At 45.6% G+C, this 121,896-nt stretch overlaps 2 protein-coding genes across 51 annotated transcripts; one reads left to right on the forward strand and one right to left on the reverse strand.

Moving 5' to 3' along the window:
- The first annotated feature begins 20,220 nt into the window (after window positions 1-20,220).
- LOC111771824 (ral guanine nucleotide dissociation stimulator-like) lies at window positions 20,221-111,905 on the forward strand. Of its 50 annotated transcripts, XM_070234919.1 has the most exons (30): window positions 20,221-20,389; window positions 21,477-21,648; window positions 21,796-22,000; window positions 22,551-22,606; window positions 40,072-40,544; window positions 43,656-43,750; window positions 43,917-44,099; window positions 48,088-48,294; window positions 53,016-53,285; window positions 78,554-78,709; window positions 79,957-80,082; window positions 84,574-84,623; window positions 90,900-91,018; window positions 95,027-95,207; window positions 99,570-101,118; window positions 101,521-101,631; window positions 103,284-103,394; window positions 104,262-104,455; window positions 105,053-105,160; window positions 105,821-106,011; window positions 106,158-106,462; window positions 107,235-107,450; window positions 107,817-107,920; window positions 108,430-108,499; window positions 109,270-109,338; window positions 109,778-109,852; window positions 110,429-110,455; window positions 110,832-110,953; window positions 111,159-111,262; window positions 111,602-111,905. In XM_070234919.1, exons 15-30 carry the CDS (start codon window positions 100,981-100,983, stop codon window positions 111,619-111,621), a joined length of 1,965 nt encoding a protein of 654 aa, XP_070091020.1. In that variant the 5' UTR covers window positions 20,221-20,389; window positions 21,477-21,648; window positions 21,796-22,000; window positions 22,551-22,606; window positions 40,072-40,544; window positions 43,656-43,750; window positions 43,917-44,099; window positions 48,088-48,294; window positions 53,016-53,285; window positions 78,554-78,709; window positions 79,957-80,082; window positions 84,574-84,623; window positions 90,900-91,018; window positions 95,027-95,207; window positions 99,570-100,980; the 3' UTR covers window positions 111,622-111,905. The 50 variants fall into 50 exon arrangements, with proteins under 50 accessions (XP_070091020.1, XP_070091019.1, XP_070091017.1 ...); XM_070234918.1 differs by lacking the exon at window positions 95,027-95,207 and having other exon boundaries at window positions 39,718-40,544; window positions 43,894-44,099; XM_070234916.1 differs by lacking the exon at window positions 95,027-95,207 and having other exon boundaries at window positions 39,718-40,544.
- Window positions 71,014-77,844, reverse strand: LOC138917629 (spermatogenesis-associated protein 31D4-like). The gene is made up of 4 exons (XM_070234910.1): window positions 77,086-77,844; window positions 76,294-76,339; window positions 75,648-75,708; window positions 71,014-75,369 (listed from the first exon to the last, which is right to left on the reverse strand). The coding sequence occupies exons 1-4, from the start codon at window positions 77,281-77,283 to the stop codon at window positions 71,163-71,165; spliced, it is 4,512 nt and encodes a 1,503-aa protein (XP_070091011.1). The 5' UTR covers window positions 77,284-77,844; the 3' UTR covers window positions 71,014-71,162.
- Window positions 111,906-121,896: the final 9,991 nt, after the last annotated feature.

Here is a 121,896-nt window from a genome sequence, read left to right on the forward strand (position 1 = left end):
CTCAATACCTCTTTAATTGATCTTCGTATAATCCTAGCCTTAGCCAATTGACAGAATATAATCTAGCACAAGCCGCAAGTCAAGTGCAGCATTCCCATTTTTGTGGGTAAACCAAAGGCCAGATTATCTTAGTGACCTGCTTAGAGTTGTGTGGCCAGCTAGGAGCTTATCTGTAGGATATGACTTATCTTGATTTTATGGACCCCTCCTTTCCCCTTCCATTAGTAGTAAAGTTGCTAATGGGTAAGATTCTAATTTTATTTTTTTACTTAATTCCATCCTATCCATTCCAGACCGTGGGGTTCATGTTGCTCTTTTATAGATTTGCGGAGAATAAAAGTGACACTCCTAAGCCACCTCTGATATAAGAAGCTACGTATAGTGTTGCTTTTTAACAAAAAGGTCAAATTTTTCCAACAGGAAAGTACTACCCTATCACCTGGTGTTCAGATCGACCCCACTTGTGGGTGTGGTTGGTCACCAGGTTTCCCTGATTGTCTCACTACCTGTTACTATTTCATTCTTACCCCGAGTTCCACATCTAATATCCAAAATGCTCCCCAGGACTCAAAGTGGTCTTTGGTCACCTGGCGATGTGCCATTGGGTCTTCAACTGTTAGCTAGCAAAGAGAGGGTGGTGAAGTCAACTCTTTAGCAAGAGTTTAAGGCTAGGATTGACTACTACTGCCTCTGTAGTATGGATGGATGTCACATGCAGGATGGGCAATCACAGGGAATCAAGTTTCCTAAGTAATGAAAGGCTTAGAAACAACAGTTTTTGTTGATAAACTTCCTTATCTCTCCTTACGTTTACAGCCAGGACCAATTCTTTGATTTCAAAAGCCGCTATATTAGAGCTTCATCAGAAAGCGTGCTTTTAGCCACATGTAACAAAGAGCTTTGATTCTTTCAGGTTACACAATAAGAACAGTTCGTTGCTGCACATAAGGAGAAGTTGGAAGGTAGGGTGGCACCAAGGTTGGATAATTCAGCAGCTCAATGATGTCACGGGTGATCTGGTTATTCTTGGCTTTCTCCTCTCCTGTTGTGATAGGTCAGTTTTCTATACAAGCTAGCTTTTCTTCATGGTCGTGAAGTAGATTCAGCAATATCAGGCATCACACCCAGAATCAACACCATCCAAAAGAACAAGAACGTGAAAAACAAGATATGACACCACATTTCTGGTGCCATTTTTTTTTTTTTTTTTTTTTGTCAGAGAGGAAACCTTTCTTGGAAGCCACCCAGCTGATTTCTGCTCAAGTCTGTTCTCCAGAATTGGGTCACATACCTCCCCTGCATGAATCACTGGCAAGAGAAATGGGATCATCATAATTGTTTTGGATTAATCAGATGTGTCCTCTAAGGCAGATGGGGAAATGGACACTGGTGCTCAAGCCATCAAAGAAGGAGCCATGAGAACCTGCTGCCACAGGGCAAAGGGGAGAGTAGATGTCGTTATGGGTCACTTAAATGATAAATGACAAACCTTTTTATGTGCATACATCTGTGGGCTAAGCATTTGCAAAATATCCTGCGACACATGATAGAATCCTTACTCCTAAGTCATTGTCTTCCCTCCTCGTTCAAAGGGCCCCTGTTTATAAATTCCTACTGCCTGAGTCCCAACTATAGACCTTTGGAATATGAAAAAATACCCTTTTTAATTTCAGAAGTAAAATCTGTTTTACGTTTTCAAAAGTGAAAGTCAAACTCTGAGCTGGAGAATATTTGCATGCAGCCATGCCGTCGGGGAGCTATAGAGAGGTCCATTCTTAAGAGGTAGTGTGGCTTTCATTGGCCGGTAATTGAAACACTACCTACTGAGTGCTTACTGTTCAGTCTAACAGCCCAGCTTAATATTTCCTCTTCCAAGAAGACTTCCTTAGTTCACCCAGTCTGAGGTCCTGTTTCCAGTTCTCTGTGAACATTGTCTTCTCTGTAGTCTAGTTATTTAGGTCCACATTTACCTCCTCCTTGCTGACTAGTCTGTGAGCTCCTCTGGATCTGGGCCTCAATCTCATTCTGTTTCTGCAAACTGTGGTGCAGAGCTGGACATAGGAAGTATGCAGCAATATTTCTATATGTTGATAAATGAATGAATACGTGACTGAACCAGCAGAGGAGTTAGCTGAGAACGACTTAATACTACTGCCAATCAAGCCACTACTAATTGTTAACACCCATGAAGCACGTTACCAATATGCTGGGAGCTTAAGAGTCGCAACCTTGTGAACTGGGCATTCCTTTATTACATGATGAAGAAACTGAGGCTTAGGAGAGGTTTGATACTTGCTCGAGTTGACACATCTGGTAACATGAGGGGCTGGGCCTAAACTCAGTTATGCCTGACTCCACGGTCTTAAGCACTTTGCACATCTAAGGATGTGGTTGGATTATGTTCCATCACATGGGAAAGAAATGACCTGGATAACAGAGTCTTCTTAATTTTGGTCTAAATGGACTAAATAGGGTAAAAGAGTGAGTGGGTGTGAACTTGGGGTTCTGTTTTTAAACCCCCTTAAAAATTGTGATAATTGAATAGAAAACTCTGATGTCTTGAATGGATGTGTTTGGTTATCAAGGAGAGAAGCTTCTCGATCTGCTTGTTGAGTGCAGCGTGGAGGCCTGGTCCCTGGGATAGCCCAGGGATGAGGTGGCCTCGGCCGCAACAACAGTTTGTTAAGAAGTTCAGGCTACCCGGCGTCTCCACTTGGGTTTCCTCTCTAGGCTTTGGGAAGATGTTCATGGCACTGGATGGTTGTTGACATGTGTTGATTCCATCTCTCGGCAAAGCCTAACTGGTCCAGGCCCTTTTTACAATCCAGGCACAAAACTGTCTGAAGTCGGGATTAGACACAGAAGCCCTGAGCTGTGGGCAGGAGGCACAGTAGCAGACTGTGTAAGAACATGGGCTTTGGCGTCAGAGGATCTCAGCTTTGAGCCCCGGGACTCCACAAATGTTATGCATTAGTTGTCATTTCATTATTATTCTGATCTTGATATGGTTACTAATTCCGAGAACTTGATCAAGTCATTCTTGGCCTTACAGATTTAGTTTCCTCAGCTGGAACTTGGGCATGACAATACTCAGTTCCCAGAATTGTCATGAAGAAAAAATGAGATAAGGGAGGTGACGTTGTAGCTCAGGGAGACCAGGGGCAGGCCTGGCTTTGTGGGCATGTGGCCTGTGCAGTTTCACAGGGCCCTGTGCTTAGGAGAGCTCCATGCTTGGTTTAATGATCTACTGTCACCATCTTGAAATTCTTAATAATTTCTGAGCAGGGGTCCTCACGTTTTCATTTTGCACTGGGCCCCACGAAGTCTGTAGCTGCTCTGCCTGGAGATCCCCTGGACATGTTACAGCACCAGTCCCAGGAGGAAAAAGATGCTCCCCAGAAGGAGCTGGCCAGGGAGGGGCTCTTCCTGGTTGGGAGAGCACCGTTTCCACATCTGGTGTCAAAAGGATTGAGTGATCGTCTGGCCCATTTTTTGGGGAACCAGGATGTGCTCTTCCTTACCCCTGGACCTTTGCACACCCTTTCCTCTTGCCAGTAACACTTTTCCCCTGCATGCCTGTCAAGACTGAACTCTTAGTCCTCCACATCTTTTGCTCTTTATGAGAAAAGACCTTTCAAACTTGCGAGCAAGTGGCATGATAGTATAGTCCTGGGGACGTTTGGGAATCTAGGCTTCCTTTAATGCAAGGTCAATTTGTATCTCATCTTTGAGGAGTGAGTAGACATAGTGGGGAGGAATTGGACCCGGCACCAGCCAGCCTGGGTTCACATCCCAGCTCTGCCCCTTCCTAGCTCCATGACTTTGGGGGAGTTTCATAAACACTCAATCCTTCAGTCTCCTCATCTATAAGAAGGAAATAATACTAAAATTACCTACATTCATAAGTCAGCTAGGAGGAGCAGATGAACCCATGCAGACACAGCAGCTGGAGCCATGCCTTTGCAGAGTGGGTACGCTTGTCCATAAGCTAGAATTATGATGTTTTTCCACGCTCTGTGACCTGATTAACTGAATGACCTTTAGAATTAGTAAGAACCAGTTTGCAACTGCCCCTGGGAACTTGCTAGCTGTGCGAACCCAGGCACAAGCTGTTATATCTTGATCTTACCCCTCCAATCATAGGAATTCTGGGAGTAAGACCTGCGATCAGCTGCAAGAGGTAGGATGTAAGGGAAGGAGCATAGGTTCGGGTCTTAGCAGCCAGCGCTTACATTTCATGTCTTCTCTTTATCAGCTGTGTGAAATTCCAAGTTATGAAAACTCCCAGAACCTTATTTTTCTCTTTTAAAATGGGGGTAGCAGTATCATTTAGAGAGGTGCTCCTCCGCAAAAGAACACGAGTTCCACAAGGAGAGGGGTTTGCTTGCTTTGTTCTTTGCTGCATCCCTCGGACAGTGCCTAGCACTCAGGAAATGCAAAATAAATATTTGAAGGAAGAGATTGTTGAGAGAATTAAATAGCATGATTTATGTAAAGTACCTAGCATGGAGACAGGCCCCTACATAGCAGACGCTCAGGAAAGCAATGGCTGTGGCTATTTTCAAGTCAGGTGGGTGGGAACACTGTGGGTCTAGCCAAGGGCTCCATTCGGAGCAGGACTGCCTGTCCCTGCTCCTGCCCAGGCGTGCTGCTGGGATTGAGAAGAGGGATCTGCCACAGCAAGGATGAGCAGAGTTGCTGAAGTGAAAACCAGGTGCATGGACCTCTCCAGCAGAACGAGGGGAAGGAGATGGCTGTAGGTCATGTGGCAGTTTCCACTTACGCAGCAGCAGGAAGAATGCCCCCCGACTCCCTCAGGCAGAGATGAGGCTCTCATCTCACTCTTTTCTATCAGAGTAAGCTTAGAATCGTGGTAGAGCTTAGCTTACCTGAGGAAGGTGTTTGTATTCCAGCCAGGGAGGGGCTGGGGAAGGCTGGCACCCACTGCAACACGCTGCACAAAAGCAAGCTCTGATTATCACTCCATTTGTTTTGATTAGGCAAGCGTTAGATCCTAATCAAGCAGAGAGGAGCAAATTGGTTCCAAATTTAAAAAATGAAAGAGAAGAATGATCATTTAGAAAGCGTGTCAACAAGGGGCGCTGGCCTGATTCACCGGCAGCATGGCCCAGCGGAGAGTAAGGTGTGGTTTGAGTTCTGATTTCGACTCTAAGCCAGAGTATCCTCATAATACGTTAGGAGAAAGTGGCTCTAGCTCAGGTGTTCTCTTTACACTCACTGGAGAGTGTGTATGAGGTGAGACCCCCTCATCAAGACCTTGAAGAGAGGCTGTGAAGTTGAGTGGAATGAACACAGGCTGTGGAATTGGGCTGGTCTCGATTTGATGCATGCTCCACTGCTTGCAGGCTGGACAATCTCAGCCTCTCTGAGCCTCAGTTCCCTAAGCAAAAGTAATAAGAACGCCAGTGTGCAGTGAGAATTAAGTGGACATTACATATAGTCTTTCTTAATAAATGTTCCCTGGGTCCATACCCCCGCAATGCAGAATCCCCGGTTCCACAATCAGATTTCAGCTCTGGCTGATTCTAGGAAAGCCAATGAGAGCTGCAATAAATGATTGAGAGAGTCTCACCCCTGATCGCCTCTTCTCTAGGACCTTCCTGGAGTCTCTGGTGTCTGAATTCCACAGGTTCTTGGGAGGAGGGTAGGGTGAGGGAGGGACGGGGGGAGGCAGGCCCATGGATATCTTGATATCAGGGGCAAGACTCTGCTGGGTTCTAAGTGCAGATGCCCATCCACCGAGGCAGCACTTAAGGGTAATATATGCCAGGATGTCTGAATGACATCTTCAGCATCCTCAGCCAGGCCTCATCACTGCTCCGTATATTCATCATCTGCAGAGTTATTAACACACATTTATGGAAGCCCGCTTTGTAACAGGCCTGTCCTGGCCCAAGAACACAAGAGGTATAAGTCATGGATCCTGCCCTTATTCTTGGGACCACATGGAATAAGTCAGATAATATCCCCAAGTTACCTTGCTCCCCATCCTGCATGGCTTCCAGCCTGCTCTCTGTGCCGGACCCTTGTCCACAGGACATAAACTAGTTCATCCATTCCTGTCCTACTGTGTAATCTCCCAAACTGGAGATGCTTCATGAAGTATGGAATAGGAGGTCTGGACGCATAGAGTACAGGGTTTCAGATTCCAGATGCCTGGTGTCTCCATTTCAAGAACCAATAAAAGACAAAATAGAATCAGCCTCATCGTCTGCCCAGATCTCTTTTGCCATCTCTATGCAAGGCATTGCTATGATTCTGCCATGAAAAATATTTAACAAAGTCAAAATACCATCTGCAGAAATTAGCAGGGGGGGAATATTGGGTTTAAGTAGGAACAAGTCATGGGTGCGTGCATTTTGAGAGGTAGAAAAACCAAGAGCATAGATGTAAGATGGAAAGAGAGAGTTGTCAGAGGGAACACAGAGGGGACAGTTATGAGGTTGGTCTCTGGCTCGCTCTTCTCCCCTCACTGATATAATGCACGTCTTTGGCTTTCTACATGGACTGGCAAGTTAATATCTCCAACTCAGGTACATCCTCAGTGTTCCATATTTGTATATCCAATTGCCTCTTAACACTTTCTCTTAGGTGTTGCAAAATACTCCAAACTGAAGCCATGCTCTTCATGACTCCCTTCCTCGAGTCTGCTTCTCTTTCTGATTTGCCTCTATCGGTGAAGTCACCGTGATCCATTCACTTGCACAAAGCGCAAACTTAGGAATCATTTGTGACATCTCTTTCTCCCTTCATCCCCCATATCCAACTCATCACCAGCCTGTTGACTTTAATTCCTAAAAGTCACTTGAGTCGATCTACTTCTCTTCCACCTCCTGCCAATATGCTAGTCCAAACTGCCATTTCTTTCCTCAAAATTCCCCTCAGTCTTCCAGCTGATCTTCTTGCATGCAGTTTCTTCCTCACCCTGCACCCAGAGGGATTCTACCCAGATGCATCTCTGATCACATCACCCTGCCATTGACTCTGTCCTCATAGGGACATAGTAAAACTCTTCAGTGGCGGCTCCTTGCTCATATGATAAAGATAGGCTCTAGAGCTGGAGACAAAGTGAGCTCCCCCGAGCTGAGCACGGAAGTGGGAGTGGAGGAAGGGTCCTTTATCAAGGCCAGATACGAAGCTGTTACACAAGGGGAAGTGGATGCTGGTCATGGAGAGACAGCAGACATCCACCCAAGGGCAGTCTCTCAAGGGAGAGTTTTCTCAAGGAAGAACTTTGCAAGGGATTAACAGGATTTCAAGACCCTGTACAGGTGGGCTGAGATAATGGTTTCAGCAAGAGACTAAGAGACCTTATAGGCTTAGGGAAAAGCTGACTGAGTGGAATCAGGGCACGTATATCAAGTTTAGGGCAGCGTTAGTAAGACCACACTAGTGGTGAGGCCAAGGCACCTAATATGCATCTGACTGCTGAAGACTTCCAGTTCATGGAGCTATACAGGAGCAGGCTGGGGCTGACAGGAGTCTGGCATGACTTGGTCATACTGAACCTCCGTTGGCTTCTCCCTGCTCAGAAACCATCTGTTCTATAATGTCTTCTAGAATTGAACTGGGATTTGATGTTGTACTGCCCGATCTCTAATTCCTGGGAGTCGGCCTTGAATCTTTGTTCTTGCCTGAAAATGAGCTCATCGCCAGTCTCCTGGTGTCTCTCTCACCTACCTACCCTGAAGATTTCTTCTTTCCTTCTTTTGTTGAACTTATATTTCATAATAGGCGCCTCTGTTTAATCCACTGTTTGAAGTGCTGGAGGAGCAAGGAAGGCCAGACAGAGTTTCTTCCCTTTCACCCCATCTTCTGTGTCTCTCTAGAGACATTAAAAAAAAAAAGCCAGCTCTCTGTTTAAAAGCCTCCAATTTTCTGCAGACTAAAGTTCAACCACTCTAATGTGGCACATGGAATTCTTTGTAACACTGCTTGCATCTTGTGGGGTTTCTTGGTTACAGGCACAGTAACTATCTCTGAATGGTGCAAGCCTTAGAAAGCTCATGGAATGGAAGGCATAGCTGATCAAAGAAGCCTAAGAAAGGACTGGAACCAGGAGACCTCCAATAATCCAGAGAATAGGACTTAAGCGACAGTCTCTTCAAGACCCTGTGGCTGGTACAAACCAGCTCCAAGACATTTCCCTCAGCCCCTCCATTCATGATTTAAATTCCTAAGAACCACCTCCCACCACCATTGTGTGGCTTCTTAGAGGAAATACCAACCAAGGTGTCCCACGTCCCTTGGGTAAGGAGCAGTGACCTAAGCTCAGCCGGCTTGATTGCGGAGGGCAGCGCCATTCTTAAGCCCATGCAGAAAACATCCCTGCACTGAGTCATCCACCCTAGAAGTCTCCACTCTAGTCCTTCTCCCATCACATCTTCCCAGGGGATAAGGAGGCCACAGGCCAAGGGCACTTGCCCACCTCAACCTGCACCCTCCCTTCTGGACCATTCTCTTGGTCACGGAGACCCTGGACTTCCCTGCCCAAGTTGGCTCTTCCCTGGATCTGTCCTCCCGAGGGCACATGGCACATGAAAGCCAGAGGGGATGTAAAGACTACTGTCCACCCATTTTCACTGTGCAGGTTATGATGTACTCACACACGTACAAAAAGCCACTACAGTGATGGGCAGAGCTTGGGAGTAGGAAGAGAAGTGGGGAACAGGCTGAGGGTAGGGATCCGGGAGCCATAAGCCAGGAGCCAGCTCTCCCCCATGCTGCTATATTCTGGCAAGAAAATCTGAGAAGTCAGAGGATTCCAAATTTGAACTTGGCCTTCCGAGTCATTCTGAAGATAGGAGGATAGTACATATTTTAAATGACACTTTAATAGATTGCTTTATAACTTTCAAATCCCTGGGCATGTGGTATATGGCCCTTCATTTGTACTCTTCCTCTGGGTCCTGCAAGGGTATAGGCAGGTCGGTCAAAGAGCATCAGGATGCTGCTACCCGAGGAAGAGGCCAGTGATGTCCACGTGCTGTTGAGATTCCGTGTTCCCACCCTGTATTTAGTGACCCAGCGCCCCATGACTCAGCTGCCCAGGCCCTGAGCAGACCCTGCAAATGCCGGAGGCTCCCAACTGTCTTCCTGCCTCCACGTTCGCCCCCTGGAGTCTTCTCAGTCGAGCATCCAGAGGTATCTTTGAAACATATAACGAATCAAGCCACTTCCCAGTTTAAAAGCCTACGGTGACCGCTCCCCACCCCCACCTACCCCGCCCAGAGGAAAAGTCAAAATCCTTTCCACATTTCACAAAGCTTTGCACGACACCTCTCAGCCTCCATCCACCGTCTCTCTGTCCTCTTGCTGACCCACTCCAGCCATGCTGTCCTTCTGGTGGTCGCTGGGACACGTCAAGCTCAGCCCTGCATGGGGTCCTCTGCACCTGCTGTCCTTGTGGCTGGAACATTCTTCCCTTGGTTGTCCCCATGGCTAGCTCTTTCAGCTCCTTCAGCTCTCTGTTTATGCTACTTCCTAGCACAATCTTCTCTGGTGACCTCAACTAAAGTAGGGGACCCCGTTCCCACCGCAGCGTCTCCCACCTCCTTTCCCTGCACTATTCTCCGCACAGCACTCCCCGTCACACTATGCGTCTTGATTGTTTCTTGCATATTATCTATCTAGACAGACTAGAAGAGATGCAACGTGCGGGCAGGGACCTTTGTCTGTCTGTTCCCTGCTGTCTCTCCAGCACCTGAAACACTCCTGAGCTCAGAGGTGACACTCCACAAATGTTTGTTGAGTGAATAATGGGATAAATGAATGAAAGCATACATGCCATGCCCCTGAGCCCCTGCATATGGTCCCCTCTCTTTCTGGGATGCCACCATCATCATCTCCTTCAAGGCCTAGCTCAGCATTACCCTATCTCTGCGGCACCTCCTCCTCTCCATCCCACCCCAGCAGCATTGTTTTTGGTTCCCCCATCATACTTTACACATACTTCTGTAATAATGCTCACTACATTCAATTATTGTCTGGTGGTTTTTTTTCTTTTAAAAGATGTACATAAGCAGTACATGAATACATTCACTTTATTAAATATTCAAACAATATAGTAAGTGAAAGATCTCCTCTAGGCTACTCTCAAAATCTACCTTTCCTTTCCAGAAGTAATCTTGTCTGGGAATTTACATACACATACATGGATAAAAAAGTAAAGTTTTGTTTTGAGTGTGCATGTGTGTGCTTTATTATCCCTATGTTCTGGCATTTTCTATGATTTGCATCTTTGACACAGAGTACTTTGGGTGATTGTCCGTTTTGTACCTGTATGCATTTAAATCACTTTAAAAAATACTTTAGCATTGAATTAGATAGAATGGAGGCATGAAGATTTAGTTGGCCATTCCCCATCTTATGGGTATTTAGATGGTTCACATTGCTGCAGCCATGCCACCGTGAAAGTTCCTACACAGGTCTGTTAGAGCATATGTGTTTCTCCAGACTACATACCTAGAAGGGAAACAGAGGATTTGAAAAGTGTGCAGATTTTAACCTGCCAGTTCACCCTTTAAAAAGCCTGTAAAAATTATGCTTCTGTGAGGGTGGGATATTTTTAATATTTGCCTATTCGCTGGGAGAAAATGTCTCATTCGAGTTTTGTTTTTCGTTTCCCTGATTATTGCTGAAGTTTACATGTTTGTCTATATTTATTAGAATTTAGTTTCTCTTTTGTGACTCGTTTTTCCATCTTCTTGGCCCGTTTTTCTTTTCTCTTGCTGTCACTATCTTATGTGCCTGTTTGTTTTTTTTTTTATTTTTATTTTTTTAATTTTTTTTTTTAAAGATTTTATTTTTTTCCTTTTTCTCCCCAAAGCCCCTCTGGTACATAGTTGTATATTCTTCGTTGTGGGTCCTTCCAGTTGTGGTATGTGGGACGCTGCCTCAGCGTGGTTTGATGAGCAGTGCCATGTCTGCGCCCAGGATTCGAACCAACGAAACACTGGGCCACCTGCAGCGGAGCGCGCGAACTTAACCACTCGGCCACGGGGCCGGCCCCCCGTGCCTGTTTGTTTTACTTGACTGTGAGCTCCTTCAGGTGGTCATCACATCTTATTTATCAAGGTTTCCCCTTCCAGAGCACACAGACAGTGCTTAATGAATGTATATCCAATTGCATTATTGAAGCCGTAGGCATTTCTCTCCATCACGGTTATCATCATTATCATCCTCCTCATCACCGCCAGTACCATTTATTTAGTCTCACAGGATGCTAAGCCCTGTCTCGGGAGGTGTGCGTATATTGTCTCTCATCTTCCTAATACCTCGCCCAACAAATTGAGTATTGGTAGCTCTGTTTTACAGATAAAGCAGTTGAGACTCACGCAAGTTACACGGGCTGCCCAAGGACACTCAGCCGGATTATGAAGGGAGGGATTATGGAGCAGAGTCTTTTCAGCCTGGTTCCAAAGTATGTGCAGTCTCCCTTAGAACACTTGGCCTCTTCCTGGCCACACGTTAGAATCACCTGAACAGCTTTTTAATTGATAGCTATATCCAGTCCTACCCCAGGCCAATTGATTCAGAAACTCAGGGACTAGGTCTGGGGAAGTGGTGTTATAAAAATCCCTACATGATTTTGATGTGCAGAAATGGTTGAAAACCTTTGGTCTACATTGGGAGTGAACCAGCTTTTTTTGTAAAGTGCCAGATAGTAAATATTTTAGACTTTGCCTGCCATGCAGTCTCTGTGGCAACTATCCACCTTTGCTGTTGTAGGGTCAAAACAGCCAAAGACAAAAATGAACGAACATGAGTGTGTTCCAATTAAAACCCATTTACAAAAACAAATGGCAGCCAAATTTGGTCCATGGGCTGTAGTTTGTGGACCCCTAGTCTATATCGTAATACTTCGAAGATCTTGGAATTTCGGATTGTCCCAGTCAAACCACGACATCTGGTCACATTAATTACCATGCTAAGTCTCAAGGACAGTGGCATGAGAATCCTTGCCCCACCTCAAGAGATTCTGCTTCAGTAGGTTGGGGTCTGGGCGTCTGCATTTCAACAAGGGATGCAGCTGATTCTGATGTAAGCAGACTTCGTGGGTCCTTACTGCAAGAATCACTGGGCTACTGAAGCATAATGTTCTTGGCAAGTAGCGAAAGCTTGGCTGGAGAAGCAGAACTGGTTCTTATCCAAAAATTCTTTAAGCTCACAGATAGACATTTTGTGTGTCCCTGCCTGCCTTATGTTCCAGCATCCTGCCTCCAAGGTTCTGGAACCTTTGGTGCCCCAGCATCACATCTTCCCAGTCTGCACGTTGGCAGAGAAGGAAGCCGTCCTGCCTCTTCAACTCTGAAATTAGTAGAAGACCAAAGTCCTTGTATATTTCAAAATATTGAAGAAGAAAGTGACTGTTTAACCACCTACGTGATAAAACTGATACTGGCATTTATCAGTCTGTGTGTGTGTGTGTGTGTGTGTGTGTGTGTTTTAATAGTTCGGTAGGTTAGAAAATGGAGCCTCCATTTTCCAGTCATCCGCTTTGAAGCTATGTAGTGGGTGAATGCCATCATTTCTGTGTCCGACCTCTTTAGCATCCATTATTTCTCTGTTGTCCACATCTAATAGTCTGGATCCTTTTAGTTGTTGATGGCGCAGCGATTACTGGGGCTGCTGCTTTAGGATGACATCCAAATGCCTCTGAACAGTTGAATTTACTTACTGCTTCCCTCCTGAAAGCTTTTTAGCATGATCCAGCCGGGGTGGTTTCATCGGGAAAACCATTATTTGTGGCTCTCTTTTTTTGAGGGGTAGAAATAAATTTCCCAAAAGATGAAAGTGGACGCTGTTCATTGTGGATCTGCAATCTTACTTTTTCTTCTCTCTCCTTCTTACATTCCATTTGCCCAGTTTTTCTCAGGAATGACTTCTTTCTGGGGAAATGGAATGTTCTAACTTGCACGATTGAGTCAAATCAGTGTTTAGAGTGGTTTGGACTTTTAAGCCTTTTGCTGGATTTTGGCAGTATCATTTTATACTGTAAAACCCCTTTTTCCCAGGTGACCTATAATATTCATATTGAACATTATTCACAGCTTTCTAACACCCCCTCATTTCACTTAGCTATCAGCTAAGCAAATAGTGCTCAAGAGTTAAAAATATGCTATTCTTCCTCTACAGCACATGCACTTTTATGTGAAAGGGGAACCGCTGTGTGTTCCTAATCTATATACATATCTATCTGTGCATGTAGTAGCTTTCAACACTGTAATTAGACACAGAAACCACACCGTGCCAACACAGTGCACACATGCAGGCTTATAGAGCAGCTGTGACAAATATATAATATGGTAAAACACCTTTTCACTAGCTGGGACAAATTCTAGAGTATACAAGGAGAGTTTCAAATGAAAATTAGGTAGAAGAATCTGAACTATTTCATGCGGGAGGACTGCACAGATGAAAATATCTAGGACGCCTCTCTGGAAGAGTGTATTTGAGAGGCAGTGTGCAATACTGGAAGGCTGATAGCTCAAGGAGTCCAATCCTCTTGGATTTAAATCCCAGCCAAGGTGCTGTGTGATCTTGGGTGAGTTGCTTTAGCTCTCTGAGACTCAAGTACCCTGTTATGTCACAGAGATAATAGCAGCACGTTTACCTCATGGGGCTCGTGTGAGGATTAAGTGAGGTAACAAATGTCAGGCTGCAGACACACTTTCGTCCTCTGAGGATCGGAACCACAGTGTGGTGAAGAAAATGAAAGGAGATATGTCATCATTACAACAGAACTCTCTGGAATATGCCCCACCCTGCCGCACACAGCAAATATGAGTCTCTTTTGTGAACTGTCAATGTTAATAGCATCCACATTTACTCAGCTACCCTCATAAAAAAATTAGGAGCTACACTTAAATGGTTTCTCTCTCCTCCTACCTGTCCCCTTCTTCTCGTGCCTGATCCCCCATGGTCATTTGGTACCAAATTGTGCCATTCAGCCTCCGAAATAACTTTCTCATTCGGTCTCCTCAGCTTCATCCTCCCTGTCACTGCCTCAGTTCAGACCCTTATTGTCTTTTGTCTGGATTAATGCAAGAACCTCTTAATCAATTTCAGTATCTTCGGCTTGGATCCTCCATGATCCATTAGTAGCCCCATTTTACAGATTAGAAAATTGAGACAGAGAGAGGTTCAATCAAGAGCCCCAAATCACACAGCTAGTAAGTGGTGTTATAGGGATTCCAACCTCAGCAGCCTGGCTCTAGGATCTCTGCCCTTTCCTACCTTGGAGCTTGGTGCAGTTCATTATTTGGCTGTGGAAATCAGCAGTACCTCCTACGTCTGGTAATTGCCTCGAGTGAGTCCTGTTTCCCCCTCACCAGATGTTTCCTTAGAGCTGCTCTAACTGATACATCGATCCTGCAGGAGCTCCAAGGAGCAGCCAAGCCATTCTGCAGGAAGAGAGCGGGTGAAGGAGGAACTGGCAGAAATGTACAAATGAGTTCTGGTGGGAGACCATCAGTGCATCGTGGATGCTGTCCAGAGGCTGACGTGGGCCACGTATAAAAAGAGGAGGCTGAACTAGGGATGGAGAAAGTAGGGATTCAGGTCCATTTCAGCATTTCAGGAGTCTGGTCCAGTGGGTGGGGCCTGGCATGAAGAACTGCCAGGGGGGATGATGCTCGGATTCTGGCAGTAACAGAGGCTGCTGGTTTAGAGCAGGATCGCAGGCAGACGTGATGCTGTGGTACCACAGGGACAGATCATCCATGTTCCCGTGAAGCCACAGCCACTCTGAAGCCGGGGCCAGGGCTTTCCCACGCCCTGTGGTCATAGGCACTGGAGTGGCAGGAAAAGTAAACTGAGAAACTACAGGTTTCTCCTTGTAGAAACCTTACTCATTCTTTAAAGCTCACTTGAAAATTAATATTTATCTAAGGAATCCATACTTGTGCCTTTAAAATCAAATAGTACTGAAGGCTTTATAAAGAACTGTGACAGGCCCTCCCCAACCTTAAAACCCCAGTCCTTTCTATCCCCCCAGTTCCATTCCCCAGGGAAACCACTTTAGCCATTTCTATCATAGCTGTTCTTGTGTTTACCTCCATTTATATAACTAGTACAAATACTTGTATTTAAAAGTAATTTTAAAATATTAGATACTAACTTCTTGCCGTGGTAGATAAAATTTGAGTAGGTAAAATTGCAGGTGGATGAAATTTGGTCGACACCCCATTCCCCTCTTCACTCTTCTCAGTCTGTCCTCACTTAAATCTTTATTCATGCAAAGTTCATCTTGGCATGGAAGGTGACCCCTTTCCTGGAACGTGTTCAGAGACTGCTCCTCCCCTGCTCCCACAGAGCTGTGTATCTCTCTTAGTGCACTGTTCCCCTTGCCCTTCCACGATGGGGTTATCTATAGAACAGGTCACACAATTGTGGTCTTTACTGCTGTGTGCCCGATATTGGTAAACCCTGCTCTTCTTCCCTGTCCCTAGCCATCTCTATATCTCTCTGCTTTGCCAGTCTCTGGGTGGGGGGAAACCAAAGTGGGTACTTCATGTGTTCCCTGAAAGGCTGGGACGCTGGTCGTTCACTCTGCTCTCTCTTTTCCTGAAAGGAGAGCTCTTTCTAGCTGAGGAGTTCCCTCTTAGCACTGAGTAATGCCAGCTTAAAGGACGGGGTGATGCAGGCAAAATGAAGCTGTTCTTCTTTCTCTTTATGTGTGGTTATTCTCACATTTTTTGTTCTGCTATGTTGCTAAAGTTTCTTAAGAGGGCTTTAGAGCTCTCCCAGAACTCTTTTTGATCATGGGTAGGTAGCAGTCTAATTGTTGATCTTTCTGGGAGGACAGAGGCTAAGATCTCCTACTCCCCCATCTTGGTGACATCACTCACTAACACATCGTTAAGGATTTTTCATTTATATTCATGAGGGATAGTGGTCTTGTCTTTGCATGTGATGTCTTCACTTGCCATTGAAATCAAGGTAACTCTGGCCTAATAGAATGATGTGAGACCAGCTCTCTCCTTCGATATTTTCTGAAATAGATGGTGGGAGATTGGGATTATTTGCTCCATTAATAGTCAATGGAATTCACCAGTTGAGTCATCCGAATCTGGGCTTTTCTTCCCTGAAAGGGTTTTAATTACTAATTTAATTTTCTTGTTTGTTACAGATCTATGGAGATTTTCTATTTCTCTTTGAGTCAGTTTTGGAAATTTGGATCTAAGAATTTGCCAATATCTTATAAGTTGTCTAATTTGTGGCATAAAGTTGTTCATAATATTCTCTTACAATCCTTTAATTTCTCTGTGGGTGGCCCTTTATAATTTCTGATTTTGGTAAATTCTATCTTCTCTCTTCCTTGGGGATGCTAGCTAAGGGCTAGTCAACTTTATCTGGTAAACAGCCAATTTCTGGTTTTATTGATTTTTGTGTTTTGTATTTCACAGACATGTGTTCTAATCTTTTGTATTTCCTTTCTTTTTCTGTTTTCAGTTTGGTTTATTTTCCTTTCTTTCCTTTCTTAGGGTGGGAACTTAAATTATTGATTTGAGACTTTCCTCTCTTCCACTATAGGTGTTTAATACTATAAATTTCTCTCTAAGTACTGCTTTAGGCACATCCCATAGACTTTGATATTCTATTTTTTAAATTTTCATTCACTTCAAAGTACTTTCAAATTTTGTTCCCAATTTATTCTTTGACTCATGTGTTATTCAGATGGATGTCATTTAAGTTCCAAATGTTTGTGGATATCCCAAATATATTCCATTCTTGATAGCTCACATTCCATTGTGGTTGGAGAACATATTTTATATTATTTCATTCTTGCTAAATCTGTTGAATTTATTTTATGGCTGAGTACACGGTGTATCTTGGAGCATGTTCCGTGTGCTATTGAAAAGAATGTGTGTTTTGTAGTCATTGAGTGCAGTGATCTATACACGTCACTTAATTTAATTTGGTTGATAGTGCTGTTCAAGTCTTTTATAACCTTGCTGATTGTCTTTCCTCTTTTTAATCCATTATGGACAGGAGGCAGTTGAAATTTCCAAGTATTGTTGTTGAATTGTCCCTTTCTCCTTTCATTTCTGTCAAGTTTTACTTCACGTATCTTGAAGCTCTGTTGTTGTATTTGTAAGCATTGATAATTTTTATATCTTTCTGATGTATTGACATTTTGTCATTTGGATATGTCCCTCTTTGCTTCTAATAATATTTCTGGTTTTAAAGTCTACATTGTCCAGTATCAATACAACCCTCTAGCAATCTTTTGGTAACTATTTGTATGATATGTCTTTTCCATCCTTCTGGTTTCAACTTCTGTTTGTCTTTGAATCTAAGTGTGTCTTTTGTAGATCACATATAGTTGGATCTTGCTTTATTATTCATTTCCCCAATCTCTGTCTTCTAATTGTTTTTTTTAGACCATTCACATTTAGTGCAGTTCTTGATAGGATCAGAGTTACATTTGCCATTTTGCTATTTGTTTTCTATGTCTTCAGGCTTTTTTGTCCTCTGTCCTTCCTTTATTAACTTCTTTTGTGCTAAATAAATCTTTCAGTATATCATTTTAATTCCTCTATTGAATATTTTTTACTGTTTTTGAGCTATTTTCCTAGTGTCTGTGCTAGGGATTCCAATATGCATTTTAACTGACTATGGTCTATTTCAAACGAATATTAACTTAATTCCTATGAAATATAGAATGTTTCCTCCAATGTAACTCTATTACTTTCCCCTCTTGTGCTATTATTTTTATATATGTTATATCTATATATGTTACCAAACCAATACTACAATGTTACAATTATTTCTTTGTACAATCTCATGTCTTTTAAAGAATTTAACAGAAGAAATGAGAAAATATATTTATAGATTCTTTTTTTTAAAACCCAGAAATTTATTACTTCTGGCTCTCTTAATTTCTTCCAGCTGATTCGAGGTACTGTCTGATGTCATTTTCTTCCAGCCCAAAGAATTTCCTTTAGTATTTCTCACAATTCAGTTCTGATATCAAGAAATTCTTCCAGTCTTTTTAAATTTAAGAATGTCCTTATTTCACCTTTATAATTAGTGGATAGTCTTGCTGGATAAAAAAATTCTTCGTTACCATTTTTTCTTTCAGTATTTTGAATATGTCATTTCTCTGCCTTCTAGGGTCTATCTTCTCTGATGAGCAGTTAGATATTATTTATGTTGATGCTCTCCTGTACATGTTCAGTTGTTTTTCTCTTTCTTCTTTTAAGATTTTCTCTTTGTGTGTGGCTTCCAACAGTTTGACTATGATGTGTCTAGGTAAAACTCTATCTTTGTATTTATCCTACTTGGAGTTCAGTAAACTTCTTGGATGTGTAAATTAACATTGTTTCATCAACTTTGGGAAGTTTTGGACATTATTTCTTCAAAAAATTACAATAGTTATTAGATCCACAATTTGAGGAGGTGTATTAGATGAGATTTGGGACATTTACTGGGAAAGTCTAGGAACCTGGAAATTGGAATGATTACATGTATTTGGATTCAGATATAGCTGAACTCATTGGGCACAATGAGTCTCCCTTGATTTCATAAGCAGTTGTTTCTCCCTGTGTGAGGCTGTTCCTTCATTGCTGGTATTCAACTATAGGATGAATCTCAAAATCATTATCCTGAGTGAAAAAAAAGCCACACAAAACTACACTGTATGATTCCTTTTGCATGAAACCCTAAAAAGATAAAACTAATCTAATATTGACAGGCATAGAGAGAAACAGTTCCCAGATGGAGGTGTCTGAACAGTTTGAAAAGTGATCCAATATACTGGGGATCTCAATAGATTGCCTCAATTACTCACTCAGATAAGGTTTGAATGCAAGAATATCTTCAAGAGGGACATTATGTTCCTCAGTATTTTATAAAATGATCACTACCCATATGAGGGTGAATGCCAGGTAAGTACACCTCCCCCAATTACTGCTAGAATGGACTCAGTGTGAGGTCAAGATTAAGGTGAATAAATTGTATTCCTTCACTTACATGGATTTACTGAGCATCTAGGAAGCCCAAAGTTATTATCAGAGGAGAAGGATATGGTCAAACATATACTACTACTTGGTCAGAACAGATATTCTATACTCTGTGCACTTTGCCTGGCAGGTGTACACTTGCCTCTGCACAGCTTTGAGGCTTATTAGACAGTTCAAGTTTGTTGTACCTGCCACACTCTCTGCAATTTTAAGGCCTTTAAGGTATACTAAAAGTCACTGCTTTGAGGAGCTTAGAAAAAGAAGTGAAGAGTAACTGAATTCTGACAGTGTCTCTCTCACTTCTCTCTCTCTCTCCAAATCCTAAGGGGTGATCCTAGTATAAGTTACCCCTGAAGGAGATACACACTATCCTCAGGCCCTGTCCAAACTTCCTTACTGGCTCCAGGCCCATAATGGGAATGAAAAAACAGCTATGTTCAGAGTAAAGTTGCAAGAAATCCAGAAATTAAAAAACCAAAAACACAAAAGGAACTCAAGATCTTGCCCAATAAAGCAGAAACTAGGTAGCACATAAGGGAGTGGATCCTTACCATATTAGATTAGGAAGGATGAATTATGTTTGGATAGGCTCAAATTAATCAATATGAGTATACTCCCTGTGGACTCAGGAGCAGCCCATGTTGCATTTCAAAGCAATGAAATATGTATTTCCTCTAATGGGATACTGACAAATGTTTTTTAAAACTCTTAGAGTGTTTCTCATGTGCAGCCATCTTTTGTGGTGACATGGAGCACCTGTGCAGACCCTCAGTAGAATCTGCACACTGGGCCCCAGGCGCGCCAGGATGGGGCTCAGGGGTTGGTGGGTCCGGCGGCTGTAAAGGAACAGGGTGGAGGTCCCAGGTTGAAAAATTGTAAAATTATAAGTTTACAGCTATATAATTTAAGTACTTCAGTCATCATGTCTTTTTCTTTTTACAAAGTCAATTTTCCTACATAACTCCAAATTTTTTTCACACCATCTAAGTAATATTTTAATATTTTCCATATCCAATCCGTATTCAAATTTCCCCAATTACCTCCAAATGACTTATGGAAAAAAATGCTATTTTAATCGGGAGCCAATAGCGGATTACCCTTTGCATTTGACAGCAGAGTTCAGGCTTAACCCTTAACCTCTTCGGGCTCGGAGGACCCTGGGCAGGAGAGATTTAAGAACACCGTCCTCCCGCTTTCGCGGAAAGGCCAAGAGTGACTTGAAATGTAGACGCGGAGGCCTATGGGAAATGTAGTTTTAAATAGGTGAGGTTCACCGCCTGGACTCTGGGAAGGGGACGCCACGCTCCTTCTGCGCATGTGCAGCCGTAGCCTCCTCGTTCGTCTTCTCAGGACTCCAGAGAACCGTTGGGGAACTTTGGGGTGTGCTCGGAAAATGCAGGGTACGCACCTAGGGCGAGGGACTAGCTGGGAAGGGTGTGCCGGTGCTTGGGGATGGGAGCAGGAAGTGTCTGGGACCCCGTCGCCCCCCGGGGCGGTGTATAAACCCGGGCGGGCCGTCAGAGTGGGTAAGGCCAATGGGGGAGACCCCGGCCCTCGGGCTCCCGGGGCGCAGGTGTTCGGGGCGGTCCGGGATGCCCGAGGATCGTGTGACCAGCCCGCCTGCAGCCCGACCGGAGAGAAGCCCGTGGCGGCGGCGGTGGGTGCGGGAGGGAGGAGTGCGTTTATCAGGCGGACGGTGACCGTTGGTCTGCGGTGGAGCCCGAGCTCTGGAGCACTACAGGCCCGGTCAGTGCCAGCTCTGTCACCTGTAAGCAGGGGCGACAGAAGGAACCTGGGCGAGAGTCAGGGTTCTCATCTATAAATATTAATAACGATTGTTTCACAGCGACGTTTGGAAACATAGATCACTATTTTAGACAAGTGCCAGGTAGGAAGCCTTAAGTAAGTGACAACTGCTGTTATCGTTAGAGGATACTTTGGTTTTTTTACTGGATAGTTTAATGTACCCTGACAACCACCTCACCAGAAACCGAGGCTCGGGTCGGTGGCCCGATGTGCTCGAGTCAGGAGCTCCCAGCCAGGGAATTTGGATTCGAGGGCAGGTGTGCTTCGCTTCAGTCTCAGGCTTTGTCTGATGTCACACCTGCCCAAGACTGGCATTACAGCCTTCACAGCATTTAGGAACATGGCCTGTCCCTACATCCCCAGGGATGTAAAGGAAAGGATGTGGATGGAATCCCACCGTGTGTCACATGTATCCTGGGATTTCTAGTGTCTCTTCAGGTCCCTTGGGTCAGACAGAGGTGCCTGGCCCCCTCTGCTTTGTCAGGCTTTTTGTCCTTGAAGTCTAACGTTATAATGAATTCCAAGAGTCAGGCTTTTTGCCCCTAAAATGAATTTATTTCTCAGATCCATGTCCCAGTTGCCTTGAAACAAACCAGCCCTTGTGAGGCAGGAAGCAGGGGGCCTCTGTGAGGGAGTCTTACCTGGAAGAGAGCGCCCCTCTGACCTTAGACCTCTCTCCAGAGCTTCAGAGCAGAGACAAGAGCCCAGAAAGGAGCAGATGCTAGATTTGCAAGATCAGAAGCAGGTCTTGATCCTCCTGCCCAGAATGAACCAGACTTGATGATGATGCCACCCTCAGGAGCCACCACACTGTGTGACAGTGGGGCATTTGGGCCGTCCCTGGGAAGTACAGGTGAGCTGGGGTGGCCCACAGGCAGGCTGCTCAGGAAAGGCTGCTTTGTTGGAGAGCCGTGAGGGCAAGGTCTGGGGGTAAGGGACAACCAGGCAGAGGGAGGAAGTTCTGTCTCCAGTCCCCTTAAATGGCCCCCGCTATTTACAGATGCGCTGCTGTCACACATGTCCACCACCACATGTGACATTAGTGACGTTATCCTGACGTCACAGGATCCAAGAATGATGATCTGTGAAGAGTTTTCCGAGGTCACCTACCTCTAACTCTTTTGAAAGATTTAAAGACATTGGGCCTGAAAATTTCAGTGACTTGTCCAGGGAAACGCAGTTTGTGACAGTTCACTCTCTCACAGGTAAGTTACCAAAAGCATCTATCAAAAGAGCCTTTTGAGAAATACTTCCCAGCTGAAATGAACAATTAAAAATTCCTGCCTTAAATCCTCCCATCTCTTTTACTAGGCTTTCCGTGGATTGTGTATACCAGGGGTTAAATAATATTACTGAGAAAAATAGATAAATGATGCATACTGAGTATTTTTCTGCTAAGTTAACTTTAATGAAGGAATACTGTCTTGTCGTTTGGCGTACTTTAATTCAACTAATCGGTTTTTATTTCTTTCTGTTATTCAGAAGGACGCATGCGTTATTGTTAAATCAATCGAGTAAAGTTTATGTTCACTCAGTAAAAAACTGCAGATTTCAGCTCCGTGGTCATTTCAGAATCACACAAAGACAGGTGTTGCTGCCTGTCCATGATCCTTCTTGTGCCTTTTCAAGGCCCAGAGGGCCCTGTGCCTATGGGGAGGATGATCCCCAACTGGGGTGCTGAGATTTGAGGAGGTGAATCTAAGAGCTGTAAGACAGCTAAATCTCGGGACCCCTGTCTTCTTTCTGTCCCCTCAGCTGAACCACAGTCCTCTGTACTCGCCCAGGAGCCACAGAAAGTGAACATCCCTCAGGTGAGCTCTTTATTCATTCCCCATTTTATATTGTAGTGGATTTATAAGGTTTAGCAGGATCCATGCATTAAAGGAAAAGGAGAAGTAGAAATAGTAGAAATCAAGTCAGTCTTGAGGAAAAATATACCATGTTTTACTATTAATTGTGATGTTGGCTGTTAGTTTTGAGTGGGTAACTTTGTCAGGGTAAGTAATTTCCCACTAAGCTGTTTCAGTCTCTGTTTCAATCTCTTTACTTGTGATTGGACTATTCAGATTCTCTGTTTCTTCTTGATTCAGTTTTGGGAAGTTGTATGAGTCTTAGAATTTATCTGTTTCTTCTAGATTGTCCAGTTTGTTGCTATATAGTTTTTCATTGTATTCTCTTATAATCCTTTATATTTCTGTGGTATATGTTGTAATTTCTCCTCTTTCATTTCTAATTTTATTTATTTGATCCTTCTCTCTTTTTTTCTTAGAGAGTCAGGCTAAGGGTTTGTCAATTTTGCATATGTTCTCAAAGAACCAGTTCTTTGTTTCACTGATCTTTTCTACTATTCTTTTTTCTTTTTTGGTTTCAATTTAATTTATTTCTGATCTGATTTTTATTATTTCCCTCCTTCGGCTGACTTTGGGCTTTGTTGGTTCTTCATTTTCTAACTGTATTTTAAGATTGCTTATGTGAGATCTTTCTTGTTTTTTAAGCTGGGCCTGTATTGCTATGAATTTCCCTCATAGGACCACTTTTTCTGCATCCCATATGAGTTGGTGTGGTGTATTTTCATTTTCATTTGTCTCCAGATATTTTTTGATTTCTCTTTTAATTTCTTCAGTGATCCATTGGTTGTTCAGTAGCATGTTGTGTAGTCTCCACATATTTGTCACTTTCCCAGCTTTTTTCCTGTAGCTGATTTCTAGTCTCATAGCATTTTGGTCAGAAAAGATGCTTGATGTGATTTCAATCTTCTTAAATTTATTGAGGCCTGTCTTGTTTCAAAACATATGGTCTGTCCTTTGAATGCTCCATGTGCACTTGAGAAGAATGTGTATTCTGCTATTTTTGGATAGAATGTTCCATATATATCTATTAAGTCCATCTCGTCTAGTTTTTCATTTAATTCCACTATTTCCTTGTTAACTTTCTGTCTGGATGATCTATCCATCGATGTAAGTAGAGTGTTGGGGCCCCCTACTATTATTATGTTGTTGTTAATACCTCTTTTTAGGTCTGTTAATAGTTGCTTTATGTACCTTGGTACTCCTTTGTTGGGTACAGGTATATTTATAAGTGTTATGTCTTCTTGTTGGAGTGTCCCTTTTATCATTATATACTGCCCCTCTTTGTCTCTCATTGCCTTTTTTATCTTGAAATCTACTGTGTCTGATATAAGTATTGCAATAACTGCTTTCTTTTGTTTGCCATTAGCTTAGAGTATCATCTTCCGTCCCTTCACTCTGAGGCTGTGTTTGTCTTTAGAGCTAAGAGTGTTTCCTGGAGGCAGCATATTGATGAGTCTTATTTTTCAATCCATCCCACCACTCTGTCTTTTGATTGAAGAATTCAATCCATTTACATTTAGAGTGATTATTTATATATAAGGGCTTAATGCTGCCATTTTATCACTTGTTTTCCAGTTCTGTATTTCCCTTGTTTCTCATCTTGTGTATTTTGGACTGCCAGTTCAGTTTGGTAGTTCACTGTGATGGTTTTCTCAGTTTTCTCTTTTTTGTGTGTGAGGAAGACTGGCCCTGAGCTAACATCTGTAAGCAATCTTCCTCTCTTTTAGCTTGAGGAAAATTGTTGCTGAGCTAACATCTGTGGCAATCTTCCTCTGTTTTTTGTATGAGGGATGCCAGCACAGCAGGGCTTGATGAGAGATGCATAGGTCTGTGCCTGGGACCTGAAGCTGCAAACCCTGGGTGGCTGAAGCAGAGCATGCGAACTTAACCATTATGCCACTGGGACAGCCCCTCAGTTTTCTTTTTTTTGTATCATTTGTGTCTCTGTTCTGATTATTTGTTTAGCGGTTACCATCAGGTTTGTATAAAAAATCTCGTAGATGAGATATACCATTTTCTGATAGCCTCTTATTTCCTTGCTCTAAGCCAGTTCCATCCCTTTCCTCTTCCTCTGATTTGTTGGTCATAACATATTCTGTTTTGTGTTGTGATTTTGTGGTTAAAATCACAAGATTATAGTTATTTTTTATGTTTTCCTTCCCTTTATCTTTAATGTCATAATTAAGTTTTTGCTAACCTGTTCTGGTAGAGAGCTGCAATTTTCTGACTTTGGCTGCCTATTTATCTCCTTGCTCAAGGCTTTGTGAACTCTTTTTTTTCTTTTTCAGGTATGAAGGTCTTCTTGAGCATTTCCTGTTTGGGGTGTCTTGTGGCGATGAACTACCTCAGCTTTTGTTTATGTGGGAAAGTTTTTATTTCTCCACCGTATCTGTAGGATATTTTTCCCTGGATAGAGTATTCTTGGCTGAAGGTTTTTGTCTTTCAGAATTTTGAATATCTCATTCTACCTTCTCATATCCTGTAAAGATTCTGCTGAGAAATCTCCTGAAAGTTTGATATGGTCTTTGTAAGTTATTTTCTTCTGCCTTGCTGCCTTTAAAAATATTTCTTCTTTGTCACTGACTTTTGCCAGCTTTACTACTCTATGCCTTGGAGTAGGTCTTTTTACATTGATGTAATCAGAAGTTCTGTTAGCGTCTTTTACTTGTAATTCCAGCTCCTTTCCCAGGTTTGAACAGACTTCCTGCTCCTTTCTCCCTCCCTTCTCCCTCTATAATACCCATAGTTTTTATGTTGCATTTCCTAATTGAATCAGATATTTCTCAGAGAATTTCTTCGTTTCTTTTTAGTCTTAATTCTCTCTCCTCCTCCATCTGAAGCCTTTCTATATTTCAGTCCTCCAGATTGCTAATTCCGTCTTCCAAAATGTCAGCTCTGTAATTCAGGGTATCCAGATTTTTCTTTATCTCATTGTGTTTTTCATCTCCAACATTTCTGATTGGTTCCTCTTTATGGGGTCAATCTCTTTGGTGAAGTATTCCCTCGGTTTATTAATTTTATTCCTGATTTAATTGAACTATCTGAATTTTCTTGTAACTCGTTGAGTTTTTTAATGTTAGCTATTTTGAATTCTCTGTCGTTTACATTGTAAATTTGTGTGCCTTCAGGATTGATTTCTAGGTGCTTTTCATTTTCCTTCTGGTCTGGACTATTAATATATTTCTTCATACTATTTGATGGGGTTGGTTTGTGCCTTCACATAGATAGTATCTGGTTGCAGATTCCACTTGCCACCACTGGAGGAGGTTCAGGAGCTGTATATTCTGAGCCTGCTGTGATCCCTGGTGTCTGTGCTTGTCCTTTGGAATCTATGCTGAGAGGACCCATCTGCGATTGCCTGCTTGTAGCTGCTGCTTTGCTAATGTATGCACGGGCACTCTAAACGGGGTCCCTTGCTCTGGCTGACTGGCTGAGCTTGTGAGCCCAGCAGGGGGAGGGGCACTTCTTTTGCATGTGCCATCCCGTGAGTGTTCTCTCTTTGCCCTCGCTGTCTGTCCTCCCGGCGTGCTGGCTTCATGAAGACAACCCCACAATAGCTTAGCCTCCTCTGTGTAGCTTTCCTATGGGATGTGAGGGAACTTGGAGAGCAAAGGCATTCCCACAGAGTCTCCCCCCAGGCCCCTCTTTTCTCAGAGCTGTGCATGGTCCTGTGCCCTAGGTCATTGCTGGGGAGGGAGAGGAGATCCCCTTACTTCCTCCTTCTTCCTCCTGGGGGGTCCAGCACCTCCACCTTCAGACATATGGCTGCCTGGGTCTCTCAGATGTCTTTTTTGTTGTGCGCCTGTCCTCTGTTGGTTTATGAATGTCCTTTTCATTGTTTCTTAGGGAGGAGAGTCTAAGGGAAGAGCTCACTCCGCCGTGATGCTGATGTCATGCCTGGTCATTCTATTTTTAAGTTTTTGAGGAATCTCTGTACTGTTTTCCACAGTGGCTGCACCAATTTACATTCCCACCAGCAGTGTCTGAGGGCTCCCTTTTCTCCACATCCTCTCCAACACTTCTGTTTTCTTTGTAAAGATTGGCACCTGAGCTAACATCTGTTGTCTATCTTTTTTTCCTTCTTGTTCTCCCCAAACCCTCCCAGTACATAGTTGTATATTCTAGTTGTATGTCCTTCTGGCTGTGCTGTGTGGTATGCCACCTCAGCATGGCTTGATGAGTGGTGCTGTGTCCAGGCCCAGGATCCAAACCGGCAAAACCCTGGGCTGCTGAAGTAGCGCACACGAACTTAACCACTCGGCCATGGCACTGGCCCCTCTCCAACACTTCTTATTTCTTGTCTTTTTAATGATAGGCCATTCTGATGGGCATGAGGTGATATCTCATTGTGGTTTTGATTTGTATTTCTCTAATAATTAGTGATGTTGAACATCTTTTCATGTGCCTGTTGGCCATCTGTATATCTTTGGGAAAATGTCTGTTCAAATCCTCTGCCCATTTCTTGACTAAGTTTGTTCTTTTGTTGTTGAGTTCTTCATATATTTTGGATAGCAACCCCTTATTGGATAAATGATTCGCAGATATCTTCTTCCAATTGCTAGGTTGTCTTTCCATTTTATTGATGTTTCCTTTGCCATACAGACGCTTTTTAGTTTGATGTAGTCCCATTAGCTTATTTTTTCTTTTGTTTCCCTTTCCTGAGGAGACATATTCAAAAAGATACTGCTAAGAGTGATAGCAAAGAGCTTACTGCCTACGTTTTCTTCTTTGGAGTTTTATGGTTTCAGGTCTTACATTCAAGTCTTTAATCCATTTTGAGTTAATTTTTGTGCATGGTGTAAGATAATGGTCTACTTTCATTCTTTTGTGTGCGGCTGTCCGTTTTCCCAACAGTGTTTATTGAAGAGACTTTCCCTTCTCCATTGTATGTTCTTAGCTCCTTTGTTGAAAATTGGCTGTTCCTAAATGTATGGGTTTATTTCTTGGCTATCAATTCTGTTCCATTGATCTGTGTCTGCTTTTCTGCCAGGATCGTGCTGTTTTGATTAATACAGCTTTGTAGTATACTTTGAAATTAGGGAATGTGATGCCTCCAGCTTTGTTCTTTTTTCTCTGGAGTGCTGTGGCTCTTTGGGGACTTTTGTTGTTTCCAGTAAATTTTAGATTCTTCTTTCTATTTCTGTGAAAAATGTCATTGGGGTTTTGATAGGGATTACATTGAATCTGTAGATTGCTTTAGGTAATATGGACTTTTTCACTATGTTAATTCTTCTAATCCATGAGCACAGAATATCCTTCTATTTCTTTATGTCTTCTATAATGTCTTTCAACAATGTCTTATAGTCTTCAGTGTATAGGTCTTTCACCTCATTGGTTAAATTTATTCCTACCCACTTAATTCTTTTTGTTGTGATTGTAAATAGGATTATATTCTTGATTTTTTTATTTCTGCTAGTTTGTTTTTAGTTTTTTGATGGATTCTTTAGCGTTTTCTATATGTAAAATCTCATCATCCAGAAGTAGTGACAGTTTTACTTCTTCCTTTCCAGTTTGAATATGTTTTATTTATTTTTCTTACTTGATTGCTCTGGCTAGGACTAAGAAGGGTGAGCGTGGGCATCCTTGTCTTGTTCCTGCTCTTAGAGGGATAGCTATCAGTTTACACCCTTGAGTATAATGTTAGCTGTTGGTTTGTCATATATGGCCTTTATTATGTTGAGGTACTTTCCTTCTATAATTATTTTATTGAGAGTTATTATCATAAATATGTGGTGAATCTTGTCACATGCTTTCTCTGCATCTGTTGAGATGATCATGTGATTTTTATTCTTCATTTTGTTAATGTAGTTTATAACATTGATAAAGAATACTGTACTGTTGTAATCCTTTGTATTTCTGTTATATTGTTTGTGATTTCTTCTCTTTCTGATTTTATTTATTTGAGGCTTCTCTCTTTTTGTCTTATTCTACCTAAAGGTTTGTCAATTTTGTTTATATTTTCAAAGAACTAGCTCTTAGTTTCACTGATCTTTTCTATTTTCTTTTTACTCTCCATGTCATTTATTTCATCTCTGATTTCTAGTAGTTCCTTTGTTCTCCTGACTTTGGGCACTTCATTTTTCTTCTTTTCTGATTCTTTTCGATGTATTGTTAGATTGTTTATTTGAGATTTTTCCTGTTTCTCAAGGTAGGCCTGTGTTGCTAGGAACTTCCCTCTTAGTACTGCTTTTGCTGTATCCAATAGATTTTGGTACACTGTATTTTCCTTTTCATTTGTCTCCAGATATTTTTCCATTTCTCCTTTAATTTTGTTGTTGTTCCAATAGTTAATGAATAGCATGTTGTTTAGGCTCCACATATTTGTGACTTTTCAGCTTTCTCCTTGTGGTTGATTTCTAGTTTCATACCCTTGTGGTTGGAAAAGATGCTTGATATCTTTTCAGTCTCCTTAAGTTTATTGGGAGTTGTTTTGTTTCCCAACAAACAGTGTATCTTTGAGAATGTTTCATGTGTACTTGAGAGAAAATGTATATCCTGCTGCTTTTGGATTGAATATTATATATGTATCTATTCAATTCATCTGGTCTAGTGTTTCATTTAAGGTCAACGTTTCTCTGTTGATTTTTCTCTCTAGAAGACCTATCCGTTGATGTAAGTGGGGTGTTAAAGTTCCCTACTCTTATGGTGTTGCTGTCAGTTTCTCCCTTTAGATCTGTTAATAGTTCTTTTATGGACTTTGGTGCTTCTACGTTAGGTGCATATATATTAATAAATGTTATGTCTTCTTGATGGATTATCCCCTTTATCATTATATAATGCCCATCTCTGTCTCTTGTCTTTTTTGCCTTGAAGTCTATTTTGTCTGATAGAATTATGGCTACATTCACTTTCTTTTGGTTGTCGTTTGGTTGGAGTATCATCTTCCACCCCTGCACTCTGAGCCTGTGTTTTTCTTTAGAGCTGAGATGAGTCTCCTGGAGGCAGCACATTTTTGGGTCTTTTTCTTTTTTTGTTTTTTTTTGGGTTTTTTTTGTGTTTGTCTTCATCTTTATTTTTTATTTTATTTTTTTTAAGGGGCCTTCCCCCCCTTTTTTTTTTTATTGAGTTATTGATTGGTTACAATCTGGTGAAATTTCAATTGTACATTAATGTTTGTCAGTCATGTTGTAGGTGCACCCCTTCACCCTTTGTGCCCACCCCCCACCCCACCTTTCCCCTGGCATCCACTAAACTGTTCTTGGTCCATAGTTTTAAATTCCTCATATGAGTGGAGTCATACACAGTTTATCTTTCTCTCGCTGGCTTATTTCACTTAACATAATTCTCTCGAGGTCCATCCATGTTATTGCAAATGGAATGATTTTGTTCTGTTTTGCAGCTGAGTAGTATTCCATTGTAAATATGTACCACATCTTCTTTATCCATTCGTCTGTTGATGGGCACTTAGGTTGCTTCCACGTCTTGACTATTGTAAACAGTGCTGCAATAAACATTGGGGTGCACAGGACTTTTGGGATTGCTGACTTAGGCTCTTTGGATAAATACCCAGTAGTGGGATGGCTGGATCCTATGGTAGTTCTATTTTTAGTTTTTTGAGGAATCTCCGTACTGTTTTCCATAGTGGCTGCACCAGTTTGCATTCTCATCAGCAGTGTATGAGGGTTCCTTTTTCTCCGCAACCTCTCCAACCTTTGTTGCTATTAGTTTTAGATATTTTTGTCGTTCTAACAGGTGTAAGGTGATATCTTAGTGTAGTTTTGATTTGCATTTCCCTGATGATCAGCGATGATGAGCATCTTTTCATGTGCCTATTGGCCATCAGTATATCTTCTTTGGAGAAATGTCTGTTCATGTCTCCAGCCCATTTTTTGATTGGGTTGTTTGATGTTTTGTGGTTGAGTTGCGAGAGTTCTTTATATATTAAGGATATTAAGCCTTTGTCAGATATATGACTTGCAGATATTTTTTCCCAGTTAGTGGGTTGTTTTTTTGTTTCAATACTGTTTTCACTTGCCTTGAAGAAGCTCTTTAATCTGATGAAGTCCCATTTGTTTATGCTTTCTATTGTTTCCCTTCTTTGAGAAGGCATGGTGTCCGAAACTATCCTTTTAATACTGATGTCAAAGAGTGTACTGCCTACGTTTTCTTCCAGAAGCCTTATGGTTTCAGGTCTCACCTTTAGGTCTTTAATCCATTTTGAGTTTATTTTGGTGAATGGTGAAAAAGAATGGTCAATTTTCATTCTTTTACATGTGGCTTTCCAGTTTTCCCAGCACCATTTGTTGAAAAGACTTTCTTTTCTCCATTGTATGTCCTCAGCTCCTTTGTCAAAGATAAGCTGTCCATAGATGTGTGGTTTTATTTCTGGGCTTTCAATTCTGTTCCATTGATCTGTGCACCTGTTTTTGTACCAGTACCATGCTGCTTTGATTACTGTAGCTTTGTAGTATGTTTTGAAGTCAGGGATTGTGATGCCTCCCGTTTTGTTCTTTTTTCTCAGGATTGCTTTAGCAATTCGGGGTCTTTTGTTGCCCCCTATGAATTTTAGGATTCTTTGTTCTAATTCTGTAAAGAATGCCATTGGGATTCTGATTGGGATTTCGTTGAATGTGTAGATTGCTTTAGGTAGAACGGACATTTTAACTATGTTTATTCTTCCAATCCATGTACATGGAATGTCTTTCCATCTCCTTATGTCGTCATCCAATTCTCTCAGAAAGGCCTTGTAATTTTCATTATATAGGTCCTTCACTTCCTTAGTTAAATTTACCCCAAGGTATTTTATTCTTTTTGTTGCGATTGTGAATGGTATTGTATTCTTGAGTTCTTTTTCTGTTGGTTCATTACTGGAGTATAGAAATGCTACTGATTTATGCAAATTGATTTTATACCCTGCGACTTTGCTGTAGTTGTTGATTACTTCTAACAGTATTCCAATGGATTCTTTGGGGTTTTCTATATATAAGATCATGTCGTCTGCAAACAGTGAGAGTTTCACTTCTTCCCTCCCTATTTGGATTCCTTTTATTCCTTTTTCTTGCCTGATTGCTCTGGCCAGGACCTCCAGTACTATGTTAAATAAGAGTGGTGATAGAGGGCATCCTTGTCTCGTTCCTGTTTTCAGGGGGATGGGGTTCAGTTTTTGCCCATTGAGTATGATGTTGGCTATGGGTTTGTCGTATATGGCCTTTATTATGTTGAGGTAGTTTCCTTCTATGCCCATTTTGTTCAGAGTTTTTATCATAAATGGCTGTTGGATCTTGTCAAATGCCTTCTCTGCATCTATTGAGATGATCATGTGGTGTTTATTCCTCAGTTTGTTGATGTGGTGTATCACGTTGATTGATTTGTGGATGTTGAACCATCCCTGTGTCCCTGGTATGAATCCCACCTGATCCTGATGTATGATTCTTTTGATGAATTGCTGAATTCTGGTTGCCAAAATTTTGTTTAGAATTTTTGCATCTATGTTCATCAGTGATATTGGCCTGTAGTTCTCTTTTTTCGTGGTGTCCTTGTCAGGTTTTGGTATCAGCGTGATGTTGGCCTCATAGAATGTGTTAGGAAGTGTTCCATCTTCCCTAATTTTTTGGAATAACTTGAAAAGGACAGGTATTAAATCCTCTCTGAAAGTTTGGTAGAATTCCCCAGGAAAGCCATCTGGTCCTGGGGTTTTATTCTTTGGGAGGTTTTGGATCGCTGTTTCCATCTCTTTCCTTTTGATTGGTCTGTTCAAATTGTCTGCCTCTTCTTGAGTGAGCTTTGGGAGATTGTAGGAGTCCAAGAATTTGTCCATTTCCTCTAGGTTATCCATTCTGTTGGCGTATAGTTTTTTGTAGTATTCTCTTATAATCTGTTGTATTTCTGCAGAGTCTGTTGTTATTTCTCCTCGCTCATTTCTGATTTTGTTTATTTGAGCTTTCTCCCTTTTTTTCTTTGTAAGTCTGGCTGGTTTTGGGTCTTTTTCTTAACCTGTCCAGCCTCTCTGTCTTTTCATTGGTGCATTCAATCCATTTACATTTAGGATGATTATGGATATATAGGGACTTACTATTGCCATTTTATCTTTTGTTTTATGGTTGCTCTATATTTCCTTTGTTTCTTTTTCCTTGTGTTTCTCACTACAATTTCAGCTTGACGGTTTTTGGTGATGTGTTTTTCAGTTTCCTCTTTTTTTATGTTTCGTGACTCTGCCTTAATTTTTGTTTTGTGGTTACCATGAGGTTTTTATAAAAGGTCTCACAGATGAGATAGTTCTTTTTCTGCTGATAGCATTTTTCCTTCATTTGACTAGGCAAGTTCTGTCCTTTTCTGCTTCCCTTGCTATTTTTGTTGTCAAAATTATTTCTTTATTGTGAATTTGTTACCAAATTGGAATGGTTAATGGTATTTTTAATGCTTTCTTTCCCTTTAACCTTTGCATCACAATTGTTTACTAGCATGTTCTGATACAGAGTTGCAGTTTTCTGATTTTATCTATTTATCAACTTGTTTAAAGCTTTGTATCCTTTGCCTTTTCCTTTCAGACAGAAGAGCTCTTTTTGACATTTCTTATAAGGCAGGTCTAGTGGCGATGGACTCCCTCAGTTTTTGTTTGTTCCTCACACTTTATTTCTCAGCTGCAGCAGTGGACCCCCAGCTGTCGCAGCACCCAAGGACACAGAGCTGATTATTACAGTGTTGATTAATACAGTCCCTAAGTAGCTCTCAAATACTTGTACTTTCCTGCACCCTTTCTGAAACCACCCTAGTCGAAGTAAGCAAGTAAGTAAGTGGATGACTTTAATGACCTCATGTCTCTGATCCTCAATTTCTTGGTTTGTGAAATGAGGCAGTTAGAAGGAACACCAAGTTTCTTCCTTCTCTTTCTTCTGTGATTATCAGAATCTACAACTATGGAGAGACTCAGGGAAAAATCAATTCCAGTGCTTTGGGAAACCATCTCACTTTCTCCATTTAAATTAACTCTTGGGGTGACTGAGATTGTGCCTCATATCCTCTCATAGCACTGCTCTTAAGGACAGTCTCAGAATCTTCAAGACAACTTAAAAGAAGGCCCTTTCTCTTAAATAGGAATCTGCCTTATGCCATGTTTTGAGCTGTAGAAAATATTTTAGAATGAGATTCTAGTGTTGGTAACAAATTTATCTACATTGTTAATTCATCTGAAAGCTCCTATTCTTGAAAATGTCCCATGTGGAGGTAGAGAAGTTCCATGCAAAGGTTTAGTCCATTTTTGTTGGCAATCTCTTGAGTGTATGTTAAAAACCTGGATAACAGGATAATGTTAATGGAGATTGGGGGGAGGGACAGTGATGAATGAGTTTGGTTGACTTTCAGCAGTAGTAAGGTCAAAATGAAAGCATTATAAAAGAAGAGTAGAGATTTAGGTCAGGGCTTTCTATGAAAAACAAGTAAAAACCATAAGCAGATGGAAAAAGTTTAAGTGACACAGTATGGCAGATTCCACTGATGAGTTTAATAGGCAGCCATTTTAGTGGCAGAGATAGTAGACTGAAAAGTGAGGAGAAGTTTGGAAAATTCAAGGGACAAGAACCAGAAAAGCAAGGGGTCCCATCCTGCCCTGAGGATTCTTTTGCTCTGAAGTGTGTTAGCCCAGCTGAGGGAAGACCTGGGGAGGATGTTGTAGATCCTCTAAAAGGGGCATCCATCAGCTGCAGGACGATGTGCCATCTCTCCCCAAAGCTCATTAGCAGATTGGAAGTGGGATGCTGCATTACTCTGATTAGCATTAATTTTATAATTCTAGGCAGAGAACTTTCCTCCACATGAGTCAGCCTTCACACAAAAACACAGACGCACATGGTGTGGATAAAACACAAGTAACCTTACTGCTGCTTCCCATCTTCCAAGGACCCAGTGGGAAGGAAAACGTGGTTCCCTAGCAAAGAGGGGAGTTAAGGGCTGGAGTTTTCCAGCTCTCCAAGCTGGGTGCAGGTCCCACAAATCGGGGAAAAGAGCAATGCCATCTTTCTGGCAGACCAAGACTTTGGGAAAACTGGGTCCTTCTGATCTGGTTAGGGAAGATGCGGTACTTCCAACAGCCACTGCAGCAGGGCAATGGCAGCATTACAAGTGAGATGAGGAACGTTACCTCAGAGCCTCCCAGGGAGAGAGCATTTAGGCCCCTACCGTTTATTGGGATAACTGGTTCCTGGCCCTTTGGAAAATACCCAGTCATCCCAGGGCTAGACTTCTCAGGAAAAGTAACTTGCCAGTCCCTTTAAAATTTGCAACTAAAACCTATCTACACTTTTATTTGTTACATATATTGTTGGGGCTTCATTTCAAAACGCTATATTACAAAACTGTTTCAGATAACTTTAAATCCATGGCAGTGACTTTCAAATTCTTTTGATGGCAACTCACAAAATAAATCTATAAATTATTTTTTATCGTAAATCAGTATATACGCACACACACCAAAAGAATATAAAAATTTTATGAAACTGTTCTTACCTTTTTACGTGTAATACACTCTAATATTATCTATTCCATTTTGTTTCATTGTTTTTTAAGTGCTTGTCACAACCTCTAGAATTATTTCATAATCCACTAGTGGGCCAGGACCTGCAGTTTGAAAAACACTATTTTAAAATTATTGGTTCCAGGTACCCTAGCTGGTAGTCTGGTATCCAGATTTTTAAAAGGCTTATTAAAATGCATCATCAAAAAGCAATATTTGCTAAAGGACCCTCAGTCTCTATAAAGAGCACTGTCTTGGGGATTCCAACCATAAGTTACCAGATAAATAACCAGCTTTCCTTTGCAGATCTGAGATGTGAGCTCAACACCAAGTAAAAATGACATAAAATCAGAACAAAGTTGGAAAAGGAGGACCACCTCCAAGTGCAGTATGTGGTCCTTCTTGGAAACATGCAGCAGCCTAGAGTGAGGTGAGGGGGACAAAACAGAAAAGAAACTTTAATGGAGAAAAAATCAAGCTCGTAACTTCTGTCTCCAGGCTTCACAAGGTGCACTGGTACTTCCAACCCTGAGAGACAGAGTGATGTTCAGCATGACTCCATAATCCTGTGGCCTTGAGAACCTCAGCAGACATCAGTTAAGTCATTTAAGGATAACTGCAAATTAAATTAGTTCATCCTAATTACGCAAAAATGATAAATTCAAACAAGCAAGGTAATTCAATTCTGAATTAAAAATTTTTTCAATCACTTGACATCTCAAATCAAAGCAAATGGGTAATGTTACCAATTATATCAATTCGACTCTATATTTCAATACATAAATATATGATGAACAATTAAAATTCTTATGTGATATGCATTTAACCTGTTAACATTTATGCTACAGTAGGGAACCACACTCGAGAAACAGGGTCATGTCCTTGAAAACCAAAGACGGTTATCACAAAAGAGTCTTTGTAAGAATCCAGCAACAGAATGAGTCCCCAAAATCTATTAAGTAAACTATCCCACAGGAAAAGTGAGGCAGATCACACTAGTAAAGGCAACACTATGGAAGCTTATGAAATAGTTATCAAGGGAAATACTTGATACATAATAAAAATATTTAGTTTTAGGAAGCAGTATGATAGGCTCTGATATGGTTGCACTTATGAGTACAGGACTTTCATAGGAAGGAAAGAAATGGAAATTCACTGAATGTCTGTGTTTTGTCATGCATCACTAAATACCTTCGATTACATTATAGCATTGGAAACTAGGAAGCAGAAATGTTAAATAACTTGTTGTAGGCCACACAGTAATAAATGACAGAACTAGGACTTAAACTCCATCTTCTGATTACACATCCGTTATTCTTGTCACATCAATACCACTTTATCCTGAGCTAGTACTCAAAATATGATAGTGCTTAAACTATTTGCTTAAGCATTTCTTAGGATTTCTGATCAAGGTCAATTCAAATTCCAATTTCAAGGCTAATGAATAAGAAAGTGACCTTTAAAAGGAAAAAAATACGTAAAAAATACACATGCATTCCGGGTGGCATTATGAATCTTCAAACTTTCGATATTCTTTGTGTCTCGTGTAAGGATGAAAAAAGTTATCTATTGCTGTATAACAAACCACAACAAAGTGGAGTAGCTTGAAACAGTAACTTATTCTTGTCTCTTATTGTTCTGTGGATTGGCTGGGATTCGCTGGGCGGTTCTTGCTTGGGGTTTCCTAGGAAGTACAGTCAGATGTCATCTTGGGCTGAAATCGTCTTTGCCTCTATTGTGCTGGATGTCAAGATGGTTCATTTCTGTGTTTGCTGAGGATGCTGGCTGTTATCTTATTCGGGGCTGCCAACTGGAGGGCCTGCATGTGGCCTCTTCATGTGACTTGGGCATCTCTCAGAGTGGTGGCTGGGTTCCAAAAGAAAGCATCCCGAGAGGAAATATTCCAAAAGACCAGGCTTCTTACAGCCTAGCCTCAGAAGTCCCAGAAAGTCACCTCCACAGCATCCTATTGGTTGAGCCAGTCACTGAGGCCTAGGGGGAGGGATGTAGACTCCATCTTTTGATATGAGAAGCAGCAGGCAATAAGGGAGGGAGGGAGACTGCCCATGTCACCTTAGTCTTTAGCCTCCCATCTGGCATCTCTACTTTACCCAACTGAGTTAGAAGGGGAAATAGATGATACAACTACAATAACACAAATTATTGTGTGGTGTTTTCTCTCTCTCTTTGGCACTCTCTCTTTCTCTGGAAACACAGCACTTCTTGAATGAATGGATAAATGAGTCTCTCCCTTTTCCTCTGTACTCCTTTTTTGCCTCCTCACCTTTCTGTTCTTCTTTTTAACTGCAGATGAAAGGTTAAAAAAAATGTTTTAAGCAGCAACATACTCTAATTAGTAAATCTTATAGTTAGTTTCTACTCAGATCTCCCATTTGATGTCTACCTGCCTGATTCAGTCATCGTCCTATCAGGGAAGGCGATAAGAATGCAAGCAAAGGAGAGAAGAGAGGGAAAAATGGGAAAGCAAAAGTAGATTATCAAGGGAAGAAGGAAAATATAAATGGGAAGGGAAATAAATCAGGAGCACTGAACACCGTTAAGCCCAAATGGCTGAAAAGACAAAGGGAAAGAAGCAAATTTTTCCCTTATGATGCTGCATCCATCCTTCCTTCCTTTCCAATCCATGGCCGCCATCGCCAGCCTAGTCTAACCTTATTTCTTAATGCCTGAATTTTTGCTATATCATCTTACCTAATCTCCCTGCCTAGTTTTTACCCCTTAGAAATCATCAAAAATGGGGCCCGCCCGGTGGTGTAGTGGTTAAGTTTGTGTGCTCCTCTTTGGCGGCCTGGGGTTTGTAGGTTCCCATTCTGACACAGACCTATACACTGCTTATCAGGCCATGCTTTGGCAGGCGAGCCACAGATGAAATGGAGGAAGATGGGCACGGATGTTAGCTCAGGGCCAATCTTCCTCCAAGAAAAGAGAAAGAAATAAAATAAAATAAATCATCAAAAACACTCCTTTCCTCCTGGTGCTCTCAATTACAAAAAAAGAAAAGAGAACACTAAATGACTTCTGAAGGATTAAGTCCAATATAAACATTTTAAGAATTTTCATAATCTGACCTAACTTTCCTTGCCACTCTTGTTTCTCAAGTCTCCCATATGTGAAACTCTTTACTCAGCCAGAGCACTCTACTCAATGTATCCAAATACACAGAAAAATGAGACTAGACCTCACTATTACATCATGAAAAATACAAAACCTGAATCAAGGAAAATAACAGACAACAAAAATATTACATTACAGAAAGCAGTGTGGTGACATTATAAGCTTATAATTATAGCGCTTATGGTCCAGATCACTTCTCAGGAATACAGCCTTCTCCTTTTGTCTTCTGTCCTTTGCTCTAAGGATCCTATCACCAGGAGCATTCCCCACCGCTCTCTGCCTTCCTAAATCCTGTCTCATCAGGACCCACAACATTAACTGACTAATTTGGACGAAGTGTGATTAACAGAATCATTCTGGACCTGAAGTCCCTTGTTAACACTACAGCATCAGATTTGATTCTCGATGCACACCAAGTCACTCAAATTCCATCTCAGTTTTTACTCTGTAGATTTGTTCAGTATACGGTTGATTAAAGGACCATTCACCCCAGTTTGGTAGATAATTCAACCAGCCTCCAATCCAAAGTTTGTACAACTTTGATTTGTAGTAATTACAAACAGTAATTACAGAAACAGTTAAAACATTCATTGCTAATATTGTAACTCTTTGGGAACCTGATATAAATGCAGTTTTAAAAAAACAGGATATTTGAAGATAGTAACGTACACCGTGATTAACAAGATTTTGTGGTGAGAGTAGTTTATTGTCAGGTATAATTAAAGCTGTAGATGCTAGTCTGAAAGTACAGACTTTAGGGGGCAAGGGAAGAGAGTTTTTGAAGCAAAGTACAAATTAGGAATAATTACAGTGATGGTTATGGAATGTCAACGTCCATTTCATCATGATGAGCTCAGTCTCCTTCAAAATTCACTTGAGTCCGGGAAAGCATTAGTGTAAGACAAAAGGCAGCTTTGGGAAAAATACCTTTGAAGTATTAAGGAGTAGAGTGATTGGCAGTCAGCAAACATAAAAATGGACGAAAGAGTAAATGTCTTGATCACCCACGGAAAGTGTACACTTCAAGTATCTTATTAAAAAACCAGTTTTCTTTTTCATGTCCAATGTTGAATGCACCTGCAGTTGTCATTTTTTAATCTATTTTGATCCCCAAACTGGATATAACTAATTGTTTTATGAAAGTTTATAAAGATGATGAAATTATAAAGAAAAGTAAGTGAAAGATTATCAGACAGGAGAGTGGACACTTCTGGGGTGATATCAACATTGTATGATTTGACATGAGTGGTGGGTCTGTGGGTGCTCACTTCATTCTCCTTGTTTATGGTTTATGCGTGTTGCTGTTTACAAAGCAGTATGTAGAAAATCCGCTGACACTAATACCTTCGACAGTTCATTAGCCCAAGGGTGTCTATTATGCTTTAACCAGGGCTTTGCTCACGTTCCCTTTTGCCCACATGAAGCCAGTTGTGCATTAAGAGATGACACAAACATCTCTTGAAAGAAGAGATTTCTTCTTGTTTTCTAGACGAAATAGCGAAGCTGGTCTAGCGCTTGGTGATATTTCCAAACAGTCCTTTTGTGAATGGCCATGAGAAGATGTCCTTCTTCAGCCAAGGATGAAGTCTTATGCTTTGTATTATTTAAAGTACCTGATGCCATGCTACACAACTAGTGTGTGTGCATCCATTCATCTGACAGATATTTATTGACTCACCTACCAGCTGACTCCCTGGGAAGCCAGAGCAGTTTGCCAACTAATATGGTTAATTGGGATTTCATAAGTGCTATAAAGACGCCAGAGATTCAGCAGTTTCTTCCAGCTATCGAACTTATTTTGGCTAATGGATATCACTCTCACTCCCATTTCAATCTTACAAAGGGATGCTAGAAGAGGATTGACCAGTCAGAAGGTGGAAACTTAATAAAAATTGGAAGTCAGAGACAGGAGGGAATGAAAGCAGCAGAGGAAGAAGGAGGCAGAGACTGGACGGCCAGCAAGGCCTCAGTGCCCTGCACAGTTTCAGCTGAGCCAGATATTCTTCCTGTTTCCTTGCTTGATCTTTGCTTGATCCTCCCTCTTGCCGACGCCCTCACCTGGAGGAGTGAAGCCCAGCACAGATGCCGCTGAGACAGGTCAAAGCCAGGGAAAGGTCCTGGGATCAAAACTTGGCTAAGTATGATCCAAACTTCCAAGCAGTCAGAAGTAAAAAGAGCCAGAAGATAAACCTAACCCATTTTTGAAGGGGTGCCAAAGATGAAAAGCAGGAAAACCAAAATTACTCATCAAGTCTAAAGGGGGAGCACAGAGCCAGAAGCTGAGAGGAGAAGAGGAGTCAAGCAAGTCAGTGCCAGGTAAAAACAGAAATAGAGAGTTGAAAAAAAAAAAAAAGCAAAGCGAAATGAAGGGTCCAAGACAATAATTGGGAGCATTCCTTGGGGTTTGATAATGGATTTTATGGGTTAGCTTAAGTTAAAAGCAAAAGATGTGAGCGGGTACCTTCCTTCCTTCTGACATTATCTCCCACCTTATCAACAGTCCATTGTTACCAAGGCATTAACAACACTTACCAAACAAAGTCTAGAAGCCCTTTGGGCAGTCTTGCTAAGAACCATCTTATTCTAGACTGATTTGGCCTTGAGGATGACCACATCTCCTCAGGACAGTTCTCCCTGGATTCCTCCATTGGCTATTTTGGGAAATGACGCACTTGGACAAATGGTCTACCTAAATGAATGATTCAGGTCTGAGCAGCATGAGACACTGGCAGATAGGAATGCCTCCCTTAGCAGCAGGAAATTCAGCACTTACCACATCCCATGCGGCATACTCTCCCAGAATACTTTTAATATGATATCCCAGTGTATTTAACATTTTAAAATTACTCCATTTGGTTAAAATCAATTAGATTTTTTTGAGGATCTTGGTCTTTCTCCAGCCCAGTTTAAACCATAATTTCCTGAAGACTAGGATTATCTCACCATGTTCTTTTTCACGTCCCCGTCATTTCTAGTCAAGCCTCAAAACGTGAAGTCTGCACTGTGGGTTCATAGCACCTCAGAGATCATCTCGATTCTCCCCATCCCACAGTGGGAAAGTGACCTCAGTCAACGTGGAGTAGAGTGTTTAGTCTCAGCCTTAAAATAAGTGTTTTCATTTTTATTGTCTTTTCTTCCTGTCTGCTTCTCAGAGTAGAAGCAACAGTAATTTAAACTTTTCTGCTATGCGACCTACACTCCACAGGTACCTTATAATAGCTGAGGCAGGGCTTAACAAAGGAATTGGGTGTGTGTGGTATTTGTGTGAGCATGTGCTTGTGTGTGTGTGTGTGTGTGTGTGTGTCACAATCCGATTGCCGATGTGGGATGGGAGATGGGAAAGAATGTTTAGGCACTTGTGTATTTATATCAAAGAGATGGTAGGACCCACAAAAAAGAATTCATTTTTTGTGATGTTAATGTTATATTTTGGGGGGAGGTTTTGGGGGAGGAAGATTTGCTTCTAAGGGGTGGACTCATATCTCTGTGTGGGGAGGCTCAGTTTTAACGACAACTGAAGTCTCTCCTGGCGTTGGGATATTTCATTCTCGTAGGGAGAAATGCAATGCTCATCCCTCCTCCCTCACACCCCCCCCACCACTTCCTTGGTGCCCTTCCAAGGTAGGGCCCTTGGTGCTGGCTGCTCAGTCCTCCCCGAGGGGTGGCTTTCCAAGGCCAAGAGGGCCAGAGAGGGCTGCTGCCAGAGATGCTTCTGTTCTGGCTCCTTCTCACTCCCCTTCCTGTCTGCTGGGGCTTTTGGTGGCAGCACCTAGTCCTGATGGGGTTAGAGTACCACCCTGGAGCAGATGGTGTGTGCACCAGCAAGCATCCAGTCAATTCATGAGTTATCCTCTACGTGAGCTGGGCTGTGATGTGCCATTATCTTCCTGCTCCCATTTTACACTTCACACACCAGCTTTCTCTCCAGACAGTTGTTTGATCACTAACTACTTCGAATATCATGACCATAGGCTCATTTATTGTTTTCTGTTTTAAAGGATGGTGCTGGTGTGCACAGGGAGCAGCCACGTCAATTTACACATTTGCCAAGGTATCCGATTGTGATCTGCCTATCAAGGTGCTGACTTTAATAAAAGCTTATTACTGTGAGCATTATTTAGCATTTATGTGGCTCCTCACAATTGTTTACCCATTATTTCTCAGCGCTCCCCTGTCCAGGTGATCAGTGTTAGCAACCCGCATTGTAGAGGCAATAAATACGGGGTCCTGGAGAGGTTTTAGTAATATCCCCAAAAGGACACAAAGTGAATAACCACAGAACAGTGACTTTCCTGGAACCTCTTGAAACTGGCCTGGACCCCTCTCCCTCTAGCATACTTGGTGAGTTCACTCATTCCATCATCTGGTTTGCAGACCTACACAGGGTGGGCTCTTCTCGCAGATTGCAGCTCAGATACCCTGAGGCCTTCCCTGGCAACCTTATCTACAACAGCATCCCCTCCCCAAGGCTCTATCACATTCCTCTGTTTATGGACTCCACAGAGCTTAGTGCCACCTGAAGTTATCTTGTTTATGTGAAGTTGTGTGTCTTTGTGTTTGTTGTCTGTCTGCACCATTCAGGAAGGTCATCACTATGAAAATAGCAGTCTTGCCTGGGTTGTTCATTGCTGTGTCCATCCTCTTTGTTGAAAGCAGCTGTCATTACAGTAGGCACTCAATAATGCTTGTTGAGAGAATGACAAAGACAGACCCTGTAAATACTGTTACTCACAGGTCATTTTCTTTGCCTTTTCATCTCTTTCTGGATTTTCTGGCCATAGTCACACATACAGTCAGTTATTCTCAATTACGCTGGAGCTAATGATCCAGGCTGTGGATGGCCCAGGTCCTTGGCTTCCTTCCCTCTCTGGCTTCCTCTCCTCTGGAGATTCCTCCAGATCTTTCGGTCTTTTCTGGCCTTAGTTGAGAGGGGTCGAGAGGAGAGTAGGGCAATGAAAGTCCTATTAGACAATTTTTCAAGTTCTAATAGCTTTTGGCAGGTACAAAGTTGAAAAGATTGATCTTAAGATTTATTTTTTACCTTATTTGTGGATTTAAAAAAAATGCCTCTGTTTTATATATGCAGTACAGTGAAAAGTGCTTTGAAGAAGTTAAAAGCACTGTATAAATGTAAGAGAGAATTATGTATGCATGTAGTCCCATTAACCTTGGTAATTGAGACTTGGTTGTAGATTTAAAATATAATTAGTTTTGATAGAACAGTAGCTCACACTTTTCTAATGGGTAGAGCCAGACAAGGCTTAGAAAACGTGCCTTTGGTAGATTTTATTTTTGAGCCATCAAATCAAGACAAAGCTTACAATCCCTTCAGAGGCTAAAAGGGTGGCGGTAGTGGTGATTTCTCATCAACAAGTCAGAATAGGCAAATGGTCTTAAATGATTGAATTTTCTTGCTTCAAATTTCAGGACAATGAGAATACAGTTTCCTCCGGAAAAATCTTAGGCTGATCTTGGAAGAAAGACCCCGTGGATCATCTAAAAATAAAGTTTTCTATTTAAAGGTTGGTTTTAATGCTCGTTATAGCCCTATGTGCTACCAGAAAATGGTTTGCCTTTTTGTTTTAAACATAAGGAATCAATGTAATGCCTTATGCCTGATAACCTGTGCTGTTGTATTTGGTCCTCCCTACAACTCTGTCCATAGATATTATTGTTGCCACTTTATAGATGAAAAAACGGAAGCAAAACCATTAAGTGCCTTCCCCAAGGTCTTAAAAGAAGTCACCAAGAAGGTGGTGTGGCTCAAGTCTCCTGACTCCAGTTTACTATTCCCCGCAATAATGTTGGAAAACCACATTGGAACGGGAAGACTCATTCCAAGTACTGCTGTCACACCAGCAAGCTTCAAAGGTCAGGCAGATATTTTACTTTACGGTTAAATTGGCCACGTTTGCTCAGTGTGTACTATATCCCAGGCCCTGTGCTTTGCCGTGGGAGGATTCAGAGAGAGTAAAGGATTTCAGTGGAATTCAGTAGAGTAGAGGATTTCAGAGAAAGTAAAAGACGGATTAGACTTTCCTGGCTCTTACAAGCTGGTGGGAATGGGAGAGACATACATACAAACGTGAAAGGGCAAGGGGGACAGTGCACTAAGAGAGATACACAGCTCTGTGGGAGCAGGGGAGGAGCAGTCTCTGAACACGTTCCAGGAAAGAGGTCACCTTCCATGCCAAGATGAACTTTGCATGAATAAAGATTTAAGTGAGGACAGATTGAAAAGAGTGAAGAGGAGAATGGGGTGTCGACCAAATTTCATCCACCTGCAATTTTACCTACTCAAATTTTATCTACCACGGCAAGAAGTTAGTGTCTAATATTTTAAAATTACTTTTAAATACAAGTATTTGCGTATTAGTTATATAAATAGGGGTAAACACCAGAACAACTATGATAGAAACAGCTCAAGTGGTTTCCATGGGGAATGGAACTGGAGGGATAGGAAGGATTGGGGTTGTGAGGTGGGGGAGGGCCTGCCATGGTTCTTTATAAAGCCTTCAGTACTATTTGGTTTTAAAGGCACAGGTATGGATTCCTTAGATAAATATTAATTTTTAAGTGAGCCTTAAAGAATGAGTAAGGTTACTCCAAGGAGAGGGAGGAGGTGGGTATTTATAACAGAGGACCCAACATTAACAGAGATAGGCGGCAGGAGAGCAGAGGGAAGAGCAGGTAACCCATTAGGATGACTGTGGAAGACACCTCCCTGCGTGGGGACACATGAGCTGGTGCTTGATTGCAGAAGGCCTTGGATAGAAGGGCGTGCACAGACACACACACACACTCATGTGGTTGTCGGCAGGAAAGCAATAAAGGGTATTGGGCAAAGGGGTGATATGCTCAGAACTGAGCTTTACGTACAGCAGTGGTTCTCACCTTGGAGATTACCTTGCTTGTTAAAATTGCTGGGCCCCACATCAAAGTTTCTTCTTGAGTAGGTCCAGAGTGAGGCCCGAGAATCTGCATTTCTAATAAGTTCCCAGGCAATGCTAATGCTGCTGGTCTGGGAACCACAATTTGAGAAGCAATAATAGAGTAATGTAGCAACAAGGAGAAGTCGAGGCTAGAGTAGTGGCAGAATGAAGGTCAAGGGACTGTTCCACTAGGACAGAGCAGAAGGAATGGGGCCCTGATGGGGAGTGATGGTGAGAAAGTCCAGAACAGCAATCAAGAGAACAGACTGACTGCTTCAAAGGATCGAGGACCATTGGGCCATGTTCTGGGTCACACCAAATCACAAATCACTGTTAAATCTCCAGTGCTTGGGCCAAGTATGCCAAGAAGCACCTGAAATTCATTTTTAAAGCAGCAGTCCTGTCTAGAAATTAAGCTGTGAGTTTTACCTTACTTTCCCTTTCTTCCCCATCTCTAACCTCATTCTAGTGCAATTTAGGTTACAACAGCATCTTCCAAGGAGAGCATTCATATCTGCACGTGGTCAGAAAGTGTATCTGCCTGTATATATAAAATAGTACTATAGCTGGTTTCCTTATTATTTCATTTTAGAACATCCCTGTAGCTAAATGGTGTTCAAAGTAAACATGGAGAACAGAAAGCATCCATCTCTACCTAGTGGGGCAAAAAATGACTGAATTCCCATACCATATAAATACCCCATGAAAACACAGAGGAATCCTTGATCCACCCAGCATTCACTGAGTATCTGCCTCGTGGCAAGCACTGCGGATGTGCTTGGATACAAAGATAAATAAAACGTGGGCTCCACTCCCAGCAGTTCAACATCTAGCAGTCTTTGTCCCATGCTCTTAAATCTTGCTAAGGATTGGGTTTTGTTTGTAATAGAAATTCTAAAGCAGGGACAGAAGAAGTTATCTTTCCTAAATTGCCCACCTCTGTTGTCTAATTATTCCACTGAGGAAAACACTTGGTCCTGGATTACTTCGCTGAGCTCAGATATGTTTTGCTGACACACAGAGTCTGGGCAGCATCCAGCCCCCGTTTACTCCCTGGTCTGTAAGTCTAGTAAGTATTTTATCATTTACACCTTTCGATGTCCAAAGAGAGTGCCGCTTGGGGTTTAAAACATGCAATTTCCTTTACTACCTCCCCAAATAACGGGGTCATTTCAGGACCAGGACAGTTTGGCACTGGGACGTGTTTCCCAGAAGTACTAATAATTCGAGAGAGGAGCAAGTGTCTTCACATCTGCAGGTCTGGGTGCTGAACTTTCTACTGTCGGTGAGAATCATGTCCCCGTGAAAATGTAGAAGTGAACCAACCTTCAAAGGGATAAGGTGACAGGGAGTGGTGTTTACTTGAGTCAGAGAGTAACTGAAAATGACTTCTGCAGCTGGAATAAAACAAAGGGTTGAAGGTCAACTTCCTCTTTGATTTTGGCTAGTCAGCAGTTCAAGCAGCCTTTTCAAATGTTTCGTGTCTGCTGACTTGTCCAACTCTATAAAAGACCCCACATCTTGCACCAACCTGTACCTCTTGGGCACTGGAGCGAAACAAAAGGAAAAATGTTCCGTCTTATTAGAATTAATGAAGTCATGCCACTCACATCCGTCCACGTTACTCCACTTTGGTCACCACCATTGTGGTCCATGCTGACATCATTTCTCTCGTAGATTACTGCAGTGGCCTTCGCACTGGTCTCTCACATCCTGTTTACCCCATCCAAAGCATTCTTCACATTAAATCACTGTAATTCATTAATTCGCAGTATTAATTCACAGTAATCTTTTGGAAACTCAAATAATACAACTAAAATCTGAATACCCTACACATATACATAAATCCTAACTTAAAAATTTCCCCTGGCTCCCCATTGCTCCAAAGACTTAACTAGTTGATTTGGCCCAGAGAACTCTGCTTAATCTGTGCCTCCCACGCTTTTCCCTCTTCTTGTTGCATCACATTCCTCCCTCCTCACTCTCTCTGCTCTCATCACCCAGATTCCTCTGCCTGGAACACTTCTCCCTCCCTGCTTTGCCAAGTTGTCTCCTACTCACCTGTTACCTCTTAAGCCTTATCAGCTCCTGAGGGATGGGTGAGGAAGACCCTCTTCTCCTTGGTTAGGCCCAATCCCCATGTTTTAAACTCCCTTGGCACCGACAACCAGCTCATGAACCCTTCATAGAATGTAACATGGGACATTTACACAATCTTGTATGGTTAATTTCTGCCTGATCTCCCCTCTAGACTGTAAGATCCATGAAGGCAGAGACTCTACCTTTTTGCTTACCATTGTATTCCAGAGCCTGGCATAGTGTCTGGCACATGTTAGGTACTAAATAAATTCATTCTGAAGGAAGGAAGAATGAATGAGTGGTAAATTGATACTTCTAAAATAATAAAGAGGAGGCCTAGCATTTTAAATGAGTGATAATAATGGGTAGCACATATTAAACTTCTAGTGTTAGGTAAACACTGTTCAAAACTCTTTACTCATTCATTCCAGTTCGTAGGACCAACCCTATCAGTACACATCAGTATCTGCGCATAATAGATGAGATCTGAGACTCAGGCTACTTGTGCAAGGCCAGGCAGCCAGTGTAAGGTGAAGTCTTAACGGTTGTCAATATTGTTACTCTATTTATTACTATTCTCACCTTGGTGGAGTTCCTAAGAGTGCCATCGTCAAAGGGGGTGGTGTTGGGCAGGCACAGCCCTGCCCCCAGGCCTCTGAGCGCCTTCTAAGGCTGGGCCTGGAGTGAGAGTTTGGGGGCCCAGGGGCTGTGAGGGCCTGCCCACCGTAATGGAAATGGCAGATGGAGGAAAGGATCCTTCAGGCTGGGCAGTGGGGAAGGTCACTCAGGCATCCAGAAACCTTCCTCAGAACCTGTCTTTGAATTAAATCTCAACTCATATTTTCCAGAAGCCTGAGGTGAGATGTCTGGCCATGTTGCTGGTGCCATCGCCCTCAAGAAGCCAAACAGGCTCTCAGAGTCTCTCAGGCCCTGCCCCCGGACGTGGCCCCACCCCAGAGCATGCTGGGCAGGACCTTCCCCATAGATCCCTCCCATTGCCAATGTATTCCTCCAGAGGATTCTGAGCTCTGCTTGGTGTTTCCAGCTGTGATGAGGTAAATGTAGTCTTGGTCCTCTGGAAAAGTAGATAATTAAGGCAGATAGTCCACACATGTGAAAGTGTTGTGACTTGGAAAGGGCGGGCAGATCCCAGGTTGCGAGGATTAAGGAAAGCATTGAGGGAAACCTTTCAGTATGGTGGGAAGGAAGGAGGAAAGAAGAGATGGAGGATCTCATTTTGGTTTTGGTTTTGTTTTGTTTTGAAGTTTTTATGAAGAAAAGTTCCCATCTGATGACTTCTCTGTTTCCCTCTGGTGGTCCAGCACATATGATCAATGAGCGGGGAGTGTGGACAAGGTGTAGGAAAGTGGAATTGTTTTGAGAACTTAGGCAAGCGAGTTGACTGAGAAAACAATCACAGAAGCTCCCCCGAGACAGGACCTCTGTTTGTTGCCTCCACTGGGTGTCCCAAGTGCTTGGAAGAGCGTCTGGCACATGGTAACACAGGAGGAATGACTGGATTCTGAGGCAGTGGTGGAGCTGAGCAACAAATGTAGAAAAGAAGTTTATGGGGCACAAACACACTTGTGTGATTTTATCCAAGAGGAAGCAGGCCCTTACTTGAAGGCAGTTCTAAAGAAGGCAGAGTTGGATTTTGCTAGACAGGAAGAATGAAAGAAGGGGGTAGGCTGTTTAGAGCAGAGCAGTATATTTAGGTTTAGGATTAAGTGATGCCCCATGAAGTTTTGCTTGGAGAGGGAGGAAATGAAGACAAAGGTTGTCAGGTGAGCAGGGGAAAGTATAGAGTGGCTTGTAGTTCCTGAATAGGTTGAGGAATTAGCATGCTGAGGGCATAAGCTGAGAGGATAAAGGGTGGAATGTCAGACTGTATTTTTTCAGAACACACAAGTGTTGCTGGTGATAAGTTCTAGGCTATGGCCATAACTGAACTGGAATGAAGGTAAAGGACTCTAAGATGAGAAGGAGCAGACAGTGAGAGATCAGATCATTGGATGGTCTATCCGCATGGATGTTGGGGCCTCTGATTGATTCCTTCCACTTTGAGTTCCTTTCCTGTCCTCCACAGAATTGGCATTTCCTCTAACTCTAACCTTCAGTCCATGGCATGACTCTGGACAAGAAGGCAGAAATGGGGTGGTGAGAGAGAGGGCTGAAGTAGACATCCGTTTTGTTTTTGTTTTTATTTTGACACTCAGCATTCACTCACCTTCTAAAAATAGTCCTTCTTTTGCCCTCTGGGGATCTAACTCCGTTGTCAGTTTCAGTCCATGTCAAGTGGAGTTGTTTATCACTAACGCTCTTACTTTAAAGGAGGGCATTGAAGTCAGGCTTGGCCAAAAAGATTGGTCCATGCTTTTGGCAACAGCGTTTGGTCAGGGTTGGGCATGTGACCCAACTGGAGACAATAAGGCACAGTGGGACTTTTGAAGGGACTAGTGGGAGAAACAACCCATTTTTAGCTGTGCTTTTAGTTTGGAAGATGTAGCTACGAACTTGCCAGACAGACTTACAAGGTAGCCAGTCCAGAATCTAGAGCAGAGAAATGGATAGAAACTGAAACTTGATGACATCAGCTGATCCCCAATATGAATCCTCCTGCCTGAGGGCAGCCTTACTCCCAGACCTTTTTCAGGTGCCTGAGTCAACAGATCCTGTTTTTAAAGTCAGTTGAATTGTACTTGCCATCATTTACATCCAAAGAATCCCTCACAGCGTAAGGGGGCTCTCCATCCCTGGCTCCCTCTTCTGTGCTGGCACTCTGAATATATATTACCTTCTCTGTCCTTCAGGTCGTGCCCTTCTATAAAAGAGGGTAAAGAAACCTACTTCAAAGCATTGTAAAGTTTAAATGGGATAATATACATAAAAAGCATAAATTTGTTTCACAACATTGAAGTACAATAAGCAGTACTTAATTTTTCTAAATTAAATTAAATCTGGCTCAAAGACCCCATTTTAAAGGGTAGGAAGATATACAATAGTAGTCATTAATGGGAGCTTTTTGCCTATTTAGTTAAGTATTCACCATCAAATATGTGGGTAAGAGCCTGTGATCTTGAGTCCATCTTGGTTGCCCCTGGGATTTTCATTGCCCAAGCCCTTCAGGCCCATTGAAAGGCCAGTGGCTGCACAGCCTCTGTGCTAAGTGTGAGCAATGCCGTGTCTTGCGACAGCTCTCAAGATGATGGGGCTTGATGATTAGTCATCTCAGCATCATCACTTCATCCCTTAAAACATTGTGCTGTCTGCTAGAGGACTTCCACACAGAACCCGTCCACCTAAGGGACTTGTGTCTACATCCTGATTCTCAGGGTCTTGGAGCCACTGCTACCTTTAGGCAACTCTCCTTCTCTCACCCCAGCACTTGTGTCAACCCCTATCTCCTCTCTCCTTGGAGCAGCCAGCTAAAGTCTCCTCCCACATGAGGGTCTGGACAGGACTGTACAACAGGTGTCTCACAACTTCTCCTTGGGTTCAGGAAACATGAAAGCCATTAATAACTCCTGAACCCAGAAGCCCAGAACTTCCTGTAAGACAAATGAGGAAAGGTAACTTTTATTCCTTCTGGAGTCCCCTCAGGTGGAGGGTAGAAACAGCATTATCCTGCTTCAAATGAAGGTTGCCTCAAGCTGGGCAAGAATCCCTGCAAAGGAAAATTACCTACTCTTGTCAGCCCAACCCCCTCCCACAGTGAAGCATTGCTAAACTTGCATAATACTCAGTTCCTTCTCTACCTCCTGGCCCCCATAGAAGGAAGGAACAGACCCCGAGTCTCCTGGGAGAGATAGGGAGGCAGCCTCCACAAATCTCTGAGCTTCCACTTGGCCTCCCTAAGGAAGACCAAACGTGTCCTTGTGACCCCAGGAAAATAGCCTAATTTAGGCTCTGATCCAGGGCCAGTGGAAGTTCCAGAGGAAAGGCCTCAAGAGGAGCCCCGGGGCCAGCCCCGTGGCCAAGTGGTTAAGTTCACACGCTCCGCATTGGCGGCCCAGGGTTTCACTGGTTCGGATTCTGGGTGTGGACATGGCACTGCTCATCAGGCCACGTTGAGGCGGCGTCCCACATGCCACAACTAGAGGGACCCACAACTGAAATATACAACTATGTACTGAGGGGATTTGGGGAGAAAAAAAGAAGAAGATTGGCAACAGTTGTTAGCTCAGGTGCCAATCTTAAAAAAAAAAAAAGAGAGAGAGAGAAGAGCCCCTTCTCATAGCCTTGGCCCCTTCATTGTGGCTGCAGATTAGGGCACAGTTCTGAGTGTTAATCCATGTGAAGGCTGCCTCAAGAAAGCTGATTCCCTTAGGCAGCACCTGGTACCAGAGAAATTCACAGTACCTGAAGCTGGGATCTGGGGTTCCCATACCCAAGCCACATCAAGGTAGCAGTCAATTCATGCATTTTATTGGCCCTGACATTAGGTTTGGAGTGTGGGCTTGAGGGTATAAAAATTCAGGTAACCCATTCCCATCACATTCTATGTCACTGAAAATTCTTCAGGCGCCACAGAATATCGTGTAAATGAGACCCCCACCCCCACCCCCACCCCCCACGCCCCCCAAGCTGCACAGCACTGATCTCTGGGTATAAGCAGCAAGCCCATGAAATCTGTTTGTAGAGAAATTCATCCTCATCTCTCCAGTCACTGTTCAGCTAATACGTTTTCCTTCTTTTGGTAAGAGTCCTGCTTTCCCATAGGAACTGGAATCTGGGAAAAAGGAAAACAGTACTAGAAGCAGAACAAGAGTGTGGGATCACTCCTGGGTGGTACTGTCACCTCATTTGGACAGTTCACTGCCTAGATGTGCTGAGTGTGCAAATTCTGTCTCGTTGCCTCATCCAGTGTTTCTCTGAATAGAAGCAAATATCTGGGCACCAGGTATGACTTGTTTTGTGACCCCAGCCAGTAAGTGAGCCCTTTTGAGCCACCACCTCTCCCTTGGTTAGAAGCTCTTTGGCAATGGGTTCATGGAAAACATCCCAGAATGGGAGCTGCATGCTGAATTCCCTAGTACTGGCTTTGCCATCGATTGTGTGATTCATCCTCTCTGATGTTCAAGCTGTGAGAAGCAAATTTGAAATGATGGATGTGCTATATTAAATATATCAATAAGAGCAGAAGTTAAACCTTGCAAGCTGTAGGGTTTGCTTCCTCTATAAGCCTGGCTATCTCTATGGGAACTGAAGGTTGCTTCTTTAGGCCTGTAGTCGGGGAGCTAGAGCAGAGTGGAGACACGGTGGCGGAGTGAGGATGAGCCGTCTTGCACCTAATTTTTCCTCCCCTCTAAGTCTGAATACTGGCAGTGGCGAGGCAGGTGGTTCTAAGGGCTCCTTTCACTTTACCGTTCATGATGACCCCACACCGCCTTTACCTCCATGCCACCTTTCCCTCCTTCTTTGGATGCTTCAATCTCTTTGATGTTTTTCTTACCAGACGTTACTCCGCTTAGCCATTAAACAGCTTTAACTTTGATGACGTGGATATGGATGAGCACAAGGATCCACTTGGTCCCTTTGGTCACTTTTGCTTCAGTGAACTCAGTGGGATGTCCAAGAAGAAACCCTTGTGTTAGGAAGAGTTCTAAGAAGGTTCCAAAGATCCCTTCTTTTGCTAGTCACACCCTTGTATAAACTGCTCCCCTTGAGTGTAAGCTGGACCTCATGATTTGCTTCTGACTAATAGGATAAGGGAAAGGTGATGGGATATCATTTCCCTCATTAGTTTACAAGATTGTGACTTGTGTCTTGCTAGCAGACTCTCTCCTGGCTTTGATGAAGCAAGCTGCCATGTTGGAGAGGCCTACATGACAAGGAACTGAAGGTTGCCTCCGGCCAACTCCAGCCAACAGCCATCCAGGAATTGAGGCTCTCAGTCCAACAGGCCTTGAGGAACTGCATCCAGCCAGCAGCTATAGAAGTGAGCGAAGAAGTGTGTATTTCCCCAGTCAAGCCTTCAGCTGAGACCCCAGCCCCAGCTGACACCTTAATTGCAGCCTTGTGAGAGACCTTGGAGCAGAGAACCCAGGTAGGCCTTGCCTACATTCCTCACCAACAGAAACTATGAATTAATAAATACTTGGTTTTTTAAGCCACTAACTTTTGGGGTATTTGTTATATAGTAACTAACACACCCCTAAATTACTGTAACCTAGGTGTAAGATGTAGCATGGCTGGGAAGGCAGGCACCAAATGAGAGGACAACCTCCTTGACAACATTCCTGGAGATACTGTCTTCAATCTCGAAGACTATCCCCAATTCTCTTAGCTGCAGTGGTATCATTGTGCTCCCCCCAGCCCTGATTAGTCTCCAGGAGGTGAGGCCTAGGTAAGGTAGTGCTGGGTGGAATGGATGGCCAGGATGTGGGGTGTTAATCTGTCTGGAAGGGACATTGTGAGCTCGAAGTGACCCTCAGGGATCATGAGGAGTGATGATAAGGTCATTCTTCCCCTCCTCATTTTTTCCTTCCTTTTCCACTCACTCCACCTTTCCTTTTTCCCTACTTGTTTTCTCCTTTTGCCCCAAATTCTGGGTGGCTGCCCGACGACCATTCCTACAAATGATAGCCAGGTGATCTCTTGGTCTTGCAATAATCCTACCAAGCTGGGCCTCCTGAGGAAGTTTCCCTCGGGAGCGGCTCTTCCCATTCCTTGAGGTGTCCTCACATGCAGGGAGACCTCATTGTCGAGCTCAGAATGTGCCTTCCAGACAGATTAACACCCCACATATAACAGATTCTTCAGCGGGACCCACCCAGTTCCTGGATCCTGCCCTGGCCACTCCAGTGTCCACAATCGCAAAACCCATCCATACACACACCTGCACTGACTGCTCACCTGTGAGATACTCAGGAATCAGCAACTTTTTCTAAATGAAGGTAAGTTACCGTTTTCAGGAAAATATTCATATCTCTGGTCCTTTTCAGAGCTGCGAGTTCTCTCCTCCCTTCCGCTCCAGGAAGGGTAGAGGAAGGGGAAGGGTGAACTGCTCCCCATTTTCGTTAGGGTCAGCTGAGGCGTGGGGACGTGGCCCACCACCCAGACTTCCTGAGGGAGAGAAAGGCTCTTAGGAGCAGGTGACATTCATTCCTCACCAAGAGATCCAAGAGCAACATTTCCCCCTGCCGCTCACCTCAGGGCCTAAACACCCCCACACTTCCAATTCCACAACTTTCTGAGGCAACAAGGGGAAATTCTGGCTGTATCCTTCCAGAGGAACGCATCCCACCCTGCAGCTGTGTATAGTTCAGGATAGTGAGGGAGCAGATGGAAAGACAAGTTGAGCCAAGTTCTGGACTTGAAGGGTTTTTCTCATTTTGAAAAGGCCCGGAAGTTTTTAGAGTAAACTTTTTGTACTTTTTATGAAAAAGTAAAGTGTTTTAAGTACAGGACATCTGAATAAGGTCAAATACAGGACCCAAGATAAAACTGAGAAAGCCACTGTCAGGCCCCCTACAAGGGACTGGTCATCTTGCAGAAACCGAAAGAGGAAATCAGTCAGAGCTGACTTCCCTCCTTCCTTTCCCTGAGCATAAGCGCTGGGAACCCCAAACCCACTCGCCCAAAGCACCACACAGAGAACACTACTCTCTCCTAGCAGAAACATTTCTTGAGGACGATCAGTATCCTTGGTTGTGCTAACCATGGTTCTCATCAGAGGATGTGTTCTCGTGAAAACTGCAATGCTTTCTCAACAAGGACTGAATGATTTCTTTGGGGACATTTTTCCTCCCTGGAAGTGTTGGAGAAGCATTTCCTGTTTGAATAGAAGAGTCAGATCTCTGAACAAAGTGCTTTCATTAGAGGTGAGGGTGGCCGGAGGGACGTGGCATACATCATGCATGCAGGTGGGTCTTGGATAGGGCACAGACTCCCTGTAGGGTGAGGAAGGGGGTTGACTCTGGCATAAATGCTGGTCCTTGAAGGCCACAACTTTCCAGGGCTGTCTGATCCTGTCTCTTTTCTGTCTAACCCTTGTACGAAAACTCTTGTCAGGAGGGACAGCATCTTGGCTGCAGGATGTGGTCCTTGCCCATTCCCCTGGCTGTGGGTCAGAGAGCCCCGTAGTTGGAGGGATGCCCCTCGTCAGGCTCTACCTGGGCCTGCAGTTCCCCCTTCTGCTGACTTAACTCTGCAGCCTCAGGTTCGTATCTCCATGCCAGTTTCTCCTCTAGGATCTTCCCGATGGCTGCCATGAGCTCATGAGCTTCAGGAGGCCCACAGCTCACGAGAGCTTCACTTTGAGCTGGGTCTCAGAGTGCTGCAAAGGTTGACGTGAACTTGGCTTTTTGCTAGGGACTTTCCTGCCCTGTGATTTTTTTCTTGGAATTAATCCACTGAAAAAACTGCCTCATTACTTTTCTGAAGTAACTTTCAAGAGGAAACTGTTCATTCTGTGACAGATACGGGGAAGTGCCCTCTAATTCTCTGTCCTCAATAGAGTGGCTCTTCTTTCTGGCTTTAGACGTCCCAACTCCTGAATCCTCGCTTCCACATTCTCCTGCTCTGGAGTCCAGAGGTCTCACTGTCTTTGCAGCTGGTGGGAAATTCCTATCCTGGCATTTCCATGAGACATGCTTAGAGGCCCAGGGTTCCTGCTAATCTCCATTGTCCTCCAAGTGGACTTGCAGCACCTGGGAAGCTCCCATGTCCCCACTGGAGACGCTCTGGGACTGAGTCAGTGAGGAGTCGAAGGCAAGCTATCTGAAGTAAGGGATATGTCAGCGGGAGAGCCTTTAGGCTGGCTATGTTCCTTGCTCTTCAATTGAAACTTCAACTCGGTAGGGAGCTGTTTTTTAATGTCTGATGGTTTGGAATCTTGGGGAACTGGTATTTTTGATGAGGGACGTTCACTGGTCAGGGTAGTTTCTACTTTGCTCACATTGATATTTACCATTTGGGAGCTTCCCAACTTGTTGGTTGTCAAGATGTCACAAGATTGTGATGTAAGAACGCACAGCTCCTCAGCCTTGAATATCTCCCTGAAGTTCATGGTGGACGTGGAAAAATGTTTTCAATTCTTCTCCACTATCTTTTGGCCCTGAATCATGTCCTCTCTATCACTGGAACTCACATTCTCATCCCTTGGCACATGTCCAGCCCCAGCTTGCCTTGTGGGCACCTCTCAGCTGCATCTGTTATTGTCTAGTGCAGTCTTACTGTGACTCACTTTGTCTATAAAGCTGTGTGTGAGGATCTCTGAAGTCTGTCTGCCATGCTCGATTGCCTGGATGTCCTTGGCAAGCTCCCGGTCGATATCAGAGTGGGATGGTTTTAGGGACCCCTGTCCTTCGTTGCCCACAGATGAGGTAGCAGGGAGTGGAAGATCCAGGATGGGGACTGAATTCGTTGTTTGCAACTTATTTCCCTGAAAACTTTTAGAGCTTCCCTCAGGGGGCTTGGAAACCTCAGCTTTGGAATCCACCCCAGAAATATAGGTGGCTGAGGAGAGAAAGTCAAATTGGGGAAGAGGCCATGTTTTGGCTTCTCTCAACTTATAGGATTTTATGGATTCAAGAACTTTGAGGGGTAGGCCCCACCTCTGACTCACACGAAACCTTATAATATGGGCTTCTAGCACCTGTCGGGTGTTGGGATCCAGAAAAGAAAGCTCTGGAGTGGTCATCTGGGGGTGGACCCCACCTACTGTTATGTTTTTCAAATTTCTGTTTTCCATATTGTTCTGGGAACTCCCAGAAGGAGGGGATGGGTTGTCCTCAGCCAGCCATGAATGACACACCCCAAGGGGGCTCCTCCCCGCAGTGATCTGCCAAAACTTCTGGCTTAGATGTAATCTAAGAATGGTTTTCGTTTCATTCTGGTCTGTGTCCTTCCTTGAGACATTTAAGAGTTCATTCCCTGAGTAATTCCTTGAGTGACACACACAGCTACTTTTTGTCTCTGAGGCAGCCCTCAGACTCTTCAGTAGGTAGCATTCTGAGACCCTTGGAGGACTATCTTCTGGGCTCTTCTCTAGGATATATCCAAGATTCCTCTTCATGTCCTGCCTTAGTTGAAACTTTGTTGAGATCGTCTCATGGAAGCTTCCTGGGAAACTCAATTCAGTCTCTGCTCGATCCTTGCTCCTCTGGCCCTGAAGCTGACGGAGCTGTGAGTGAGCATGTCTGCCTTTTTGCTGAGATGTTTCTGTGCATTTACACAGAGACTCTAGATTCCTACTGGCATGGAGGCAGCAGTGTGAGAATAGCCTCCTTGGAATGTGGAGCTCCATTTTATCCTGGGGTTCACTGGTGATATGAAAATGGCCAGAAAGGACAGAGACTGGCACATAGGCATGTGAGGACTGGCTGACCAAAGGAGGGGTGAGAGCTTGAGGACAAGTGGCTTCTTGAGATTTTTGGAATGCAGGGACTAAACCCCACAGACTTTCTTGTTGCTTCTGCAACATGTGCCATTTCAGGTGTTGATTTTCAGTTGAGATATGAGAGTCTGACTCAATCTGGGATCTATGGAAAGACACTCCATGGTCCCTAATCTGGGATGGAGAAGAAGATGGTAGGATTGAGAGTGGGGATTGAAGGTGGGCATGGGGCTGGACCTGAGTGAAAGGTGGGGGCTGGGATTGGGGGTTGGTCTGAGAGAAGGGTTGCAGATGTACATCAGGGAGGGGAGGAGGGTGAGAATGGGGAAGTGGTGGAGATTCTTGATCCCACATCTTGACTGCAGAAGCATTACAGATTCCATTGAATAAGACAAAATGAGACCCTAGTGGGGCACTACTTCTAGAAACCAGGAGAGTGGCCACCAGGGACTCACTGTGCAGAGAGGGAAGACCCCAAAAGAGCTGGGTATATTTCTGCTGCAAGTTTTCTCCCAAAGTCTTGACATACAGTAGCTGTTGACAAATGCTCAGCTGCTCTGGTTTGCCTGTGATGTCCCAGCCAGTTTAGGGGGCTGTGGTGTCTTGTACGTCAAGTGGCTGCAATGAATTCCCTGAAGACATCCGTTGGTTTTCTGAGCACATTTGTTTTGAAAATAGTCCTTCCTCCTTTTCTTTCTTCTGTAATATCTGGAAATCCATTCTCTTTTTTATTTGTCTTGCCAAGAATGCCTGGCCGTTAAGGCCAAGGAAAGAATGGCTGCTGGCCTCCATGTGATTGGTAGCAGAGTCTCCCCAGAGACAGGTCTCTGGTAGACGGAGGGAAACTTGCTCTCGTTGAAAATCAGAGTGTGATAATGTGGGGAGGAACATGTTCTTGGCAGGAGCCTGACAACAAGAGAATTCTGAAATTGACAGACTTGAATGGTCAGTGCCTCTGACTGTTGGGACATAAGTGGACAACCCACCAGGGCTATCTGGAGATGAGTTCTCTGGAACAGACTTCAATAAGATGGAAACCGATTTAGATTGAGTCACAGTTAAAGGGTGGTCTGTCGGTGGTGAGACAGACAGGCTTGGTGGTGTGTGATGACAAGCCAGTGAATCAGTGGGATTGATTATCTGGGACAAATTTGGTAAGGCGTTAATATCTTGGGAAAAGGTGCGGTCAAGAGAGAAGATCGTATTCAGAGACAGAGTGGCCTCTGGTTGGAGAATAGGACCCGTTGCCTGGGTGTCATGTGGTGGCAGAGGGGGAAGGGCAAGGGGTTGGGGTGGGGAACGGTCTTCTGGGAATTTGGACTCCAAGGGAGGAAAAGGCTCTGGTGGCATAGAGTGACCCGGTGGTGAGGGTGAAAGAAAGTCAGCTAAGGGTGTCGTTGGGTTAGGTGAGAGAACGGAGGGGGGCGGTGGGGAAGGGTCAGGTGGAGGGGATGGTGTTAGGTCTCCAGGAGGGACTTCTGAGAAGGCGGAGGACAGAGTGAATGATGACTCAGTCCCAGAAGCTGTGGAAGCCATAGAGGACACAGAGGCAGTATCATCTTCCAGGTCCTCCAGGAACAGCAGCCAATTGACCTCCATGGTTGTGTTATTACACACCTCACAGGAGGGGTCTGGACATAGCAGTTGACGAAAGCAGGTGGTATCGTGATACTGGCCCCAGGGACTGAAGGAGACAGGATATACATAGCTGCAGCCAGGACCAGAACAAATATATGGGGCCCTGGTCTGACAGAGGTAGGGGCACCCATTGCATAGTGTCCTTTCACATCCCCCCACTTCCTTGAGCTCACAATCTATGTTGTTTCCTTCTCCCTAAGACTTTCACAATCTGGATTTCAAAATCTGAGGATTTTCCCTCCCTTATCAATCTCACGTTTCACTGAGGCCCTAGAAATTCTTAGACCCTGCTAATAAGAAGCGGGATACAGGAAAGAAGGATTGTGTTTAGTCACCTTTGCAGCAGAGAAAGCACCTTCCTTGCCTCCTCTGCTTCGCTCTGGCAAGCTCTCCAACCTGGGAAACCAGGAAAGTGATGAAGACAGAAGCAAAGAGATCTTTTAGGAGGCAGAGTAGAATGTCCTTTATGGTACCCTTGGTAGATTGGACTTGGAGAGCTCTAAGAATTAGGATTCAAGATCGCACGGTTAATGATAATAATAAAGCTCACGTATGTATGTTGCTTTATCATTCACAAAGGGCTTTCATTCATATATGTATGTCATCCCATGTGAGGCTCAAAAACACCATGTGAGGAACATAGGTCACTGGTTACTTCAAGGAAGAATCTGATCATCCAGGAAGTCAAAGTACTTTCACAAGGTCAGGAGACAGAAGTTCTGACTCTTGACATCTCATATGGCCACGTATTGGGCAACGCACATTGCCCAGGTCCATCACTGCTTCATGCCCAGATGTGGGCAGAGCAGGAATCTGAGAAATGTTTCAGGTTCTGACTGCTTTCCCATGAGCCTCTCCTCTGAGGGCTCTGTTTTCTGAGAGGGACTGTATCTAGTGATTGACATCCTCAGAGACCATGGACCTGGGACCTCATGGAAAGGACAGGAAGGGTTACCCTTGGAGAGCTCAGGTGGGATAGGTAGAACTTTACCACTTGGTGTTCCACCTTTTCTTCTCCTCTTGGCTCTGCCCTGACACTGAGAACAAAAAGAAAAGAATGAGGGGCTGGGACTCATTGGTCTCACTTCTCTGTTTAGGAAAGTCAGATATTTGTTATCCAAGAATAATATGACTCTCTATTTTAATTCCTATAATTTTGCGTTCCTTCCTTTTATTAATTTTTAAAGGTGATAAAATACTTTCAGTCTTTCCTTCTTTGAAAACCTCGAAGGAGGATTTTTGGCTAGAGTCCACACTTGATATTCTCAGTCAGAAGTCCTCTGCTCAAGGAGGGCATAGACTCTGAGGCCCACAGTCACATCTGTGCTTCCTCAGATAGGCCCCTGTATCCTGGGACAGAGCTCTTGCTCCAGCATCTGCTCAGAGACTCAGCTCTGTTCTCCTCATCTGCCCAACACGAAGGAAGGCTTGGCAAGTGGCACCTGACATGGCAAGATGACTCATGATCAAGTGCTGGGAATGGTGTTCTCCTACACAGATCTGAAACGCTAAATAACTGAATCAAGGACTACAGAATCACTGTTTGGGATTTTATTTGGGAACCTACCAGCACACCCAGATAGTCTGTGAGATTTAAATGGAATCCTTAGTCCTCCCTGAAGCCCTAGTTCTGCCTGTTCTCTTCCCCTAAGAGAGCAATGGTCTGTCCTCTCCTCAGACTTCCCATTTTAGGTGTCTCTCTGGCCCAGCCAAAGTCATTTAAAAATGTGAGAAAGGGAACAGGAAAATAAAGAATTATCCTTTGAGGAGTGCCTTTTGGTTCCAGCTCCAACACTTAAAGATCTTGGGAGTCTTTACTACGGTCCTTAGGAGAAGCAAAAGCTGAGCAAACTGAAAATCAATGGCTTTTCTTGAAGTCACCAGAGAATTGAGGTTGCAGGGCAAACTACTACCCAAAATCTTCAGAGAGGGTGAATGCAGAGAATCACAGTTAAGATCAGCTTACCTGGAGCAGAAGCCACTAGAGCCATAAACTGGTAGGAACACGTAAAAGACACTGACAAACTGCTGAGGATGCATGTGGGCTAGCATGAAAGTGAGAAACACCTGGAGGACCATTTAAGGGGAGGCCCCACCTACTCGTGAGTGTTACTTCCAGGAACCCTACTAAGTTCTCACAGTGAAGAACCATGAAGAAACTCTGATGTTTCTGGCACGGGAGGGTGGGGGAGAAAGGTTACCATTTTGAAAGGATTTTGAAATATCCCCTGAGTGTCCTCCGTAATAGAAGCCTCCTCAGCAGAGGAAAAGAGTACCAAGCCTTATCCCACGTGGGTGAAGGGCAATTACCCAACTGCAGCCCCCTGTAGCCTTCCTGTCTCATCTAAAGAGTTCAAAGAAAAGAAAAAAAAAAATCTTAGAAACACTTGTGAAGGTCACAACCCAGGGACACAGGCCCACTAAAAGATTTAGTTATATCCCCTCCCTTAACACCTTCCCACCACGTCCCCAGGGCTGCAGTATAGTGATGGGATCATAGCTGAAAGAGTTGCAAGGCATAGGCTCTGTTTAAGGAGGAGATTTAGGGGAACCTAAAGACACAAGAAACACAAAAACAAGGACACTAGAGGAAATTGAAGCCTCTGACATGCACAGCTACGGTAAATATTAAACACAGCCCAACACCTAGCCAGATGAGCATAGAACTTCACACTAAAGGTTTATTTATTTCAGTTCCTATTTCCTAATACAGCATGTCTGGCTTTCAACCAAAAATTACAAGGCATGCTAAAAGGCAAGAAAAAACAGTCTAAACAGACAAAGCAAGCATCAGATCCACATTCACATTGACACAGGTTTTGGAAGTATCACACATAGAATCCAAAATAACCATGATTAGTATGTTAAGGGCTCTGATGGAAAAAATAGATGGCACACAAGAACAGATGAGGAATGTGAACAGACAGAGGGAAATTCTAAGAAAGAATCAAAAAGGAATGTTAGAAACCAAAAACACTACAAGAAATGGAGAAGGCCTGTGATTGGCTCATCTGTAGATTGCATACGGCCAAGGAAGGAATATGTGAGTTTGAGTATATGTCAATAGAAACTTTGCAAACTGAAATGCACAGAGAAAAAGAAAAAAAATTTTAAAGCCCAGACTATCCAAGAACTGTGAGACAGTTTCAAAATATGTAGCATGTGCAATTGGCATACCAGAAGGAGAAAAGAGAAAGAACAGAGTAGAAAAATATTTGAAGTAATAATGGCCAAGGATGTTCCAAAATTAATGACAGGTTAACCATAGATTGTAGAAGCTCAGAAAAGACCCCAACAAGATAAATACTAAAAAAGTCTATACTTGGACATATCGTCTTCAAACTGTAGGAAACCAAAAGATAAATCTTGAAAGAATCCAGAGGAAAATAAACACCCTACATCTAGAGGAACAAGGATGAGAATTGTGGGATTCTCATCATAAACCATGCAAGCAAGAAGAGAGTGGAGTGAAATATTTAAAGTGTTGAAAGAAGAAAAAACACCACCCACCTAGAATTTTATATATAGTGAGATTATCATTCAAAAGTGAAGGAGAAATAAAACCTTTCTCAGACAAACAAAAACTGAGGGAATTCATCAGCAGCAGACCTGCTCTGCAATAAATATTTTTTAAAAGTTCCTCAGGGAGAAGGAAAATGATAACTTGGATCTTCATTAAAAAGAGGAAGAGAAGGAATAAATTAAGGTAAAATGAAACTTTTATTTTTCTTATTCTCAATTGAGCTAATAATAATAGTGACAATGTATTGGGTGATTATAGTATATGGATAAGTGAAAGGAATGAAAACAATGTTACAGAGGACTTACATTACTTATAAACGTATATTACAAACTCTACAGCAACCACTGAAATTTTCTTTAAAGAACAATTGATATAGTAAGAGATGAGAAAAAACGGAATCATAGAAAATGCTTGTCTAAAACGAGAAAACGCAGAAAAAGAGAAGAAAAAAGAATAGATATAATGAATAGTAAACAGTTATAGACATTGTAGATATGAGTCCTACCGTAGTTTTAAAAAATCGCTAAATATAAATCGCGTAAATTCACCAATTAAAAAACAGAGACTGTCAGTGGATAAAAAAACAAGACCCAATTAAATGTTGTATACAAAATGCCCACTTTAAAAATAAAGATACAGATAGATTACAAATAAAGACAGAGAAAAATGTACCCTGCTAACACTAACCAAAAGAAAACAGGAGTAACTATATTAATTTCAGACAAAGCAGACTTCAGAACAAGGAAAACTATCAGGGATAAAGAGGGGTATTATATAACCATAAAGGGTCCATGCTCCAACAAGACACACAGTCCTCAACATGTATACATCGAACAACATAGTGTCAAAATATGAGGCAAAAACTGGTAGAACTGCAAAGAGAAATAGTTGAATCCATTGTTATGTTTGGAGATTTCACCCTCTCTCTCAGAAATGGACAGATTCAGCAGGCAGAAAATCAGTATAGATGCAGTCGACCTGAACAGCACCATCAGTCAACGTGATCTAATTGACATTTTGTAGAGTACTTCATCCGATAATACACATTCTTCTCAAACTCTCATGGAACATTCACCAAGATAGACCACGTTCTTGACCACAAAACACACTTTAACAAAAATAAATAGAGATTGGACAAAGTATGTTTTCAGACCATAATGGAATTAAACTAGGAATCAATTACAGAAGGATAGCTGGAAATCCTAAAATGTTTGGAGATTAAACAACACGCTACTAAACACATTGGTCAAGGAAGAAGTCTCAAAGTATTTTAAACTAAATGAAAATTAAAATAGAACTTATTAAAATTTATAAGGTATAGCAAAAGCAGTACTTGGGAAATTGATAGCATTGAATGCATCTATTTGAAAAGAAAGATTTGATATTTCTGAGGGACCTGATTTACTTACCTGATTGATGTCTCTCTCTTTCCGAAATATTGGGAAACATGGACTCCTCTTTAGGTAGCAGAGTGACAGAAGAAGGAGCCCCACCCCACACAGGAAGGCAGGGATGGGAATACCTAGGAACTCAAGCTGGAGCTCAGCCGTGGTGCATTAACATTCCTCAGACAAAGAGGGTGATCTGCATCACCAGAAGTGCACTGCCACCTCAGGCAGCTGGGCGTTAAGAGTGCACATTCTAGACTAGAGTTCGAGGCCCACATCACAGAGCTTTAGCATAGACACCAAAGGTTCTTGATGGTCGGGGAGGGGAAAACACAGAAGTGATGAACCCACAACCCTTACCCCACCATCCAGGCCAGCAAATCAGTCCACCCCTCTGAGGCCCTTTAGATCCTTCCAACTTACCTTCCAACTCCACATATTCACCATAGCATATATTTCACCTTGGTGAAATTTTCTATTTATTCTGTTACCCAGCTATTACCTAAGAGCCTTTTATTGCTTGGTGATCTCCTTTTGGACCCCCACGTCATCTTTGAAAGTCGGTCCTGTGCCCAGGGATTTACATCCCCAAGATCTACTCGGCCTTCAACTAAAACTTCCCCTCATACATGATGTGTTTTTACCTGTATGAAACCAGAAATACACTCAGCAGCAGCCCCACCTCCCGTTATCTCCTCAAAAGAATCCACTATCACCAAAAAGCATGAGAGAACAGAGTAGCCTGTATCAACCAACAGAAAGCATGAGAAAGAGGGCCACAAGGGCGTGGCACATCCGTGGACCCAGGGCAAACAACTTGAAAATGTTTGGTAGTTCTTCTTTTCCCCGAATCCCTCTTACGCTAGTCAGCCTCTAAAGGTTCTCAAATCTGGCCCCCTCCACCCATACGGTGTCTCACCCTGCTGCTCCCTCTTTTTCTCTGCCAAATCCCCTCCTCCCAGCAAAATTTTAAACTTTTCCATTATTTTACAGAGCAATTGTGCTGGACCATGACCTGCAGGGTCAAACTCATCTTGATTTAGGGACTAGGCTTCTCTTTAGCATAACTTCTAGTGAGCACAGTTGTAATCATATTTGACAGTACCTTTAGATTTTTTTGGAATCACACCTATGGTTACTTCTTCCATGAAAGGTTTTATGATTTTTTTCCCCATCTACTTTCTATCTTTTCCCCAAAATTCCCATTGACATCTCTGTACCTTTTTAAACAATAATGTCATTTTTGTTGATGGTGTATATATGTTTATTTCATCTCCCCCCACGCTAGCTAGTCATTTAATAGTTATAACTTTTACAGCTTCATTGTTCAGTGCTAAACTGCTGGAATGAAGCCCTGTGTCATGTCCTCCCTTTGCCTACCCGCATTCCCTCGCTGAGTCTGATGAATCTATCTTAGCCGCAGACACCCAATCCTTTCCCTCCCATGTGAGAGGGTTTACCAGTAATGACAGCTCCTTTCTTTCCCTGTCTTCTCCCTCATCCACAGCTTCACCATCGTCTCTACCCAAAAGGAAGGTACACTTCAGGCCCACCCCTCTCATGTACCCTCCCTCGACTGCAGGAGGTCTCTGTTCAGACAAATCCCTCTATGTATCTTTGCTTCTCTGGCATTGTTTTTTTTTATAGCAAGTCTGGTCCTGACTGCCCCTAAGGTCCCCAGGACTCATGATTGTAAAATCATCCTTTAAAGTCTGAGCAAGATAAGCTCCACCAACAATAGTCTCAGGTGGGGCCGGCCCCATGGTCGAGTGGTTAAGTTTGCACACTCCACTTTGGTGGCCCAGCGTTTCGCCGGTTTGGATCCCGGGCGCGGACATGGCACATTCATGGACATCCATGTGTGTGTGTGTGTGTGTGTGTGCTGATATAGAGAGAAAGGGGAGGGAGGGAGCGGAGACAGAGACAAAGTGGAGAGATATCGAAAATGGGTCAAAATACTAATGGGTACACCTGGATAAAGGGTATATGGTTGTTTACCATCCATGCAACTTTTCCACAAGTTTATCTTTAAATAAATACATTTTAAAAATGGACCGTTGGCTGTTGTCCCAAATTTTGCCTAACCTTTGAAATTTCTGGCTTTGATTCCCGCACCTGCCATCGCTAGCCTACCCAGACCCCAGAAGTGTGCAATGGTGACTTTAAAACAGTTGTCGCAGGTTCTGTCCCAGGCAAGAAACCCTGGATCCTCTTTGCACATTTAAAGTGTGCTAACATTTCAACAGGGTTTCACAAAATACTGGAAAAGAGCATCCTCCCCAAAATTTTTTTTAAAAAAATTATACATAATATAAAACAAGAACCAAAGGAAAGAACAAAATATTCAACATGTGTACAGCATGAAACCCTTAATTTCTTCCTTATCTGGTGCCACTGGGTCGTCCGTCTTCTGGGGTTTTGTGGTGTGAGTTGGTTTGCCGGCACTTCCTCTGCTCTGCTACTCAGTTACCACTCCTGCACCGGATTTCCGTCTTCAAAAATTGTGTTGACATCTTTTGTCATATCTTCTCCCCTTCTTGTCATCCTCAAGGGCCTTATTCTTTTTAAATCCTTTATTTGTTTTAGCAGCTTTATTGAAATATAGTTCACATACTATACAACTTACCCGTTTAAAGTGTATAATTCCATGATTTTTAGTATATTCACAGATGGGTAACCATCACCACAGTCAATTTTAAAGCATTTTCATGACTTCAAAGAGAAACTTCATAACCTTTAGCTGTCATGCCCCTGTCCTCTCATCCCCCCAGCCCTAAGCAACCACTAGTCTACTTCCTCTCTCTCTAGATTTCCCTGTTCTGGACATTTCGTATGAATGGAATCATATGAGGTTATTTGTGACTGGCCTCTTTCACTTCTGCGTAATGTTGTCAGGGTTTGTGCATATTGTAGCATATATCAGTACTTTTTATTGCCAAAAAATATTACATTGTGTGGATATACCGTAATTTATTTACCCATTCGTCAGTTGATGGACGTTTAGGTCGTTTCCGTCTTTTGACCGTTATGAATAATACTGCTATGGACATTTGTGTACAAGTTCTTGTGTGGACATATGTTTTCATTTCTCTTGAGTGTATAGCTAGAAGTGGAGTTTCTAGGTAATATGGTAATTCTGTGTTTAACTTTTGAGGAACTGCCAGACGGTTTTCCAAAACAGCTGCACCATTTTTCCTACCCACCAGCAGCATAGAAGGGTTTCAGTTTCTCGGCCTTCTAACACTTGGTATTATCTTTTTAATTCTAGCCATCCTGTGTGTGAAGTGCTATCTCACAGTGGTTTTGATTTGCATTTCCCTGGTGACTAATGATGTGGAGCATCTTTTCATGTAATATTTTACTTTTGGGGAAGGAGAGGAGATAAAGTGTTTGATCTCCTGTGTTTAACTCATCATACAGTAGCTCGTTTTAAATGTATTACAGGAAAGAAACTTTCTTCTAAATCTTTGAAAACACTTGCATGGTGATGTGAAGTCCTTATCACATGTACAGTTTTCTCCTTCTGTGCTCTCTACGTGCTGCAGTCACTGTGTGACTGAGGGACTGCAACACCGTGCACTGCATTTGCTTAGGAAGATTCCTTTCTGCGTGGGGTGGAGGGAGGAGTTAACTCAGTGACTTCTCAGGCTTGACTACAGGGCTGAGCAGAACTGATGGCCAGAGCATCTGAAGCTCAGTGCGTTTCCTCCCCATGGCTCTGTCCATCTGTTTTGCATCAGTGAGCTCCACAGGTAGTAAATGTCAAAGAAACGCGAGAGCTGTGACATGGGCACAAAGCATACACCTGAGAGACGGATGGCAGGATGTTCCCATGGGCTTTTCCCCTTAACCGTAGTGTAGGAGACGGGCCGTATCACACGTGCCAGATGATGACTGTGAAAGTGGGGTAAGGGGCACTTGGGAAGTTCCACTGCTCTCATGCATGTTTAAACATTTCTGTAATAGAAGCTTAAAAGAATGAAAGAAGCTGGGTGCCTCCTAAAGAGAGGGAGGGGACGAGAGGAGACCTGGCAAGGGGGCTCAGTCCGTCAAGACAAGGGTTCAGCTCTCTCAATAGGGACATTTCAGGAAGTGTAATCATTGACGTTAGGAAGGAAACCTCTTTTCATATAACAGGAAAGAAGGAAAGGAGGAACGGGAAAAGGTTTTTGTGAAGCTTTATTGATGGAAAGTTCCTGTCTCATGACTTCTAGTTCCTCTGTGATCAGTGGTCCAGCACATCTACTGAGCAAATGGAGACAGCCTAAATTTGAGGAAAGTGAAGGAGATTTGAAATAAATTTGAGTGTCCCTGGAGAGAGAATGGAATAAGGAAACAGCGACCTAAGCTCCATTTGTCTTGTTCTCATGTTAGTAAGCATGGGATAATTCTTTGTGGAATGAGTGAGTGATTTCCAGCTAGTGCTGGGGCTGAATTTACTGTGGCATCGGTAGACTCCATTGTGAGATTTAATCCAATAGTGATCAATTAGTTATAGGAAGGCATTTCTGGGAAAGGCAGAGAGATGGGATTTTGCCAGACAGGCAGGATTAAAAGGGATTGGATGGGGCCCATTAGTAGCAGAGCTTTTTAAATGTTGGTTAGCTGACAGACCATCGAGTCTACCCCGGAGAGGGAGGAAATGTAAACAAGAGCTTGACCGACAGACAAGGAGTAAGTGGAAAAATGAAGGGCCTGGAGTTGAAAAGTTAACAAGGGGCATATGAATCAGAAGAATGAGAGACGAGGCCAAGGGGTGGAATGTCCGACTGTAATAATCTGGATGGCTGAAGTGTTCCTGGTGATAAGCTCTGGAGTGTGGCAGTAACTACACTGGAATGGAAGTAAAGGACCCTAAGATGAGATGATGTAGAAACTGAGAGGCTGGTCTTTGGCTGGTCTATCCACATCGATGGTAGAGCCCTCCATGGCCTCCTCACCTCTTCAAGTCTCCTGCCCTGGGCCCCATCCCCCTCCCAGGACCTCCACAGAATCTGCATTCTTTCTTTGACCTCAAGTTTCAGACATTGTGGGTTCAATGGCATAACTCTGGACAAGAAGATACAAGTGTGGAGTGAGAGAGGCTGTAGTGGACACCGGTTTTGTTTTTGGTTTTCGTTTTAACACCTAGCATTCACAAGCCTTTCTGGGAAAACTACCTCCAGTGCCCTCTGGGATACTCACCCCATTTGTGTAGTGTGTGTGTGTGTGTGTGTGCGCGCGCGCGCGTGCGTGTTCGGTTTTGTTACAATAGTTACCATTATACTTGTATCTTTTCTAATGTCCTCAGATTCCTTTCCCTTACTCGGAGTCTTATTTCGTTTGTCACCTATATCTTGACCCCCTCTTATTACTTATAGAACAATCATTTTATTCTATTTTTCCCTTTTTCTCCTCCCTTCCATTTTTAAAATCATGATGTTTTTAGAAAACAAAATTGGTATTTTATTTTTCCACGTAGCCATCTTTATTTTACTTAGACATCTACAACTTAATGTATTTAACGCTCACCATCATAATGCTTTTTGAATTTTGCCCCAGTTGACACTCAGCCAATTTTTGAGTCCCAGTCTGTCTAAGTGGAGTTGCCTTTCCTCCAAACCCCTATTGTAAGGGTGGGTATGTGTGCAGTCCATGGTGAGACCCCCATATATCTGTAACCTGGTGCATAGTCTGGGACTCACCTCTGGTTCATGAGCTGCAGGTGTTCTGGGGGAGACCAGCCATGGCTCCACCAAGGCCGTGAATATCAGAGGCGGCACTTCCATCCCGATAGGTGAACTGTACACACTAAGGGCAAGATCTTGTATATTCCTATTAAGCATAGATGGAAGGAAGGCAGCAAGATCACCTTCCCCAAAGAGGGGGATGCCATGCCTGATGACCTCCCTGCAGATGTTGTTTAGTATTCAAAGAACAGCCCAGTGCCTTTTTGGAATAAGGCATCAGTGTGCTGTGCAGTGCCTGGATCAGCCTCAAGGTGGTGATGCCTGGATCAGATTGAGGAGGGGGCGGGGGGAACAGGACAGGGTCACCATATGGATGATGAGGCATAAAGCTTTGTTCTACCAGCAAGGTCCTTCTTTCCCCTCTTCATTTTTTCTTCCCTCCTCGCTTACTCCAAGTCATCTTTTCCTTACTCTCAGCTTTATTTTATCCTGGGAGGTAGGTGGCTACCTGGTCAACATTGTTACTACTGGCAGCTGAGTGATGCTTTTGCTCTGCAACAAAATATCATTTGGCAGTCTGAAGAAATACCTACAGAGGGGAACCACTTCCCCCAGGTGCCTTTCCAGTAGGGAAACCTCAATGTAAAGTTTAAAGTATTCTTCCCTAACACATTAATATGACTCGCATGACAGATTCTTAAGGCGCGTCTGTGCTGTTCCTAGCCCCTCCCCCACCAGCCCAGGATCCACTGCAGCAATACCCTCCCCCACCCCCCAAATCCCATTCAGGGTTCACCCACCTGTGGGGTCCTCTGGTCACTGACCTCTAAATCATGATGAAGCCACTGTTTTTTCTTCATTGTTGTTTTATGAATTGCATACCTATTCTTGACCCTCTTCGGATAGAGAACACCTGTCTTCCCTACTCTCTGAAGGATGTAAAACATTCAGTGAGCGGAAGGTGTGGGCTGCTCTACACTTTCGTTAAGGCTAAGCGAAGAGGCAGGAGGCAGAGCCCACCTCCTCAAACTTCATCAGGGAGGAAATGGGCTTTTGGGGGCACGTGATATCTCTCTGTCAACAAGAGCTCCAGAGCACTGGTGACCTTTTAGAAGCCAGAGGAAGCAATCAGTAAGAGCTGAACTCACTCCTCCTTTTCCCTAAGCACAAGCCCTGAGTTACCTGAAACCCATGCCCCCAACACAGGATACAGAAAAGACATCACTATTATTAGAGAATCATTTATTGGGGAGAATTAATATTCTCCACAAGAAGGAATTATTTTGCGGTGGGAAATTTTCCGCTCTCGAAACGCTGGAAAAGCGTTTTCTGTTGACATAGAGACAGATCCCTAAACATAGTGCCTTTAGCAGTGGTGAGAACAACTGGGGGCCCCTGGGCCGGCTTGACACCTGCAGGTGGAGCTCGGATGGGGCACATGCTCCCTGCGGGGCACAGATAAGGGACGCTTCTGATCCAATAGCTGATCTTTAAACGCCATGACTTTCTGAGGGTGTCTGTTCTGGTCTCTGATCCGTCTAGAACATGTAGGATAATTCTGGCCAGCAAAGACAACTTCTTGGTGGCAGGACTTGGTGCTTGGCACTTTACAGGAGGGAGCCCTGTAGTTGGAAGGATGCCCCTGGACGGGCTCTGCCTGGGCCTGCTCTTCTGCCTTCTGGTCAGTTTTCACAAACTTCCTCAGGGAAGGAAGGGGCTCTTGAGGGCGGGTGACCTCTGCTGCACACCGCTGCCCCAGTTTCTCCACTGGGAACTTCCCAGGGACTGTCCTGGTCTTCTGAGCCGTGGTGGTCCCAGTAACGGCAGCTCTCCCTTTAACCAGGCCTCTGCTCTGTGCAGATGATATGGGGCTGCCCTTTTCCTGGGGATGTTCTTGGTTTTTGCCTTTTGTCCCAGGACGAAGCCATTGAAAAATGTGGTTCATCTTTTTTCTGAACACACTTTCAGGAGGAGGCTGTGCCTTCTGTGATGAGGTCTGGGAAGACTTGCTCCCAAGCGTCTCCTCTGATGCTGTGATCTGAGTAGGGAAACTCTTTCTTGTAGGTTGGGATGTCCCCAACCCTGCATCCCCTCCACCAAGCTCTTCTTTGTTGGTGCCCGGAGGGCTCACTCTCATTGTAGCTGGTGGGAATTTCTTATCCTCGTACCTCTTTCGGTCTTTCTTAGTGACCCAAGGCTCCTGCCGCTGCTTCCTGCTGATCCCAGTGTCGTCCAGATGGACATGCAGCACCTGGGAAGCTCCCATGTCCCCACTAGAGACACCGTGGGCATGAGTCAGTGAGGCCTTGTAAGTCAAGCTCTCTGAGGCAGGGGACCTGTCAGTGTGTTGGCCTTGGACCTGGCTCTGATTCCTCTTCTCTAGTTTCGACTTTAATTCCCTAAACAGATGTTCCTTAAGATCCGATGACTTCGGGTCTTGGGGAACTTGTCTTTTTGGTGCAGGGCTTTCAATGGTCCCAGTAATTTCTATTTTACTGTGATTCTCACGTATCCTTTGGGAGCTTCCTGGCTTGCTGGTTGTCAACACATTAGCAGTTTTTGACTGCAGAGCATTGAGCTCCTTGGCCCTGAATATGTCCCTGGCCGTGCTGTGCACGGAAAAGGGTTCCGACTTCATCTTTTTGTCCTGTCGCCCTTCTCTTCTATCACTGAGACTCACTCTCTCATCCTTTGTCTCATGTTTGGCACCAGCTTGCCTTGCAGGCAGCTCTGGGGGGCATCTGTTGCCTAGCTGAGTAAATTTCTGACTCTCTTTGCCTGTGATGCCACATGTGACAGGCAGATGAGTCTGCCTGGCACCCTTACTCCTCTGAACAACCTCTGCAATCTCTTGGTTGATACCAGAGGGTGATTGTCTCGGCACCCCTTGTCCTTGCCTGCCCATAGGTGAAGTAGCAGGGCAAAGACGATCCAGGACCAGGGCTGAATTTGTTGTTTCCGCTTTTTCTTGAAGAACAGATTTAGAGCTTCCTCTATGGGGCTTGAAGCCCTCGGATTTGGAGTCCACTTCCAAAGTTGGGTTATTTGAGGGGGGACAGTAGAAATAGGTCAAGGACTGGGATGCAGCATCTTCCAATTTAAACGCCTGTATGGATTCAAGGACCCTGCAGGGAAGGCCCCACTCCATTCTCATACGAAAGCTTTTAATATGGCTTTCCATCATCTGTTGTGCGCTGGAATCAATGAAGCAAAGCTCCTGAAAGGTATTCAGGGAGGAGTCCCCACCCACTGAAGGTGGCAAACTCCTCTGTGTTATTTGGGTGCGGGATTTGTCAGAAAGCAGCAATGTCTGCTTGCTGGCATGCCATGAACTGCGCACCGTCCCAGGGAGCCGAGCCTCACTGATTTCCTCAAACTTCTTGCTCAAATGTGCTTTCAGGACATTTTCAAGTTGTTTCTGATCTAGACTTTCCTCCAAGGCCCTTAAATTTTTCCCTGACAGACTTGCCACGTGACTATTTAGGTCTTTCTCAGAGTCATATGCCGGATCCTTATCTGAAGAGCTCTCTGAGTCACTCAACAGATGAGCTTTGGGGCCGTTCTCTGGGCTATGCCCCTGATCCTTCCCCATCTCCTTCTCTACCTGAAGCAGTTCTGAACCCCTCTCATGGAAGCTTTTGGATTGGCTCAATCCAACATTTAGATCTTTGTTCACCGAGATCCGTGAGAGTCCACGATTGCTCTCTGACTTAGCTATCTCTGAGAAATCTCTTGGAGGCATCATCAGTGACAGACACTCACAGATCCTGCGGGGCAGGCCCCACCGGTGTTGGATGAGCCTCTTTCGAAGGTGATGTTCTAGTTTCTTCCTCAGCTCATCACTGAGAGGAAACTCTACGGGAAGGATGGAGATGGAGGCATGGGCCTGGGAGGCCTGATGGTAAGGAAAGTTGGGAGCTGAAGAACAAAATTCTTCCTGAGATCTTTGGACTACAGAGGGGGAACCCCACAAACTTTCCTGTTGCTTCTGCAACACTTTCCATTCCAGTTGTTGAATTTCAGATGAGGTGAGAGACTCTGATTCATCCTGGGGTCTATGGTGACACACTCCACAGATCCTTATCTGGGGTAGAGGACCAGATGGTAGGATTGGGAGTGGGGATTTAAGGTGGGCCTGGGACTTGACCTGAGTGAGAGGTAGGGTCTGGGATTGGGGCAGGGTTTGAGGCAAGGGTTGGGGCTGGATCTCAGGCAAGGATGGAGGTGGGCGATGGAGAGGTACTGGGGATTCTTGGCCCATGGAGGCATTTGAGATGGTATTGAAAAGGAAGATTGTGGTGCAGTCACTTGAGTCACAGATAGCAGAGGGCAAGGACTCGCTGTGCAGAGATGGGGGACCCCAGAAGAGCTGCATACATTTTTCCTGTAAATGGTCCTCCAAGATTTTAGGATATGGGGGCTGCTCATGCATGTGCAGCTCCTTTGGGTTGCCTGCACTGCTCCAGAAAGGAAGGGAGAATGCTGAGTCACACTCATCAGCATTTGACTCTAACGTTTTCCCCGAAGGATTTAGTTGGTGGGCTGGCCTAAGTTTTTTTGGAAAAGAACCCTTCTCCTTCTCCTTTTCCTTCCACATCAGGAAATCACTCCTCTTTCGGACTTGTCTCTCCAGGAGTGCCAGGACATGAGGGCTGAGAAATGAGAGGTTACCAGGCTCTATAAGGTTAGCTGTAGGGTGTCTCTCCAGAGAGGACTCTGAAGAATGGAGGGCAAGAAACTCTCGATTAAAATCACATGGTGCGAAGGTGGAAGGTGCTAAGAACAAGTCTTTGGCACAAGCTTGCCACCAGGATAATTCTGAAATTGACAGGCTTGAATGGTCAGTGCCTCTGACTGTTGGGACATAAGTGGACAACCCACCACGGCTATCTGGAGATGAGTTCTCTGGAACAGACTTCAGTAAGATGGAAACCAATTTAGACTGAGTCACAGTTAAAGGGTGGTCTGTCGGTGGTGAGACAGACAGGCTTGGTGGTGTGTGATGACAAGCCAGTGAATCAGTGGGATTGCTTATCTGGGACAAATTTGGTAAGGGGTTAATATCTTGGGAAAGGGTGCGGTCAAGAGAGAAGATCGTATTCAGAGACAGAGTGGCCTCTGGTTGGAGAATAGAACCCGTTGCCTGGGTGTCATGTGGTGGGAGAGGGGGAAGGGCAAGGGGTTGGGGTGGGGAACGGTCTGCTGGGAATTTGGACTCCAAGGGAGGAAAAGGCTCTGGTGGCATAGAGTGACCCGGTGGTGAGGGTGAAAGAAAGTCAGCTAAGGGTCTCGTTGGGTTAGGTGAGAGGACGGAGGGGGGCGGTGGGGAAGGGTCAGGTGGAGGGGATGGTGTTAGGTCTCCTGGAGGGACTTCTGAGAAGGCGGAGGACAGAGTGAATGATGACTCAGTCCCAGAAGCTGTGGAAGCCATAGAGGACACAGAGGCGGTATCATCTTCCAGGTCCTCCAGGAGCCGATTGATCTCAGCAGTTGTGCTATTACACACCTCACAGGAGGGGTCTGGGCATAATAGTTGACGAAAGCGGGTGGTATCGAGAGGCCGGCCTAGGGGCCTGCGGGAGACAGGAAGTAGAAAACTGTAGCCAGGACCAGAACAAGGAAAGGAGGACCTGCTGGCCTGTCAGGGGAGGGGCCACCTGAAGCCTGCTGCCCCTTCACAATGCCCCACGTCTATGACTTCACCATACACTCAGCAGCCCTCACCCCAAGGCCTTCATTCACATACCCGTTCCTATGGCAAACCCCTCCCATGACTACTGCAGGCTGTACTGAATCCCTGGAATTGCAGAGAACATGTTAAAGAGGGATCAGGAAAGAAAAGACTAGTCACCTTTTCAGAATAGAAATTAGCCTCCTTTTCTCCTCTGTTTCCCTCTGGTAATTTCTCCAACCTGGGAAACCAGAAGAGTGAATTACATGTAATAAAGGTAGAAGCATAGGTGTTACACAGGAGTCCCTTTATGGGAGACCCTTGAGATATTAACTCTGAAAGCCCCAAGAATCAGTAGATGTGGTCAAACAGTCAATGATAATATTAATAAGGTTCACATGTGTTTGTTGCTTCATTTATAAAGTACTGTCACATACGTTATCCCATGGGATGTTCAAAACCCCCATGTGAGGAACATAGGTCAATGGTTACCTCGAGGAGTCTGATCATCCAGGAAGTCAACGTAGTTTCTACAAGGTCAGGAGACAGAAGTTCTGACTCTTGACGTCTCCCACGGCCACCCACTGGGCAACACCCATTGTCCAGGCCCATCACTGCTTCATGCCCAGAGCTGGGCAGAGCAGGAATCTGAGAAATGTCTCGGGTTCTGACTACCTTCCCATGAGCCTTTCCTCTGAGGCCTCTATCTTCTGAGAGGGACTCTATCTAGCGACTGACATCCTCAGAGACCATGGACCTGGGACCTCATGGAGAGGACAGGAAGGGTCACCCTTGGAGAGCTCAGGTGGGATAGGTGGAACCTTACCACTTGATGTTCCACCTCTTCTTCTCCTCTTAGCTCTGCCCTGACGCTGAGAACAAAAAGAAAAGAATGAGGAGCGAGGACTTAGTTGGCTTACTCCTCTCTCTAGGAAACTCAGATATTCATCCAAGATTAATGTCACTCTCCATTTTTATTACTAGCACTTTGTGTTCTTTCCCTTTCTGAATTTCTAAAGGTGATAAGATACTTTAAATTTTTCCTTCTTTGAAAAACTCGAAGGAGGATTTTTGGCTAGAGTCCACACTTGATGTTCTCAGTCAGAAGTCCTCTGCTCAAGGAGGGCATAGACTCTGAGGCCCACAGTCACATCTGTGCTTCCTCAGATAGGACCCTGTATCCTGGGACAGAGCTCACACTCCAGTGTCTGCTCAGAGGCTCAGCCCTGCTCTCCTGATCTGCCCAATACAAAGGACGGTTTGGTCGAATGACGCCTGACATGGGAATGTGACTCATGATCCAGTGTTGGGAACAGTGTTCTCCTACACAGATCCCAAACTCTCTAAATAACCTAATGCAGGGCCGTGAAATCAGTCATGGGATTTTATCCAGGAATCCTCCACCACACCCAGATGGTCTGTGAGTTTTAAATGGGAAACAGTCCCAGCTGAACCCCTAGTCCTGCCTCTCCTATTCCCCTAGAAGGATGATGTTCTATCCTCTATTCAGACTTGCCATCTTAGGAGTCTCTCTGGACCAACTCATTTAAAAATGTGGGACTAGAAATGGAAACAACAATAAAAAATCCCTGTTCGTGGCTTGCCCAGGGATCCTTACCTTTTGGTAGATTTTGGTTTTCCAGAAGGTTGGTAAAGATGGAATCCCCACCAGGAAGCACAGGAACAGAAGAAGCAACCACAACCCACACACGATGGTGAGGTTGTGGTCACTATCTAAGAATGTTGAGCAGATGCTCAAAAACAACTCAATATGGCTATTCAGAAATGAGAGAACATTCCATTGACTGAACTCCATTTTCTGAATCGCAAGGCTGCCTGAGGCAACTGAGCTCTGAGAGTGTCCACACTTGCCTATAATCCCAGGCCTGCATCACAGAGCACTGAAGAGTCACAAAGGGTTTCAGAGGGTGGGGGAGGGGACATGAAGAGGGTGTGCCCATGGCCCCTTCCCCCCACCAGCCCAGCTGATCTCTCCATCCATCCTGGGCCCTCCAGGTCCCTCTGCCCTACCCTGCCATCCTATTTTCCAACTCTGTCCGTTCATCATATCATACAATTACATTAATGGAATATTCTGCCTGTTCCACCTGTACTCCAGATATTACCTGGGCCCCCTTGACTGTTTGGAGAGCTTGACTTTGGTTTCACCAATTCCACTGCCTCGAAAGTCTGAAATGCTCCCTGGAATTTTTGCTAGTACCCAGACATTTACACTCAGAATCATATATGTCCTCAAATCCGTCTTTCCTTTAGAATGTTTTTGCCTTACCTGAACCCTGATATAGAACTTAAAGTTCTTTACTCATTTGGTTTTGTGAATGTTGAATAACAAATTTTAGTTTTTTGCTTCAGTCAGCCTTTACCGTCTTCAGCCAGTGGGGCTGACTCAAATAATTGAAATGAATGATTCATTATTCAACATTCACAAGACTAAAATCAGTACGGGCATACCTCACTTAATGAAAGGGACATGTTTTGAGAAATGCATCATTAGGCACTTTCACTGTTGTGTGAACATCACACAGTGTACTTACACAAACCTAAGTGGTAGAGCCTACTACACACCCAGGCTATGTGGTGCTACCCGTATGGGACCACTGTCATATATGTGGTCCATTAGTGACCGAAACATCGTTAATATTGTTACATGGTGCGTGACTGTGGTGGATGACAATGACAAAATGGAGTACCATTTTCAAGGCTTCTAAAATGGAGCTGGGAGGCCATTAAGGAAGTGGGGCTTATGCTTTACACCACATCCACCACCAGATGTTAACTGAACTTTTGAGCTTTACCTGACAGCAGAGGTCACATCTTGAAGTGTTTCCCCATTCCAAGAAGGGGCAGTCTGCCTAGGACCAACTATGTTCTGGCAAGTCAGCTCACCCCATGCCAGAACCAGTCAGTAACTGTTCACTGTAGACCTTTGTAAGCCTGTGTCCTTTCCTTTTATCTACCCCTGCCTCCTTTGTCTTCCTAGGAGCACACTTGAGCTTCTACTCGAATCTACATCTCCTGAATTGCAATTCTTGAGACCCCAAATAAACTTTTTGGTTCTTTTGCAGTTTATGCCTCTTATTTGCTGACTTTACATGGTGACAGAAGTGGGATCCCTAGCTACTGACCTTCAATTCTGGTGCCACTTCACAGACACAAGCAAGGTGCCTGCAAAGAATCTTTTGTGCTCTGTCGTCTCCTCCTGGTGGCTCTGGTTCCTGGTGGTAAGTCCTCCTGGGCCTGGACCTCCCATTTTTGGTAGAGGTCCAGACTCTTTATGTAGGCGTCCTTTGATAGTGGTTCTGGCCATCCTTCCATTGTCAGCTTTGTTAGAAACTTCTGTTTCTTTCACTCCTTTTTTGGGCCTTTGATCCTTGGGTAAGTTCATACAAATGAGAAATCCATTTTCTAAGAGGACCACCAAAGAACAGCCCCACTCTGGGACTCCTGCTGGTTTTGTCTTTAAAAAATCCAGACCTTCTACATGTAGATTTTTGTCCCACTGGGCTCAGATTACTCAGGGTGATTTAAAGCTTCACTGGCCTAAATGGGGCTCCTTTGAAATTCCTAAATTGGTTTATCTGTGCACTCAATTGGAAAAAGCCTATCAAACCAAACAAATAAAATGGGAAACTTTTTAAAATTGGTATCTTGAGGCCTCTAAATGAAACACTGAAAAGGACACTTCCTTGCAAGCCATAACAATGTCATAACTAAGAATTTCAAATGATTAAATGTAAATGCCATTGATAAAAGAATATTAACTCCTCCTGTATTTGTCAGGGTTCTCTGGAGAACCAAGGAGATTATCTATATATATATAATATATATTAATATTGATATATAATAGAATATATAATCCATTGTATCTATATTTAAATTCATTTATTTAGTTCTATAAATTACATATATACACATAAAATTTATATATAAAAGAAACTTTGGCCTCGCCCCTAACTGCCTAAAAGAATTTAAGACAGAAGGCCTGTTCCAGGAAGGAGCTGTCAACGTAGGGAACTCTAGATGTGGTAGAGAAGAAGGTACCTAGCCGGGCCCATTTTACACAAGTTCTCTCTCATTTGTTTAGAGATGGCCCAGCAAACATTTGGTTTTCTGTCTCCTTGTGAATTGGCTTCCTCCTCTTTGAAGTCCCAAACCATGACCCCCAACCCCGCGCCTTTGTAAAATATCTAAACCCTAACCATAGACCTGGCAGACATGCTGTAGACTGAGCAGCAGCATGAAGACCAGGGTCAACCTGATGACATTGTGGGTGGGACTACTGGCTGTTTGTCCACATCCTTGTCCTGGGTGCCCAGGAAGGCAGTCACCCAGCAACTTGCAGTGAGGTGTGGCGTGTGACTATGTTTCAGCCAATGCAATGGGAGTGGAAGTGGTGTGTGCCATTTCCAGGTTGGAACTTTTGAAAGCAGGTGTGTCTTCTCCGTGTTTCTTCTTTCTCCTTGTGCAGATTGGTTGCAGACAATGATACAGGCATCACTAATGGCAGAGCAAAGAGACAGGAATTCATGGGTGACTGACACACCCTGTGGAAGAGAACCACCTGCCCAACACGAAACCCACCTTGGCCTGTAAGGTAATCACACATAAATTTCTACTCTCTGGTTATTCTTTTTCGGGATCTGCTTGTTATTTTCTTAACTATTATGGAAATATTTCAAATATGCAGAAGAGTACATAGTATGACCTCTATCTCCGGCCCCAATACCCAGAAAGAACAGACGATAAATTCTGCCCTATTTGCTTCCGATGTTGCATTCATTTGCTGGGGCTGCCATGACAAAATACCACACGTAGGGTGGCTTAAACAATAGAAATTTATTTTCTCACGGCTCTGGAGGCTGAAGTTCAAGATCAAGGCATTGGCCGGTATATTCTCTTCTGAGGCCTCTCTCCCCGGCCGCTTCTCCCTGTGTCCTCACACGGTCTTCCCTCTGTGTGTGTCTGAGTTCTAATCTTCTGTTCTTACGTGACTATCAGTCACATTGGATTGGAGCCTACCCATGTGACCTCACTTTACCTTAATTACCTCTTTAGAGGCCCTCTCTCCAAATACAGCCCTATTTTGAGGTCCTGGAGTTAGGACTTCAACATATGAATTTTCAGGGACATGATTCAGCCCACAACGATATCTCTGTTTTTAAGAAGCAAAATGTTGCCGTCACACCTAAAATTCACATTTCCATCCCGTTCTCCTCCCTCCCTCATCATAGGTATCAATATCCTAAAATTAATTACATTCTTTATGATTCCAAGAATATCCATGTGCATGGCTCCATTAACAAAAGATTTCATTTGTATGCATAGTCAAGACATACATGTGTATGTCTCCGTTAACAAATTCTTACATTGTTATGCACTTAAAAAATGTACAGGAACAGCATCACACTGCACATGTCCTTCTTTGATTGGCTTTGGGCTATAAATGGGGAAGGAAAAACAGCAGCTGAGGGTAAGAGAATAAATAAACGGCTTATGCATAAAAACCCAAAAGGACAGATTTCCAAGAGCATCCAGGTTGGTGACCATGTGCAGGTTCTGGGAGAGTGGTTACCTGGAGAGAGCGTGGAAGCTCAGTGCCCTTTCCCCATGTCTTGCCCTATGCGTCTGTTCCATCGAGCTATTCCCGAGTCATATCCTTTTCTAATAAACAGGTAATCTAGTCAGTAAAAGGTTTCTCTGAGTTCTGTGAGCCGCCCTAGCAAATTCGTCGAACCAGAGTAGAGAGTCTTGGGAACCTCCTACTGACAGCCAGTTGCTCAGAAGCATAGGCGACAACCTAGACTTGCTCTTGGCACCTGCAGTGGGGGCAGTCTTGTGGGGCTGAACCCTTAACCTGTGGGATGTGATGCTGTCTCTGGGTACATAGTGTCAGAATCGAGTTGAATTGTAGGACACCCAGCTGGTGTCCCAAGAATTGCTTGTTGCTGTGGGGGACTCCCCCGACCCCCAACCCCACACACATTGGAATTGGTACCAGAACCTAGGAACAAACTGTGAAAGATAAGCGTCTTAGCTTGGGTTCCCATAACAAAATGCCATAGCGTGGGTGACTTAAACAACAGAAATTTATTTTCTCACCCTTCTGGGGGCTGGAAGCCTGAGATCAGGATGCCAGCATGGTCAGGTTCTGGAGAGGGCTCTCTCCTCAGCTTGCATAAGGTCCCCTTCTCACTGAGTCCTCAGATGGTGGGGTGTGTGTATGCGTGTGAAGAAACAGAAAGAGAGATCTCTTCCACTTCTGATGAGGCCACAGTCCTATCTGATTTAGGTTCCACCGTTATGACTTCATTTTCACCATAATTACTTCCTAAAGACCTTGTGTCTGGACATGGTCACAAGGGGGGGTCAGGGCTTCCATATATGAATGGTGGGGAGAGAGAATTCAGTCCATAGCAATAAATAAAGAGCAAATAAATAGAAACAAAGGTTTGGCATTTCTCTTTCTCATTTCCTTTCTTCCTGACTTTACTGTCTTGCTCTTTGTCTAGCTTCTTGAACAAGTAGCTCATTGGTTTCTAATTTTTCTTTTTAGATACATATGTTGAAGGTATCTTTCTTCTAAGTATTGTTTAATTCCATCCACCAGATTTTGTCATGTAGTGCTTTCAGCTATAAATATTTCCTGAGTTCCATATGAGATCCCTTTCAATGCAAGGTTCTCTAAGTTCCCAGCCATTATTATTATTTTCTCATCTGTCGCTCCTTTTACAAGTATGTAATGTTCCTCCTTGTCACCATGTTGGTTTTGTCTGGAGCTTTACCTCCAGATTTCTATAGATATACTTTTTTATTGACAGGTAAAGGACAAAATGAGGAAATATTTTTGCTATATATAAGCATGGTATCTGTCTACACTCCTGGGAAGCATGGTATCTGTCTACACTCCTGGGACAGTGTAGACTTCTAATCTGTCACTTATCCACCTTTGTGAAAAGGAATTCTGATATTGGCTCACTGAAGTCATTTTGGTCAACAGCACAGGAAATTGGTATATGTATGTGTGGGGACCTGGAAATGGCCACCCCAAGATATGTCTCTTTGGCATCAGGATTATTTGAGGCTGATTGCTTTTGATAAACTGGGACAGGGAAGGAGGAATGAAACTTGCCCTTTGTTAGGGCACATTTACATTTGTAAGGTAAATCTCTATCTGTAAAAGTTGCCTCCCTCTCTGTACCAGGAAGAAGAAAGGAGATGACCTTCTCTCTAAAAACTCTTAATCAATACCAAAGGCAAGGACTTAAATCTGCATTTTATTGTGCTAGTCTGGTAACCTCCTGTAACTGACTTTCCTCCCCCTGCCAACGTTGGCATTTCTTAAGGATTAAGCATCTTTCCTTAGGCTAGGAACTGATTGCTGAGCTCACCTGTGACCGCCCAGCTCCAGACAATCGACTTGAGTCCTGCTATGCCCACTGAGATAGCAGACCCACTACCTGCTGTGTCCATCAAGTGCCGACAGGGCAATCTTGTGACTATTGTGGGAGGGACATTTCAATCACATGTGAAACACCCCATTTGGCGGTATATAACCACTATGTGCACCCCACTTCTTTGGTGCCCTTTCTTCCTTCAGGAAGAAAGGCACCGGGCCACAGTTCCTCATAAAGCTTTGTTTAATTTTCTCTTGCTTTTCTGTCTCATGTGAATTTAATTCGTTCTCCAGCCAGACGAACCCACATTTGGGAAGAGGAAATGTCTTCCTCCCCTACATATGTTTTCATCAGTCAGATAGTCCATGTTGTGCTGTATTCACAACAAACTCCTAAGTCTCAGCTAAAAATAACCAAGGTTTATTTCTCGAACATGCTCCATGTCATCAGGGGCTGGCTCTGTATTATCCTTGCTCAGTCTGGAGGATTGAGTAGATGGCAGCTAAAAGATGCTCGATCCAACTTCTTGCACAGCTGCCAGGCAGGAAAAACACACTCCTACTGTTTGTCAAAGGTTTGTCTGGAAGAGACAACCTCATTTTTGCTCAAGTTTCATTTGCCAAAGGCTCACAAAGTCACATTTGACTTTAAGGGGCCAAGAAGATACATCCCTTCTGTGTGCCAGAGAAGAGCCGACAATATTTGGTGAACGGCAGTAATAATAACTATACACTGTGCTCTATTGTGTCTTCCAAAGCTTATTTTTGCTTTTTGTTTGTTGATTTTTTCAAAAATTCCCTTCACTTATGTGAGTTACCATAAATCCTTCTAGTCAATTTCTTCAATAAGAAAACTGAAGTTAGCCAGAGTTAGCTTCTTTTGCTTAAAAAAAAACCGATCTAACGCATTAGACTTTGCGTTATAAATGTTACTGAGCAGCTTAGGAAAATGAACTTCAGTTTACACCTTGGGCTGGTTTTCAAGAAAGGGTACACACCGATTTTTGAAGGATAAGGTTTTAATAGGAAAAGAAGCAGGGCATGGCATGAGCCAATATTTAGATCCGAATAATTATTGGTGACTGCAGCATGTCAGGCAGGGAGCCAGCTGTTTTTGCATATGCTCTCTAAGTCAATTTTAATTCTTTATAAGAACAATATGAGGTGAATCTTACTATTCATCACTTATATATGCAGAAACTGAGGGTCAGGGAGGTGAAATGACCTGTGCAAAAGTCACGTAACTAGCAAATGATGGCTTTGTTTCAAGTCCATCATCTGATCAGGCAGAGGTGAAAGAGAAGAATGCAATGTGTGTTTTTGGGTAGTGGGTACTGTTCGGTTTGGCAGGACTGTGGGATACATGAAAGGCGGAGGGGCCCTTGAGTGCTAAGGCAGAGAGTTGGAGTCTATCAGTGAGAGGAAGGTTTCCGCATCCGAGAGGGCACTGGTGGAGCCATGCCTCAGAAACATTGATCTGCTATTGTCCTCTACAATGAAGAGAAATGAGGCACGCTGGAGGCTTGGAGACCAGTTGGAGGAGCATTGTAAAAACTCACATAGGCCTGAATGGGCATGGGTGTTGGCAATGGAAAAAGAAAAAAGTATTCTATCGAGTCTCCAGATGCCCAGGGAATTGCTGAACGAAGTCTGAGTTCCCCCTATGTAGATAGCTCATACTTTTCATTATAGGTTTCTCAAGAACTTGCTCCCAGAAAAAACCTGGATGGAGAACAAAACAGGTAAGTGCCCAAGTGAGAAATCTACAAAGCTCCTCTCCCCCAAAATCACCTCTTCCCCATCTGACATGTCTGGTTCTGGCATGTCTTGCAGGTGGTCAGTCATGTCCATCACCTGGTTTCGGTGTGTGCGACACCTGTATCTGGTGTATCCGGCAGGTGGTTCTCACAAGACTTGTAGGTGGTTCAGACGTGTCCAGAAGGTGGTTCAGGCGTGTCGGGCACCTGGTTACAGTGTGCCTGGCATGTGGTTCAGGATTCTCCATCTAGTGGTTCAGGCTGGTCTAACAGGTGGTTCAGGTGTGTCCAGCCGCTGTTTCAGCTGTTTCTGGAACCTGGTTCTGGCCTGTGCTGGACCTGTTTCTGGTGTATCCATCATATGGATCTGGCATGTCCAGCACAGCGTTTGGGCGTGTTCAGCAGGTGGCTTCAGAGTACTGGGCGCCTGGTTCCATCGTATCTGACCATTGGTTCCGTGGTGTCTGGCAGGTAGTTCCTGTGTGTCTGGCATATTGTTCCAGTATGTTCTGAAGGTGGTTCCGGCGTGTCCGACTGGTGGCTACCATGTGTCCGGAACCTGATTCCTTCGTGTGTGGTTGGTGCGTTCAGTGTGTCCAGGTGTTGGTTCCGGCGTGTTTGACAGTTGGTTCCCGCATGCCTGGCGGGGGATTCCAGGCTGTCTGGCAGGTTGCTCTGGCCTTTTCTGGAAATTGGTTCTGGCGTATCCAGGACCTGGTTCCGGTTTATCCAGCAGGTGATTTTGGCATGTCCGGCAGGTTGTGCTGGCGTGTTAGGCTGGTGGTTCCGGCTTGTCTGGCAGGTGTTTGTGGCATGGCCAGCACCTGGTTCTGGCGTATTCGGGAGGTGGTTTCAGTGTATCTGGCACATGGTCTCGGCATATCCAACAGGTGGTTGCGAAGTGTGTGACAGGTGGTTCCTGTGTGTCTGGCATGTGGTTCTGGTACGTTCGGAAGATGGTTCCAGCATGTCCTTTGGGTGCTTCTGGCATGTCTGCAAGGTGGTTCTGGTGTGTCAGTGTCATGGTTCCAGTGTGTCCGGCGGGTGGTTCCAGGTGGTTCTGGCGTGTCTGGTGGGTGCTTCTGGTGTGTGTGGCGGGTCATTCAGGCATGTCTGTATGGTGGTTCCAGAGTGTGCGGCAGGCGCTTCTGGCATGTCTGTTGGCTTTTTCCGGCTTCTAAGGGGCCTGGTTCCAGTGTATCTGGCAGGTGATTTTGGCTTGTCCAGAAGGTGGTTCCGGCGAGTGAAGCAGGTGGTTCAGGCGTGTCCAGCAGGTGGTTCATGTCTGTCAGTGATGTGGTTCCGGCATTTCCAGCACATGGTTCTGGCACTCTGAGAGATGGTTCTTTCATGCCCGTCATGTGATTCTGGAGTGTCCATCAAGTGGTTCTTGTGTATCCGGCAGGTGATTTTGGCGTTTGAGTCAGATGGTTCTGGTGTGTCCTGCAGGTGCTTCTGGCACGTTTTGGACCTGATTCTCACATCTGCGGTGGGTGGTTCCACCGTTTCCAGATGATGCTTCTGAAGTGTCCAACAGTTGGTTCCAGCATTTAAGGCAGGTGGGTCACACAAGTCCCGCCCGAATCATTCGGCTGAGGCACGAATGGTTGTCCTTCCACATGCTTAGGAGGAGAGAGACAATAGGATTTTAACCAACCACTCTTTGGAAGTTAAGAAAAACTCGCTTTCCACAGTGCTCTTACAGCATACTGGCAACCTCTCATGCCGCCCTTGTGCATGGGTGGAGAGAGTGTTGACAAAGCAGCTATGGAAGAAAGGCCAAGTTTGCTCCGCAGAGTCCTACATTGCCCTAAAACTGCAAGGCACGAAACACTGCCTCCAACCCTCAAGGGGAGATGAGCAATAATCTATCTTGCTTCCAGCTCTTTAGGAAGCTGAGAAAGAACTCACTTTCCACACTGTTCTTATAGTGTACCTTGAACATCTCATACAAAGGCACCTGAAATGCTGTTTATTTGCAGCCCTTAACTCATTGCTTTAGAACTTCTGCTTTTGGGGCATTTCCATCTTGCCAACCCGGCTCAGACAAAATGCCTACATCTTCTCCTTAAGCAAGGAGGCTGAGGCCCGAATGATTGTGCATCCACATGCTTAGGAGGAGAGAGACAATAGGCTTTTAACCAACCGCTTTTGTGCACTGGAGGAGAGAGTGTCAGAAAGCACCTATGGAAGAAAGGCCCCTTTGCTCTCAGCCGTGCCCTACATTGCTCTAGGGGTGGAAGGCACAAAGCACCGCCTCCATCCCTCAAGGGGAGACAGGACACAAACCATCTTGCTTCCAGCTCTTTAGGAAGCTGAGAAAGAAGTCGCTTTCCACAGTGCTCTTACAGCATATTGGGAACCTCTCATACACAGGTAGCTGAACGCCATTTCCTCCCAGCCCTTAACTCGCTGCTTTAGAACTTCTGCTTCTGCCACATTTCCCTCTTGCCAACTCGGCTCAGGGGTAATGGCTACATCTTCCCCTTAAGCCATGGGGCCAAGGCCCGAATGATTGTGATTCCACAAGCTTAGGAGGATAGAGACAAGAGGCTTTTAACCAACTGTCCTTGTGCATTCGTGGAGAGAGTGTCAGAAAGCCCCTATGTCAGAAAGGCCCATTTGCTCTCAACCATGCCCTATATTGCTCGAGAGGTGGATGGCACAAAGCACTGCCTCCGTCCCTCAAGCGGAGACAAGCCACAAACTGTCTTGCTTCCAGCTCTTTAGGAAGCTGAGAAAGAACTCACCTGCTGGATATGCTTGAACCAGGCACCTTAGAGGCTGGAAAAACCCGACAGGCATGCCTAAAGCACCCGCCGAACACTCTGGAACCACCACACAGACATCCCATAACGACCCAGCAGGCTCACTGGAAGCACCCACCGGACACACCAGATCCACCTGGAACCACCCACTGGACACACTGGGAACATGAGTCTGACACACCAGAACCAACTTCCAGACATTCTGGAAGCACCTATCAGACAGGCCGGAACCATCTTATGAACCTACCAGAACCACATGCCAGACACTTCGGAACCACCTGTTGGATATCCCAGAACCAAGTACCAGATACACTGAAACCACCTCCCAAATATGCCAGAACCAGGTGCCAGACACGCCACAAACACCTGCCACACAAGCTGGAACCACCATCCTAACACACCAGAACAACCTGCTGGATACGCCAAAATCACCTGCCAGATACACCGGAAGCAGGTCCTGGATACGCCAGCACCAATTTCTGGAAAAGGCTGGAAAGTCTGCCAGACACGCCAGAATCACCCACCGGACATGTGGGAACTAATTGCAAGACAGGCCGGAACCAAAGCCAGGACACTCTGAAAGCATCAACCGGACAGAATGGAATCAGGTCCCAGACACACTGTTGCAACCTGCTGGACATGCCGGAACCACCTGCCAGACACCATGGAACCAACTGTCAGATACACCGGAACCAGGCTCCCAGTATGCTGAAGCCACCTACCCAATATGCCAGAACCATGTGCCAGACATGCTGGAACCATGTAACGGATACACCAGAAACAGGTCCAGCACAGGCCAGAACCAGGTGCCGGACACGCCTGAAACAGCTGCTGGACACACCTGAAACACCTGCTAGACCAGCTTGAACCACTTGACAGACAGTCTGGAACCACATGCTGGGCACACCAGAATCAGGTGCCCGACATGCCAGAACCACCTGCTGGACACGCCTGAAGCACCTGCCAGTCTTGTGAGAACCACCTGCCGAGAACTCCAGAAACAGGTGTTGCACACGCCAAAACCAGGTGCTGGACATGAATGAACCACCTTAAAGAAATGCCAGAACCAAGTCCCAGACACGAGTGAGTCACCTGCAAGACATGCCAGAACCAGGTGCCTGACATGCTGGAACCACCTGCCGCTCACGTCGAAATCACCTGCCGGATACGCCGGAACCATGTGCTGCACAGGCGGGAATCACGTACCAGACATGCCGGGACCACCTGTTGGATATGCCAGAACCAGGTGCCTGATTCACTGAAACTACCTGCCGGGCACACAAGAACCAGGTGTCAGAAAGGCCTCGACAACCGACTGGGCACATTGAAATCACCTGCATGATACCCCGTAACCATGTGTCAGACAGAACGGGACCACCTGCCGGACACACCGGAGCCACCTCTCAGATATGCCAGAACCACATGTTGGACACGCCGGAACCATCTCCCGGACAGACCTGAACCACCTGCTGGACACGCCAAAATCACCTGCCTGATACGCTGGAACCAGGCACCTTGGATGCTGGAAAAACCTGGTAGACATGCCGTAACCACCCGCCACACACTCTGGAACCACCACACAGACATGCCAGAACGACCCGCCAGACACACTGGAAGTACCCACCAGACAAGCCAGAACCACCTGGAACCAAATGACGGACATGCTGGGACCATGACTCTGACACGCCAGAACCAACTCCCGCACATGCCTGAAGCACCCAACGGTCACGCCTGAGCCATCTTCCGAACGTACTAGAACCACATGCTAGACACTTCGGAACCACCTGCCAGACACTTCGGAACCACCTGTTGGATGTGCCACACCCAGGTACCAGATACTCTGAAACCACCTGCCGTATACGCCAGAATCAGGTGCCAGACATGCCACAAACACCTGCCACGGAGGCCGGAACCACCAGCGTAACACAGTGGAACAACCTGCTGGACACGCCAAAATCACCTGCCGGATACACCAGAACCAGGTCCTGGGTACACCAGAAGCAATTTCTGGAAAAGGCCGGAACAATCTGCCGGACACACCGGAATCACCCCTGGACATGCGGGAACCAACGGCCAGACATGCTGGAACCAACACCTGGACACTCTGAAAGTACCAACCGCACACGATGGAATCAGGTCCTGGACACATGGTAGCCACCTGACGGACACGCTGGAACCACATTCAGAGCGTACCGGAACCACATGCCAGACACGCAGGAACCACCTGCCAGAAACCATGGAACCCACTGTCAGATACGCCGGAACCAGGCACCCAGTACGCTGAAGCCACCTGCCGAATATGCCAGAACCATGTGCCAGCCACGCTGGAACCATGTGATGGATACACCAGAAACAGGTACAGCAGAGGCCAGAACCAGGTGCCTGAAATGCCAGAACCACCTGCTTGACACACCTGAACCACCCGTCAGTCTTGTGAGAACCACTTGCCGGATACACTAGACGCAGGTGTCGCACATGCCAAAACCAGGTGCCAGACACATCTGAACCACCTGCCAGTCTTGTGAGTACCACCTGCCAGATACACCAGACACAGGTGTCGCACATGCCAAAACCAGGTGCCGACATGACGGAACCACCTGCAAAACATGCCAGAACCAGGTGCTGGACATGCTGGAACCACCTGCTGGACACGTCGAAATCCCCTGCCGGATACGCCGGAACCACATGTCACATGTGTTGGAATCGCCTACCAGACATGCCAGGACCACCTGTTGGATACGCCGGAACCAGGTGCCTGATTCACTGAAACTACCTGCCGGACACGCCAGAATCAGGTGTCGGACACGCATGGAAAACACACAGGATATGTCGAAATCACCTGCATGATATCCCATAACAATGTGCCAGAAAATAAAGTACCTAGGATGTGTGAAATCCTATTGAGGCATATTCATATAATGCATTTATTATCATCTTTCTCGCTTTTTCTGTTTTATTGTTATAATTTTTTTTTTTTTGAGGAAGATTAGCCCTGACTAACATCTACCACCAATCCTCCTCTTTTTGCTGAGGAAGACTGGCCCTCTGCTAACATCCATGCCCACCTTCCTCTACATTATATGTGGGACTCCTGCAACAGCATGGCTTGATGAGTGGTGCATAGGTCTGCACCCAGGATCTGAACCGGTGAACCCCGGGCCACTGAAGAACACACAAACCTAACCACTGTGCCACCAGGCCGGCCCCAAGTTTTCTGTTTTATTAAAGCAATTTCAATTCTTGCATTGGTTTCACCAGCAGTGGTATCATCATGTTGGACAGTTTCCTCCAGAGTCACAGTATCTAAAATTTGGAGCATTTCTGTTGCTTGTTTGGATAAGTGATGTCGGAATGTCTAGTAAACCTTCCCTAGGAGAACTATCTAAAAGACATCTCAATTTAGCAACTGCAGGCACATGTATATTCAACATTTCAATCGATAGTAGTTGATTTTTGTAGAACTCTTCTGATAATTCAACCAGCTTCTCTTTAGTTTTACAGGTGTTGAAAAATCCCTCAAGTCAGTCCAACAGTTCCACTTTAACAGCAGGATATGACTTCTCTTTTAAATCTGTACCATCTGCAAACAGCACAGGCGTGTGGTCAACAAAGGTGAGTGGGAATTGGGCTGGGTACTGCCCACAATCTGAACCATCAGTGCAGCTGCCCCAATCCTGTGCAGTGGTGGCAGATCCTGAGTATTGCTGGCCAGGTAGGTCATGCTGCGGATGAGACTTAGGATGGTGCTCTGCAGCCCTCGAGCAGGCAGCTCCACACCAGCTGCCAGTTGCAAGTCCAGTCCACACTGGGTGCACATGGGGGAGCTTGGAAGCAGGAAGCCATCTGGGTGAGCAGCAGCAGGAAGTGGCTGAAGAAAAATTATGGGAAGATGAGGGGAGAAAATGTATAATAAATAAAGCTTGCCTTGTTATGCAGATAAATCTCTCAGTTAAAAAAATTCTCTAGGGGTTGGCCTGATGGTTCACTGGTTAAGTGCGCACGTTCCACTTTGGTGGCCTGGGGTTTGCCAGTTCTGATCCCGGGTGCAGACATGGCACTACTTGACACGCCAGGCTGTGGCAGGTGTCCCACACATAAAGCAGAGGAAGATGGGCGTGGATGCTAGCTCAGGGCCAGTCTTCCTCAGCAAAAAGAAGAGGATTGGCAGCAGTTAGCTCAGGGCTAATCTTCCTAAAAAAAAAAAAATTCTGTAGGGGCTGGCCTGGTGGCACACGGGTTAAATTCACACATTCTGCTTTGATGGCCTGGGGTTCACCAGTTCAGATCCCAGGTGCGGACCTACACAACACTTATCAAGCCATGCTGTGGCAGGCATCCCACGTATAAAGTAGAGGAGGATGAGCATGGATGTTAGCTCAGGGCCTATCTTTTTAAGCAAAAAGAGGAGGGTTGGTGGGGAATGTTAGCTCAGGGCTAATCTTCCTCAAAAAAAAATTCTCTAAGAGTCATTCTCTTTCTGGTGCAGATGCTTTTACTAATGGAAATTTCCTTTAGAAACATAAATTTCCTTTCCAAAGAGGAAGTCTATCCTTCATTTAAAGCAGTCAAGGTGGAGATCAAGAGTTTTTCCTGCATCTGCTGGCTCTCGATTGCTTTTGGCTCCAAATAATTTGTATGTCAAAGTACCATACTTTGGGCATCTTCAGCATTCCTTCAAGAAGAAACAACTTGTTCTTGGAAGTCTCTGTCTCCTCCCCAACCCAGATGCACTCAAGCTGTTAGGGGCCAACAGCAAACAGGGTTCTGCCTCAAGAAGCTTTGGGGAAGTCTCTTCACCCTCAAAGGCCTGAGACACACTAGAGGGATAGATCACTGCAGGTTCTTCAGCCATTGAAAATAATATAAACAGCTCCATTCTCATAAATTTAACAACTTGAAAACAAGGAACAACTTACCAAAAATTTCAAACTAACAAAACTCAACCAAGGTGATAGTATTTTCCTCAGTCGGGCGCTGCTAGCCAAGCTTTTTGCCACAAAACTCAAGACTTGGATTCACGCGACACACCTGAAGAAAGCACAAACTCTGGGGGGAACTGCACATCATTTGGTGACTTAAAAATAAAGATTTCTCCAAATGGAAGCAGACAGTATCTGATGCGAAGGTTTCCAAGGTGTCTGGACCAGGTCTGTTGGAAGTTTGTCTGCCAAACCTTTGAGGATGACATGACACTTCAGATCATCTCCAATGCCTCTGATCTTGATAGCGTGCAAACTTCAGGTAAAAAGTGCCAGAGAGTTCTCCCTCCTCTCACTCCGTGTTCCTCAAATGTGGCCACAATAGGTTTCCAATCTGTGTGTTTTTCCTCCAACCTGGGACATGACTCCCAGAGAAGCTCCTTCCTGGCATCGAGGGACGAGAGGCTACTGAAAGTGGAAAAATCTGACTGCAGATCAACAGTGCTTTCAGAGAAAGATCGCAATCAAAATGGGGACATGTGAAAGTTAATAAACGGAAACGTAGTTGAAATAGTGTTGGAAGGCTAATAGAGGGAGTTCTCATGCCCTATGTCAAAGGCGCAGTGCAACAGGAAGAATAAAGACTTTCTCTTCCTGACCAGTCAGAAACTAACCCAAGGAGAGACTGTCACAACTCTGCCGATGAAAAGCCACTGCCCTCAAGACTGTGTCCAATAGCCCCCACAGTTTTCCCCACTCTGAGATAAAAGAGCTTCTCCTCTCTTCCTTGCTGGGTGCTCCTGCATGGCTTGCCATGGTTGCACACTCCAAATGGCTATTCTTTGCTAATCCCAGATAAACCAATTTTTGCCAGAGAAATAACTGGCTGTCTATTTGTTTAAGGGCAAGACTTGTTAATAAGCAAGAGATGTAGAGAAAACATTTGATACAATCCAACTCCTGTTTGTCATAAAATTTTCTAGCAAGTTTGAAATAGATGGAAACTACTTTCACTTGTTGAAGGTCATCTACAGAAAATGCACAGTTGACTTCATGCTTAACAGGGAAAGACTAAATGATTCTCCCCACAATAAGGAACAAGAAAAGGAATACCACTTTCACTACTCTTATTCAACAAAATACTGAAGCTTCTGGCAATAACAGAAGTAAAGGAAATAAAAGCCATAGAGTTTAGAAAGGAAAAAATGTAACCATTCCTAGTTTCATTGTTGTCTGTGTAAAAAAACTCTGGGAATCTACCAAAAAAAAAAAAATCAGAACTAATACATGAGTACAAAAAGTTCACCAAGTACAAAGTACAAGATCAACACACAAAAGGCAATTTTATTTCTACAACTAATGATGAACCTGCAGATGATAAACTTGAAAATGCTGTATTATTTAAAACCACTCCGAAGAACATGAAATATTCAGGCATAAATTCAAGAACATGTGTACAGGATCTGATGCTGAAAATTATAAAATACCGATTACAGTGATTAAAGAAGATGCAAATAAATTGAGAGCCTTACTATTGTCAGAGACAAATGCAGCAGAAATTAGTTAAAGTGGTGAAAGCAGATTTTATTCAGTAACAGCTGACAGAAGCTGAGCTGCGCTCAGATTTGTACGGAGGTGAATCTAGAATTTTAAGGAGGGAATGAAGGAGCAGGGTTCAGGGGCTCAGTAGAGTCAAAGAAGTGAAAAAGTACAAAGGTTGGTCAGTGTAACTGTGATTAGACCCACTGTGTTCGTTACTTTGCAGTTATCAAAGTTAGGATTCTATCCTCACTCAGAAGTTGAGAGAAAGAGGCTCTATCTGTCTTAATGATCGTATTTCAAAGGAGTGGCTCTTAGGTCCTTTAGAGAATTGTGAGAGATACATATCGACAGTTGTAAGCCCTCTTTAGTAAATACTCTAAGAAGGGGGATCAGAGGCCTATAATTGGGTGTTGACTAAAATAAATAGCAAATTTTTCTGTCAGCTTTGAGCTCTCAGGAAGGCATTTTAATGGTGGGCTGGAGTCATTCCGGTTACACAGACTTATGCAGCTAGAAGCCACGCCAGAGTTTGGTTGAGTCTCCTCCTGGTGTGGGGGTTTGGAAGGAGTTGTTATGTGCTGAGAATTCTGCAGTCCTCACCATGTTACTGGATAGAATAATGAGTACAGGTCTCAATCATCCCCAAATTGATCTATAGGTCTAATATTGTTCTAATAAAAATTCCACCACAGTTTGTAGACAGAGACACCTTTTTCTAAAATTTATATAGAAAGGCACATAGCTGAGAGTAGCTAAAACAATCATGACAGGAAGAATAATGCGGCAGTAAACACTTTAACAATATTTAGTATTGCCTTGTACATACTGTAATCACAGCATCATCATTTTCATTGTAGGACAGCTACATAAATCAATGGAACAGAGTAGAGAATCCAGAAAGGGACCACAGAGTTATACCTTAGTGATCTCTGACACCAAGAGTGAACCTTAATGTAAATTATGGACTTTGAGTGATAATGATGTGCCTATGTATGTTCATCAATTGTGAAAAGTATACTACTCTGACGAGGGATATTGACAACAGAAAGGTTATGCATATGTGGGGGCAAGGACTATATGAGAACACTGTGTATTTCATTAAATTTTGCTGTAAACGTAAAACTGCTCTAAAAAATAACATCCATTTATTTTTTAATAGGCAATACAAGAATACCTTGTAGTGATAAAACTGGTCATTATTTTAGCTGTGATGGATACAGAAACTTGCACATCTGATAAAATTGTACAGAACTAAATACACAGGAACAAATTAGTACAAGTAAAACTGGAGAAATCTGAATAAGATAGTGGATTGCATCAATGCCAACAAGCTGGCTCAGGTATCGTTCTATAGTTTTGCAGAATGTTATCATTGTAAGGAACTGGGTAAAGTGTACACTGGAACTTTTGGAGTTATTCCTTACAGCAGTGTAGAATCTACAACGATCACACTATAAATTTCAATTAAAAATAGTTGGCAAATGGAAAGTCAGTCTATGTTTTAAGTTAGGAAGTTTCATTAAATGGTCAGTCCCATGACTTTATAAATTGAATACAATGCCAATAAAATTTTAACGAGCTTTTCTGTTGAGTTAGATAAATGATCCTACATGGAAAAAATAAACGCATAAGCTAAGCTAGGAAAATATGGACCAGGAAGAACTCTGAGGGAGGAGCTGCTCTATCACACGTTAAAAATACTGCAGAGACTGTAATGCGACAGGAGAGGATTGTTGCATGCACAAGAAGAGGAGAGAAGGGAAAGGGAGGGGAGAGGGTGGCAGAGGTCAGGGGAGTGGGGGAGGGGTGGCCTGATTGGAAGTTGTTGACATGGGGAAGCCGGAGGTCACTAAGTAGAAGGCAGGCATCCTATGTGATGGTTTAGGGAGCATATGTGGCTTTCTCTGGCGGTCCTGTGTTGAAAGCAGAACGAGAGTTTTGGAAACTGGCAGTTACTGACCAAGTGCTGACTGTTCTGTGCTGAATGCTGCAGGGGCTGTGATTTGGCTTCTTGGGATGTTTGCTTCCCACGTTGGGGGTCAGAGTTATACTGTCATATATGATCTGGCCTTTGTCCATTTGTATATTCAGTCTCAAAAAAACAGTTGGTGCACAAATTCATCAGTTAGCTCGTCATTAAAAAATAGTCTCTTGGAAAGTTAAACCTTCGAAAGTTAAAAAAATGAAAATGGTAAAAAGATGAAAGATGCCAAATAAGTTTTATAGATAAATATGAAGAAATTGAATAAGAATCTCAAAATAAAATGTCCAGCAGTTAAGTATATTTACTTGAGAATATATCATGCAAACTATGTTTCAGTAGAGTGTCATTTTTATTATCAGCATAGGAGAAAAGATGAGTTATGGAAGGGATTCTGCTCATGCTCAGTTATTTCCTTTACTTAACATTAAATCTTGAATAAAGTATAATGTCAAGCTGACTCATTTACTCCTTCATTTTAAAAGCTGAAGACTATTTCCTTGGTTTTTAAATAATGAGGTGTAAAGGAGGGGGTGAGGTGTTGAAAATAACTTCCACTGAGATTGACAGTAGCAATTGCTCTTGATTTTTTTGAGAGTTGTGGGGTCACCCATCAAAGCAGGAATGCTATTTGTGTTCAGAAATTAAGAATCTGAATTTTATTAGAAATTTTGACTTTTATACACCCTCAAAAAGTAAACTTAGGAATTTATTTGAATTTTTAGCTCTGTTGAGGTATGAGTAATAGACAAAAAATGCACACGTTTTCTATATGTGTATTGATTAGTTTGGACATATGCATACACCCATGATATCATCCCCACAACCAAGTGCTGAACGCATCCATGACCTCCAAAACTTTCCTTGTGATTTTTGTGTGTTTTTTTAAGCTTAGGAATTTCATGGATTTTAAGCTAATGCTCAGATAAAAGAGGGAGAAGATGAGGTGTACATTGTTTCATTATGGTACCTTAAGACATAGACTTTCAACATACACATGACTTCTGAAAAGCAACATTTATTACTTTCACAATGAAATATTTTCTCCTATTTCCTTCAAATATATGGCCTTCTTATTCTACCCCCCACCCACTTCCTTTTTGAGTAGGGACTCAGGAGAAATTTCCAATGGTACAAACAAACAGGGTCCAAGGGGTGGCTGCCCCTCAGCCCTGCAGGGTTTTCCCCTGTGAGAAGCGCCCACTTTGCACGTGTGTGAGCCAGTGTGGAACAGGACAGAGTATGTCTGCAGACTGGTTCAGCCTGCTGAGCCCCTTTGCTGCTTCTAACCTATGGCCACGAAAAAGGCTAAATGGAGGGAAATTAAACTTTGATGTGTTGATGATTGAAAAGGAAAGTGCCTTGCTCTCTAAGGGATAAAGTCATTTGGAGGAAAATCAAATAACTATCACAGTTATTTTTTCCTGTCTTATTTTTCCACTGAAGCCACTAGATATTTCAATCTTTCTGACTTCCTAACAGAATCCAGTAGTACTTTCCTTTTCTAAGGCCAATGAACTGTTATGTAAGGGGCTTCTATTGCTTTGTCCAAACCCTCCCGGGATTCTGTTTATCTACTGTTCGTTTTTCACCCCCTGCTTTTCAGATTGCTTTGTTCACTGTCCTTGTAAAATAAATGTGGCTCATTAAAATAACCAGCATTAATATGTATCTCTTTCACTGCATTTTATTTAAGAAATATGCTGAAGATTTTCTGTATTCTGCATGTGAATCCTTTGTTGAATATTGGAAGTGGGACAATCTCTTCGCATCCTGTGACTTGCAAATTCCCTCTTGTAATGTGTCTTATGATGAACCGAAAGCCTAAATTTTAATGAATCCCAGTTTACCGATATTTCTTTTATGGAGAGTGTGTGTGTGTGTGTGTCTTCTTTGAGAAGTTTTTTCTACCCTGTGGTCCCAAGGATGTTTTCTTATGTTGTCTTCTAGAAGTTTCATTATTTTACCTTTCCCCTTTAGGTCAAAGTGTCCAGGAATTGAGTTTTGTGTATTGTGAGGGTAGGGCTCAAGGTTTCCTTTACATCCATATGCCCGTCTCTACGAGTAATAACAGGCAGCATTGGGACAGGTGGACACAAGCCTGGGAGTTAGGGGTCCTGTATTCTCAGCCTTAACCTCCCTTTAAAGCACCCTCTGAATGTGGGCAGGTGATTTTCCCAGTTCTCCCTCCTCTCAGACTCCTTCCTTCCTCTCTTCCTTCTATCCTTCATTCCTCCCTCCCCCGCTCCCTCCATTCTTTCCTTCCTTCCTTCCATCTATCCACCCGAGCATCTGTCCAGGTATCAATCTGTCCAACTGTCCTCCTGCCTGTTCGCCTGTTTGTCCTTCTTCTCTCCTTCCATCCTCTTTCCTCCCATGTCTCAACTTCTCTTCCTTGTCTTTGTTCTTCCTGCTTTCCCTGTGACCCTCCATTTGTCCGCTCTTCCTCTGTCCATCCAGGTATCCCCTTTATCTGTGCCTCTACCTATCTCTTTGTCGCGTCTCTCTCTTCTTCAAGCACACTGTCTCTCTTGGGTTCATCTCACTCACAGGCTCGAACATCCCTCTACTCACACAATCCCTCCTTCTGTCACTCACATTTATGGCTCACCTGTGAATGGTTGTCCCGGGACAGCCACTGTTGGAGTGCAGATGAGCCTGTGGGGCTTCACCCACTGTGTGGGGTCTCTGTCTCTCCCAGACGACAGCCCTTTCCACAGCTCCTGAGCCGGGCAGCATGTTCCTGCCTACTTCCTCATTGCTTGAGCAACCAGAAGACACCACAGGCCTAGGGGGCCCCTCTCCCTTCCCCAGAGGAGCTCTCCAGCCCCACACCTCAACTGACCAATTCTTACTGGGCAGCTGGGAAGCCGAGGTGTGCAATTCTGCTTTGAGGGCAAGCATGTTGATCACAAGGATTATAGCAATATTTCAATCTGATGCAGCCCACAGAGAGCCCCTGGTCTTGTCAAAGTCACAGAAAATTCTAATACAAGGTGGGATGTTTTGAGGAGAAGCACCTGGCATCCTTTGGGTGGGAAGAGCTCTCTGGAGGAAGTTTTGCCCAATTGGGGTCTTTAAGAAGGAGTAGGAGTTATATAGGGAAATAAGGTGTGGAGCATGTTCCTGGCAGAGGAAATTGCATGAGCAATGGCCCTGTAGGCAAAAACAGCATAGTGTACAGGAGAATTGACAGGAATTTGGTTTGCCTGAAGCACAAAGCCTAACTCAGAGTGAATGCATCAATGAGGCTGAAGAGTCAGCAGGAGTCAGATGTGGAAGGGCTTTGAGTGCCAGGTCAAGAAGTTTGAACTTAACCCTGAAGGACTTAGGGAGCCATGGGTGATGCTAGAGCAGGAGTGTTCTAGTGAGATCTTCATTTCAGAAAAATGCTTCTAATGTTCAAGGCAGAGAACATCCTTTAGACAATGCATCCAGTGAGCATGTTAGGGTGTTGGTTCCGGTGAGAAAAGATAAGACCTACCTGGGACGTGAATGAACAGAAGGAATGCATTGAGGAGCAATCTGTAAGTGCAATTGGTGTTACCGGCAGGTGAGGGAGGAGGAGCTGAGAGATATGCTGGCTTCGACTTGGATGAGCGCAGCATTGGGTGGTGGTTCCACTGGGAGCAAAGGCAACAGATGATACTGAGTTCAGCACTCTGATCTAGTCTCAGCCCAGCTCTCAGTGATGGCCATCTCTCTCCCTCTCTTCTTGCAGCCAAGGGGCATGACCTGAAGGCCCTCACACTCAACTCCACCATCTCCACCATCCAGTATTTGACAGACATGAACAAGGGCTCAGCCACATTGAACTCCACTGAGAGAGTCCTGCAGCACCTGATGAGACCCTGGTGCCAGCAGCTCCCGGCAGGGTGAGTCCCAGCCAGCCGTACCCCACCTGCTGTCTCTCCTGCTCATCCTCCTCCTGCCTCCTCCCCTGCTTGGATCCTTGTTCAAGAAGAGCAGCCTGGGCCCCTTGTCTTGGGCTGTAGACTGATCTCCCTCAGGGAAGTCCCTTTTCTGAGCATTTGAGAGTCATGAACACTTTCGGTGACCACCCCAGTTTTCACTCTTCCCACTGACTGCCAATTTGCTCCTCCCTCCCTCTGGCCCCCATTATCAGAGGATTCAGGACATCTCTCTAGAGTCCCCACATTCCTCTCTCCCCGGGCCTGTGGAGGAAGGGGCAGCCTCCAGCATGGAAGCTGTCTGCACCTACCACCCTGACCACATGGCTCATGATGGAGAGTGTGACAGAGACCCCATGTGACAGAGAGCAGCATTCCTGGGTGCTGAACCAGCTGATCCACCATGTGACCCCGAGGGGGCCTCTACTTCCTGGTCAGGGACAGCCTTTTTGTCAGTGATGAGTGTTCATGCTGAGCTGGATTGACAGTGAGCGTTACTTATGCCTGTTCTGCTTTATTTCCTCTCTAACAAGTCAGCCCAGGTTATGAGTGGGGGACACAGAAACCGCATATGTATAAAGTTTCAACTTACAAACGGAGACTATGTAAATGGATTTGTTGATCCCAATAAAAAAAAATGTGAACTATCTCACTATTAATTTTTATATAGATTGCCTGGACAAATGGTAATATCTTGGTTATAATGGGTTTAAATATACTATTAAAATTAGTTTAACTTGTTTATTTTTACTTTTTTAAATGTGAGTATTTAAAAAAAGTTTAAATTTCATAAGATAGAGTGTGAAATTCTACTGTTGGACAGCACTGTTCAAGACATGAAAATAAAGCCCAGAGAAAGTGGTTAGAGACAATTTTTCCAAGGAAAGGAGTCAATCTGACCCACGTGGCAAGATGCAGAAAACAGTCTCATACACACATACACACACACACTTAGAAAGCAAGACCAACATCATCATAGAGTTGAACCACTACTTCTCAAGTGGCAAGAGGTTGCAGTCCTACATTGCAGACAAGATCCCAGAGAGGTTTTCGGTGGGTGTGATTGAAGGAAGGGGCACAGGTAAGGGAAACTTGAGGAAGTGACCTCACTTCCTTGGAGACAGACCCCAACAGAACTTAGCACACTGGTCTCCAGGCGCCCACATTCTAGACATAGCATCCTATTGAGCCCACTTGAGTGGCGACACTGAAGACAAGAGGATGTTCTCCTGTTGTCTCCCGAGTTGTGGAGGCTCCGGCTTCAGGAAAGCCAAGAAAAAGAGACTTTTCAGTCACTATAGACACTGGCTTGGCCCTCACCTGCACCGCCTCTGTCCAACTGGCAGGAGGAGCACTCAGGTAACACAGGGAAAGCCAACCGGGTTAGGCCACAATTGGATGCCACCCACACACCACTTTGAGCCTCCTTGTGTGTCGGGGGGGAGTGGAGTGAGGGACAGCGCTGTGGAGCGGGGACCCACCGTGAGCATGAGACATTTGCTTGGCCTTAGAACCCTGGCAGTGTGTCATGTTCCCAGCCTAGGTGGTGGCTAGCAGGATGGGAGAGTGAGTGCTGGGGACCAAGCTCCTCTGCCCATTAGTTAGTCCTGAGCCCTCCGGGTGTCATCTCATTCCCTCCCTGGCTGGAGGTCTACGTAGATGCTGCTGTGTACATGATCTGTGCCAGGGTTTCCTCCTGTGGCCAAGTCGAGGCAGGCCCCTGAGACCTCCCTGCCCAGCTCTCGGGCACTGTCTTTGCAGAGATGCATGCAGGAGGCGGTTGAAGAGCTGGCAGATGGCTTCAGGTACTCCATCTCCCTGGACCGGGCGCAGCTCCACCCCGCCAACAATAGTGACCAGGGCTGCTCTGAGGTGAGAGTGGGCACAGAGGGGTCTTCCCACCCAGAACCCTGAGATGACCAGGCCCGGCCCAGAATCCAAATTCAAACTCAGGTTCTCCTGCCTGTCCTTGGCCGATCATTCCCTCCGTTCTCTCCTATAGAGCCTCTACATAGGGCAACTGAAAACATGCACACTTGCTCCCCTAGTTCCAGAGATATATGATACAGGGAGAGAGAGAGATGGAAACATGAGGAGGGAAGGAGGGAGGGGGCTGAAGAAAATGAGTAAGAAGGAAGGGCCAGGCTTTTTGTTCTTAACCCTGGGTTGCGTGCCATCCCATCACCTTGGCTGCATTCTGTTCAGAAGCCAGTTCCTGACCACTGTGTGTTCCACAAGCATGCGCACAGAAGAAGACAGTGAGCACCGGGAGCCATGGTGGAGGCTGCCCACCACATAGGCCGACACGAGGCACTTGGGTCTGATTCTAAGTCAAACAGGAGACCATGCAAGGTTTCATGCCAGTGAATGGAAATATCTGAATTTCCCCTAATTTCCACCTCTTAAAGGTGCAGAGCTGGAACCCAGGCCTGTTTTGAGGGCTACTCCACACTACATCCCACCCCTTCTTGTCATTCATTCATCTCTAAGTGTGTGCATCAGACACACGGTAACCAGACCACAGGTGTTGTCGCTATTGTCTGTTCTACACCTGAGGATGTCCCGAGGGAGATATTTCTGGCATTGTCCCCATCGTGCAGGTTGGGTGATTGAGGAGCCCCTGGGAGGCACGATGGCGTTTCCAGGACACAGAGCTTGTAGGAAAAAAGAGGTCGGAACTCAGCTGCATGTCCTCAAGCTTGAACCCTGCTTTCATCACAAGGTCCTGTGTTGGGATCTGTGCTGGCTATTTGTGAACAGTTCTGGAGGTGACATGGGCAAGGAGGGTGAGCAGCCAAGATCCCAGAGGGGTTTTCGGTGGGTGTGACTGAAGAAGGGGCCAAGGTAAGGGAACCCAGAGGTAGTGACCTCACTTCCTTGGAGACAGACCCCAACAGAACTTAGCACACTGGTCTCCAGGCACCCACATTCTAGACATAGTGTCCTACGGAGCTCACTTGAGTGGAGACGTTCAAGAGAACAGCATGTTTTCCTGTTGTCTCCCGAGTTGTGGAGGCTGTGGCTTCAGGAAAGCCAAGAAAAAGAGACTTTTCAGTCACTGTAGACACTGGCTTGGCCCTCACCTGCACCGCCTCTGTCCATTTGTCAGGAGGAGCCCTCAGGTAACACTGGGCAGGCCAACAGGGTTAGGCCACAACTGGGTGCCACCCGCACACCCCTTTGAGCCTCTTTGTGTGTCGGGGGGGAATGGAGTGAGGGACGGCGGGGCAGAGCGGGGACCCACCCTGGGCAGGAGCCGTTTGCTCGGTGTTGGAAGCCTGACAGTGCGTCGTGTTCCTAGCCTAGGTGGTGGCTAACATGATGGGAGAGTGGGTGCTGGTGACCAAACTCCTCTACCCATAGGTTAGTCCCGAGCCATCCAGGTATCATCTCATTCCCTCCTTGGCTGGAGGTCTATGCAGACGCTGCTGGGTACCTGATCTGTGCTGGGGTTTCCTCCCGTGGCCAAGCCGAGGAAGGCCCCTGAAACCTCCCGGCCCGGCTCTTGGGCACTGTCTTTGCAGAGCAGCACACAGGAGGTGGTCGAAGAGCTGACGGATGGCTTCGGGTACTCCATCTCCCTGGACAGGGACCAGCTGCACCATGCCACCATCAATAACCAGGGCTGCTCTGAGGTGAGCGTGGGCACAGAGGGGTCTTCCCACCCAGGCCCCTGAGATGACCAGGGCAGGCCCAGAATCCAACCTCAAACTGCTGTTCTCCTGGGACCCTAACAGGGCTGTCCCCCATGAGTGTCCCACAGTCCCAAAGGAATCTGGACTTCCGCTCCTCCCCACCAGCTGCATAGGAGGGTAGGAGGGCAGTCTTTGCATTTCCCTAGGAAGATTAGAGAAAACGTTGTTGTAGTTGTCACTTCCCAATAGGCCCTGAGTATCTTTGAATTTTGCCTTTTTTGGAAAATGGAACCTCGACAACGAGGGTCTCCAAACTCCCTTTAATGTAAGAGAAATAACCATCAGCGTGTTTTGGAAGTCAAAGGGATTCTCAGAGTGTGTCACTGCCTTGTACACTGTTTCCAGACCTGGGAGGGGTGGGGTGGCTGCATAACGTTTCCCTCCAGGTCGGGGCCCACTGAAGCCTCAGGCAGTTAGAGGGGCTGGCCATCGGCCCTCACTTTGGGCGGTTCTCAGCTCTGACCCACAGGACCTAGAGAAGCCACTTGGCATGCCTAAGCCTCTGTTCTCCTCTGTGGAGAGGGGGTGTCTGTTGAGGATTCACTGGGCTGGTGCTCTGCACAGAGGGAGCTCTGTTGTCCCTCAGCAAGCAAATGGCCTCGAGGGAGCTCAGTGTGGAATCCTTCAACACACCCAAAGTCAGATTGTACTTTCAAAGCCCAGAACCTTGCTGAGTGTGGGAGCTCATGTGTCTCCTGTTGCAGATGTGTGGGAGGGGCTAGGAGTTCCTGGGTCAGCTGCAGACCTTGATAATCCTGGTGGTTTGAAGTGGTGGTCCTGACCCTCTGTCCTCCTCATCCCACCCAGAGTGAAGATGAGTCCACTCTGTCTGTCACTGAGGCCTGCAGGATGCGTGCCCTCCAGGCAGGCATGATGCAGAGGCTCTCAGAGTCTGTGGTGCCAGCCTTCCCCAGCAGAGTCCTCTGCAGTGTCATCACCTCCCTCTGCAGCTACTCAGGCTCCAGCACAGCCCACCAGGTGCTGGACCAGCTGTTTCCCAGGTGACTGCCCACCTCCTCCTCAGCACAGTGGTGACTCTGCCCACTGCCAGCTGTGTGTCTTGCCTTGGGAATGTCACCGCATCTCTCTGAGCCGGAGCTGGCTCCTCTGAAACGTGGGGTGGGAGAGGATGAACTTGCTAGGCCTCTCCCAGGAATGAATGGGATCAGCCCTCCAGGTGCTGCCCTGGTGCCCGGCTCTGCAGAGAGGGTGGTGGGCCATGCTGTGGTTGCTGGTGGTGATTATTTCTCTGTCCCCCACGGAAAGTAGTCTTCGTCTCCCTTCACTGGCTTGTGGCTTTTTGAGTTTGGAAAAGCACCTGGAGAGCACCCTGTCAAGGAGTTTGAGATGCCATCCTGCTGGTCCTGGTGCTTGTCCTTGGTGTAGCCACTTAGGGATCTCTAGGGCCACAGAGAGGCCACAGGCCCACTCAGACACCTGGGGTGGTTCTGGTTGGAGTTCATTTAACAATGTCTATGAAGGACGTACTGTGTGCAGGGCATCTGGACACACTAAGTGTCACTCAATAAATGAAGCAGACAGCCTCCCTGGTCCTCCTCTCTAATCTGAGAGTCAGTCACACTTGACATCATTCCTAGGTCCCATCTCCCCTCCATCCCGGCCGATGCCCTCATCCCCTTTGGGACACATGGAGGCAGCTTGGCCCATTGTGTGCAGGATGCTGGAAGACAGCACCACCTCCCAAAGTGAGTGGTCTTTGGGTGCAGACGGAGGGCCTCCTGTCTCTAGCAAACAGGGTGCGGGGAGAGGATGGAGGCTGTGGCCGGGTCAGGCCTGGGAGAACCCTGCATCTCACCCATCTTGTGATTCCCATGGGAGGGCTGAGTTCTGGTGGCTTCCACTCCAGCAGGACTGGACTCAGAGCTATACATGGGTCCCAGGCCCCCTGAGAACCAGAAGGGAGGCTGGGCTGAGTTGCCTCCTAGAGACCCAATCCCAGCAGAGTCCCAGCTCCTTCTGCCTCCCTTTCTCCACATCCACCCCTTGTGAGCACCACCACCAGGTCCATAGTAGGAGGTGTGTGAGCCAGCTGCTCACAGATCTGCTGGAGTCTTCATTCCAGTGGTCCACTTGCATGGAGGGCTGGGGTGGGCTGTGTCCAGACCCTTGGGGAGGAGAGTGTCAGTAGGAACAAGAGACTCTCACAGACTCTGTGTTCGGCCTGCTGGATGAGCAGGCCTGCCACTGCCAGGACAGCCAGCCAGGGCTCAGGGCTGGGATGGGCCCCTCCTCTGGAGGGGGAGGGGATGGCACAGGGGCCCAGATGCTAACAAGAGTGCCTTGGGCGGGCAGTGTTTAAGGAAAGGCCGGGCCACTGACTCTCTGGCCCATCTGCCTCCCTGCAGTGCTATCTATTTCCTGCTGGGAACCTGGCTGGGCCAAGGACAGGATTGCAGGGAGCCCCTACAGTTTCCATGCTGGACCCTGCAGCTGGCCACTCTGCACGTCAGCTTTGGTGGCTCACATGTGGAGGACCATGCCTACCTTCTGCCAGGACACCTGGAGCACCTGAAGGCCATTGAGGCCAAACAGAAAGGTGAGGGGACTGGAGTCTGAGAAGACTGTCTGTGTTGAGGTTCATGGTCTAGAGTTCCCTTAAAGGCGGTGGAGTCCTTCCTATCTTTGGAAAGGCACAGAAACTGTCAGGTGTGTGGGTGAAACTTTCTCCTTATCCTGCTGCAGAGCCAGCTCCAAAGCTCCTGCCACATCCAGAGCCAGAGCCAGAGCCAGAACCAGCCCCTGGGCTACAGCCATCTCCACTTCCAGCCCCACCACCCATGGCAGAGCTGGAGCCAGCGTCACCTGCATCGGACCCTACAGGGCTGGAGGAAGGGGCACCATTAGCTTCAGCCTCAGTGCCAGCTCCTGAACTAGAGCCCACTGGACCCTGGGCTGTGACCACCGAAAACCAGCTGCGGGAGGAGAAGCTGAACATCTTGGACTTCCCTCCCCGGCTGGTGGCAGAGCAGCTGACAAGGATGGAGGCGGTGAGCAGTGGGGCTTGCAGGGCAGGGGGGCCCTGCCTTCCTGTGCCATGAGCTGCCCCACACCTGCCATTCCCTGATCCAAAATCTGATGATCTGGGTTCACATTCCTGCTCGCCCGTTACCAACACTGCGACTTGGACACTTTCTTAACCCCAAGCACTTGCTGTCCCCACGTGCACAGCAGAGCCAGACACTAAGGGCACCTGCTGCACGGGGTGGCTGTGCCGATGAATGAGGTGGAACAGAGAGGAAGTTGGGCAGGGTCTGGCCTTTTGGTGCAGGAGGGAGCTCACTGAAGTGCTGCCAGGTCCTTGGGCCGATCACGCGTGTGCCCAGGGGGCCTTCAAATCCTCAGCACACATCAGGCATGTGATGTGTACTGACTCCAGCAGAGACAATCACATAAAGCCAGTGCTTCTCCCTGCCTCGGGGGAATGTGCATGGGAATGGGGAGTGGGACCCGAGGGGGGACTGCGATGGGTGGAAGATTTCCCTTGGGGTGGGCTGGTGAGGGCTGTTTTCCGGAGCTTGGAGGAAGTGAGATGGGGCTGGGAGCAAATGCCCTCCCTTCTGCACAGCACTGTGTCCCAGTCATCTTGTGCTGACACCTTCAGTGGACACAGACAAAACCCAGGGAATCCCACACACCTCAGAGATCATATCCTCTGCTTCCTGAGCTCCTGCTCTGTCCTCAACCCGCCTGGGACTGTGGAGGACCATGGATGCCAAGCTGGGGTGAGGCAGTGCTGGCAACACTCTGAATCTTCCTCAGGAGCTGTTCAAGAAATTGGTGCCTGCCCACTGCCTGGGCTCCATCTGGTCCCAGCGAGACCGCAGGGACCACAAATTCCTGGCACCCACCATCCGTGACACTGTGGCACACACGAACACCTTGGCCAACAGTGTCATCGCTACGTGCCTCGGGGCCCTGGGCATGACAGCGCAGGACAGGGCCAGGATGGTAGAGCTGTGGATTCATGTGGCCGAGGTAAGTCATGGGAGGCCCATGGAGGCCCTGTCTGGAGTCATGGGAATTGCCTCTTGTTTCTCAGCTGTCGATATTGAAGTCTGTGGTCTGAGTCCCTGCACTGGCCCTAGACACTCCTGCCAGGGCCACACTGACCTTGACTTGAGGTCCTGGTGGTGGCAAGCTCACTTCCTTCCTGTGCTCCTTCCTTGTGTTCAGCTAAAAATCCTTGTGCCTGGCAGTGTTACTCCTCAGGTCCCAGGTGTGCCCTCCCTGGGTTTCCTGGGCATCTGTCTCATCCAGGACAGGAGAAGTCCATGAGGGGACAGAATCCAGAGCTGGAGAGCTCCAGCCCCCACTCACAGCTCAATCTCTTCCCTTCCCTAGGGGTGCCTAGGCCTCAGAAATTTCGCATCCTTCCACACGATCTTTTCTGCTCTGCAGAGCCCTGCCATTAAGCGTCTCAAACACACCTGGGGACAAGTGTCCAGGTGGGTAGGCTGCCCTCCATCCAAGCACCACGAGGGGGAGGTGGACCCTGCACCCGGCATTGGGTCGCCATGGCCCCGCAGTCAGCTGAGACCACCTGGGAGACAGTGAATGCCTGGGACACGGACTGATCTGGTTGCTGGGTCCCTGAGCCTCTCAGGGCCCTTAGGCCAGCGGTTCTGCCCAGGAACTCATTTCCTTCAATATCAGATCCTGACTTGAGCCCAGTTGGAGATTCTCAAGTGTTTCCTTTGCAGCAACAGAAATCTCCATCCAACTGAAACCAAGAGTGTTCAAAACTGATCTGTGTGGTAGATATGGGAATGGAGGCCCCAGGTGACAACAGGAGAGGCCCCTCCCCAGTCCCATGGGGACCTCGGGGCTCAGAGCAACCCAGTGAAATCCCTCATCCAGGCCCCAGGCTGTTTGGGTCTTCTGGGATGTCAAACAAACGGGATTTGCCCTTCGACCACCCCATAATCTTTCTTTCTTTCTTTCCCCACTCCCCCAGAGAGAGATCCTACACCTTTAAGAAGTGGTGCAGGGGACAGCAGCACGTGAGCAAGAGACTGTTCCTGAAGGTAACCTGGGGCTGGAGATCTGGGAGGAGGAGTATGCGAGGGGGCCGGGAACATCCTGAGGGCAGCCTAGGAAGTGAGGCTATGGTGAGGCCATCCTAGGGTTCAGAGACCCCTGTCGGTGGGGCAGGAAGGAGATGCCGCACGGCCACCACCAACACCCTCTGCCCTCTCCCTCCATGTCTCAGTTTGGTTATTGTCGGGACACACTCTGGGAGTGCAGAGGTCAGGACCGTGGTCAGTGGTGGGGCAGGGAGAGGGGTGAAGGCAGCGGGGACAGGGACTCTGGCTGGGACAGAGAGTGGCCTCTCCTCAGTGGGTCCTTGAGCAAGTCTCTGCCCCTCTGTGGGCCTCGGTCTCCTCCTCTGGGAAATGGAGGGAGATGACATGGTGCAGGCCTCACGGCAGGGTGATACCGTCCAAGGGAGGACAGGAATGGGAGGAGATTTGTGCTGGCTCCTCCTCGAGAGCTGAGGGGAGAGCAGTGATGACAGTCAGATGACAGGGAGTCCTCAGGAGAGCCCTGGAGGCAGGTGGAGTTCTCCCCACTCTTTCCTGATGAGGAAAGAGTCTCAGGGAAGCCTGGGCAGGCCCAAGGTCACACAAGAGTGAGTCTTGGAGCCAGGACTGGTCTAGAATCAGAGCACCCTGGAGGTGGGAACAGCATAGGCAGCAGGGGACTGGAGCCAGATGGCCAGGGTCTGAGGTCAGGGGCCTTGAGGGACATGTGGAAGGGAGCAGGGCCTCTCTGACCCTGTCCTCGGCACTGACAGGAGGCGACCTCCGTGTTGGCCACTGCACAGAGGGGCCGCCATGGAGCCCGGGAGAGGCGGCGGCAGCAGGTGAGGGTGCCTGGGGGGAGGTGCCCAGGAGTCAGAGGAGAGGGTGCTCCCCCTCCCAGCTAGAGGCCTGCCCCAGGAGAGGGGCCTTCCTCCTCCAGCACATCTGCTGTGGCTGCCGAGCCTGAAGTGCCTGCACTGGCAGTGAGCAGGAGGAGGCCTGGAAGGGCTGGGAGCAGGGTGGTTTTGGGGTGGGGAGGGACAGGGGCCACACCCCCTGGGATTGGCCCACACCCAGCCCTGGGACGTGACTGGGGGAGTTTGGTGTTCCTGGAGGGGAGGGGAGGAGGGCATTGTGTGTGGTGGGGGCCCCTGAGGGTCCTAGGCTACTGTACATGGGAGCCTGGGGTGGGCAGGTCCCTGGGGTAAGGGGTTTCAGGGGAGGGTTCATGGGGGCACCTGAGTGCTGGAACTCATCACCATCCCCACCTTGATGGAGCAGGGTGTCATCCCCTCCCTCGAGATGATCTTCAGTTACCTGGAGCTGCTGCATGATGAGACGGATTATTATGTGGAGGTGAGTGAGCCTGGAGGTGGGGCCCTGGGATCAGGCTCCTGAGGGTTTGGGAGGAGAGAGTCCTGCCTGAGCCCTGAGCTCTCACACTTGGAAAGGTCCTCTCTGCAGAGCCTCCCAGCCTCCTGTGGAAGCCAGGGCATCAGGCCCATCTCAGCAATGAGTGATGGGAGGCTCTGCCTAGGCCGCCATCCAGGCTCCCAGGGCTGCTGAGGCTCAGAGCTGCCTGGCTGTGTGGCCACAGGAGGTGGTGTCTGAGCTGGACTCAGCCTCTCCCTCTGGCCCTGCCCAAGAGGGAAGAGAAGTCGGTCCCCTCCCAGTCAGGAAGCACATCAGAGGCTGAGCTGTCCCTTCCTGCCTGAGGCCTCAGTCTCCCCATGTGTCATCAGAGAGGGTTAGATTACAAGGTCTCAGCTCCTCTGCCCCCAGGTCTGGAGCCCAGAGCCTGGCCCAGGTCCAAGTCCGGTCTCTGGAAGGGCCTGCCCACTGGCAGCAGTGCAACACTGGAAGGGGTGGGATGGGGGCTAGTTCTGGGCTAAGGGGGCTGTTTCTGATGGACTTTGGCTGTCTGCCTTCCAGGGCAATGTGCTCAGCTGTCGGAATGAGGTAAGGAGCTGCGGCCTCACTGTGGTGAGTGTGGGTGTGTGGGAATGAGAGAGCCCAGCCCCCCTTTCATAACAAGCCCTCTAACTCAATCCCTGGGGTCGGACATTTATTTGCAGAGTTCAATATACAGAGCTGGGGATCCTATGGTGTTGGCTGGTGGGGGAAGGGCTGGCATCAATGACCCCTTCCTGGTAGAGGATCTATTTCGGGCCAACTGTGAGAACAGGCACGTCCTGACTGGAATTGCAGGGAAGGAGAGTTCCCAAGTTGGCAAAGGCCCCACACTGGCTCCTTGTCCCCCTCCTCACCCCCTCCAAGAGCCCTGCAGGGTCCCCCACCCAGGCCTTGTCTCCATCCTGTCCTTCCTCTGTCCCAGGAATTCAAATTCATCAAGGACATCGAGATGGTCCAGAAGGCTGCAAATCTGTACACCGTGCAGCCCGATGAGCATTTGGGGGCCTGGTTCCAGGCCGTGGAGCCCCTGAGCGAGGAGGCGAGGTGAGACGGGGCAGGAGTTGGGTGAGGGCAGGGCAGACTCTCTCTGCAGACCAGCTCCAGAGCCCATGGCCGTGGCTCCATGGTCAGCCTCAGATCTGGCTGCATGGTGACCCCTGGGGCCCTGGGACTCCAGCTGCTGGGAGGCTCTGGGAGGCACAGCTCAGGCGTGGCTCCTGGGAGCCCACAACTTCACTCTGTCCTGTAGCTACAGCCTGTCCTGTCAGCTGGAGCCACGATACCAGTGGACCAGAAAGATTCGACTCTTCTTCAAAGACAAGAAGAGCCAGTCATCTTCCCGCCCAGGGCTGAGTGAGTGTCTGGACTGGCAGTGGCTGAATCCAGGGGCTCAGTACAGATTCAGGCCAAGTCTGGGCCAGGGGAGTCAGACAGCTGTGGTGCTGGGGCCCCAGCTCCACCGCTGAGCAGTCCTGTCACGGGCGATTCCCCTCGCATTTCTGGGACTGGTTTGTTCCTCTGTGAAGTGGGTGACACTAAATATCAGCCCCTGTGTCAGGGACATGGGGTGCTGTTGGCTGACTGAGCACTCAGCACCGGGGCTGGGGCACAGGGTACAGTGGGTGCGGGGAGGGGGGAGAGTATGCTGTGTTTCTGGGGGAGGCCCCCTAGGAAAGTCCTCTCTCTATCCAGACACCAGGCCTCCAAAATAGAGCCCAGCGGTGGTGGCAGATGACGCTCCTGAGACCAGCTGAACTGCAGCAGGGACACAGCGGGGACACTCAGGTGCATGGGGCCACCTCTCAGAGGCTGATGTGAATGAAAACTTTGTGATCCATTTCCTGGGGTCCCTGAAGGCAACAAGGGAGTGGACGATCCCCCCATCTCCCTCACACATTTTCCCCAGCGCCTATTTCCCTCTTTGGAGGGGCCATGTTTTTGTTGTCAATGATAAATGCTAAGTTTGGGTATTCTATTAAATTTCTGATTTTTCTCAGCCTGGGAGTGGACATGTGATCCTTTCACTCTCTGTGCTCATGAAAATGAGATCCAGAATCTCACATTCCTCCTTGAATTCAGAAACCTCGCAGAGTCCTCAGCTCAGGGCATGTGGTGAAGGGAGAAGTGCCAGTGCTGTCCCTGGCTGCTGAAGGACAGTCCTGTGTCCCCCTCACTCAGAGGACAGGATCATTGCAGTGTGGTTCACCTGGTCCTGGAGCAGAAGCGGCCCCTCCGATCTCCCGGGGCTGAGACGTTGGAGGGACTTTCTCTGGCAGAACAACAGCCACGGAAACGGGGGTGTCTTTAAAAGTAGCACTTGCTTGGGGCCAGCCCAGTGGTGCAGCGGTTCAGTTCCCATGGTCCCCTTTGGCCACCTGAGGTACGCTGGTACAGATCCCGAGTGCGGACCTAAGCATCCCTTGTCCAGCCACGCTGTGGCAGGTATCCCGCATATAAAGTAGAGGATGATGGGCACGGATGTTAGCTCAGGGTCAGTCTTCCTCAGCAAAAATAGGAGGACTGGCTGCAGATGTTAGCTCAGACCTAACCTTCCTCAATAGCCAAAAAGCTGGCCCTGGCCTGTGCCTAGCACAATTCCTGCCCAGGACCGTGGCTGCCTTTCTGCACTTGGAGGACGAGGGAACATTTTCCCAGTTCCTCTTGCCCAAATGAGGAACTTGTTTTCTGATTCAGTCCCTGGAATTGCATCCACTGTAAGTGGGGAAAATCCTGTAAAACCTCAAAATGTGCACGTGGAGAGGGCGAGGCTAGAGGAAGGCCCTGTGCAAAGGGACTAAGGGCAGGCAGGACCCTCCCTCTCTGGGCCCCTCTAGGGTCTCCCTGTTCACCTTTGACCTGGGCTTGGTCCTCCTGGGATTCGGGTCCATGACTCTGATTCCCACTTCCTGCTTATTTTCTCTCCAAGGGGAAAGATTGGGGAGGCAGATTTTAGCGCCACAGCCAGGTCTCCCTCCACGAACCTGGTGCTCCCTGTGAACTAGGATTTTCAGAATCCCTGCACTTCCGCATGCAATTCTCTCTTAGGGCAGAAATTCCCTAGATGCCCCTAGCCTTTCTTTCAGGTCCATCATGGCCACTCCTTCCAGGCTGGACCTGATGGATCCCAGGTGAGCTCTGGTTTTCCAGGATAACAGACCATCATCCTGACCAGGAATGACCCCACAGTGTTCCTTGCTGCCCAGGGTGACCTCTGGGCCTGTGTGGTTCTCAGATCCATGGTCTTGGACAATCACCAGTTTACACACTCTGGTGTAATTTGACTGGCTTTTCCGAAAGTGGCAGCTGGGCCCGAGCCCATGAAGCATGTAGCCCCTGGGGTGACTAGGGTCTTTTCCACAGTCTTGTGTGGTGGTTCTGTCATCGAGGTGTGAACCTTTCCTGTTGGGAAGTTGGAAACATGAGGCCTAAGAAAGGTGTGAGTTGGGGGTCCTGCGGGCAATGCCACCAAACTAACGTTCTGTGGATGTGCATGGACACAGCCTCACCAAGTATAATCCGGAAATGCTCCCCATGTGGGTGTCCCACAGACACTGGTCTGGCTCAACTGGAGAACCCGCCTGAGAACCAACAGCTACGGGGTGACCACCCGGCATTTCGAGCTTCATCCCCAGGAAACACCATGTAAGCAAGGACCAGATGAATCGCTTGTCTCTTCTGAGTTATCCCCTCCTTCCTGATCACTGCAAGTGTCACTCAGACACTTGGCAGGCCGGACTCTGCCAGGGAGGCCGTCTCAGGACAGCCAGAAGCTGAGGATCAATCCTGGTTCCCGGCAGCCCAGGCCCTTGCTGATGCGGCACAGCCACCCAGGAAAGAGACTTGCCAGAGGAAGGTGGGGAAGGCTGTGCTGTCCCTCCAGGGAGAAAGAGTCGTGGCAGGTCCCAGGGCTAGTCCAGGGCCAGGATGAAGGCATGGGTGTCCCATGAGTGTCTCCTCCAGGACTGGGGTGCTCCTGAGAGCCGACCCGGCAGGTAGCAACATTCAGTAAGTCACGTGGGTGCAGCTGTGGCAGAGGAGGGACAATTTATCCCATCTTTGAGTTTCCCAGTTGGAAATTGGTTGCTGAAGTCCATGAGTAAAGCAGTTAGAAAATCTGGGTGACATGTTAATTTTTGAAGGAAAGTATGAGTTACCAAAACTGGCTTCCCAAGAGCTAACTAAAGGGAAGAGAAAATAACAATGTGAATCTCTTGAAATCCCTCAGGTGCATATAGTGTCAGAGAGAAATCGTCAGAATATTTGAGGAACTGGAAAGCAGGGTTCTGTTTAAACTGTTGCAGGTGTAAGGTGGGGATGGGTGCTTGCATCTCGTCTTCCAGTGTAAGTGAAAACAAGATCACATTAGGAGTGAACTCAGTCTTTCCAAAGTGGTGTAAGACATGGGATTGTACTCCTCACTCACGTCCCTCAAGAATCTCTTGCCACGTGGTCCATTCATTGATGCATCTTCCATTTACAGGAGCTAACAAAAAAATCTGTCCCATTGACAGCCATACCATCCAGCTAAATTCCACCTCACCCAACTCACAGTGTCCCGCAAGCCTCTCTTGGTGATCTGTCTCATCACAGTGAGGGATTCATGCCAGAGTATTCCAGAACCCTGGGAACCATATTCATACCGCCTCCAATTGCCAAGACAGGAGGGTCTCTGAATGGGAAACCTGACTCTCAAACACTGCCTTTCCCTTGGTTCGCCTTAGGATTTCTCCCTGAATGACATGATTGGCCCATTCACCTGACTGCTGCCCCCTCGGTTTTGGTGGCTCTGGAAGAGGTACCAAGATGTACTGGCCTTTCCTTCACCATTGAGGAGACCAATGAGAACCCTTCTTGACTCCTCAACCTGCCCTTAGGTTTTGATGTGTACACTGCCTGTCCCAGTGACCACAAGACCTTGGAGACCACTCTGACTCTCCTTAGGGAATTGAACTCTCTCTAACTACAACCACCAGACTAGAGCAAAACTGGGGCCACTGTTTTAGGAACAACTTCAGCATTTGCAGCTAAGGTTGGAACACTTCTGGAGATCTACCAAAGCCCCTGGGTAAGGGGTCTGGATTCTAGAGAGAGAGATTCTGGTCTTCACCAATCAGTTCTCTCATCCAATCATAGGGAAAGGCAGAAGCTCTACGCATGTCATCCCAAGGACTTCTCAGTTTGTGAGATTATTAACTGGGTTGGGAGGGAAGATGAGGGTGAAGGAGAAGTGCCATGGAAACATTGAGACTCAGCCCAGGGTCATGCTCAAGGCCAATGCATCCACCGCACAGCTCCTGGGAACATTGGCTGAGGACAGCTCACAGCTCTTTCCCTCACAGGACATGCCCACAGCATAGGGAACCGCCTAACCTTAGGACACAGCCCTCTCGAGGGACAGCCAGAGGCCCATGTCTGGCTGATAAGGGAATAGAAGCCTGGTCTCAATTTGGGACAACACCAAAGGGCTGTCCCAGCTCCAGAGATCCTTGAGAGTTGGCAGAGACTCAGTGGCAACTGTCTTGGCCTTCAGCTTCTCCTTCAACTATCTCCGCCTTGCTAACTTCCCATAGGGATATCTCCCCAGAACACTTCCCTAAACCTTCCACATGGAATCCTCCCCCTCACAGTCTCTTTCCAGGGCCCCATCTGTGACAGGCAGTAATCAGGAGACATTAATGCAGAACACAGCAGCATGAGATTCGGCAAATGCTGTTCTGGAAGAATGATCTGTTAGACAATCTGAGAGGGTAGGTCATTGTAATCTCCAGGATAACTTAGGTAATGCTCCAGTAATAAAGGCAACAATTGAGAAATTCATGACTAAAGATGTATTTCTCCTCAGATTTACATCATACATTGATAGTTGAGGTGAAGGGACCCCTGCTTCCTAAGTCACGTGGGGCAAGGCTGATGGAGGCCCCATGATCTTGTTGGTACACCATCTGAAACTGATGCCTTCTTCAGTTGCCACCAAAGGACAGAAAGAGCACCTAGGGTCTTACACCTCCTCTTTTATTCTTTGGCTTATAAGTGATGCCATTGGTTGGAAGGTGCCACATATCCTATCCAAAACCAAGAGGTCTAGGAGACATAGTCTTCTGTGTGCGAGAGTGAAAGCAGAAGTGGATGCTGGCACCACACTCTCTTTCTTTTCACCAAAGGATATGATTGCTTTCCCTCTCACATAGAGAATTCACTCACCCTCTTTCCCAAGGAGGACATCTGAAGACCCAGTAGACTCAGAAACCCTAGCCGACCCTTGGGCTAATGGGACAAAGACTTCAGGGACCACACATGACAAAGAATACAGAACTCGCAGGAGTGGATCAGAAAATTCACTAAAGAAATGAACAAGGACTATTATAATAAGCAGAAACAAGAAACACTGGGGATGGGGAGAACCTGACATCCTCAATTGTCACATCATCCTATTCCAAATACTCAGTCTCCTGCAAGAAGCTGCAGGGCATACAAAGGGACAAAGAAGGATGGCTCATACAGAGGAAAACTTAATGATTAGAAGGGGCCCTTGAGGAAGCACTGAGGGGTTACTGCAGAAACTTTTGTCTGCTTGTTGCTATTCACATTCCTGTGCTGAGCCTATGTCTTCATAAGCTTGTCGCAGGGATGCTGAACAGCTCTGTTTCAGGGTAAGACAGAGTCAGAGGTCATGGATACCAGCACCTGATTTGTCTATTCTCTTCTGTCTTTCTCCATGACTATATCTACTGTCTCATCTTGCTTTACAAGCAAAACCTGGAAAACCTACCAAAGCAATTGTTTTTGGGTTTTTCTACCAATAGTACAGAAAATATGGCTGTTACTTTTGGTGCTGAAACTCAATTTTGTGGAGCAAATTTCAACCTGAATTTGAAGTTTGTTTAAAATAGTTAAACATAGAATAACCATATGACCTGGCACTTCCACTCCTAGATATTTACCCCCTAAAATCAAACACAGGTATACAACCAACAATTTGTCTAGGAATATTCACATCAGCCCTGTGCATAATAGTCCAAGGTGCAAGGTCCATCAACTGATGAAGGGAGAAACAAAAATGGGGACATCCATGCAATGGGATATGAATCAGCCATGGAAAGAAGTGAACTGCTGATGTGTGTATAATCTTTAAAAACACTATGCTAGTGAAAGAAGGCAGACACAAAAGGAGAAATCTTTGTGTTTCTATAGATACGAAAAGTCCAGAAAAGGCAGATCAATAGATAGAATGTCCCTTCCTGGTTGCCAGAGGTTGGGCATAGGGAGGAATGCGGAGCGACTGCTTAATTTATATGCGGTTTCCTTTAGGATGATGAAATCTTGTGGTCCAGACAGCAGTGATGATTGCACAGCACTGGGAATGTCCTAAACCCCACTGAATTGTGGGTGATTCACCTTTTCACAGTGAATTTTACGTGACGTGAATTTTACCTTAATTTAAGAAAACAATACAGAGTTCATTAGCTCCCACAACAGAGTGTCAAGAGCCCCTGTGGCTCAAGGATGAAAGGGCTCTATCAACAACCTCATGACTACTCCAGGAGTGGTAGATTTTCATTTTCTCTCATAGTGAGAGTGTTCTGTCCATTGTCACAAGACTATTCGATCCTTGGCCCCAAATGTCCAAAGACAGTGAGAGAAAATATGCCCTGTCATACCCCTTTTCACTAGACAGGGCTTTCCTTCCAGAAGCCCCAAGGGAACTTTCTGGGTCAGGGTTGCAATCCAGCCCATCACTAAGCTACACTTTGAGCAGTGACAGGATTGCATTCAATTCCTTCCCCACTGTTCTCAGGTGAGAAGAAAAGGTCATGTCGCCTGAGTCCATGAGATGGGAAACACCCAAACCAAACTTAGGTTCTAGCAAGGAGAAAGCCATCAGTACACAAATAACTCCCTGTTCTAGGATTTAATTTTCTTATTAATAGACTTTACTTTTGAGAATAATTTTAAGTTTACAGAAAAATTCAGCATGGGGCTGGCTCAGTGGCATAGTGGTTAAGTTTGTATGTTCCAGTTTGGTGGCCCGGGTGTCCCAGGCTCGATCCCAGGTGCAGACCTATGTACCACTGATGAAGCCATGCTGTGGTGTTGTCCCACATACAAAATATAGGAAGATTGGCACAGATGTCAGCTCAGCAGCAGTCTTCCTCAAGCAAAAAGAGGAAGATTAGCAATACATGTTAGCTCAGGGCCAATCTTCCCCAGCAAAAAAATATATATATATATACAGCAGACAGCACAACTTCCAATATCCTCCCTCATACCCCAGTTCACACACACTTTCCCTTGTCATCAATATCTTGCATTTGTGAGATACATTGGTTATATTTGATGAGCCAACACTGATACAATATAAAGTAAACAGCTTATATTAGGGTTCACTCTGTGTGTTTTATCTTTAATGGGCTTTGAAGAATGTATAAGGACATCTATCCACTGTTACAGTATCACACAGCATAATTTCTCTGCTCTAAAAATCCTCTGTGCTCCTCCTATTCATTCCTCCCTCCCTCTGCCCAAGTCCCGGTAACTACTGAAGTTTTTACCATCTCCTTGGTTTTGCCTTCTCCAAAATGGCACATAATTGGAATCATACAGTGTGCAGCCTTTTCCAATTGGCTTCTTTTACTAAGAAATGTGCATTTAAGATTCCTCCATGTTTTTTTCTTGGCTTGATAATTCATTTCTTTTCTATTGCTGAATAATATTCCATTGTTTGAATAGACAACAGTTTGTTTATCCATTTACCTCTTGGAGGGCATCTTGTTTATTTGCCATCTTTTCCAATAATGAATAAAGCTGACATAAACATTCAACTGTAGGTTTTGTGTGGATATATGTTTTCAATTCATTCAAGTATATACCAAGGAGTGAAATTGCTGGATCTTAGGGCAAGAATGTCTAGCTTTGTAAGACACTTCCAAACTCTCCTCCAAAGTGGCCGCACTGTCTTGCATTCCCAACAGCGATGGATGAAGCTTCCTGTTGCTCCATGTCCGCCTCAGCATTTGCAGTTGTCAGTGTTCTGGGTTTTGGCCGTTCTAATAGGCCTGTACTTGTATCTGATTGTTATTTCTAATTTGCATTTCCCTGATGGCAAGGATGTTGAGCATCTTTCTGTGTGCTCATTTGCCATCTGTGTATGAAAGGGCAGAAACAGAATGGACTGCAGGAAAAGAGATGGCTGGGATGACAGGAAGGCAGAGGCAGAGATGATCTTCAGGGCTGACTAGGCACTGACTATGCCCTCTGTCAGATAAATTGTGGTCTACCTAACATTGAGTTTTGAGTGAAAACTCCATAGTATCTGGTTGTGCACACATATATCTTATTGAGGCTTGAGTTTTTATATATGTTTTTACTGAAAGATGCTGTAAGCCCTATGTATAAACAGGTTGCTGTACAGCAGGTGATGACAGTGTCAGAGATGATGAGAGTCTATCTTGAGTGGATGGTGTCTGCCATGCAAGCAGCATGTGTTGCCTATCACCATAGGCAGAAACCCAAACACTTCTGCCACTGCGTCTTAGTATTGGAGTCTCCAAGGAAAACACAACGCAGCCAAGCACTGGGTGGAACAATGCTTTACTCACACAGAGGAGACAGAGCAAGATCAGTTTCAGTGGTAGGCAGTGGTCCCCCATGGCCAGTGGGTTCCTCCTGGCAGCTGAAGCAGCGCAGCTGGCCTGCACACACCCTTCACATGCTGTAGAAGAAAGAACCTGACCCCCTCTGCAAGGGACAAGTATAGCAGTGGAGTTGGCCAGCTGCCATGTGACGCCCAAGCTTAAGCAGAACGAAGGAGAACACATTGAGTCTGGAATGGGAAAAGATAGTCCCACAAGAGGTGACAAGTCCAGCACAGGCTGTGCAGACTCCTTACCTCTTGGTGAGGAAGTGTTCCCCACCCAAGACTCCTTCCTAAGTGGCCCAGTGAGGGTCCACAGACCACATGAGCTGGATTGCCTCTCCCGGCAGTGTCAGTGGCAGCCAATGCCTCTCCCATTACGCATTTTCATTTTGCATTTGCCACCAGAGAGAGCCCTGAGAGGAGCTACATCTCTTTTATCTCTTGGAGGACACTTCATTCCTGAGAAGTTTCCGTATTCTTGGCTACATTGGGTTCATAATCTAATCATTTTTATATTTGTGTATGTAGCATGCGCAGTATCCCCTCTCTAATGTTCAGTTCACTTGCAACACTGGAGGTGCTTACTATTATATTTCTATTTTAGAGCTGAAGATTCTGAGGTCAGAAGAGATTACATAACATCTACGAAGTTATCACGTTTACTAAGTGCTGAAGCCATGTTACCAGGTCAGACAAGCTTCCTTCAGAGCTGACCTTTTTAACCTCTAACGACTTCTTGTAGAAAAGAGAAGAGTAAATGCAAGTGCTTTCTCAAGATCATTGATTGCAGGAGTTCTTTGAAAAGAAAACAAAAAGCAACGCCTTCGTGTTAGGAAAAACCTTACAGTTCTCCTTTACCCGGTGTCTCATCTTAATTTTCACACGGAACACCTCACTTCACCAAATCTGTGTGGGTTTTCCCCACACCAAGCAATTCCGTGGACACCAGCTGGGCGTTCTACAATTTAACCTAATTCTGACACTCTGTAGCTGGAGATAGCGTCAGATCCCACTGGTTGAGGGCTCAGTCCCATGACACTGCCCCCCACTTCAGATGCCAATGGCAAGTAGTAGGTCCCCAGGTTACCCACATTTTCTGTCCAATTTAACTACAAATCAAAGGTTACCACAACTTCCTCCTCAGGTTCGATTAATTTTCTAGAGCAGTTCACAGAACTCAGGGAATCATTTATATATGTTTACCAGTTTATTGAAGGATATGATGAATGATACAGATGAACAGCCTAATGAAGAGACACACAGGGTCAGGTTGGGGAGGGTCCCAAACATGAGAGCATCTGTCCCTGTGGAGTCGGGATGGATCACCCCCACTGTAGACAGATGTGTTCACCAACCTGGAGGCACCCCAAAGCCCATAGTATTGGGATTTCATGGAGGCTCCCTCACATAAGCATGACCGATTATTAACTCGACTTCCAGCCCCTCCTCTCTCTCTAGAGAAGTTGGAGGAGAAAGGGGGGATGGAAATCCCAAGCTTCTAATCACAGCCTGGTCTTTCTGGTGTCCAGCCTGCATCCAAAAGCCACACAGGAGCTCACCCAGAGTCGCCTAGTTAGAACAAAAGAAGCTTCTGTTGCTCTTGGCACTTAGGAATTTACCAGTGTTCCAGGAGCGCTGTGTCAGGAACTGTGGGCAGAGACCTATCTATATTTCCTATTATCTCACAACGTTTTTTCCATTTCACATTACTGTCTCCAGATACTGACTGTCGATACAGCACGTTTGCACCCTTCTCTGCTGTATTAAGCCTGGGTGGGCTTGACTGCTCCCAGAGGCCACAGACGGGGAAGCATCCGTAATCTGTAACGCCTGTTCATGAGTATCTGACTACAAATACTCTGCTCCTCAGGCATATGCAGACATGGATAAACTGCAGCCAGAGGCTCAAAATCCGGAAAGAAGGGGCTATTAGAAGCTGAATCCCTATAGAGGATAGAGGGGGGAGGAATTTTTCCTCTATTCTTCTAGGTTCTTCTGGCTGTTCTAAGAGTTAAATTGACATAAGACAGAAAAAAGGAGAAAAAGAAAACAAAGTTTAATAACATGTATGCATGGGAGAAACCTAGGAAAACTGAGAAACTCACCAAAACGGCTGAAGCCACCACCTTAATTACCAACTCAAGCTGAAGACACAGGGGATGTTGGCGGTGGGGGTTTGGGACTTCCAGGGGCAATTCATGTGGAGATGGGAAAGTAAATGTTTGGTAAATAATTGTTTGCCGTACCTGGCAGAGACTTTGGAGACAGAGAGGACTGTGATCCACCCGGCCTCTCTGGGTTCCTCGCTGTCTGTCACACCTCGTTCATATCACACTGTAGTTTCCATGGTGAG

This window comes from Equus caballus, chromosome 15, assembly GCF_041296265.1.
Source record: "Equus caballus isolate H_3958 breed thoroughbred chromosome 15, TB-T2T, whole genome shotgun sequence".
Classification (NCBI taxonomy): domain Eukaryota; kingdom Metazoa; phylum Chordata; class Mammalia; order Perissodactyla; family Equidae; genus Equus; species Equus caballus.

Excerpts from the sequence above, each read along its gene's own strand:
- LOC111771824 (XM_070234918.1), top strand. The coding sequence starts at position 100,981 with ATGTTCTCCTGTTGTCTCCCGAGTTGTGGAGGCTCCGGCTTCAGGAAA. Across the intron at positions 110,456-110,831 it reads TGCTCAGCTGTCGGAATGAG|GAATTCAAATTCATCAAGGA; the intron begins GTAAGGAGCTGC and ends CCTCTGTCCCAG. Across the intron at positions 110,954-111,158 it reads CCCCTGAGCGAGGAGGCGAG|CTACAGCCTGTCCTGTCAGC; the intron begins GTGAGACGGGGC and ends TCTGTCCTGTAG.
- LOC138917629 (XM_070234910.1), bottom strand. The coding sequence starts at position 77,283 with ATGGAGTTCAGTCAATGGAATGTTCTCTCATTTCTGAATAGCCATATT. Across the intron at positions 76,340-77,085 it reads AAACCAAAATCTACCAAAAG|CGTCAGGGCAGAGCTAAGAG; the intron begins GTAAGGATCCCT and ends TTTTGTTCTCAG. Across the intron at positions 75,709-76,293 it reads AAGAGGTGGAACATCAAGTG|GTTGGAGAAATTACCAGAGG; the intron begins GTAAGGTTCCAC and ends CTGGTTTCCCAG.